The sequence below is a fragment of the Ornithorhynchus anatinus genome, chromosome 3 (assembly GCF_004115215.2).
Source record: "Ornithorhynchus anatinus isolate Pmale09 chromosome 3, mOrnAna1.pri.v4, whole genome shotgun sequence".
Taxonomy (NCBI): domain Eukaryota; kingdom Metazoa; phylum Chordata; class Mammalia; order Monotremata; family Ornithorhynchidae; genus Ornithorhynchus; species Ornithorhynchus anatinus.
The window spans coordinates 120,442,593-120,568,965 of record NC_041730.1 but is presented as its reverse complement, the minus strand read 5'-3'; the positions used below and the strand labels follow the sequence as shown (position 1 = coordinate 120,568,965).

At 53.8% G+C, this 126,373-nt stretch overlaps 5 protein-coding genes across 15 annotated transcripts; 3 read left to right on the top strand and 2 right to left on the bottom strand.

Moving 5' to 3' along the window:
• The first annotated feature begins 3,565 nt into the window (after positions 1-3,565).
• Positions 3,566-9,911, top strand: FUT11 (fucosyltransferase 11). Its single transcript, XM_029059077.2, has 3 exons — positions 3,566-4,237; positions 5,682-6,307; positions 9,300-9,911. Exons 1-3 carry the CDS (start codon positions 3,566-3,568, stop codon positions 9,457-9,459), a joined length of 1,458 nt encoding a protein of 485 aa, XP_028914910.2. The 3' UTR covers positions 9,460-9,911.
• Positions 9,912-18,294: 8,383 nt separating this feature from the next.
• CHCHD1 (coiled-coil-helix-coiled-coil-helix domain containing 1) lies at positions 18,295-23,972 on the top strand. Its single transcript, XM_029059307.2, has 3 exons — positions 18,295-18,489; positions 18,740-18,858; positions 23,663-23,972. Exons 1-3 carry the CDS (start codon positions 18,330-18,332, stop codon positions 23,774-23,776), a joined length of 393 nt encoding a protein of 130 aa, XP_028915140.1. The 5' UTR covers positions 18,295-18,329; the 3' UTR covers positions 23,777-23,972.
• Positions 23,973-26,405: 2,433 nt separating this feature from the next.
• On the top strand, positions 26,406-46,181 carry ZSWIM8 (zinc finger SWIM-type containing 8). The gene is given in 27 exon segments (XM_029059558.2): positions 26,406-26,717; positions 29,682-29,835; positions 30,157-30,251; positions 30,641-30,813; positions 31,241-31,348; positions 32,449-32,530; positions 32,706-32,826; positions 33,081-33,282; positions 36,624-36,799; positions 36,966-37,688; positions 37,690-37,978; positions 38,134-38,265; positions 38,642-38,821; positions 38,911-39,094; positions 40,250-40,348; positions 40,563-40,687; positions 40,905-41,166; positions 41,292-41,450; positions 41,628-41,856; positions 42,101-42,390; positions 42,696-42,919; positions 43,339-43,806; positions 44,000-44,159; positions 44,330-44,506; positions 45,001-45,120; positions 45,314-45,492; positions 45,654-46,181. Coding segments are annotated over 27 exon segments (5,523 nt in total). The 5' UTR covers positions 26,406-26,509; the 3' UTR covers positions 45,858-46,181.
• A 608-nt stretch (positions 46,182-46,789) lies between these two features.
• On the bottom strand, positions 46,790-57,377 carry NDST2 (N-deacetylase and N-sulfotransferase 2). Its single transcript, XM_029059559.2, is given in 16 exon segments — positions 46,790-47,593; positions 47,689-47,791; positions 48,081-48,190; positions 48,355-48,525; positions 49,277-49,451; positions 49,720-49,843; positions 50,422-50,518; positions 50,614-50,796; positions 50,919-51,047; positions 51,519-51,704; positions 52,204-52,358; positions 52,620-52,707; positions 52,939-53,724; positions 53,726-54,339; positions 54,940-55,157; positions 57,301-57,377. Coding segments are annotated over 14 exon segments (2,652 nt in total). The 5' UTR covers positions 53,945-54,339; positions 54,940-55,157; positions 57,301-57,377; the 3' UTR covers positions 46,790-47,467.
• Positions 57,378-60,999: 3,622 nt separating this feature from the next.
• Positions 61,000-125,756, bottom strand: CAMK2G (calcium/calmodulin dependent protein kinase II gamma). 11 transcript variants are annotated; one of them, XM_029059942.2, is made up of 23 exons: positions 125,579-125,755; positions 124,078-124,172; positions 110,369-110,428; positions 98,105-98,159; positions 96,228-96,293; positions 94,314-94,386; positions 93,940-94,042; positions 92,313-92,396; positions 91,771-91,865; positions 90,403-90,525; positions 87,884-87,967; positions 85,989-86,031; positions 83,207-83,269; positions 81,416-81,459; positions 77,650-77,682; positions 73,827-73,895; positions 72,463-72,507; positions 71,909-71,957; positions 68,287-68,400; positions 65,414-65,489; positions 64,874-64,968; positions 64,155-64,400; positions 61,000-63,162 (listed from the first exon to the last, which is right to left on the bottom strand). In XM_029059942.2, exons 1-22 carry the CDS (start codon positions 125,641-125,643, stop codon positions 64,168-64,170), a joined length of 1,767 nt encoding a protein of 588 aa, XP_028915775.1. In that variant the 5' UTR covers positions 125,644-125,755; the 3' UTR covers positions 61,000-63,162; positions 64,155-64,167. The 11 variants fall into 11 exon arrangements, with proteins under 11 accessions (XP_028915775.1, XP_028915766.1, XP_028915765.1 ...); XM_029059933.2 differs by lacking the exon at positions 68,287-68,400 and having other exon boundaries at positions 64,142-64,400; positions 125,579-125,753; XM_029059932.2 differs by lacking the exon at positions 68,287-68,400 and having other exon boundaries at positions 125,579-125,753.
• Positions 125,757-126,373: the final 617 nt, after the last annotated feature.

Genomic DNA, 126,373 nt, shown 5'->3' with positions numbered 1-126,373 from the left:
CACTGTTCTAAGTGCTGGGGTAGATACAAGGTAATCAGGTTGTTCCACGTGGGGCTCACAGTCTTAATCAGAGAAGCATTGTGGCTCAGTGGAAAGAGCCTGGGTTTGGGAGGCACAGGTCATGGGTTCTAATCCTGTCTCCTCCGCATGTCAGCTGTGTGACTTTGGGCAAGTAAATAATAATAATAATAATGTGGTATTTGTTAAGCTCTTACTATGTGCAGAGCACTGTTCTAAGCGCTGGGGTAGATACAGGGTAATCAGATTGTCCTACATGAGGCTCACAGTCTTAATCCCCATTTTGCAAATGAGGTAACTGAGGCACAGAGAAGTTAAGTAACTTGCCCACTGTCACCCAGCTGACAAGTGGCAGAGCCGGGATTCGAACCCATGACCTCTGACTCCCAAGCCTGGGCTCTTTCCACTGAGCCACGCTGCTCTGTGCCTCAGTTCCCTCATGTGTAAAATGGGGAGAAGACTGTGAGCCCCACGTAGGATAACCAGCAAAAGCCTCATTTTCCCCTTTTCCCTCTGCTCCTCCACCTCTCCCTTCCCATCCCCACAGCACTGTACTCGTCCGCTCAACTGTATATATTTTCGTTACCCTATTTTTTTTGTTAATGAATTGTACATCGCCTTGATTCTATTTAGTTGCCATCAGTTTTTACGAGATGTTCTTCCCCTTGACGCTGTTTATTGCCATTGTTCTTGTCTGTCCGTCTCCCCCGATTAGACTGTAAGCCCGTCAAACGGCAGGGACTGTCTCTATCTGTTGCCGACTTGTTCATCCCAAGCGCTTAGTACAGTGCTCTGCACATAGTAAGCGCTCAATAAATACTATTGAATGAATGAATGAATAACCTGATGACCTTGCATCCGCCAGCGCTTAGAACAGTGCTTTGCACATAGTACGAGCCTAACAAATGCCATCATTATTATTATATCATTATTAATCTCCATTTTACAGATGAGGCAACTGAAGCCCAGAGAAGTGAAGTGACTTGCCCCAAGTCACAGAGCTGAGAAACAGCGGAGCGGGGATTAGAACCCACGACCTGTGACTCCCAAGCCCGGGCTCTTGCCTCTGAGCCACATGTTACCAACGCTCAACACAGCGCTTAAGAAATGATGCTTATGATCTTTTGATCATAATGATAAATAATTTTGTTCTGTTTTGCTCCACTGTCCGCCTCTCCCGATTAGACTGTGAGCCCATCACTGGGCAGGGATGGTCTCCACTGTGCCTCAGTTCCCTCATCTGTAAAATGGGGATGAAGACCGTGAGCCCCACGTGGGACAAGCTGATGACCCTGGATCTCGCCCAGCGCTTAGAACAGTGCTCTGCACAGAGTAAGCGCTTAACAAATAGCAACATCATTATTATCTGTTGCCGTATTGTCCATTCCAAGCGCTTAGTACGGTGCTGTGCACATAGTAAGCGCTCAATACACACGATTGAATGAATGAATGAAGACGAGGGACTGATGGAGCCGCTGGGCAGGGCGGTCTCGGGGGCAGGTGTCCTTGGGGCCGCGGGGGGGCGCGCTTGCCCCAGCAGAGGAGAGCCGGGTGGGACTGCAGGCTCTGCCGGAGGGGGGCGCTCTGGAGGCCCGGCCCGGGGAGACTCTGCCGGAGGGGGGCGCTCTGGAGACCCGATTAGACTGTGAGCCCGTCATTGGGCAGGGATGGTCTCTCTCTGGGGCCGAATTGTCCATTCCGAGCGCTTAGTACAGTGCTCTGCGCAGAGTAAGCGCTCAATACATACTATTGAATGAATGAATGGGGATGGGGAGGGGATTAGACTGTGTGCCCGTCATTGAGCAGGGGTGGCCTCTATCTGTGGCCGAATTGCCCATTCCAAGTGCTTAGTACAGTGCTCTGCGCAGAATAAGCGCTCAATAAATACTATTGAATGAATGAATGGGGATGGGGAGGGGAGTAGACTGTGCGCCCATCACTGAGCAGGGGCGGTGTCTATCTGTGGCCGAATTGTCCATTCCAAGCGCTTAGTACAGTGTTTTGCACAGAATAAGCGCTCAATAAATACTATTGAATGAATGAATGAATGAATGAATGGGGATGGGGAGGGGATTAGACTGTGCGCCCGTCATTGAGCAGGGGTGGCCTCTATCTGTGGCCGAATTGCCCATTCCTAGCGCTTAGTACAGTGCTCTGCGCAGAATAAGCGCTCAATAAATACCATTGAATGAATGAATGGGGATGGGGAGAGGATTAGACTGTGCGCCCGTCATTGGGCCGGGATTGTCTCTATCCGTTGCCGAATTGTCCATTCCAAGCGCTTAGGAGAGAAACAGCGGGACTCAGTGGAAAGAGCCCGCGCTTGGGAGTCAGAGGTCATGGGTTCCAATCCCGACTCTGCCACTTGTCAGCTGGGTGACTGTGGGCAAGTCACTTCACTTCTCTGGGCCTCAGTGACCTCATCTGGAAAATGGGGATGAAGAAATGGATGAAGAAAACTTCTCTGGGCCCCCGTTAACTCATCTGGAAAATGGGGATCACGTGGGACAACCTGATGACCCCGTATCTACCCCATTGCTTAGAACAGTGCTCGGCACATAGTAAGCGTTTAACAAATACCAATATTATTACATTATTAGTAGTAATACAGTGCTGTAAGCGCTCTATAAATACTATTGAATGAATGAATGGAGGCCTCCAGGGGGCGCTCTGGGGGCCTCCGGAGGCTCTGCCGGAGGGGGGCGCTGTGGAGGCTCTGGCGGAGGGGGCGCTGTAGAGGCCCGGCCGGAGGGGGCGCTCTGGGGCCCTCCGGGGGTCGGGGGTGGGGTCGGAGTGGAGGCCCGGCCAGAGGGGGGCGCTGTGGAGGCCCGGCCAGAGGTGGCGCTGTAGAGGCCCGGCCAGAGGGGGCGCTGTGGATACGCTGCCGGAGGGGGCGCTAGGGAGGCCCGGCCGGAGGGGGCGTTCTGGGGGCCTCCGGGGGGCGGGGCTGGGGGTCGGAGTGGAGGCCCGGGCAGAGGGGGGCGCTGTGGAGACGCTGCCGGAGGGGGAGCGGGGCCTCCGGGGGGGCGGGGCTGGGGGGGTCGGAGTGGAGACTCTGCCAGAGGGGGGCGCTGTGGAGGCCCGGCTAGAGGGGGGCGCTGTGGAGGCCCGGCCAGAGGGGGCGCTGTGGAGACGCTGCTGGAGGGGGGGGCTTGGGAGGTCCGGCCGGAGGGGGCGCTCTGGGGGCCTCCGGGGGGCGGGGCTGGGGGTCTTAGTGGAGACTCTGCCGGAGGGGGCGCTGTGGAGGCCCGGCCAGAGGGGGCGCTGTGGAAGCCCGGCCGCGGGGGGCGCTAGGGAGGCCCGGCCGGAGGGGGTGCTCTGGGGGCCTTCGGGGGGCGGGGCTGGGTGGGGTCGGAGTGGAGGCTCTGCCGGAGGGGGCGCTGTGGAGGCCCGGTCGGAAGGGGCACTGTGGAAGCCCGGCCGCAGGGGGCGCTAGGGAGGCCCGGCCGGAGGGGGCGCTGGGGAGGCCCGGCCGGAGGGGGCGCTGTGGAGACGCTGCTGGAGGGCGTGCGGGGGGCGGGGCCCGGGCCGGGCGCGAGCGGCCAAGATGGCGGCCGCTATGGCGGCGCTGTGGGCCGCCTGGGCCTGCTGGGCGGCGGCGGCGGCGGCGGCGGAGGAGGAGGAGGAGTGGGCCGAGCCGTGGGACGGCGCCGTCTTCCAGCCGCCGGCCCCGCTGGGCCGCGTAGGCGTAGCGGGCCCGGCCCCGGCGGAGCCCCGGCCCGACGCCGCCGACCTGCCGGTGCTGCTGTGGTGGAGCCCCGGCCTCTTCCCGCACTTCCCCGACGACACGGAGCGGATCGAGTGCGGCCGCGGCGCCTGCCTGGCCTCCCGCGACAAGCGGCGGTGGCGGGACGGGCGGACCCGCGCCCTCCTCTTCTACGGCACGGACTTCCGCGCCTCGGAAGCCCCGCTCCCGCGCCTGCCGCACCAGAGCTGGGCGCTGCTGCACGAGGAGTCGCCGCTCAACAACTTCCTCCTCAGCCACGGCCCGGGCATCCGCCTCTTCAACTTCACCGCCACCTTCAGCCGCCGGTCGGACTACCCGCTGGCGCTGCAGTGGCTGCCGGGGGTGGCTTACCTCCGGCGCGCCGCGCCCGCCCTCCAAGAGCGCCGGGCCTGGCGGCGCCGCGGCTACGCGCCGCTCGTCTACCTGCAGTCCCACTGCGACGTGCCGGCCGACCGCGACCGATACGTGCGCCAGCTCATGCGATACATCCCGGTGAGGCCACGCCCCGCCGCCAGGGGGCGCCCTGGAGCCCCGGCCCCGGGGGGGCGCCCTGCAGCCCCGGCCGGAGGGGGCGCTAGGGAGGCGTGGTTGGGGGGTCGGAGTGGAGGCCCGACAGGGGGCGCTGTGGAGGCCCGGTCGGGGTGGCGGGGAGGGCAGAGTGGAGGCTCTGCCGGAGGGGGCGCTAGGGAGGCCCGGCCGAGGGGGCGCAGTGGAGGCTCTGGCGGAGGGGGCGCCAGGGAGGCGTGGCTGGGGGGGTCGGAGTGGAGGCCCGGCAGGGGGCGCTGTGGAGGCCCGGTCGGGGTGGCGGGGAGGGCAGAGTGGAGGCTCTGCCGGAGGGGGCGCTAGGGAGGCCCGGCCGAGGGGGCGCTGTGGAGGCTCTGGCGGAAGGGGCGCCAGGGAGGCGTGGCTGGGGGGGTCGGAGTGGAGGCCCGGCAGGGGGCGCTGTGGAGGCCCGGTCGGGGTGGCGGGGAGGGCAGAGTGGAGGCTCTGCCGGAAGGGGCGCTAGGGAGGCGTGGTTTGGGGGGGGTCGGAGTGGAGGCCCGGCAGGGGGCGCTGTGGAGGCCCGGTCGGGGTGGCGGGGAGGGCAGAGTGGAGGCTTTGGCGGAGGGGGCGCTAGGGAGGCCCGGCCGAGGGGGCGCAGTGGAGGCTCTGGCGGAGGGGGCGCCAGGGAGGCGTGGCTGGGGGGGAGTCGGAGTGGAGGCCCGGCCGGGGGGGGGCGCCGTGGAGTCCCGGGCGGGGTGGCGGGGAGGGCAGAGTGGAGGTTCTGCCGGAAGGGGCGCTAGGGAGGCGTGGTTGGGGGGGTGCTAGGGAGACCCGGCCGAGGAGGCGCTGTGGAAGCTGTGCCGGAGGGGGCGCTAGGGAGGCGTGGTTGGGGGGGTCGGAGTGGAGGCCCGACCAGGGTGGCGGGGAGAGCAGAGTGGAGACTCTGCCGGAGGGGGCGCTAGGGAGGCGTGGTGTGGGGGGGGGTCGGAGTGGAGGCCCGGTCGGGGTGGCGGGGAGGGCAGAGTGGGGGCTCCGCCGGAGGGGGCGCTAGGGAGGCCCGGCCGAGGGGGCCCTGTGGAGGCTCTGGTGGAGGGGGCGCTGTGGAACCCCGGCCGGAGGGGGCGCTGTGGAGCCTCGGCCTGAGGAGGCGGAGTGGAGGCTCTGGCGGAGGGGGCGCTGTGGAGGCCCGGCCGGAGGGGGCGCTGTGGAGGCCCGGCCGGAGGAGGCAGAGTGGAGGCTCGGCCGGAGGGGGCGCTGTGGAGGCCCGGCCGGGGGTGGGGGGACAGGGCAGAGTGGAGGCCCGGCCTTAGGGGGCGCTGTGGAGACGGGCCCGTTGGCCGGGGCGGGAAGGTAAGAGGCAGGTTGGGGAGCCCTCGGGGGCGTCCGGCGCAGTGCCGTTCCCAGGCGAGCGCCCCCCGCGCAGGAAGCACTCAGCCCCCCGCCCCTCCCTCAGGTAGACTCCTACGGGAGATGTCTGCAGAACCGCGAGCTGCCCACGGCCCGGCTGCGGGACACGGCCACCGCCACCACGGAGGACGCGGAGCTCATGGATTTCCTGTCGCGGTACAAGTTCCACCTGGCCTTGGAGAACGCCATCTGCGAGGACTACATGACGGAGAAGCTGTGGCGCCCCATGCACCTGGGCGCCGTGCCCGTGTACCGGGGCTCCCCCTCGGTGCGGGACTGGATGCCCGACGGCCGCTCCGTCATCCTGGTGGACGACTTCGAGACCCCGCGGGAGCTGGCGGAGTTCATCGACTTCCTGGACAAGAACGACGACGAGTACGTGAAGTACCTGGCGTACAAGCGGCCGGGGGGCATCACCAACCGGTTCCTCCTCGACAGCTTGGCGCGGCGAGAATGGGGCGTCAACGACGCGACGCTGCCCAGTTACCTCAACGGCTTCGAGTGCTTCGTCTGCGACCGGGAGATTGCCCGCCTGGAGGCCGAGAGGGCCCACAGGGCCTCGCCCCGGACCAGCCCCGCCCCGGAGCCGCGCGTCGCCCACCACTCGCACATGGGCTGCCCCGTGCCGGTGCCCGGGTTTGGGAGCGTGGAGGACATCCCCGAGAACGACAGGTGATGATGACGGTATTTGTTGAGCGCCTGCCGCCGGCCAACCACCGTTCTGAGCGCTGGGGGGAGATGCAAGAAGCAGCGTGGCTCAGTGGAAAGAACACGGGCTTTGGAGTCCGAGGTCATGAGTTCAAATCCCGGCTCGGCCACTTGTCAGCTGTGTGACTTTGGGCAAGTCACTTCACTTCTCGGTGCCTCAGTTACCTCATCTGTAAAATGAGGATTAAGACTGTGAGCCCCACGTGGGACAATCCGATTCCCCTGTGTCTACCCCAGCGCTTAGAACAGTGCTCGGCACATAGTAAGCACTTAACAGATACCACCATTATTATGCAAGGTGATGAGGTCGTCCCACATGGGGCTCCCGGTCTTCATCCCCATTTGGCAGAGGAGGGAACTGAGGCACAGAGAAGTGAGGTGACTTGCCCAGAGTCACGCCGCTGATAAGCGGCGGAGATGGGATTAGAACCCACCACCTCTGACTCCCAAGCCCGGGCTCTTGCCACTAAGCCACGCTGCTTCTCTATGAAGACCAACAAAGCCAAGAAACATCTGCTTGCAAAGCAACCAGCTAGAACCAGGGCGAATTAATTGCCTGGGAGTTAAGGGTAACAGTTATAATGTTGGTATTTGTTAAGCGCTTTCTATGTGCCGAGCACTGTTCTAAGCACTGGGGTAGATACAGGGTCATCAGGTTGTCCCACGTGAGGCTCACAGTCTTCATCCCCATTTTACAGGTGAGAAAACTGAGGCACCGAGAAGTGAAGTGACTTGCCCATAGTCACACAGCTGACAGGTAGCGGAGCCGGAATTAGAACCCATGACCTCTGACTCCTAAACCCGTGCTCTTTCCGCTGAGCCAAGGGTATGAGAAGCAGCACGGTGTGGTGGATAGAGCATAAGCCTAGGAGTCAGACGGTCAGGGGTTCTAATCCCGGCTCCGCCACTTGTCTGCTGTGTGACTTGGAGTAAGTCACTTCACTTCTCTGGGCCTCAGTTACCTTATCTGTAAAATGGAGATTGAGACTGGAAGCCCTACAGGGGACAGGGACCGTGTCCAACCTGATTTGCTTGTATCCACCCCAGCACTTAGTACAGTGTCTGGCACGTAGTAAGCGCTTAACAAATACCATAAATATTATTAGTGTTATATGAGGGGCCGCTCAGGTACTCGAAAGAATTCAACGAATTGTTAAGGTGGGGGGGAATGTTATAATAATATTAATTATGTTATTTGTTAAGCCCTTGCTATGTGTCGAGCACTGTACTAAGCGCTGCGGTAGATACAAGATAGTTTGGATACAGTCCCTGTCCCAAATAGGGCTCCCGATCTTAATCCTCATTTTACAGATGAGGTCACTGAGGCACAGAGAAGTGAAGTGACTTGCCCACGGTCACACAGCAGATAACTGTGAGCCTCACGTGGGACAACCTGATTACCCTGTATCTCCCCCAGCGCTTAGAACAGTGCTCCGCACATAGTAAGCGCTTAACAAATACCAACATTACAAGTGGCAGAGCCAGGATTAGAACCCATGACCTTCTGATTCCCGGGCCCGTGCTCTGTCCACCGCGCAAGGTCAGCCAGAGTGGAGAGATTTGGGATAGAAAAACTGAGGTAAATTAGTGTTTCCAGGAGAAGGGAGTGGCCCACAATGTGGAAGGCAGCAGAGAGGTCCGGGAGGATTAGGGAGGAGTAGGTTCCATTAGATTTGGCAGGAAGAAGGTCATTCCGTGACCATAGACTGCGCTTGCTCTCCCTGCCAGCCGGCTCACAGTGATCATGGAGCCGCTGGACAAGAGAGCGTGGCTAGCTCAACGCCAACCACCCCCAGTTTTGCTCAAACAACCCCAGCACCTGTCCCGCGAGTGGAAAGACCTGCCTTTCCCCCACTTCTCCAAACCCAACGTCCTTGGTAAAATCGGCAGCACCAGCCCGACCTCCTACTGAAGGAAAGACGACAGTGAGTGCCGACTGTCAGCATCCTTGGTGGTTGAATACTGTGCTCCCCACCCAAATGTCATTCATTCATTCAGTGGTATTTATTGAGCGCTTACTGTGTGCAGAGCACTACTAAGGGCTTGGAAAGTACAGTTCGGCAGCAGATCGAGACAATCCCTACCCACCAAAGGGCTCACCGTCTAGAAGGGGGAAACGTCAAGGAGCACAATATGCAAAGGAGAGCTGCTCTCTCAACAATACTCACTCGTGGACTAACATCTTCCCATCAGCCTTGATACCTTCAAATCAGAGTACAGCTATATCTATTTTTTTATCTATCTACCTACCTACCTATCTGTAGCTGTGGCTTTGGTTGGGAAGGTCTGGTATGCAGAGGTTGTCATCGACGGCAGAGAGGGGTAGAGGATTGGTTTTGACATCCGGGCTGAAGGTGCTGAGCATCTTGGACCACCGGAAAATGTTTCCAGCAATGTTTCCAGCCGGTCTGGAAGGGTCTTCCATTTAGATGGTTGTGTTCAATGCTTGGGTTTCTTCCTGGAGTTTATATTTGGCATGGAAATCACTACAGTACCGGGAGCATGTCGACTGCTCGTCTCTCCCAGGAATCCTTTTCAGTCAATCAGTGGTAGCTCTTTTTTGGGCCGGGATTGTGTCCACCAGTTCTGTTGTGTTGTACTCTCCCGAGCACTTAGTATAGTGCTTTGCACACAGTGCGCGCTCATTAGTTGATTGATACTTACTGAGTACTTGCTAAGGGCAGAACACTGTACTAAGAAGCACTTTTTTTCAGTTTCCCTAATGCACGTGAGCCCTGTCGTGATCCAAACATTGCCTTGCCTTGGCAAGTGCCTCCTTGGCCAAAATCAACATCGATGGTATTTATTGAGCGCTTCCTTGTTGCAGAGTACTGTACTAGGTGTTTGGGAGACCACAGTATGACAGAGTTGATAGACGTGTTTCGTAAAGGGGCAGGCTCGCTGGTTCGTCCTGAGATTCTATCCATTGCTTCATCACTCTCTATTTCTCTTTCAGCTGGAAGGAGATGTGGCTTCAGGATTACTGGCAGGGCCTCGACCAGGGTGAGGCCCTGACTGCTATGATTCACAACAACGAAACCCATCAGGGAAGATTTTGGGATTACATGCATGAGATCTTCCTCAAGAGACACCAGCATCTCCGACCCCCTTCCTGATTGTGCTTTACTTTGTCCGGGAGACAGTCAGGATGCTATTGGCCAACTAAAACCTCACCTGAGAGCCCAGACATCCCAGTGAACTTTGGACGCTGTTTCTCTTACAGTGAGAGGAGAATTTGTTCCCTGTTCCTTCTCGTTTTCAAATCTACCTGCCAAACCCACACACTCGGGTGGCTCTGAAAGTGGCTTTTCAACCAAGGATAGCAGGGCCAACATCTCCTCAGTAAGCGAGGAATTCAGGTCGGTTTATTCAGTGACAGGAGGCAACCCCTTCTTGGCACCCCCCAGGCCCCAGACTGAAACAACCTAATTGGTTTGACGGTGCTGATCACCAGAGTTGGGGAGAATTACATAAAAGACCAGTTATCTCTCCAGTCTCTTCATCCTCTGAGATGAGACCAAAAGTTAGCAGTTTAATAATAATAATAGAAATTATTATTATTATGGTATTTAAGTGTTTGTTATGTGCCAGGCACTGTTCTAAGCACTGGGGTGGATAAATCGGGTTGGACCCAGTCCCTGTCTCACGTGGGCCTTACGGTCTCGATTCCTGTTTTATAGATGAGGTAACTGAGGCACAGAGAAGTGAAGTGACTTTCCCAAGGTCACACAGCAGACAAGTGGCGGAGGCAGAATTAGAACCCATAATCTTCTGACTCCGAGACCTGTGCTGTAGCCACTACGCCATGTAAGAATTCATTCCTCGAGGGACAGATGAAAGAAATTTTGGAATGGGTCATTTGGGCCTCATCACAAGTAAAGCTTTTTCCTTCACACTTTCTTCCCCATCAGAACCTTTCCCATCCTGCTTTTTGCTTTTTAACTTGTTCCACTGGTGCCTATACAAAATCCTTTCCAGTTGTGACAGTTTAAAAGCCTTTCATTCAAAGGTTTCATTCAAATTTTTCACTTTGTCTTTTTTTTTTCTTGTTTTATTTATTTTTCCATTCAAACCTTTTTACTTTTTCATGGCTGCCTCATCTGGCTGGATTTTGCACATTACCTTTCACATTCTCTGTATTTCTGCTCTGGATCACAGAGCATGCTTTTTGGATGTTAAGAAATCACCCCCTTCGGCTTCAGGGCTGAGGCCTGGCTTGGACATCTCCCTCCTCCCCATGTCATGCCGGCAGAGCAGAAGTATTGTCACATCGGCACTTCACCCAACCAGAGATTCAGAAATGAAAAATTAACGCCTGGAAATCCTTAGTCTAATTTATTAAAAAGTGAGAGGAGTGAAAATGACAGGCCGGTTCCTTAGGAATCAGATCTGTTGGAGGCAAGACGAAAAGCACTCAAGACATTTCCTGGAGTTTGGGTACTGGAATTTAGACTTCCAATTAGGACCCAAATTGTAGTCACATATCTATCCGTGGCTAGGCTCCCCTTCCCTCCTCCTCCTCAAAGACAGCTTAATTTCTCTGCCTTTCTGTGTGCCTGATGAACTTTTTTCTCCCTCGATTCCATCTTTTTGAACAGTAAAAGTCCGATTTATCCAAAAAAAAAGGGGGAAGGGTGATAACTAGATGAAAGAAAACTCACTATCACGCAGTAGTCGAGTGTATAGCTTACATTCCCCAGTACCTTTCAGTTCCTCATGGTTTTTCAGGTAGATACTAATTCCCCAGATCTATTTCATCCACCCCAGAAAAGCCCCTCTTCAGGAACGGTGGGGAATCAGGTAGTTTTTCAGCGACACTACATAAATGTTTAGGCAGGGATTGAAGATGACTAGATTCTGCTCCCAGCCACGAGAATTCAGTTCGACATGTTTTAGTTTCCTAGGTGGGAATTTAGATGAAACATCCCAAATGTGTGTAGGGTGGAGATTTGGCTCCTGAGAACTGAATGCATAAAACGGTAATAATTATGCCTGGCCTGGGAAATGAGCACATTTTCTACTTTTAAGCCAATGGTTTCGATGCACCCAGCAAAAGGCTCCATTTGGGGAGAAATATTTTGGGGTTACTGAGTCCTTTCGGGGGCAACTATAATAACACGAGGCCATTAGTAGTGTACACCAGCCATACAGAGTTACACGTACACTATAGATCGTGTTCCACTGGTCACCGGTAAGTTAAACTCAAGGAGTTTTCTTAGCAGCACCTACAATTAGGTATTTTATGAGCGTAGTGCACACATGCACAAACCAACATCATTTGAAACCTTAGGCTCCTTATAAGGTTTTGTTGATTTGAATCTTGCTCCTCCCATCAGTTAGCCAAATTCCTTAGCACTGTTCTATCACAAAGGAAAAATCATTGCCCATCAAAATGAGGCAGGGCGCTGAGTGTGATTTTTTTTATCATTATTATTATTATTCATGATAACAGCAACTGGTATTTAACTGTTTACCGTGTGCTAAGCACTACAGAAGACATAAGATAATCAAGTCATAGTCTCTGTTCCACACAGGGCTCAAGGTAGGTAGGAGAACAGGTATTGAATCCCTATTTTCCAGTTGAGGGAACAGGCACAGAGAAGTTAAGTGACTTGCCCGAGGTCACTCTCTGCAGGTCCTGCACTTCACTTGAAGCGAAGAATATAAACTGTTACAAAGCCTTTTAACGTAATCGGTCTTGTATGGGCGCAAAAGGCAACAGAGCCAGAAAAATTAGAGACTCATCCCCGCTGATCTTCTCTCACTACCCCAGCTCCCTCTGTGAGACAGCTCATTTTGTCGTTTCCAAAGCCCTTTCGAAGAACAAATCAGTGCTTTGATCATTTATGAATTCTCACTCAGCTAATGAGGCTGGAAACCTTCAACTGCCCTTCGCTGCCCTGTAATCAGCAGTCCTGAAGTCTACCTTTGAATTGAGTATACTGACCTCCTCAAGGGAGAGGAGCAAAGTGTCAGAGTTTAGCATAGGTATGCCTTTTTTCTGTACAACTGAAAACAGAATTAGGGCAGCGTTTTCGCTGTGACACTGATTTAACACCTTGTGATCCCCTTGCAGCAGGGCAGTAAAGTGAGGAGGCAAGAACTGGGAGAGGATTTTCCTTCTTTTGAATGAGATTGCTTCCCTTACTCAATTCCTGCTTTACTTTGGGTCCTTAATGTGTTATAAGTTGTCTGTGGAAAGAGAGGCAAAGAGTCCCAGCTTTATCCAGGGCAAGGCGTGACTTTTAGGCTGTCAGTGTCCAGATTTCAAGCAGTGTTAGTAAGATCTGTTTGAAGGATTGATTTCATGTTCATTGTCATCAGTGTTATTTTATATTTTAATCTCAAGTGTCATTTTTGTAATAAAGGTATATTCATTTCCTCTTTTTGAGTATTTTGGTAGGGATTTAACACATTTTAATGCAAATATCCAAGGCTGCCCTAGGGGAAAGCGGTAGCCTTCCCACCCCCTGGACCTTAAAAGAGAACTCCTCATTTGCAGCTGGGGATTGGGGGAGCTGGGGGAGAGATGACCCCTCTCCACCTACCCCTGCATTCATTCCTTCACTCAGTTGCATTTACTGAGTGCTTACCTTGTGCGGATCACTGTACTAAGCACTTGGGAGAATACAGTACAACAATAAACACAACCAACTTACAGTGTAAAGGGAGGGGGACAGATAAAAAAATTACCGATATGTGCACAAGTGTTGCGGGGCTAAGAGGAGGGAAAGAACAGAGGGAGCAAGGAGGATGCAGAAGGGAGTGGGAGAAGAGGAAGGGGGTGCTGCTCAGTCAGGGAAGGCCTCCTGGAGGAGCTGTGCCTTCAATAAGGGGGAGAGTCATTGTCACATCTGAGGAGGGAGGGCATTCCAGGTCAGAGGCAGGACACGGACAAGGTGTCAGAGGCGAGATGGGCGAGATTGAGGCACAGGGAGGAGGTTAGCGTTAGAGGAGCGAAGTGTGTGGGCTGGGTCGTAGTAGGGGAGTAGCAAAATGAGGTAGGAGGGGGCAAGGTGATGTTGATTTTGCCAACACCATATTCCATGTCCCCCTCTCCCCCAGACTATGGATACTGTTTCAGCTCAAGGAAAAGTTACAGAGGAACCTAAGAGAAAGGGAACATAGTGAAAGGGAAGTGTTCACTTGTGAAGGGATGTGAGATGCCAATTGCATCTATACTATTTTCCCCAGTCTAAGCCCACTGGGCTGGAGGAGCACAAAATCAAGGTCAGGCAATAAGTGCCAAAATGCATAGCCCAGGGATGGCCTCAGTTTGGCTGTGAGCTACGTATCACTCTTCCCTTGCTACGTATGTTTCATCTCTGATTATTTTACCACCACGGCAGCAGTGAAAGGCTACCGTGTGCTCTCACCGAGTGCCGGCGTATGCTGTCCCCAGCTGCTGCTCCTCCAACCTCTTAGGCCACTGCAGCGGTTCCCCCGTCCACACGCGTGCAGGACTGGAGGGGTGTGGTTCCAGCCACTGACTCTCTCTCTCCACTACCTCTCGCCACCCCTTCCCCTCTCTTCCCCCTCCTCCTGGGACCCCTCTGTTACAGCTAAGGAATTTTTTTTAGTCTATGACTTGTGGCCAATTTATATTTTCAGCCTGTGGCTCTTGGTTTCATGAGGCTTAGCCACTCCTGGCTTAGACACTGGGCCCTACACATACTTTTCCATCTCCCCTTTTGGGGACATACTGTTTACATTGGCTCTAATACATGCTTTCATTATAGAATTTGGACATGACATGATGGAAGAATTAGGGGATGGTCTTCCTACAGCCTGAGTCTGTTCTATCAGCTCCACAGGTTGGTACACATAGATTTGGTGTAGGAAGAAACAGTTGTGCACATGCGTTTGAAATGCTTCCCTTCCTAGCCTGTACCCCAGCCTTGTTGTCCTTTGTGATTTTCCCCTTTCTGGTATTTAATACAGTAGCAATGAGCGGCAGGGATATAAAGCATTCTGCTCGTGGTGGATATAGTAATAATATAAGAATTTGTATTTAAAAACATAAGTCTTGGTGGACTCTTTAAACCACCTACCGTTTAACCCACTGAAACTATATAATGGCATTGCCCTATAACTTGAGGCTCTTCAAGTACCCAACCTGTGCCTTATAATAATACGGATTATAATTATGGTATTTAAGTGTTTACTATGGGTCAATCAATTCATGTTATTTATTGAGTGCTTACTATATGCAGAACGGGATAGTAAGAGCTTGGGAGAGTAGAGCACAACCAAATTAGTAGATGCATTCCCTGTCCATAACGAGCTTTTAGTCTAGAGGGGGAGATGGATCAATAAAAAATTCCAATATATAATTTAAAGGTATGTACATAAATGCTGTGGGGTCGGGGGTGGGGTGAATATCCAATGTCCAAAGGTCACAGATCCAAGTGTCGAGCACTGTTCTAAGCACTGGGGTAGATACAAGTTAATCAGGTCGGTCCTGTCCCACATGGGGCTCGGTCCATCTAGAAGAGTGTTATAGAGGCCTTTGTACATGGAATAGCTTCCATCTCATTCTTACCTGCCCCATGTCTTCCCCCTTTTTGTTTTTCGACGCTCTCCTCACTGGTCACTTCCACCATGAAGCATTCCTGGAAGACCCTACCTAGTCCACAGCCCGGGCTGTGATAATGCTTGTTCAGATCCTCACCAAGGAGGCCGGCCCTACTGTGGGGAGTGGGAGGTTTTACATTCATTCATTCAATTGTATTGATTGAGCACTTACTGTGTGCAGAGCACTGTACTAAGCACTTGGAATGTGCAATTTGGCAACAGATAGAGACAATCCCTGCCCAACAACGGGCTCACAGTCTAAAAGGGGGAGGCCGACAGCAAAATAGAACAAGTAGACGGGCAATGGTCAGAAGTCTGTCCTTCCCTAAATAAACCCTAAATTAAAGTAGGTGCCCAGAGAAACCTCAAAGCTCAGGTCACCTGAGATGAGGTCAGGCCTTGATTTGCTCCCTTTGCTCTTCCCCTCCCTCCCAGCCCCACAGCACTTATGTATATATCTGTAATTTTATTAATGTGTATTTTTGTCTGTCTCCCCCCATCTAGACCGTGCCCTCGTTGTGGGCAAGGACTGTCAGTGTTTATTGTTGTATTGTACTTTCCCAAGTGCTTAGTATAATGCTCTGCACACAGTAAGTGCTTAATAATTGAATGAATGAATAAATTATTGGGCCAGGGTACTTTTTTATTTAGCAAAACGGGGGTACCCATGGCCTGTGATCATCATAATTCATTAAGCACTCCGCGAGCGTGGATCGATCAAAAGGAGACGGGAGAATAGATATTTAATTAATCCCACTGTACAGATGAGGAGACGGAGACACAAGAAGTTTAGTGACTTGCCCAAGGTCACAGCAAGCAGGTGTCAGGGCTGAGTTTAGAACCCAGGCCCTCTGGCTCCCAGGTCCCTGCTCATTTCACTAGGCCACACTGCTTCTCACTGTATTAATTGCCTGGGAGAGTAAAATAGTAAAACACACAGTCCCTGCCCTCAAGGAGTTTACAGTTTAATGGAGGAGAAAAGCAAAAACTGTTGCCCAATAGTGAAAGCAAGGAGGCTATGGCCCAAGACAAAACCAATAATTCAGGATGAAGCATTTCAAAACAATCCCAAACTGGAAGAATTGAAGGTCCTTTGCAGCCCAGGGCATTTCAATGAATCCCAATTTCCAAACGCTGAATTTTGTTAAAGTTTAAAATGTCATTCCCTTCCTTGACCGCTGCTAGGGGTCCACAGGGCCGCTCCCCTACGGGGGTGGGACACCTTCGGGCTCGGGCTCCGAGGTCCGCGGTCCGGTCCGGGGACCTGAGAAGCCCGGCTTTCCGACTCGAATTTCCAAGGAAACTGGAGGATCTGCTGCAGCCTCCCTCCCCACTCTCTCCCTCCTCCTCCTCCCTCTCTTTCCTCCTCCCCTCTCTTCTTCCCTTCTCTCTTGTCTTCCTCCTCCCTTCTTCCCTCCTCTCTTGTCCTTCTCCTCCCTTTCTTTTCTTCCCTCCTCCTCTCTTCTCTTCCCTGCTTCTCCTCCTCCTCTTCTCCCCTTCTCTTTTTCCTTCTCTGCTCCTCATCCCCACTCCCTTCCCCTTCTCTTCCCTTCTCCCCTCTCCTCCTCCCCTTCTTTCTTCCCTCCTCTCTTGTCCTCCTCCTCCCCTTCTCTCTTTTCTTCCCTCCTCCTCTCTTCTCTTCCTTGCTCCAACAACTCTCCACTCCCTCCCTCCTCTCTTCCCTCCTCCCCTTCTCTCTTCTCCTCCTCCTCTTCTCTTTTCTTCCCTGCTCCTCCTCTCCACTCCCTCCCCCTCCTCCCTTCTCTTCCCTCCTCCTCCTCCCTTCTCTTAGAAAAGAGAAGCATCGGGGTTCAGCGGAAAGAGCCCGGGCTTTGGAGTCAGAGGACATGGGTTCTAATCCCAACTCCACCAACTGTCTGCTGTGTGACTTGGGGCAAGTCACTTCACTTCTCTGGGCCTCAGTCACCTCATGTGCAAAATGGGGATTAAGACTGTGAGCCCCACGTGGGACAACCTGATTACCATGTATCTACCTCAGCGCTTAGAAGAGTGTTTGACACATAATAAGAGCTTAACAAATACCGTTATTATTATCTTCCCTCCTCCTCTTCTCTTTTCCTCCCTCCTCCTCTCTTCTCTTACTTCCTCCCCTCTCCTCCTCCCCTTCTCCCTTTTCTTCCCTCCTCCTCTCTTCTCTTCCCTGCTCCTCCTCCCCTCTCAATAATAATAATAATAATGATATGCCTCCTCCTCCTCCTTCTCTTACTTCCTCCCCTCTCCTTCTCTCCTCCCTCCTCACTTCTCTTCTTCCTCTTCTCCCTTTTCTTCCTTCCTCCTCTCTTCTCTTCCCTGCTCCTCCTCCCCTCTCAGTAATAATAATGATAATGATATGCCTCCTCCTCCTCCTCTTACTTCCTCCCCTCTCCTTCTCTCCTCCCTCTGCTCTTCTTCTCCTCCCCTTCTCTTCCCTCCTCCTCTCTTCTCTTCCCTGCTCCTCCTCCCCTCTTAATAATGATGATAATAATAATAATAATAATGATATGCCTCCTCCTCCTCTCCTCCCTCCTCTCTTCTCCTCCTCCTCCCCTTCTCTTCCCTCCTCCTCTCTTCTCTTCCCTGCTCCTCCTCCCCTCTCAATAATAATAATGGGGATTAACTGTGAGCCTCACCTGATTACTCTGTATCTACCCCAGCGCTTAGAACAGTGCTCTGCACCTAGTAAGCGCTTAACAAATACCAACATTATTATTAATAATAATAATAATATGCCAAGCACTGTTCTAAGCCCTGGAGGGGGATACAAGGTAATCAGGTTGCCCCATGTGGGGCCTCACAGTCTTCACCCCCCCTTTTACAGATGAGATAATAATGATAATGTTGGTATTTGTTAAGTGCTTACTACGTGCAAAGCACTGTTCTAAGCGCTGGGGGAGATACAGGGTCATCAGGTTGTCCCACATGAGGCTCACAGTTACTCCCCATTTTACAGATGAGGTGACTGAGGCCCAGCGAAGTGAAGTGACTTGCCCACAGTCACCCAGTTGACAAGTGGCAGATGGGGGATTCGAACCCATGACCTCTGACTCAGCCGGGGCTCTTTCCACTGAGCACCCTGCTTTTTGTTAAGCGCTTCCTATGTGCAGAGCACTGTTCTAAGCGCTGGGGGAGATGCCGGGTCATCGGGTTGTCCCACATGAGGCTCCCCATTTTACAGATGAGGTGACTGAGGCCCACAGTCACCCGGCTGACAAGGGGCGGGGGCGGGATTCGATCCCAGGACCTCTGCCTCCCCCTCCCCCCTCTCGTCTTCCCTCCTCAGCAATTCGGGCCCCGCTACCATGGCGACGGACGGGAGTGGGAGGGGGGAGCGACGCAGGGCGACGCGATGACGTAGGACGCCGCGGCGCGCGGTGGCTGCCGGGAAGTGAAGGCGGTGGCGGCGGCGGCGGCCATGACGGGCTTGGCGGCCATGACAGCCATGGCGGCGTCGGCGACGCCGAGCCTGCGGGGCCGTCTGGCGCGGCTGGGGAACCCGAGGAGGCCCGTGTTGAAGCCCAACAAGCCCCTCGTCTTAGGGAACCGAGTGGGGGAGCAGCGCCGGGAGTTGGGCGGTAAGGAGCCCCATCCGGGGGGAGGGGGGGCGGGACCGGCCCCGGGCGCGCCGAGGCCCGCCCTCCAGCTCGCCGGCTGCTCGGCCTCCTCTCCTCTCCTCTCCACAGCAATTCCAACAGTGTCCTGCACCCGCCGACTGCTCCCCGATGGCAACGGCGCCTCCTCCGTGAGCCGCCCCCGAAGGCGGGCAGCCGCCTGAGCCCCTCCGTGGCCGCCCAGCCAAGGTCACAAGGACTTTGTTCTTTGCAGAGGCCACCTGCATCACGGAGATGTCGCTGATGATGGCGTGTTGGAGACAGAACGAGTTCAGCGACTCGGTCTGTGCCAAAGAGATTCAGGGCTTCCACGACTGCGCCGCCAAGGCCGAGGTAGGTGGGTCCTTGGGGGGCGGGGAGGGCAAGGTGTCGGTCACAGAGCCACCAGGCTCTCAGCTGCCCCTAAGAATGTTGGTATTTAATAATGTTGGTATTTGTGAAGCGCTTACTACGTGCCGAGCACTGTCCTAAGCGCCGGGGGAGATCCAGGGTCATCAGGTTGTCCCACGTGAGGCTCACAGTTAATCCCCATTTTACAGATGAGGGAACTGAGGCACAGAGAAGTGAACTGACTTGCCCACAGTCACCCAGCTGACAAGTGGCAGAGCCGGGATTCGAACTCCTGACCTCTGACTCCCAAGCCCAGGCTCTTTTCCACTGAGCCATACCGCTTCAGGGAGCCATCAAAGGGTGGCACATGTTACCCGCAGGGCCCTGCATTCATTCATTCGTATTTCTTGCGTTCATCATAATAATTATTATTCGATTTTGTTAATGACATGTACATCACCCTGATTCTATTTATTTGCTATTGTTTTAATGAGATGTTCTTCCCCTTGATTCTGTTTATTGCCATTGTTCTTGTCTGTCCGTCTCCCCAGATTAGACTGTAAGCCCGTCAAAGGGCAGGGACTGTCTCTATCTGTTACCGTTTTGTACATTCCAAGCGCTTAGTACGGTGCTCTGCACATAGTAAGCGCTTAATAAATACCAACATTATTATTATTCATTCATTCATTCAATAGTATTTATTGAGCACTTACTATGTGCAGAGCACTGTTCTAAGTGCTGGGATAGATACAGGGTCATCAAGTTGTCCCACGTGAGGCTCACAGCCTTAATCCCCATTTTCCAGAAGAGGTCACTGAGGCCCAGAGAAGTGAAGTGACTTGCCCAGAGTCACACCACTGACAAGTGGCAGAGCCTGGATTAGAACCCATGACCCCTGACTCCCAAGCCTGGGCACTTTCCACTGAGCCACGCTGTTTCTCAGCTCTGTGACTTTGGGCAGGTCACTTTTAACCTCTCTGAGCCTCAGTTCTCTCATCTGGAAAATGGGGATTAAGACTGTGAGCCCCACACGGGACAACCTGTTTACCTTGTGTCAACCCCAGCGCTTAGAACAGTGCTTTGCACATAGTAAGCGCTTAACAAATGCCATTATTATTATTATTTATTAGATAGACAATCCCTGCCCAATGATGGGCGCACAGTCTAAATATCCCGCTTCTGCGACTTGTCAGCTGTGTGACTGTGGGCAAGTCACTTAATTTCTCCAGGCCTCAGTTCCCTTGTCTATAAAATGGGGATTAAGACTGTGAGCCTCTTGTGGGACAAACTGATTACCTTGTGTCAACCCCAGTGCTTAGAACAGTGCTTTGCACATAGTAAGCGCTTAACAAATGCCATTATTATTATTATTTATTAGATAGAGACAATCCCTGCCCAATGATGGGCGCACAGTCTAAATATCCCGCTTCTGCCACTTGTCAGCTGTGTGACTGTGGGCAAGTCACTTAATTTCTCCAGGCCTCAGTTCCCTTGTCTATAAAATGGGGATTAAGACTGTGAGCCTCTTGTGGGACAAACTGATTACCCTGTATCTACCCCAGCGCTTAGAACAGTGCTCTGCACATAGTAAGCGCTTAACAAATACCAACATTATTGTTATTATTATTAAAAGGGGGAGACAGACAACAAAACAAGTAGGCATCAATACCATCAAGGTAAATGAAATCATAGACACATCATTAATAAAAGAGTAATAAATAATATATACAAATATGCACAAGTGCAGTGGGTAGGGGAAGGGGGTAGAGCAGAGGGAGGGAGTAGGGGAAATGAGGAGGGGCGGAGGGGAAGGGAGGGCTCAGTCTGGAAGGCCTCCTGGAGGAGGTGAGCTCTCAGTAGGGCTTTGAAGAGGGGAAGAGAGTTTGGCGGAGGTGAGGAGGGAGGCCATTCCAGGTCAGTGGCAGGACGCGGGCCAGGGGTCGACGGCGGGACAGGCGAGAACGAGGCACCATGAGGAGATGAGGCCGGCAGAAGAACGGAGTGTACGGGTTAGGCTGTAGGAGGAGAGAAGGGAGGTGAGGTAGGAAGGGGCCAGGTGATGGAGAGCTTTGAAGCCAACAGTGAGGAGTTTTTGATTTGTTTTAGTTTCACTGTACTAAACACTTGAGAGATTACGATACAAGAGAGTCAGTAGACACGTTCCCAGCCCACAACGATCTTACACTCTAAAGGGAGGAATTATTTTGTTACCTGTCATTTTTCCACTCTATTCTCTCTCCCTTCTGCATCCACTAAGCACTTGGGTCTGTAACCCGAAGCACTTTGGTACCCACTCCCCCATCCTTATGTACTGCTTCCCCTATCTTTGTTTTAAAGACCCTCTCTCTCCCACTAGAGCAGGTATCATGCCAATCAGCTCTACTGTCTCGTACTCTCCCAAGCTCTTAGTTCTGTGCTCTGCCGAGAGTACGTGCTCAGTAAATACCACTAGTTGATTGAAGTTATACTGGGATTTAATGACCTCACTCAACTGGCAAATGTTTTTATCTTAATAGGCACAATCCAAACAAAGGGAGCACAATGAGTTCTTCCCAGTTCAAACCTCTCGGAGAGCCCTTGGCACTGGCCATTTGCCTACAGGATAATTGTATGAGAGCTGAAGGCCACTCTGCCTCTAGCTGCTCAAACTACTGCCATCCCAAATCAAGGATGGGCACAACTAGCCTGCTCTTAATTTCTCTGTGCCTCAGTTTCCTCATCTGTGAAGTGGGGATTAAATACCTGCCTTTTTAAGGTATTCGTTAGATGCTTACTATGTGCCAGGCACTGTGCCAAGTGCTAGGGTAGATACGAGCCCAGTCTGGTTGGACACGGTCCATGTCCCCCATAGGGCTCACGATCTTAATCCCCATTTTACATATGCGGTCACTCAACAGACAAGTGGCAGGATGAGAACCCAGGTCCTTCCGACTCCCAGGGAGGTGCTCTATCCACTAGGCTATGCTACTTCTCTGTTCATTCATTCATTCAATAGTATTTATTGAGCGCTTACTAGGTGCAGAGCACTGTACTAAGCGCTTGGAATGAACAAGTCGGCAACAGATAGAGACAGTCCCTGCCGTTTGACGGGCTTCCAGTCTAATCGGGGGAGACGGACAGACAAGAACGATGGCAATAAATAGAGTCAAGGGGAAGAACATCTCGTAAAAACAATGGCAACTAAATAGAATCGAGGCGATGTACATTTCATTAACAAAATAAGCCACCTCAGACTGCATGTCCCCATGTGGGACAGGGACTATGTCTGGATTATCTCGTGTCTTTCCCAGCCCTTAGCACATAGTAAAAGCTTAACAGAGACCGTAGTTTTTATGATGCCGTGTCAGTGCTCTTTGAAGTCACGTGGAGTGGGAAGGAGGAACAGGGCAGAGGCTACTGTGGAATGTCATGCCGGCTTATTCTCCCTAAACATTAATTTCAGTTGTATTTATGGAGCACTTATTGTGTGCAAAGCACTGTACTAAGCGATTGGGAGAGTACAACATTCACTTATTCAATCATTTATTGAGCGCTTACTATGTGCAGAGCACTGTACTAAGCACTTTGAAGTCGGCAACAGATAAAGACAGTCCCAGCCCAACAATGGGCTCACAGTCTAAACGGGGGAGACAGCAAAACAAATCAAGGAGTCAGGCATCAGTACCATCAAAATAGTCATAGATATATACGCAACATTAATAAAATAGAGTAATAAATAATATATAGAAATATACACAAGTGCTGTGGGGAGGGGAAGGGGGAAGAGCAGAGGGAGGGGGTAGGGGCGATGGGGAGGAAGGGCAGAGGGAAAGGGAGGGCTCAGTCTGGGAAGGCCTTCTGGAGGAGGTGAGCTCTCAGGAGGGCTTTGAAGAGGGGAAGAGAGTTAGTTTGGCAGAGGTGAGGAGGGAGGGCATTCCGGGACAGCGGGAGGACATGGGCCAGGGGTCGACAGTGGAACAGGCAAAAACGAGGCACTGTGAGGAGGTGAGTGGCGGAGGAGCAGAGTGTACGGGCTGGGCCGTAGAAGGAGAGAAGGGAGGTGAGGTAGGAGGGGGCCGAGTGATGGAGAGCTCTGAAGCCAAGAGTGAGGAGTTTTTGTTTCATGTGAAGGTTGAGAGGCAATCACTGGAGGTTTGTGAGGAGGGGCATGACATGCAGCGTGGCTCAGTGGAAAGAGCATGGGCTTGGGAGTCAGAGGTCATGGGTTCGAATTCCAGCTCTGCCACTTGTCAGCTGTGTGACTGTGGGCAAGTCACTTCTCTGTGCCTCAGTTACCTCATCTGTAAAATGGGGATTAAGACTCTGAGCCTCATGTGGGACAACCTGCTTACCCTGTATCTACCCCAGTGCTTAGAACAGTGCTCTGCACATAGTAAGCGCTTAACAAATACCAACATTATTATTATTATTATCATGCCCAGAGCATTTCTGTAGAAAGATGATCCGGGCAAAGGAATGAAGGATATAACAATAGACACATTCCCTGGCCAAAACGAGCTTAGAGTCTAGAGGGGAAGGCAGACATTAATATAAATAAATTACAGATATGTACATGAGTGTCGTGGGGCCAGGAGGGGGCATGAATAAAGGGAGCAAGTCAGGGTGACGCAGAAGGGAGTGGGAGAGGAGAAAAGGAGAGCTTAGGAATGGCTTCTTGGAGGAGATGGGCCTTTCAGTAAGGCTTGGAAGCAGGGGAGAGTAATTTATGTCGGATGTGAGGAGGGAAATCCCAGTCTTGTGGTGGGGAAGGAGAGGAATCTGTAGTCCAGTCAGGATTTGAATTGGTCATTTTCTCTTTTGATTCCAGGTGGAGCGGAAGCTGAAGGCAAAGCAAGATTCCCAGGGATCCTCGGGAGGTTTATCTCCCAAGCAAGTTAATAAATTGCTCCAGAGGTTTCCTAATATCTCCTTTGTAGCTTGAAGGACTGGTTGGCCACTAAAACTTTTCAGGGAATGAACTGGAGTTGCCAAGGTGTTCTGGAGGCCGTCAAGACCGAAGGACCGTTCCGTTACCATTTCATATCTCTTGCTCCATCGTGTTCCATCACTTGCCCCAAAGGACTTCACGGTGGCGTGAGGGCGTTCCGTTTTACGTGAAATAAAGTGCTCGAAAGAGAGTTCTCTCTGTTTTCTGGGGTTAGGCCTCCTGGAGGGTCCTACGGTCACCAGAGATACTGTCCTCTCCCCGCGTAGCTGGCAGCTGAAGTGCACAGAGAGAATCTCCTTGTAGGCATTAGGGCGTGTGTCCACAAAGCCGGTCGGGCAAGAGCGGACGGCTCAATCCCTAATCTTAAGAGTTGTGGGAAAGACGAGGCCCTTGAAAAAGGTGGTGGAGTTAGTAGGCTTCCTATTGGCCTCCTGAAGAGTGACGCCAATTTGAGCTTTTGCAGAATACTAAGGGGTTTCTGATCCCCAGGTTTACTCTCAAGCACTTAGTACAGTCCTCTTCACGTAGCAAGCACTCAATAAATGCCACGGATGGACGGACCAGTTCTTATTGCTCCCCAGGATTATTTTTTTTTTATTACGGGCCAGAGGAAGTAAATTTGTGTCCCAGGAAAATCTCCCGACTTGCCTCTTTGCCGAAGACCTTTCATTACAAGGCAACTGCGTGCCTCCCAGGGGGGCCGAGGAACAGCTTGTAGCCAGCATCGGAGAGGAGAGCACCTGTGGGGCCACTTAAAGAGAAGGAATAAGCACAGGGTGGCGAGGAGGAAGGACCTGAGTGGTTAGGCGTGCCCCGTCGAGAGAAACAGGCCCTGCAAGGCCTCGTGGGGGTTGGAGGAAGAAAATAGATCAGCCCAAGGCTTCATCTCCTGGCCCCTGAGCCTTTCCCTGAGAAGCAGCGTGGCTCAGTGGAAAGATCCCGAGCTTGGGGCCAGAGGTCATGGGTTCAAATCCTGGCTCTGCCACTTGTCAGCTAGCTGTGTGACTGTGGGCAAGTCTCTTCACTTCTCTGGGCCTCAGTTCCCTCATCTGTAAAATGGGAATGAAGACTGTGGGCCGCATGTGGGACAACTTGATAACCCTGTATCTCCCCCAGTGCTCAGAACAGTGCTCTGCACATAGTAAGCACTTAACAAATACCAACATCATTATTATTACTTGTCAGCTGTGTGACTTTGAGCGAGGCACTCCACTTCCCTGGGCCTCCCTTCCCTCATCTGGAAAATGGGGATGAAGACTGGAAACCCCACGTGGGGCAACCTCATTCCCCTCTGTCTACCCCAGCGCTTGGAACAGTGCTCGGCATAGTAGAGAAGCAACGTGGCTCAGTGGAAAGGAAATGAGCTGGGCAGTCAGAGGTCATGGGTTCAAATTCCCACTCTGCCACTTGTCAGCTGTGTGATTGGGCAAGTCACTTCACTCCTCTGGTCCTCAGTTCCCTCATCTGTAAAATGGGGATGAAGACTGTGAGCCTCCTGTGGGACAACTTGATTACCCTGTATCTACCCCAGGGCTTAGAACAGTGCTCTGCACATAGTAAGCGCTTAAAAACCAACATTATAATTACTTGTCAGCTGTGTGACTTTGGGCGAGTCACTCCACTTCTCTGGGCCTCCGTTCCCTCACCTGGAAAATGGGGATGAAGACTGGGAGCCCCACGTGGGGCAACCTCATTCCCCTCTGCCTACCCAAGCGCTTGGAACAGTGCTCGGCACATAGTAAGCACTTAAATACCAACATTATTATTATTGCTTGTCAGCTGTGTGACTGTGGGTGAGTCACTTCACTTCCCTGGGCCTCCGTTCCCTCACCTGGAAAATGGGGATGAAGCCTGGGAGCCCCACGTGGGACAACTTGATGACCCCGTGTCTCCCCCAGCACTTGGAACAGTGCTCCACCCATAGGAAGCGCTTAAGAAGCTGTGTGACTGTGGGCAGCTCACTCCACTTCTCCGGGCCTCAATTCCCTCATCTGTAAAATGGGGATGAAGACTGGGCGCCTCACAGGGGACCACCCGAAGCCCCTGCCTCTCCCCCAGCGCTTAGCACAGTGCTCTGCACCTAATAGGCGCTTAACCAATACCAACATGATGATTATGATTAAGAAATCCCGGCGTCGCCACGGCGAATCGTCGCCCCCGTGGGCTACAAAGGCGGCGGGGGGGGGGGAGGGGCAGCCTGCGCACTACAAGTCCCGGCAGGCCCCGCGCGGGAGCCGCGCCTACAAGTCCCGGCAGGCCTCGCGCGGGAGCCGCGCCTACAAGTCCCGACAGGCCCCGCGCGGGAGCCGAGCCTACAAGTCCCGACAGGCCCCGCGCGGGAGCCGAGCCTACAAGTCCCGACAGGCAGCGCGCGCGCCCGCCGGGCCCCGGGCCGCCCCTCGAGTCGGGGCGGTTTGGGGGCGGCCGCGGTGGGTCGGGGGGGGGCCCCGGCGGCGGCGAAGGGACGAGGGGGAAGATGGAGGGGCCCGGGGGGGAGGAGAGGCTCCGGGCCGAGGGTCCTGACGGGCGGCGGAAGTGGCGGGGGGCGGCGCGGCCGGAAGTGGGCATCAGCTGATGGGGGAGGCGCCGCCGTTGCCGCCGCCGCCGCCGCTGCCGCCGCCGCCGGTCCTGCCGCAGGTCCTGCCGCTGCTAGGCCTCGGCGGCGGCGCCTCCTCCTCCTCCTTCTCGCCCCGCTTCCCCCATCGCCGCCCCCTCCCCGCGGGCCCCATGGAGTTGATGTTCGCCGAGTGGGAGGACGGGGAGCGCTTCTCCTTCGAGGACTCCGACCGCTTCGAGGAGGACTCGCTCTGCTCCTTCATCTCCGAGGCCGAGAGCCTCTGCCAGAACTGGCGGGGATGGCGCAAGCAGTCGGCCGGGCCCAACTCCCCCACCGGCGGCGGCGGCGGCGGCGGCGGCGGCGGCGGCAGGATGCGAGGTGAGCTGCCAGGCCCCGGAACCCACACCCGGGCCTGCGCCCCACCCACCTGCCCCTTCCTGGCTCACCGAGGGTCGGGGGGGAGGCGGGACGGCTGCTCCTGCTCCTGCTGCTGCTGCTGCTCCTGCTGCTGCTGCTGCTCGACCCTGAGCTCCAGGAGAAGCTGGGGGTGCAGGCTGGGTCACCCAGGGTTAGCGAGGGATCCTCAGCTCCAGGAGAAGCTGGGGTGCGGGCTGGGTGATCCAGGGTTAGCGAGGGATCCTCAGCTCCAGCAGAAGCTGGGGTGCGGGCTGGGTGATCCAGGGTTAGCAAGGGATCCTCAGCTCCAGGAGAAGCTGGGGTGCGGGCTGGGTGATCCAGGGTTAGCGAGGGATCCTCAGCTCCAGCAGAAGCTGGGGTGCGGGCTGGGTGATCCAGGGTTAGCGAGGGATCCTCAGCTCCAGGAGAGGCTGGGGTGCGGGCTGGGTGATCCAGGGTTAGCGAGGGATCCTCAGCTCCAGGAGAAGCTGGGGTGCGGGCTGGGTGATCCAGGGTTAGCGAGGGATCCTCAGCTCCAGGAGAGGCTGGGGTGCGGGCTGGGTGATCCAGGGTTAGCGAGGGATCCTCAGCTCCAGGAGAAGCTGGGGTGCGGGCTGGGTGATCCAGGGTTAGCGAGGGATCCTCAGCTCCAGGAGAGGCTGGGGTGCGGGCGGGGGTGATCCAGGGTTAGCGAGGGATCCTCAGCTCCAGGAGAAGCTGGGGTGCGGGCTGGGTGATCCAGGGTTAGCGAGGGATCCTCAGCTCCAGCAGAAGCTGGGGTGCGGGCTGGGTGATCCAGGGTTAGCGAGGGATCCTCAGCTCCAGGAGAGGCGGGGGTGCGGGGCTGGGTGATCCAGGGTTAGCGAGGGATCCTCAGCTCCAGGAGAAGCTGGGGTGCGGGCTGGGTGATCCAGGGTTAGCGAGGGATCCTCAGCTCCAGGAGAGGCTGGGGTGCGGGCTGGGTGATCCAGGGTTAGCGAGGGATCCTCAGCTCCAGGAGAAGCTGGGGTGCGGGCTGGGTGATCCAGGGTTAGCGAGGGATCCTCAGCTCCAGCAGAAGCTGGGGTGCGGGCTGGGTGATCCAGGGTTAGCAAGGGATCCTCAGCTCCAGGAGAAGCTGGGGTGCGGGCTGGGTGATCCAGGATTAGCGAGGGACCTTGAGCTCCAGGGGAATCTGGGGTGCGGGCGGTGTGATCCAGGATTAACGAGGGACCCTGAGCTCCAGGAGAATCTGGAGGTTGGGCTGTGTGACCCAGGATTAATGAGGGACCCTCAGATCCAGTAGAAGCTGGGGTGCAGGCTGTGTGACCCAGGATTAATGAGGGACCCTCAGCTCCAGGAGAATCTGGGGTGCAGCCTGTGTGACCCAGGGTTACTGAGGGACCCTGAGCTGCAGGAGAATCTGGGGTGTGGGCTGTGACTCAGGATTATTCATTCATTCAATCATTCATTCAATAGTATTTATTGAGTGCTTACTATGTGCAGAGCACTGTACTAAGCACTTGGAGTGTACAAATCGGCAACAGAGAGAGACAGTCCCTGCCCATTGATGGGGCATTAGGATTAGTGAGGGACCTTCAACTCCAGGAGAATCTGGGGTGCAGGCTCTGTGACCCAGGATTAGTGAGGGACCCTGAGCTCCAGGAGAATCTGGGGGCTGGGCTGTGTGACCCAGGGTTAGTAAGGGACCCTCAGCTCCAGGAGAATCTGGGGTACGGGCTGTGTGATCCAGGATTAGCGAGGGACCCCGTGCTCCAGGAGAAGCTGGGGGGGGGAGGACTGTGTGACTCAAGGTTAGTGAGAGACCCTCAGCTCCAGGAGAATCTGGGAGGTGGGCTGTGTGACCCAGGGTTAGTGAGGGACCCTGAGCTCCAGGAGAATCTGGGGTGCGGGCTGTGTGACCCAGGATTAGCGAGGGTCCCTTAGCTCCAGGAGAATCTGGGGTGCGGGCTGTGTGACCCAGGATTAATAAGGGAACCCTGAGCTCCAGGAGAATGTGTGTGGGCGGGGGGGGGGGCGTGACCCAGGTTTAATGAGGGACCCTGAGCTCCAGGAGAATCTGGGGGGGTGGCGGGCTGTGTGACCCAGGACCCTTGGGGCTGCCCTTCCCAAGCCACTGTCCCATCTTGCCCTCCAAAGTGACTGTGGGGAGGGGGGCAGGGGCCTAACTCTTTGTCTTCCACTTTTGGGGGGGGTCCTGCCAGGGCTCAGAGCAAAGGGCATCACTACGGGAACTGTTCACTTCAGCTCCGAGTGCAACCCGAACCTTCCATCCTCTGCTCTCTCATTCGTACAGTCGTATGTGTTGAGCGCCTTCTGTGTGCAGAGCACTGTATTAAGTGCTTGGAAAGTACAATTCGGCAACAAATGGAGACAATCCTTCCCCCCCAACGGGCTCACAGTGTCCATTCCAAGCCCCAAACGGCTTGCAATTATTTTACTATCTCTTTCCCTTCCTCTGTATCAGCCTCACTCAGCAACCACTCCCCACTTCCCTACCTGTAGTGGCTCGGCGTGCGAGAAAGTCAGGGAAGGAACAAAGAAATGGCCCCGAACACTGGTGTCTCAGAGATTGCCCGAGGCGCTCCTGCACAGTTCATGTGGGCAGAGGTGGAATGCCTGAAACCGGCTTGGCTCACGCCAGGTGTGGCCGGTCCCCTCTCCTGCCTCCTCGGGGCTACCCCAGGTTCTGCTGGAATCCAGAGAGACTAGGAGGGGAGAGGGGAATTTCTCCCTCTTGTCTTATTGCTTTGATGCTGAGGGGGCCTAGGGCCCAGCTGGGGCATCATCGCCCCAGCCCGGTAACTCTCCCCAATGGGGAGGAGGATGATCGTTTAATCCCTTTCAGGCAGAAAGAGTGGAGCCGGAGGATGGGGGCTACCCTAGCCGGAGGGGAGGGGATGTCCCTTGCCTTCCCCTGCCCGGCCCTGACTCTTGTATCTGCAGATGGACTGGTGATCCCTCTGGTGGAGCTGTCAGCAAAGCAGGTGGCCTTCCATATCCCGTTTGAGGTGGTCGAGAAAGTTTATCCTCCCGTCCCCGAGCAGCTGCAACTCCGCATCGCCTTCTGGAGTTTTCCCGAGAATGAGGAGGACATCCGGTATGAAGGGGGAACTGGGGGAGAATGAAGGGCTCTAGGAGGGAAGGGCATGAAGAGGGGCACTGCAGCCCTGAATCCTCTTTTAGAACTTCTAAGCGCCTAGTACGGTGCTCTGCACGCCGTAAGCGCTCGATAAATACGATCGGATGAATAGAACTTTTCCAAGACTGAGGGAACTGGCCAGTACCAAAGGAAGGGACAGGGTGGGTTTGGGAAGGGCAGAAAGGATCAACAGAATAGGCAGGTGGTTGAGTGGAGGTGTGCGGGTGGGTGGGGAGGGTGTGCGGGGGCGTGACGTACTTAGCCGTGCTCCCTCTCTAGGCTGTACTCCTGTCTGGCTAACGGCAGCGCAGATGAATTTCAGCGTGGGGAGCAGCTGTTTCGAATGAGGGCCGTGAAGGACCCGCTGCAGATTGGTGAGACGCCCACCCTCCCCGGCCCCACGTCGTGACCCCTTGTCTCTCAGGAAGGGATTGCTGCAGAGAGGTGTGAGCCCCCCTGCCCTGCCTCCCGGAAATGATTTCTCCACCCTTCAAAATGCCACCCCTTTCCTGAGGCCCCCTCTGCAGCTAGACACGGAGATGTTGTCTTTTCCTCCCTCTCCCCGCCTCGCTCTCTCCCCCTCCCCACGAGAGAGAGAGACCCTCCTTGCAGGTAAGACTGCGGGACCCCAGCGAGTCCTTCCCCTGCACCCCCACAGCCAGTCCTTCCAACCCTTTAAATCCCAGAGTAAGGGGAAGAACCAGGCCTCGGCCCCGGGCCCATCCTGATGCATCCTTCCTCCCCGCCGTCCACCTGATCGCAGGGTTCCACCTGAGCGCCACAGTGGTGCCTCCGCAAATGGTGCCTCCCAAAGGTGCCTACAACGTGGCTGTGATGTTCGACCGTTGCCGAGTCACCTCCTGTAGCTGTACCTGTGGGGCCGGCGCCAAGTGGTGCACTCACGTCGTGGCGCTCTGCCTGTTCCGCATCCATAATGTGAGCCCCTCTCCCCTCCCCCGCCTCCTCTCCTCTCCCCTCCCGCCCACAGCCCTCCCCAGATCTCTGTCCGAGAGCTCTGCCCACTCTGGGAAGTATCTCCCTCCAGTTTCTTCCCCCACCCAGTCAGTACAAGGCCTTTCCTTCCTCCGGAGTGTCCTCACTCCCCAGTAGCAGAGCCTCATCCCGTCGGCTTGCTGTCCCCACCCAGGGTCATCTCCCTATCTCCCCCACTCCCCCTCTTCCCAACAGTCACGTAGCTCGTCATTTCCCAGCCTCCAGAGTGGATTTCTGCCCAAGTGTGGCCGGCTCTTGTCGCCTCAAGGCCCAGTGGTCCTCTCCGACCTCTCCTCTCCGTTCTCCCCCGTCTCTGTATCTTCTCGTCCTCCCGTATCGTTCTCCTCCCCCGCGTGTCCAATCCTTCCAGGCTTCCGCTGTCTGCCTGCGGGCTCCAGTGTCGGAGTCCTTGTCGCGGCTGCAGAGAGACCAGCTGCAGAAGTTTGCTCAGTACCTGATCAGTGAACTCCCTCAGCAGGTGAGTGGAGTCTCCGGCCCCTAAACCCATCCAGTCGCTCCCTCCGTCTCACCCTCCCTCTTCAGAGCCAACGGTGACCCTCCCCCGCTTCGAAGGCACATCTCCTCCAAGAAGCCTTCCCTGACTGAGCCTTCTTTTCCTTGTCTTCTGCTCCCCTCTGCGTCACCCTGACTTGCTTCCTTTATTCATCCCCACCTCCAGCCCCACGGCACTTATGTACATCTCTGTAATTTTCTTTACATTTTATATCTGTCTCTTCCTCTAGACTGTAAACTCATTGGGAGCAGGGAATTTGTCTGCCATATTGTTGTTAATAATAATAATAATTATGGTATTATGGTATGGGCTCACGGTCTCATGAGTTTGAATCCCAGCTCTGCCACTTGTCGGCTGTGTGACTGTGGGCAAGTCACTTAACTTCTCTGTGCCTCAGTTCCCTCATCTGTAAAATGGGGATTAAGACTGTGAGCCCCATGTGGGACAACCTGATTCCCCTATGTCTACCCCAGCGCTTAGAACAGTGCTCGGCACATAGTAAGCGCTTAACAAATACCAACATTATTATTAATCCACATTTTACAGATGAGGTAACTGAGGCACAGAGGAGTTAAGTGGCTTGCCCAAGGTCACACAGCAGACAAGTGGCAGAGCCGGGATTAGAACCAACTACCTCTGACTCCCAAGCCCTGGTTCTTGCCACTAAGCCATGCTGTATCATACTCTCCCAAGCGCTTAGTACAGAGTGAGTGCTCAACAGATCTGCCTGACTCTATTCAGCCACTTCTATCCCATCTCCTTATTCAGAAACGAATTGTGTAAAAGAAACTGCACTCATCCCGCCTTCCTTCCTGACCCACTTGAGGGCTCAGAGCCACATTAGCTTCTGAACTTGGGATCTAGGAGTGCCTCCCATATGCCTCCCCTCTCATTTTATTGTCTGTCTCATGCTAGATTGTGAGTTCCTTGGGGGCAGGGATTGTGTCTTCCAACTCTAAATGTAGCGTCCTGTCCCAAGCGCTCTGCGCACAGGAAGCGCTCGATAAATACCATTGATTGACTGATGGAGGGCCATGGTCCTTCCCGTTCTGTTCCCTCATCAGATCCTCCCTACCGCCCAACGTCTCCTGGACGAGCTCCTGTCCTCCCAGTCCACAGCCATTAACACCGTCTGCGGAGCTCCGGGTGAGTACCCTGGCCTCTCGACTGCCCCTGAAGGGGCACAGAGCCACATTCCCGAGCCGGCCACATTCCCGAGCCGGGAGATCGCGGGACGTGAGGAGGCAGGGGTGGGGGGGACGGGGGAACCCTCCGCTCCAAGTTCTCGGTCTCATCTCCCTTTTCTGCATCCCATTCCCAGACCCGACGGCAGGCCCTTCTGCCTCTGATCAGAGCACCTGGTACCTGGACGAGTCCACCCTGAGTGACAACATCAAGAAGACCCTGCACAAGTTCTGTGGTCCATCTCCGGTTGTCTTCAGGTACCCTTTTCCCTGGCACCTGCCCCGTGGACATCATAACGAGGTCCCGTGGTTACGGTAGATCCAGAAGCTCTGGGGTTGCCGGGGGCCTGAACCTAGGGTCCCGTGTCCCACCTTCCTCCCGCTTCAGTCCATTTCCTCCCCACCACCTTCTCCTTGCCAGTCTGCAGCTTTCCTACCCGGGTCCCCTACCCCCGTCGGCCATTTCCGCGTCTTCTACAGCCGCGCTCTTTCCCCTCCCCCACCCGTCGCAGTGACGTGAACTCCATGTACCTCTCGTCGACGGAACCGCCGGCGGCGGCCGAGTGGGCCTGCCTGCTACGGCCCCTACGTGGCCGAGAGCCCGAAGGCGTCTGGAACCTGCTGTCCATCGTGCGGGAGATGTTCAAGAGACGGGATAGCAATGCTGCACCCCTGCTGGAGATACTCACTGACCAGTGCCTCACCTACGAACAGGTAACGCTTTTTGTAGCCTGGGAGCCGCCAGCACCCTTTTTTCCCCCAAATCAGTCAATCAGTCAGTGGTATTTATTGAGCCTATTAATATTTATTTACTGGGTGCAGAGCACTGTACTAAGCTTTTGGAAGAGTACAATACGGCAGACGTGGTAGACACATTGCCCGCGACGAGTTCAAGGTCCAGAGGGGGACGCAGACATTAAAATGAATATTTTACAGATAGGTACATAAGTGCTGTGGGGTTGAGGGTCGGGTGAATACCAAATGCCCAGAGGGTACAGATCCCAGCACATAGATTACGCAGAAGGGAGATGGAGTCGGGGAAAAGAGGACTTAATCGGGGAAGGCTTCTTGGAGGAGATGTGACCTTAATAATGTTTTGAAGGTGGGGAGAGTGGTAGTCTGGCATATGTGGAGCGGGAGGGAGTTCCAACCCAGAGGGAGGACAGGGGAAAGGGGTCAGGGGCTTGATAGATGAGATAGGGACACAGTGAGCAACCTGGTGCTAGGGGAGCAAAGTGTGTGGGCTGGGCTGTAAGTAAGAAATCAGTGAGGTAAGGTAAAATGTGTCCAAGACTGAGCTCCTTATCTCCCCTCCCAAACCCTGTCCTCTCGCTGACTTTCCCGTCACTGTGGACGGCACTATAATCCTTCCCGTCTCACAGACCCGCAACCTTGGTGTCATCCTTGACTCTGCTCTCTCTTTGACCCCACTCATCCAATCCGTCACCAAAACCTGCCGGTCTCACCTTCACATTGCCAGGATCCGCCCTTTCCTCTCCATCCAAACTGCTACCTTGCTGGTACAAGCTCTCATAATATCCTGACTGGATTATTGCATCAGCCTCCTCTCTGATCTCCCATCCTCCTGTCTCGCCCCGCTTCAATCTATACTTCACTCTGCTGCCCGGATTATCTTTCTGCAGAAACGCTCTGAACGTGTCACTCCCCTCCTCAAAAACCTCCAATGGTTGCCTGTCTACCTTCGCGTGAAGCAAAAACTCCTCACTCTTGGCTTCAGAGCTCTTCATCACCTGGCCCCCTTCTACCTCACCTCCCTTCTCTCTTTCTACTGCCCACCCTGTACACTCCACTCCTCTGCCGCTCACCTCGTCACGGTCCCTCCTTCTCGCCTGTCCCGCCATCGACCCCTGGCCCACGTCCTGCAAGTGTCCTCCCTCTTCACATCCTCCAAACTAACTCTCTTCCCCTCTTCAAAGCCCTACTGAGAGCTCACCTCCTCCAGGAGGCCTTCCCAGACTGAGCCCTCCCTTTCCTTCTGCCCCTTTCCCCTCTCCATTGCCCCAACCCCCTCCCTCTGCTCTTCCCCCTTTTCCTCCCCACAGCACTTGTGTATATTTGTATATGTTATTTTTTACTCTATTAATGATGCGTATATATCTGTGATTCTATTTATTTTGATGGTATTGATGCCTGACTCCTTGTTTTGCTGTCTGTCTCCCCCTTTTAGACTGTGAGCCTGTTGTTGGGCAGAGATTGTCTCTATCTGTTGCCGAATTGTACATTCCAGGCGCTTAGTACAGTGCTCTGCACACAGTAAGCACTCAATAAATATGATTGAATGAATGAAAGGAGGCAAGTTGAGCGCCTCAGAGCTGATGATAAGTTTCTGTTTGCTGTGGAGGTGTATGGGCAACCACTGGAGTTTCTTGAAGAGTTGGGAGACGTGGACTGAGCATTTTTATTTTTTTAAATGATCTGGGCAGCAGAGCATAGAATGGACTGGAGTTGGGAGAGACAAGAGGTTGGGAGGTCAGCAAAGAGGCAGATGCAGTAATTAAGGTGGGATAGGGTAAGTGATTGGATCAACAGGATGGCAGTTTGGATGGAAAGGAAAGGGCAGATTTTAGCAATGTTGTGCAAGAAGAATTTGATGAAAGCTTGAATACGTGGGTTGTACGAGAAGAGATGAATTGAGGACAATCCCAAGGTTTAATGGGCTTGTGAGATAAGGAGGGGATAGTGGTGTTGTCTACAGTGACGGGGAAGACAGGATCTGGGTGGGAAGAGGAAGTGGTTCTGGACCTATTTAGTTTGCTTTGTCAGCGAGATATCCAGGTAGAATTGTCTTGAAAGCAGGAGGAAACGCGAGGCTGCAGAGAAGGAGGGAAGTCTGGCTGGAGATGTGGATTTGGGAATCATCCGCATAGAGATGATAGTCGAACCTTGGGAATGAATAAATTCTCCAAGGGGTTGGGTGTGGTTGAAGAATAGAAGGGGACCCAGACTGGACCCTAAGGGACTCCCCCCTGCTTTTGGAAGGTAGGAGGCAGAGGAGGAGCCTGTGAAAGAGACTGAGAAGGAGCTGCCAGGTAGGAAAACCAGAAGAGGACAGAGTCAGTGAAGGCAAGATAGGATAAAGTGTCAAGGAAAAGGTGGTGGTCCATAGTGTTGAAGGCAGCTGAGCGGTCTAAGAGGAATAGGTTGGAGTAGAGGTCACCGGATTTCATTCATTCACTCATTTAGTCGTATTTATGGAGTGCTTACTGTGTTCAAAGCACTGTACTAAGTGCTTGGGAAAGTACAATACAACAAAAAACAGTGACATTCCCTGTCCACAGAGAACTTACAGTCTAGAGGCATTTGGTGAGAGAATGGGTAACCAGTGACCACTCTCTCACCAAATGCCTCTAGACTGTAAGTCACTGGTTACCTTAAGGCTCTTTCTGTGGAGCGAAGGGAGCAGAAACCAGATTCGAGGGGATCAAGGAGAGAACGGGAGGAGAGGAAGTGGAGACAGTGGGTGTAGGCAACTCGCTTAAGGGGTTTGGAGAGGAATGGTAGGAGGGAGATGGAGCAGTAACTGGAGGGAGCCGTGGGGCTAAAGGAGGTTTTTTAGGATAGGGCCTACGTAAGATGTTCAAAAGCAATGGGGAAGAAGCTATTGAGAAGTGAACAGTTGAAGGTGCAGTCAGGGAGGAGTGGAGGGAGTGGGGTGAGTGCTTTAATAAGATATATGCAGGGATGGGGTCAGAAGTGCAGGTGGAGTGGTTAGATTTTGAGAGGAGGTGTGAAATTTAGAGATTCCCCAGGGAATATCGGGAGATTCGGAGTGCGGAGGAGGACGAGGGGGAAACTGGAGAGGGTCAGGGGAGATTTTTAGGGAGGTCACGCCTGATGATTTTAATTTTTTTAATAAAGAGTGTGTCTGGTATGTGGCCTGAATCATCACCAAGTCTCTGTCAGTTGGTTGGAGACAAATATATGCGTGAACTCTCCGCTCGTGCTCGCTCACCCGAGCGAGTGCTCGCTTTTCCTCACCTGAAAATGCATCTCTCCCTCCCTCTCCGTCTCTATCACCCCCGTCTCGCCCCCAGATCACCGGTTGGTGGTACAGCGTCCGAACGTCCGCCTCGCACAGCAGCGCCAGCGGGCACACGGGCCGCAGCAACGGGCAGTCGGAAGTGGCTGCCCACGCCTGTGCCAGCATGTGCGACGAGATGGTCATGTTGTGGAGGCTGGCCGTCCTCGACCCGACACTCAGCCCTCAGCGGTGAGCGCCCTACCCTGGGGAACCTGAGGAGAGGGCGCCGGGCCTGTTCTGTCCGGGGGTAGGCATCGGCGGAGGGGAAGGGCGGGGGTGCTTTGGGCGCCGCGTGGCTCCCAGGGACCTTACCGTCCCGTCTTCTTCTTCGTCCTCCCCCTCGGCCCGCCGTCAGGCGCCGGGATCTGTGTGGGCAGCTGCGGCAGTGGCAGCTGAAGGTGATAGAGAACGTGAAACGGGGGCAGCACAAGAAGGCGCTGGAGCGGCTGTTCCCCGGCTTCCGGCCGGCAGTGGAGGCCTGCTACTTCAGCTGGGAGGAAGCTTATCCGCTGCCCGGAGTGACCTACAGCGGCAGCGACCGGAAGCTGGCCCTGTGCTGGGCCCGGGCCTTGCCGCCCCGTCCCCCTCGCCCGGGGATCCCCGAGGGGCCGGGGGCCGAGTCCGGCCGGGCCCCCGACGGGGAGCGGCCCCAGGAGCCGGCCGTCCGGCCCAAGGAGCTGGGCGGGAAGCGCAAGGGGCCGGCGGACGGAGCCCCGCAGCGCGCTCTGCGCCGCCTCTCCGCCGAAGCGGACAAAGCCGCCCACAAGCTGGGGGCGGGCGGCAGCAAGGCCAAGCTGCCGGGCGCGGGCAAGGGCCAGGGCGGGAGCAAGGGGCCCGGTGCCGGGGGCAAACGGAGGCTGAGCAGCGAGGACAGCTCCCTGGAGCCGGATCTGGCGGAGATGAGCCTGGACGACGGCTGCAGCCTGGCGCTGGGGGCGGAGGCCAGCAGCTTCGGGGGCTTCCCGGATAGCCCCTGCGGGCCTCCTGCCTACCACGGCGGGCCCCCCGACCCCTCCGACGCCTACGAGGAGGATGGGGGCGTCTACTTCTCTGAGGGACCCGAGCCCCCCCGCCCCTCCGAGGCCAGCGGGGGAGCGCCCCGGCGGGGAAGATGACGCCCCCTCCACGGATGAGAGCGGTGGCCTCAAACCGGAAGAGGCGGCGAGCCCTGCGGGAGGGGAGGCCCGAGGGACCGGGGGCCGGGCTGGGGAGGGGGCCGAGGAGGACGATGACTACCAGGTGTACTACCTGAACCCCCAGGACGGGGGAGTTGGAGGGGAAGGGGAGGGAAGGGCCGAGGGAGGAGCCAGTGAGGAGCAGGACCTTTTTGCCGGTCTCAAGCCGCTGGAGCAGGAGAGTCGAATGGAGGTAAGCGAGGTCGGGGGCGGCGAGACCGGGGGACCCAGGCCGGGCGTTGGGGAAGAGGGGGGCGGTGCCTGGATTGGGAAGGCCTGAGGAACACCGTCTGCCTCTCCCCGTCTCTGTCCGTCTGTCTCCGACACCCCCTTCCTCCCCGCCCTCAGGTGCTGTTTGCCTGTGCCGAGGCCCTTCACGCCCACGGCTACAGCAGCGAAGCCTCGCGCCTCACTGTGGAGCTCGCCCAGGACCTGCTGACCAACCCGCCTGACCTCAAAGTGGAGCCACCCCCCGCCAAGGTGAGGTCTGCTTCCTACCCACGCGTCCCGCCCGCCCCCCCCAGCCAAGTTGCAGCTCACTTCCACCCTGTTTCCCTTGCTGAGGTGAGACTTTCCACCCCACCCCACCTCACCGCCCCGCACCGCCGGGGTCGTCGTCACCGAGGCCCGGAGAGTGCGGTCAGGGGGGTTGGGGCCGGATCTGAGCGAGGGTGGGCCCTTCCCGCCTTCTTCTCCCCAGTGAAGTGAGAAGCGGTTGCCTTCCTCCTGAACGGGGAGCCCTTACCTTGATTTAGCGCTAAAGGGAGAGAAGAGGGGATAAAAGCAGAGCCGGGGCGGAGCTCGGGGCTCCGGCCTGCCCGGGGCCAGCCTTCCACTTCCCACGCCTTCTACTCAGGGCAAAAAGAACAAGGTGTCCACAAGCCGGCAGACCTGGGTGGCCACCAACACGCTGACCAAAGCCGCATTCTTACTCACCGTGCTGGGAGAGCGGCCGGAACATCACAACCTCGCTTTCCGCATCGGCATGTTTGCCCTGGAGCTGCAGCGGCCGCCAGCGTCCACCAAGGCCCTGGAGGTTGGCCGTCTCCCCCGGCCCCCCGACCTTACCGTCCCTTGGCCGGGAGGCAGAGGAGCTCTGACCTCTTCTTCCGCTCACCCTTTCAGGTGAAGCTGGCCTACCAGGAGTCGGAAGTGGCCGCCCTGCTGAAGAAGATCCCGCTGGGCGCGAATGAGATGAGCACGATGCGCGGGCGGGCCGAGGAGCTGCGGGAGGGGACGCTCTGCGACTACCGGCCTGTTCTGCCGCTCATGCTGGCCAGCTTCATCTTCGACGTGCTTTGCACCCCCGGTATGGACTCACCGGGCCGGGGAGGGAGTGGTGGTGAAGCCGGGGCCCTCTTTGGGCAGAACTTGGAGGGAATGGGTAGGGGCCGGCGGGGGAGGGTAAAGAGTATAAGCCCCAGCTAGGGGGGGACCTTCCCCCCTTGGACAGGATCTGCGGTGACAGGGATGGTCATTCCCCGGGTGTCTGCAGGGCAAGGTCAAAAACAGATTTGGGAGGTGCTGGAGGGGAGATTTTCTGGTCTAAAAGAGGACGAACGGGAGGGCGGGTGCCGCTTCCTGATCCAGTTCTCAGCACCTGGAGGGAATCGGTCCCGGGTTTTCCGGAGGAGGAAACTTTGCATGGCCTAGTGGATAGGGCACGGGCCTGAGAGTCAGAAGGACCTGGGTCCTAATCCCAGCTCCACCACTTGTCCGCTCTGTGACTCTACTTCTCCATGCCTGTTACCTCATCTGTAAAATGGGGAGTGAGACTGTGAGCACCTCCTGGGCCAGGGACTGTGTCCAACCCGATTTGTTTGTATCCACCGCAGTGCTTTGTACAGTCCCTGGCACATAGTAAGCGCTTAGTAAATACCACAGTTGTTACTATTATTATTATTACTCTTTGGCGAACGTCGTTCTTGGCAAAAGAGGACCTAGAAAGATGTCTTGGTAGGAGAGAAAGCTGTTCATAAGGGACACTGAAAAGACACACTAAAAGGTCCTTTTTAACATTGACGTGCTGATCGCAGTTGATCTTGACCGGCTTTGAAAGATGAAATGTGTGTTAAAAGCAGCGTGAGGGTGGAAAAACAGACTAGAATAGGGAAGGAAATGGTTCAAAGCATACAGTTGAAAACTGATTAACTGGTTATCTGAACGTTTTGTCAGCTATCTGAACTAAATGCAGTTAAGCGAAAGCCCAACTGTCGAGAGCCCGACCCCGGTGTGTTCAGTCATCCGGACTTACAAAGATCAGGGCCGGGCTCTGTTCCATTTAGTTTGGATCATTGGCGTGCACCTAATTGGGGCTGAATTGTTGCAGAATCATTTGGGAATCTGCCGCTCTCCCTGGGTAGCCAGGAGGTGGGGTGGTGGCCCCCGGCCTCAGATCCGAGCCCCCTCGGCTCCGGCTCTGGGGGAGATCGAGCAGGCGGTCTGACCCTTTACCTCCCCGCAGTTGTGTCCCCCACAGGCTCGCGGCCCCCAAGCCGCAATTGGAACAATGAGATGCCGGGGGATGAGGAACTGGGATTTGAAGCTGCCGTGGCTGCCCTGGGTAAGAAAGCTCCCCGCTACTGGGTGGGGCAGCTTCCTCCCTGCCACCCCCCTCCCGCCCCCGACCCCTCGCCTTGCGTGGGCAAGATGTCCACGTTCGACCCCTACGTCTCTACCCTGGGGGAAGGGTTCTTTTCCCGCCCCACCCAATCAGCTGGTCACGGAGCGATGCCCCCGGGCGAGGTCCCAGCAGGGTCGGTACCACGTCCCCTCAGGCATGAAGACGACAGTCAGCGAGGCCGAGCACCCGCTGCTCTGTGAGGGGACCCGGCGGGAGAAGGGGGACCTGGCGTTGGCGCTGATGATCACCTACAAGGATGATCAGGCCAAGCTCAAAAAGGTACTTGGCCAGGGTCTGCTTGCGGGGAGGGGCTGGGGATGGGGTGGCTGCTGGCGGGGGGCCGGGAGGGGGGCGCAGCGGGCTCTACGGTGCCCACGGCCCCGGGGTCAGCACGGGATTCCCGATCCAGGTTGGGGCCGGGGGAGAGGCAGTCTGGATCTCGTTGTCGTGGCCTCAGGGCGCCTCACCACCCTGCCTTGACCTCCTACCACTCCAGATTCTGGATAAGCTCCTGGACCGGGAGAGCCAGACTCACAAGCCCCAGACCCTGAGCTCCTTCTACTCATCCAGCCGCCCGACCACTGGATCGAGCCAGAGGTCTCCATCCAAGCACGGAGCCCCGGCGGCGGGCGGCTCCCTGCAGCCACTGCCCCCAAGCGCCTCAGCGGGGGCCCAGGCAGGAGGCGTGGCGGGAGCTGGGCCAGGTCCGGGCCCGGGCCCGGGCCCGGCGGAAGGCTTCCCCGAAAAGAACGCACCCGGTGAGGGGGCCTGAGTTTCACTCGATCGTGGGATGGCCGAGGGTAGCGTTGGGGGAGGTTCTGGGTCAGGGCGGGAAACTCTCCCTTGCCTTGGTCTGATGCCCGGTGCACCCCCGCCTCTACAGAGAGCTCCCCGCGCTCCCCCTGCGAGGTGTCCCCCGCCGAGGTCACCGTGGTTCCGAAGCCGGAAGGGAAGGTCCCGAGTCGCCTGGCCCTCGGCAGCCGCGGAGGCTACAACGGACGGGGCTGGGGGTCCCCGGGACGACCCAAAAAGAAGCACACTGGTACGCGGGGAGGGCTGGCGGAGGGTGAGCGTTGGGCGGCCGGACCGGGGGCGCCCAGGATTTCCTGTGGAGCTAGGGTCGCCCCAGGGGGCCGCAGGGGAGGGAAGGCGGGGTCCGAGAGCTGGGACCCCGAAGGGGGCGAGGCCGGGGCTGATGCCGGGTGTGGTCCGGGCACAGGCATGGCCAGCATCGACAGCAGCGCCCCGGAGACCACGTCCGACAGCTCCCCGACTCTGAGCCGGCGGCCCCTGCGGGGCGGCTGGGCCCCGACCTCCTGGGGCCGGGGCCAGGACAGCGACAGCATCAGCAGCTCCTCCTCCGATTCGCTGGGCTCCTCTTCCTCGAGCGGCAGCCGCCGCGCCAGTGCCAGTGGAGGAGCTCGGGCCAAGACCGCCGAAGTTGGCAGGTCAGTGGTCGGAGCCGGGTCCGGGAGCCTGGCCCTCGGTGGTGGGAGAGGAGGAGGAGGAAGGGTCCTTTTGCCTAGTTCCCATTGGCCCGCTCCCTCCCGAGTCAGGCCCTTCTCCCCGCCGCCGGCTCCCATCCTCCCTCTTGCCGTGGCCGTCCTCGGCTGTGCCCCGTCCCGCCCCCTTCAGCCCAGCGAGCCGCCCCTGAAGCCTTCCCCTCCCGTCCCCTCCCCTCCGCTGCTGCAGGTACAAGGGCCGCCGCCCTGAGAGCCACGCCCCCCATGTTCCCAACCAGCCCTCCGAAGCCGCCGCGCACTTCTACTTCGAGTTGGCCAAGACGGTGCTGATCAAGGCCGGAGGCAACAGCAGCACGTCCATCTTCACCCACCCCTCGTCTTCGGGGGGCCACCAGGGCCCCCACCGCAACCTGCACCTCTGCGCCTTCGAGATCGGCCTCTATGCCCTCGGCCTCCACAACTTTGTCTCCCCAAACTGGCTGTCCCGCACCTATTCCTCCCACGTCTCCTGGATCACAGGTGCATCACTGCCTCCTCAGTCCTCCCCCGTTATCTCCCCCCAGCCTCCCTCCCGCCCACGCCATCCCCTCCCCTGGGGGCATCCTGGCCCGAGAGGTGTCCCCTGAGACCTCTGCTCAGACTCGGTGCTGGAACCAGCAACCTTCCCCCATTGCCCGCAGGCCCCCCGGCCCGGCCCGAGAGTGCCCCGCGGCACCCCGGGCCCGCCCGACGGGACGTAGCCCCCACGCCGGCTTCGGCCTTCCTCTCCCCCTGCCCCTCCCTCCCCGCGGCGCGGTGCTCCCGTCTGACTCGGTCTCGCCCAGGCCAGGCCATGGAGATCGGCAGCGCGGCCCTGAACATCCTGGTGGAATGCTGGGACGGCCACCTGACCCCCCCCGAAGTCGCCTCTCTAGCCGACCGCGCCTCGCGGGCTCGGGACTCGAACATGGTGCGGGCCGCCGCTGAGCTGGCCCTCAGCTGCCTGCCTCACGCCCACGCACTGAACCCCAACGAGATCCAGAGGGCCCTGGTGCAGTGCAAGGAGCAGGTGAGGGAGGCCGCCCGCCTGAGGGCCATTCGCAGTGCCGGGGATTGGCCCCTTCTGGCCTTGAACGCTTTGGGGCGGAGCGGGGAGGGGCCTTGTGGAAGCTGCCGCTTGTCCCCCGCTTCCCGGGCAGGGCTGCTGATGATCTGAATGTCCTTCTGGGTCAGAAGTCCTGGCGGCCCCTTTCACTGACTCGTTCACTCATTTAACTGTATTTACTGAGTGCTTACCGTGTGCAAAGCACTGTGCTGAGCACTCGGGAGAGTACCGTGTAGCAATGAACGGACACATTCCCCGCCTCCACCGAGGGGGTGTCAGGTGTGTGGGAAATCAGGAGGATGAGGCCCGGGACCTGGCCCAGCGTTCCTTCTCTCCGTTTTTTTCTCTCCCGTCTCTCTCTCTGTCCGTCCTCCGTCCGCCAGGATAACCTGATGCTGGAGAAAGCTTGCATGGCTGTGGAAGAGGCAGCCAAGGGAGGGGGCGTGTATCCCGAGGTGCTGTTCGAAGTGGCCCACCAGTGGTTCTGGCTGTATGAGCAGACAGTGGGCGGCATGGCCGCCACGCGCGAGGGAGCCACGGGCTGCAGCGCCCCCGGAGCCCGGGGGACCGGGGAGGCCGCCCGGGGGCCGGCCGAGGGCCGGGGGGGCCCCGTGGCCGAGCCGGTGACGGTGGCGGCCGCGGTGACGGCCGCGGCCACGGTGGTGCCGGTCATCTCGGTCGGGTCCAGTCTGTATCCGGGGCCGAGCCTAGGGCACGGCCCCTCCCCCAGCTTGCACCCCTACACCACCCTGCAGACCCATCTGCCCTGCAGCGCCCAATACCTGGGCCACCCCCTTCCCCATATGCCACGTCCTGCGGTCTTCCCCGTGCCCAGCTCTGCTTACCCACAGGTGAGTCTAGGGGGTGAGGGGGCGAGTCGTGGATTTGGGGGGCCGGGGAGGGAGAGAGCTGGCTGGAGCAGAGAGTAAGACGGGCTCGGGGAGTGGGGGCCGAGGGGGGGGAGGGGCAGAGGGAGGGAGGACGGTGGCCTCAGAACCGTGTGGATGGGGAAATGCCAATGACCCCCTCCAACCCTCTCTCCAGGGCGTGCACCCCGCTTTCTTAGGGGCTCAGTACCCCTATTCGGTGACCCCACCCTCCCTCACAGCCACGGCCGTGTCTTTTCCCGTGCCCTCCATAACTCCAATTGCGGTGCATCCCTACCACGCAGAGTCTGGCCTCCCACTCCCCGCCAGCGTTGCTCGTGAGTCGGGGAGGGATATTGATGAGGGGAGGTGGGGTCGGGGGGGGGGGGGCGGGGCGAGGGAAGGTCAGAAAGCCTGGTAGGAGGGGAAGCGTCCGTCCTGTTCGGGGGGGAAGAAGGTGGCCATCTCGAGAGAGACCCGCCGCCATCCCACCCGTGCTTTCTCTCAGTGGGCAGTGTCCACGCCGCCTCCACCTTCCCCGCCATTCAGGGGGCCTCCCTGCCCCCGCTGACGGCCCAGCCGAGCCCGTTGGTGAGCGGGGGATTCCCCCCGCCCGAGGAGGAGACCCACAGCCAGCCCGTCAGCCCTCACAGCCTCCACCACCTGCATGCCGCCTACCGTGTCGGTGAGCGTCTTCGGACGCGTGTCGGGTGGCGGGGCGGAAGAGGGAATCGAGTTACCCGTCGGGGAGGGGAGGGGGAAGCTGGGCAGGGATGAATGAGGGTAGGCGGATGAAAAGGGAGGAGGCGTGAGAAGCGGCGTGGCTTAGAGGATAGCGCACGGGCTTGGGAGTCAGAAGGACCTGCCTTCTAATCCCGGCTGTGCCACCTCTCTGCTCTCTTGGGCAAGTCACTTAATTTTCTCTGTGCCTCAGTCCCCTCATCTGTAAAATGGGAGTTAAGACCGTGAGCCCTATCTGGGGCAGGGATTGTGTCTGACCCGATTAGTCTGTCTCTACCCTAGCGCTCAGAACAGTGCCTGGCCCATAGTAAGCACTTCGCAAATGCCACAATTATTATTATTATTATTATTAAGGAACCCCCTATTGGGAGGGGAAGGGGCCAGGGCACAGCAAGGGCTGCCCCTCATTCCCCACCCCCGCCCCCCCTTCTTCCTCAGGAATGTTGGCGCTGGAGATGCTGGGCCGGCGGGCGCACAACGATCATCCCAACAATTTCTCCCGCAGCCCTCCCTATACGGAGGATGTCAAGTGGCTGCTGGGACTGGCGGCCAAACTGGGTAAGGGCCGCCGGACATCCTCCGGGTTAGGCCTGACAGGGCGCCGCCTCCTTCCCCGCACCCCTGCCGACTCAAACCAACCCCTGGCCTGAGGAGGGGAGGAGCCCCCCACTGCCCCCGCCGGGGGGGGCCGGGGCCAGTTCAGCAGTAGGGGTTGGGGGTCCACCTTGACCTCTTTCCCCCTCGCCTCCAGGAGTGAACTACGTGCACCAGTTCTGTATGGGGGCAGCCAAGGGGGTGTTGAGCCCGTTCGTCCTGCAGGAGATAGTCATGGAGACCCTGCAACGGTTGAACCCGGCCCACGCCCACACCCACCTGCGCACCCCCGCCTTCCACCAGCTGGTTCAGCGCTGCCAACAGGCCTACATGCAGGTAATCCCCGGCAGGGAGGGGCGCCGGCCTACTTGGGGCCCCCCGAACCCGTCCTCATTAGGAAGGAAGGGGAGACCCAGGACCACCACGTCCATGCCAGTCAGCTCCCCTCCCCCCGGTCTCATCCTCTGTCCTTCCCCTCCCCCGCCTCCACCCCACAGTACATCCACCACCGTCTAATCCACCTGACCCCGGCTGATTACGACGACTTTGTGAATGCGATCCGCAGCGCCCGCAGCGCGTTCTGCCTGACGCCCATGGGCATGATGCAATTCAATGACATCCTGCAGAACCTCAAGCGGAGCAAGCAGACGAAGGAGCTGTGGCAGCGGGTCTCCCTCGAGATGACCACCTTTTCCCCCTGAACGGGACTGACATTTCCCTTCCTACCAAGCTCCTGTTCCTCCCCCGCCTCCATCCCAAACCAGTGGACATAGACTCTTCTTCCCCCGTTTCTCCCCTTCTTCCCCCGGTTCCCCCTCCCCTCCAGATCCCCACCCCCCCGGGCTCTGGCCCAAGCTGGCAATAGCACCTGGAACACTTCTCCCCAGAGCTGGAAGGCAAAGGGAGCCTGAAGGAGGGCCGCGGGGAGGTGGGGTAGCCCCGCCTGAGCCCGGGATGGCAGCACCGGGTGGGTCCCGGTATTTATTTGACATTTATAAATATATAAACTCTCCTTTTATATTACCGTCGGTCTGGCCTCTCCGTCCAGCACGAGGTGGGGCCGGCAACATGTACCCTTGGGCGCCTTTCTCATCCTACTGCAATGGCTAAAATGATCTGTTTTACCTGAAAACGCGACTTTATCGGAGCGGAGAGGGGTGGCCCATGTCCACCTTTGTCCCACTCAAACTCTCCCCTCCCACTCCTCCTTGAGTGAGGGAAGACGTGAGAGCTTTGGGGAGACAGCGGGAGGCAACTCTTCTCCCACCCCTGTTTCTACCTTAAAAGGATGGAGGGCAATGATACAGGGCCTGCCCTTTCTCCTCCTCCAGGGTTTGGGAAGCACCGAGAAGGTGGGTGGAGGTGGGTATGGGGGTGGGGAAAAGGTGGAAGGTGGCTTCTGCACCCTGCTTTATTCTTGTCTTAAAACTACCCCCCGACTCCAGGCGGAGAGGCTGAAACTTCCCTCCCGTGTAGAGGGACGGGTAACAGGAGGCCCCTTTGCCACAACCACCCAGAAACAGACACATATATACCCCCTTCCCCCTCACTCCAACTTGCAGTGGCCACAGCCCTCTCCTCAAAGCATGGGTCCAGGCCCGCGTCCCCGGGGCACCAAACCAATAACACGGGATCGAAAAATAAGGTGGTTTTATTTAGGACATTTAGCGGGGCCGGGAGCAGGGTTCCTGTCTCAGGCCCCTGCGCTCAATTCCACGAGCCGCCGTCCGGCCTCGTCCACATTCAATGTGAATGACACTAGGGAGGCCGGGGCTTCCGCCACCCCTCGCTTGCCCGCGAGTCCAACGGACACATACCGACGCGTACCCGCGAAGGGGTCGGGGAGAGGACCCTCCCCACCCCCCGCCCTCTCACCACCACCACCACCACCACCACTGGTTTGCAGGGTAGCACGAAGCCCCCGTACCCAAGCTCCCAGGCCTCAGGTCCATAGGGAGAGGGAGTCCCTTCTGCATGGAAGAAAAGAGATGAGGGGCTTGAGCTCAACGAAAGGACAACTGCAGCTAGCAGGGGGTGGGGAGGGGTGGGGGAGCAGCCCAAACTCCACGTTCCTCCCTAGGGCACAGAACGGGGAGAGGGGACCCGTGTCCTCTGCCCAGAAGAACACTCGAGGCCCTCTCCCTTAGAACTTCTGGCCCCCTGCCCCAACAGCGCCCGAGTGAGCTCTGAGGTAGAGGGGGAGAGGAAGGAGGAGGGCGGCACCCCTCTGTCTGCCGACCCTGCCCGACGTCTCCCCCCGGGCCCCGGGCTCCCACTCCAGCAATGAGATGGTGTCGGACGGAGGACCGACTCAGCCCCAGCCAAAGCGCTGCAGCTCCTCCCGCAGCCACGAGGGCAGCGGCTGCCCCAGCCGGCTCAGCAGCTTCGAAAGTTCAATGTTGTGGTCCCGGAAAAAGTCCACGAGGAGGAGGCGGGACTGTGAGAGGCAAGAGAGAGGGTGTCGGAGGCCGGTGTCGGAACGGGAACTGAGGGAGAGGGAGAGGTCCATGGGAAGAGGCGAAAACCACTTACTGCAGCATCCATGTCCGGGTACCGCCGCCCTTTACCTTTGCCCAGGCAGCGTGTCTTTCCCCCTTCTAGCGCCTGGCACCAGAAACCCTTCGCCTCATCAAACCTACAGGGAGGAATGGGGAAGTCTGTCAGCAGAATAACAGAACAGAGGATAACGGAACAGAGACAGGGCCGACCATGCAGAAACAGGTGCCGAGACGCTCAGGCCCCTAGCACCGTGTTCTCTGATCAGTAAGATCTATTAGGTGGGTCCTTACGGGCCGAAGCACAGCGGGAAGGGAACGCAGGGTTAATGTTGTAATCCCATCCCCCGTGCACACTCGGCCGCCGTCAGCCGTCTGTCCCTGGAGGTGCCCCGGAGTCCTGAGGATGTGCGTCCCACTGTCTCTCACCTGAGGGCCTGGGTGTAGTTGACGAGCGGAGTGATGCCCAAGAACTTCTGAATATTCTCCATGGACACGGCGGGATTCGTGCGCAGCAACTGTCCATCCACAATCAGCAACTGCAGGATGGTCGACGTGGATGGGGGAGGCCGACAAAGCTGCCCCAGGGCCACGCTCCCCGGGTACCCCAAGTCCCGCCCACCCACAGCCCTTCACGAGGCAGAGGGCCTCCAGCGCCTCCCCCAGGGATTGGTTACCAGGCCCCCGTGGCCTCGGGCATTACCTGACCGGAAGGGTAGTAGGTGAGCCATCGTTGCAAATGGGTGGAGTAGCAGCCCGGGAGAAGACAGCGGCTCTGCAAGGCACGGAGCGCTGGGGGGGCCTGAGGCGAGGCCGAGATCACCTGGTGGAAGGTGTAGTTCAGGGCCGCAGGGTCTCCGTGTGCTCGCTGGTGCTGAGGGGGTTGAGCTCACATCAGCCCAGCCGGACATTGGAGATGTCCCCCTTCCCACCCCAGGGTCCAGACCAGGCTCGGCTCACGTGACCGCCCCCGCCGACTGACCCGCACTGGCCCCCAGGGACACGAGGACGACCCCGGCGAGCCGGCGAGGGCGAAGACTGGCATCTACAACTCCGTCGACGCCCCTTTCCTTCGGCGCCTTCTGCGGGAGACCGGCTCAGGGGGAAACCTGAAAATCGTTGGCCAACTTGGGCTGGGAAGCCCACCCTGCTAGCCACTTCCCGCTGGCCTCCAGCCAGAACTACGCTGTGGTCGCTCCGTCTGTAAATGGATTTCGTCCGTACGACCGTGGGGGTGTGCCACACCGCTGCCCCAGTGGGGACACAGTAGGCAGGGTCGAGAGGGTTCAAGGGGCACCAAGCGCACCTCCAGCCCTGCAATCAAGCCCTACATGCCGGTTTTCAGTTCCAGAATGTTGACGACCGGACCGAGCCCTTCCGTCATTTCAAGATGGAGGATACGGCTGTCCGGGAGCTTCCGGCCGGCATGGCACTCCACAGTTCCTCCCGGGACTTCCAGGGGATTTCAGAGCTAGTCTGGCCGTGCCCCCGTCGTTCCTCCCCGCATCCTACCCCTTCCTTGACTCCCCTTCCTCTGGTTTCTCCCAGGTCCCGCTGGCTACCCCGTCCTCTGCCCCCAGCTTCCTAGCCCCTCGGCCCCAGTCCTCCGTTCCCAGCCTGCGGACCTGGTACCAGGAATAGGCACGGTCGGCGGGGTTGATGAGCACGGTGATGATTTTGGCACGGGGCAGGAGGGCGGCACCCCGCCGGGGCACAGACTCTGCATCGAAGTAGGTGGCACTCTTCTCAAACAGAAAGTCGGTGCTGGCATTGGAAGGGATGGGGAAGAAATCCATGTACCTGGTGGGGAAGCAGAGGAGGCCTGCGTGGGTCACAGACTCGACAGAGCGGAGAGAGGGATGCAGAGGCGTTGCCGGAGGGGACTCTGGGGAGCTAGGGTTGACAGAGAAACGTTTCGAGGGAAGGAAGAGAGGGGTACAGCTGGAGCAGCTGAAAAGGGAAGTTTCCCACCCAGGGAGGGCAGTGACTCACAGGACCTTCCCCTGAAGTGGGGGCACCAGTGACCCAGTGCTCTGAGAAGGAGAGGATGCAGGGCTCCCAGCCTCACCAGTCAATGCCCTTATGGTAGTTGGGACCGCTGAAGAATTGGATCTCCTCAAAGGTGCTGGGACTAGGGAAACTACTGGTCACGGCAGGGTGCAGGCTCAGAAAGAAATGCACAGCTGTTGTTCCTGTAGGGGAGGAAAAAGAGAGAGGAGGCGGGCACCTGGAGATCGAAGGGTTTCAGGGAGACGGAAGGGGCCGAGGTCTCCGGGTTCAGGTGTCAGGGCCAAAACCTAAGGGAAAATCACCGCCCACAACACACACTTTTTTGGGGGGTTAAGCGCTTAGACTAAGTGCCGGGGTAGATACAAGCTGTTCAAGTTGGACACGGTCCATGCCCCACAAGGGGCTCACAGTCTTAATCCCTGTTACAGATGAGGCTCAGAGAAGTGAAACGACTTGCCCGAGGTCACACAGCAGACGAGTGGCAGAGCCGGCATAAGAACCCAGGTCCTTCTGACTCCCAGGCCCGTGTTCTTCTCGTTCTAACCTCTCAGGGAGCCATCCGCCATCACGCCAGCACCACAGTCACAAGCGGTAGGGACACGGAGGCCCCCGGGGCTGACTCCCCGCTGCTGCGGCTCCACCACTCGGTACGCTCCCCTTCCGGGAATGCGTAGGGAGAGGGGCGTCGAGAGAAGGTGTGGGGAGAGGGGTGGGCTGAGGAAAATGAGTTCCCGGGGTCTGAAGAGCTTAAACCGATTACCTGTTTTCTGGGGCCCCACGATGAGGAACTTGGGGAGTCGGTCGCAGGTTTTCTCTTTGGACCAGATGTCTTTGTGCCGCTTGTCGTCACAGGGGCTCTGGGGGGAACACGTGGAGGGCGCTTCTTGAAGCGCCTCCCCCACCCTTCTCTCCCAGCAGGCTCCCAGCCAGGCCTAATTCCCCGTTCCCTGACCTGCCAGAGGGGACTGCGCTCCTGGGGGAAGAGGTCAAAGTACTTGCGGGCCAGAGGTGCAGGGGGCAGGGTCTGCAGGCGCAGCCGAGTCCAGCACTGCAGGAACCGCACCAGGCTCTCAAACGTGTACAGCCCCAGACGGTCGTTCCCATAATTGGACAGGTGTGTCATGAAGATGCTGATCTGCACGGGAGACCCGTCCACGGTTCGGCCTCGGACATGGAAACCCCCAACCCGGCGGCCCTCCGTTTCAGACGCGGAAGCTTCCCCTCCCGCCTTCTCCCCCTCCGAGGGCCCCTCCGTACTGGGTTCAAGAGCACGGTCAGGAAGAGCTCTCCACCCCGGATGCTGCGGTCCAGCTCGTGGGAGCCCCCGGGATACTCATTGTAGAAGATGGTGTGAGTGAAGAGCCCACACGTCTGCCGCGGCAGCACCTGCATCCAAGGCAGAAGACAGAGAGAGGGGGAAGTGGACTGGGGGGGGCGCGGAGGGAAGGGTGCGGAAGATGTCGTGAGCAAAGTCTCCGCGGGGCAGGATCTCCGGTAATAATAGTAATTATGCTATTTGTTAAGTGCTATGCACAAAGCACCATTCTAAGCACTGGGGTAGTCACATCGGACACAGTCCCTTGTCCCACATGGGGCTCGCAGTCTCAATCCCCATTTGACAGATGAGGTCACTGAGGCACAGAGAGGTTGAGTGACTTGCCCAAGGTCACGCAGATGAAGGTGTGGTAATGGGTGGTCTGAATACAGACCGGCAAGTCGGGGTGGAAGGATGAGCTCCTGAGGGCCCAGGGTCAAGGGATATGGAGCTCGGGGTGGGTCGGGGCCGGGGGAGGGTCCCTGGATCGAGGAGTCAGACCTGGGGGTTGGAGAGTCAGGGGCATTGGGATTCCTCTTTACCATGATATCGTTGTGGATGAAGCCACGCCGGTAGCGGGCTGGGCGGAGGTGGGGATACTCCTCTGTGCTGGTCACCTGGATGCCCCACACAGACTTCCAGGCCTCGTACAGCTGCGTATGGATGGGATAGACGCCCGAGTGGTGGGGGGCCACTGCGTACCCCAGATCCGTGGGAATCCCGTGCTCCTGGAACGGTACAGATGTTCGTCTCGGGGCTGGCGCTCGAGCCAGGGGCTGAGGAAGGAGCTGACCGACGGGAACGGGACCGGTCCCATCCCCCATTGGGAGGTGGAAATAATTATGATGATGATGATGATGGCGTTCATTAACCATTTAATGAGTCAAGCACTGTTGCAGGTTCGAGGTAATCAAGTTGGACCCAATCCCTGCCCCACGTGGGGCTCACAATCTAAGCAGGAGAGAGAAAAGGGGAAACCGAGGCCCAGAGAAATTCAGTGTCTTGCCCTAAGTCACCCAGCAGGCAAATGGAAGAACTGGGATTGGAAACCAAGCCCTCCGACTACCAGGCCCCTTTCCCGAGGCTCCACGGCTTGCCGTGGAACGGAAGTGAGGAATCAGTCCCAAAAAGATTTGTGGCGGGAAGGTCGGGCAAAGCAAGGTGGGACGGGGGCTGGCCGGGCAGACTGGGGACGCGGGGAGATCGGGGGATCGCTTTCAATCTCACCAGCGCAAACTGTTTGTTGAGCCGCATCTGGTCAGCCAGGACGGAGCCGTTGTGGAAAAGGTGCGGCTGCATGTGGCTCCACATGTGAGGGAACCACCAAAACTCCTTCCGATGCTGCAGCAGCATGTCATCTCCAGCATCCTCTTCCTCGGTCCCTGTGGCCACCGACAGAGACCACCCAGCCTCCCTGATCGCCCGCTCCTTTGCTACAAACCACGCACTCCCAACCGCCCTTGGCCTCCAGACACTAGCAAAGCTGACCACCTGCATCTGGGGCAAGACCACCACCATCAGCCTCCCTCTCCCACCTCACCACTGAGCCCAAGACATCACCCCCTCAGTCTGCGGACCGCCTTCTCCTGCTTTTGGACAGAAGGCGGCCGACGGCCCGGACCGAGGGCGGCAAGAGGACTCACCCGTGTGGTAGAACTTGCCCGAGAAGCCCAAGTTGAAGGTGAAGTTGGGCACCAGGTTTCTCAGTTTGTTCTGTGTGGCCAGCAGGGCCTGAGGGGAAGGGGCCAGTAAAGAGGAGAGGTCAGCAGGACCTAATGGGGGGTAGGGAGGAGAGGGAGAGACAGGGTAGGAAGGGAGGGGCAGTTCTGTCCCAGTCAGGGAGCGTGGAAGGTCAAGAAGAGGAGGTAGGGGTTACCCAGCTGGGAGATGGAGAGTTATCCGAGGTCAGTCCAGGGCAGGTAAGGGTGGCAGCTGCCCGGGGAAGCAGAAAGCGCCACTGACCTCAACATCAGCCACCTTCATGCGGGTGCCTTCCTTGCCCACAAAGATGTCATCGATATCCACAAGCAGGTAGCGGTCGAGGGCCAGGCAGAGCCGTTTGCCGGTGAGGTAGGCGATGGCATCCACAAAGACGAGCTTGTGCAGCCAAAAGGCCAGGCCGTGGCCGAACAGCACACGCTGGATCCCGTCGTGGAGCCCCAGGTCCTGTACCACGGTGGGCAGGCGGGCACGGCGGGCTATGGGGCCGGGCTCGGGGGACTCTGCGGGCCTCAGGCTGGCCAGCAGCACCGGCTCGTAAGTGCTGTGGTTGGACTGGAACACAGTCCAGTCATCGCCGGGCAGAGGTCCGGGCTCCAGCCGGCTGGGCCTGGTGAGGTGCAGAAGGGGTGCAGAAGGGTTAACCTGGTAGTCCCGCAGGCCTAGGTTGGAGTGCAGAAAGAGCGGAAAGCCCTTGAGCTGGGCACTGAGAAGGCTGTGTTCGTGGGCACGGAAGAAGCCGATGATGCCCACTCCGTACTCCACGCAGTAGCGGTCCAGCAGCTCCCGGCTCCAGGCGTCCAGGTTAACGTACTTGAGCAGGTTCTCGTAGACCACCAGGGCGTAGCGGCCCCGGGCGTGCTCGGTCAGGGTGGGCATGTCACCCCGGCCTGGGGCCAGTTCCGTGCTGTAGCGGAAGCGACTGGATTCTAGAATGGCCACAATCTCCTGGCCCAACTGAGAGTAGACGCTCTCCACAAACACCAGCACCACGGGCTCCGTGCGGGCGGGCTCTGAGGGCCGGGGGGGGGCGGGGGGGCGCCGGAGGCCTGGCCGGCGCGGAGCCCGCCGCCCCGCCGCTGCTGCAGTCACCCAGGGGGAGGGGCAGGGGCTCCTTGGCCTTGGGACTGGTGGACACGTAGTAGGCCAGGAAGGCCATGGAGAAAAGGCTGAAGGCGATAAGTAGCAGCACCAGGCGGTGCAGCTCCAGCTGCCGGGCAGGTCGCACTACCTTCCACAGCTGAAGCATGGTGAGCGGGAGGAGGAGGAGGATGGGGATAGGGATCCCTGGGAGGGAGGGAGAGAGAGTAAGAGGATGGGGGGGTGGAAGGGAGAGAGAGAGAGTTGGAGGGAAGGGAGGGAGACAGAGTTGGGGGGGGGGTAGTGGGAGAAAGGACAGGAGCGGGGGTGGTATTTTTCCTCCGAGAGAGGGAGGCGGGTAGGGAAGCGCTCCTTCAGCGGGCAGTTGGGGCAGCAAGGGGAGGCCAAGCAGGTCTCATCAGCCTCAAGTCACCATGGCCCCCTGGCCCATCGTTTCACGCTCTTTTCGGCCCCTTCAGCCGACAGGTGAGCTCACATGGGAAGCGGAGGGCAGCCCGGTTGGGTTGCCTGGACCCCCATGGACTCCCCGGGGGGCCCCAACACCTGCAAATCAAAGTGGAGACAGCGGAGTGAACGGTGAGAATTAGACTCTTTCCCCTGCCCTTGAGTTCCCTCACACCCCCTACCTTCTCCACTCTGCTCCCTCCTTACGGCCTGCTCGGCTGCACGCTCAGCTCCTTCCACCCACACACACGCAGGACCCTATACCGGGCAAGAGATTCCCAGGTCGAGAATCTCCTCGGCCAGGATTCGAGCATCTCTGACCATCCCTAGAATGACCTCTCACCCAGCTCTGCCCAGCACCCCCAAGTTATACACTGGGGGACCGATTTCTGGGACCACAATGGTCCTCCCGTCCAGATGCGAGTTACGGGTCAAGCGTGGCACCTGAGGTCGTTCCAGCACGAGCTCCAAGATCTCGACTGAGCAGACCGGTCTCTTTACCCAAAAAAGTTGGCTCGCGGCCCCTGGCACTCCCTCAGAAGCCCTGTGATCCTTCCAGCAACAGATAGCAGAACATGGGACTCGACTATCTCTCACATCTCTCACAGATCGATATCCACAATGCCAACGGCCCTGACCCTGCGGCCCCAAGTGTCCACAGTACCTTCATTCGTTTAGCCGTATTTATCGAGCGGTTACCTTGCGCACACAGCCGAGGAGAAACGTCCACGGAGCGGGGAGGGAGAACGGATCGGCGCCTTTCCCGCCAGCTTCCCGGTCCCAAGTCACCGGACGTCTCTCCTTCCCGTCATCTCCGGAGACCTCCGCCTGCCTGTTCTCCTCTCACCTCTCCGTTTGGTGTCCGGGGAGGAGACAGCAGCAGCGAGGTCCTCTAGGATGGGTCACTCCATAGGGACCTGGGAGAGATGAATAAGCTGGGCCTGGAAGATCGGCCCGCTGAACCTGAGCGATGCCAAGTGGGACGTTCCGAGGCGTCCTTCTTTGGCCTACGGAAGAGCTTCCAGGGCCGGGGGTGGGGTCGAAGGGGGGGGAGGACGGTGGACACGGTGGGAGGCTCACGATCGCGCTCCCTAAATGGTGGGTGGCAGCCGGGGTGACTGGGGAGAAAGGAGATGGAGTGGGGGGCGGCCCTGCTTCCAAGCCTATGTTTCCCAGGCCTGACCGAGAGTTGGGGGGGGGGGTCCCCTTCTTTTAATTAATTCATTGATTCAATCGTATTTATTCAACGCTTACTGTGTGAAGAGCACTGTACTGAGCGCTTGGAACGTCCCTTCCCCTCTGCATCTCCCACCCACAACCGAGGTCCCCCCCGGACTCTCCCCTCTTTCGCTTATGCCTTGTAAGGTTTGACACGCGAGGGGTAGGAGTGTTAATAATAATGCTGGCATTTGTTAAGCACTTACTATGTGCCAAACACTGTTCTAAGCGCTGGGGTGGATACAGGGTAATCAGGTTGTCCCACGTGGGGCTCACGGTCTTCATCCCCATTTGACAGATGAGGTAACTGAGGCACCGAGAAGTGAGGTGACTTGCCCCAAGTCACACAGCTGACAGGTGGCGGAGCCGGGATTAAAACCTGTGACCTCTAACTCCTAAACCCGGGCTCTTTCCACTGAGCCACGCGTGTTGCCGAGTTGTCCATTCCAAGCGCTTAGTACAGTGCTCTGCACATAGTAGGCACTTAAAAAATACTATCATCATCATCGTCATCATCAAAGTAAGTGTTCAATAAACACTATTGAATAAAATGGGCACGAAGACAGGGAGCCCCTTGTGGGCCAACCTCATCTCCTTGTATCCCTGCAGTGCACTGCACATAGTAAACGCTTAACAAATGCCATCATCATCATAGTAAGCGCTCAATAAATACTAGTGAATAAAATGGGCATGAAGATGGAGAGCCCCACATGGGCCAACCTCATCTCCTCGTATCCCTGCAGTGCACTGCACATAGTAAGCGCTTAACAAATGCCATCACCATCATCATAGTAAGTACTCAATAAGTACTACTGAATAAAACGGGCATGAAGACGGGGAGCCCCACATGGGCCGACCTCACCGCCTTGTATCCTTGCAGTGCATTGCACATAGTGAGCGCTTAACAAATGCCATCACCATCATCATAGTAAGCGTTCAATAAGTACTACTGAATAAAATGGGCATGAAGATGGGGAGCCCCACATGGGCTGACCTCAGCGCCTTGTATCCTTGCAGTGCACTGCACATAGTAAGCACTTAACAAATGCCATCACCATCACCATAGTAAGCGCTCAATAAATATTAGTGAATAAAATGGGCATGAAGATGGAGAGCCCCACATGGGCCAACCTCATCTCCTTGTATCTCTGCAGTGCACTGCACATAGTAAGCGCTTAACAAATGCCATCACCATCATCATAGTAAGCGCTCAATAAGTACTACTGAATAAAACGGGCATGAAGATGGGGAGCCCCACATGGGCCGACCTCAGCGCCTTGTATCCTTGCAGTGCATTGCACATGGTAAGCGCTTAACAAATGCCATCACCATCATCATAGTAAGCGCTCAGTAAGTACTACTGAATAAAACGGGCATGAAGACGGGGAGCCCCACATGGGCCGACCTCATAGCCTTGAATCCTTGCAGCGCACTGCACATAGTAATTGCTTAACAAATGCCATCACCATCATCATAGTAAGCGCTCAGTAAGTACTACTGAATAAAAGGGGCATGAAGACGGGGAGCCCCACATGGACCGACCTCATCGCCTTGTATCCTCCCCGGCGCTTAGCACACAGTAAGCGCTTACCATCATTACTCAATACGATGGAAGGAATGAATGAAGGAGTGGGAATTGGGGGGTGGGGGGGAGGCCGGCGAGGCTTGGGAGGCGGAGGGACTGTCCGGGGGGTGGGAGGGAAGGGCCGAGGGCTGCGGGGAGGAGGCGGCGGAGGGGTCAACCGAGGGCAGGGAGGAGGCCCGGAGGCCGGGGGAGTCCGTGTGGGTGAGGCCGAGGCGGGGGGGAGGGCAGGGCATCCCCGCGGGGGCGGCGGCGCTCACCGGACGGGCCGGGCGGCTTCCCTTCGGGCCCCGGGCTCCGGGCCGCGCCGCGCCCGCTCCGCCATCGCCCAGCGAAGCCTCGGCCGCCGCCGCCGGACCCGACCACTGCCCCCGCCGGGGACGGGGGGCGCCGGCGCGGGAGCCCCCCAACGCCGACCCTCGGTTCGGCCCCGCCCCGGCCCCCGCCGCCTCCGGGGCCTCCGACGGGCTCCGGGACGCCCCCGCGCCCCGCCGCCCGCGACCCCGGACCCTCCCCCGCCGCAGGAGCCGCCCTCCGGCCCGACCCGAACCCCCCCGCCGCCCGCCGCGCGAATGGGACGGTCCGGGCGGCGGCGGAGCGGACCAAGGCGACGGGGGGCGGATCCGGACGAACCACTGGCGGGCCCGGGGGGGGGGGGGCGGGGACGCCTCGGCTCGCCGGCCTGCTCGGGGGCGCGGCCCAGGCCTCGAGCGGAGGGCGCACAGACACACGCATGCAGCCATTCAATTGTATTTATTAATAGTAGAGAAGCAGCGTGGCTCAGTGGAAAGAGCCCGGGCTTGGGAGTCAGAGGGCATGGGTTCGAATGCCGCCTCTGCCACTTAGCTGGGTGACTGTGGGCAAATCACTTCACTTCTCTGGGCCTCAGTGACCTCATCTGTAAAATGGGGATTAAAACTGTGAGCCCCACGTGGGACAACCTGCTGACCCTGTATCTACCCCAGCGCTTAGAACAGTGCTCTGCACATAGTAAACATTTGACAAATACCAACATCATTATTATTATTATGGATCAGGTTGTCCCACATGAGGCTCCCAGTCTTAACCCCCATTTTACAGATGAGGTCACTGAGGCACAGAGAAGTGAAGGGACTTGCCCACTGTCACATAGCTGACAAGTGGCAGAGTCAGGATTCGAACCCATGACCCATGATCATTAACAAATGCCATCATCATCATCATCACAGTAAGCGCTCAATAAATACTATTGAATAAAATGGGCATGAAGATGGGGAGCCCCAGGTGGGCCAACCTCATCGCCTTGTATCCTTGAAGTGCATGGCACATAGTAAGCGCTTAGCAAATGCCATCGTCATCATCATCATAGTAAGCGCTCAATAAACACTATTGAATAAAATGGGCATGAAGACGGGGAGCCCCACGTGGGCAACCTCATCGCCTTGTATCCTCCCCAGCGCTTAGGACGTAGTAAGCGCTTACCATCATTATTCAATACGATGGAAGGAATGAACGAACGAGTGGGAATTGGGGGGTGGGAGGGGAGAGAGAGAAAAAGAGCAGGAGGAGCTTCGGGGAAAGGGGGAGAGTTTGGCAGAGAGAAGGGGAGTAGCCAGGCCTGATGCCCCTGAGAAAGGGGCACGAAGGGAGAAGCTGTCTTTGGTAGGCATGGTGGCCACCAGCCCAAAGCGGGGCCAGTCCTCTAGACTGACAGCTCCTTAATAATAATAATAATGTTGGTATTTGTTAAGCGCTTACTATGTGCAGAGCACTGTTCTAAGCGCTGGGGTAGATACAGGCTAATCAGGTTGTCCCACGTGAGGCTCACAGTCTTAATCCCCATTTTCCAGATGAGGTACCTGAGGCCCAGAGAAGTTAAGGGACTTGCCCACAGTCACACAGATGACAAGTGGCAGAGCTGGGATACGAACCCATGAACTCTGATTCCCAAGCCCGTGCTCTTTCCACTGAGCCACGCTGCTTCTCCTATGGGCAGGAAAAGCATCTGCTCCTTCTGGGGTGGTAGCTCGCTCTCCCAAGCGCTGGGTAGAGTGTTCTGCATCTACTAAGTGCTCAATAAACAGCACGGCTTCATTAGAGAAGCAGCGTGGCTCAGTGGAAAGAGCACGGGTTGCGGAGTCAGAGGTCATGGGTTTGAATCCTGGCTCCACCACTTGTCAGCTGTGTGACTGTGGGCAAGTCCCTTAACTTCTCTGGGCCTCAGTTACCTCATCTGGAAAATGGGGATTAAGACTGTGAGCCTCACGTGGGACAACCTGATTAGCCTGTATCTACCCCAGCGTGGCTCAGAAGCAGCGTGGCTCAGTGGAAAGAGCACGGGCTTTGGAGTCAGGGCTCATGAGTTCGAATCCCAGCTCTGCCACTTGTCGGCTGTGTGACTGTGGGCAAGTCACTTCACTTCTCTGCGCCTCAGTTCCCTCATCTGTAAAATGGGGATTAAGACTGTGAGCCCCACGTGGGACAACCTGATTCCCCTATGTCTACCCCAGCGCTTAGAACAGTGCTCGGCACATAGTAAGCGCTTAACAAATACCAACATTATTATTATTAACTTCTCTGTGCCTCAGTTATCTCATCTGTAAAATGGGGGTTAAGACTGGGAGCCTCATGTGGGACAACGTGATTACCCTGTATCTCCCCCAGCGCTTAGAACAGTGCTCTGCACATAGTAAGCGCTTAACAAATACCAACATTATTATTGAGCCTTTTGGGGGGGCACGACGGAACTACAAAAGAGGGGGCAGCAGTGCTTAGAGAAGCAGCAAGGCTCAGTGGAAAGAGTGCGGGCTTTAAGAGTTGCAGGTCGTGGGTTCTAATCTCGGCTCTGCCGTTTGTCAGCTATGTGACTTTGGGCAAGTCACTTCACTTCTCGGTTCACTTCTCATCTGTAAAATGGGGATTAAGACTGTAAGCCTCATGTGGGACAACCTGATTACCCTGTACCTATCCCAGCGCTTAGTACAGTCCTCGGCACATAGTAAGAGCTTAACAAATACCAACATTATGATTATTCTGGACCCGTTCTGATGGGATAAGATTCTAAGGTCCCAGGCCTCCCCTGCTTCCACCGTCTTCTATTTGCCCCATCTCCCCATTTCCCACCCCTCTCCTTTTTTTACTCCTTCCCATCTATCCCATCTCTTTCTTGCCACTCCTCTCTCATCCTCTGCTTCCACCGTCTTCTATTTGCCCCGTCACCCCATTTCCCAACCCCTCTCCTTTTTTTACCCCTTCCCATCCATCCCATCTCTTCCTTACCACTCCTCTCTCATCCTCCCCCCTTTCAGCCTCCCCCCAGCTTTTTTTAATGGTAATAATTGACATTTGTTAAACGCTTACTATGTGCCAAGCACTAAACTAAGCCCTGGGGTATGGTAGATACAAGATAATCAGGCCTCCCATGGGGCTCACAGTCTACCTTGAAGAGAGGACAGGTATTAAATCCCCATTTTGAAGATGAGGGAACTGAGGCATAGAGAAGTGACTTGTCCGAGGTCACAGAGCAAACAAGTCGAGGTGCCGGGATTAGGGCTCAGGTCCTCTTGACTCCCAAGCCTGTGCTCTTTCCCTAGGCCCTGGTGCTTCTATACTACTTGTTAAACGCTTACTGTGTGCCAAGCACTGTACTAAGTGCTGAGGTGGATACAAGATAATCAGTTTAGGCAAAGTCCCTGTCCCATAAGGGGCTCACAATTAAATGGTTCTATTTTTCATCCTATCTCATCTGTACTTCACCCCTCTCCTATCACATCTTCCCCGACCTTAACATCCACCAGATCTCAACTCCCCCTTTTCTTACTCAATATTCTCCCCTATCATTTTCCCCAGTATCTTCTGAGCCCCTTCTTCCTTCCTCCCTCCCTTTATCACTCTACAGCTACAGATAAGACATTCAACAGAATCTGAACCCAGCCCCTTTTTTTCTAAATCCCCCAAACCCCAAGATCAATAATCCTGTAGACTGTTTAAATGTTATTTTATTAAATATCTTCAGTTCAAGGTTTCATTGTAACAAAGCTATGAAGGGTCTACCAACATTCAGAACAAACACTAGCTATTTTTTAAATTATTTCTATGTCATCATGCAAAAATTCTGCATCAAATGCCTTCCATTTCTGGTTTAAAAGGTGATTTTTATAATCTCTATTTCTATAGATGCTGACATAGCCCCAGAAGAGAGAGAATGCTCGGAGGAAATGGGTCTTGGGTGGTCATACCAAGCTGGAGTTCGTGTTTATTTAAAGACTGTCTCCAAGACTGCCAAACCAAACCCTGTTGTGGAGTGGCCTATGCGCGTTGGAGTCGTGGAGTGCGTGGCAGGATGGGGCAGGGAGGGAAGTGGGAAATGGGGAGAGAAGGAAGGGACTTGGAAGAGCCCAATCCAAGGGGAGAGTTAGGGAAAGAACAAATTGCACCTTTGATCCTGACCAAACCGAAGCACTAGGGCCTGTCATTTTGCTCGCTTCCTGGCACTAGACCTACCGCTCTTCCCCCTTGGCTCACTGCTTCTTCCTCCCTGAAGAAGTTCAAAGAATTCTGGGGCTCACTCACCTTCCCTGGAAAGGGGCAGGGATCGGTGCAGACGCAGACGATCCCGGGACAAAAGGAGGCGAGCGAAAGGAGATTTGGGGAAAATCCAAGTCATTTCCCCTCCCTCTGCTTGAGGTGCAATTCTTTCCCTTGGGGACTCCCCTGGCCAGGTGCTAGGGGAAGCTGAGGGAGGGGCTGGGGGCCCAGGCACCACTTCTCTGCAGGTGCCCACAAGGAAGGAAAGGGGAGGGGGATGACCCAGGAAAACACCCCAGCAGCAACTCTGAGCCCTTGTTGGTCAGCAGAGAGGGTCTTCTTCCCTGGGACCCCGGACCAGGGACACCTTCCAGGGCAGGAGTCATTCAAGCCAACCTCCCCAAAAGAGGAAGAGATGGAAGTGCAGCGAGAGAACCGATGGAAAGTTGAGGCAGCCCCCCTCCCAGTGCAAGCTAGGGGCACAGAAACAAGCCTCCCTTCTCTTACGTTCTCCCCAGTTGGGACACCCTGCAGTGACTCCAGGCCCAGCTGAGGGCCAAAGGGGTAGAGGGGGTGTTGGGGGGTGGGGGTGGGGTCATCACCATGAAAAGCGAGACAAAGACCATTCAAATCAGCACAGAAATGAGACTGTCAAAGGCAGTTGGGGAGGGAGAGTGGGGGGGGGGGGGGCAGGCACCGGCCTAAGGCACAGCACCTCATCAGATCACAAGAGAACAAACACAAAGCAAAGTGCCAGCCGCTGCCCCTTCCCAGCTGTGGGGGCCAGGCTTCAGTGTCCAGCCCCGCGCTATTTGTGCATCCTATAGAAATGGACGAGTGAGTGAGTGAGTGAGTGAGTGCATACCAGACTAATATCAGGTTCCTTGTCTGCTTCCTAGTGGACACATTTCTGCAGCACCAAGTCTCCTGCCTACACTAAATGGAACAGTACAATAAAATCCCGGTCACAAGACGCTGCTCCCGCTGCAGCTCGGCACTGCCTCCGCCACTGCAGCTGTCTGGGGATGCCGCTTTCTCTCCCAGGAAGGGAAAACACAAGCTTCAAGCATCGGACGTCTGACCCTCCTTCCGGGCTCCCGTGCTTGTCCCGAAGAACGCCGTTCCCAGAAGACGGGGCGGAACCAGCCCCTGGCTGCGGGGGGTCCCGAGAGGCGATCCTACAGGTGGCCGCGTGGCCCCGAGCAGCATCAGCATCACAGTTCCTGGCCGGGCACCCGAAGTCCACGGTGGCCCCAGCCCGGGTTCGCTCCCCGCAGGCCTGGCGTTAAAGGTCAGGGCGGGCGCTCAAACTCCCACATCTTGCTAGCCCTGGGGCTGCAGGTGGTTTAAAACGTATCGGCGGTATCGATTTCACTTTATAAACCATCTTTTTTTTCCTTTTTCTTTTTTTAAATGTAAAAAACACCTCAGTACAGCAGAGACAGACACGATGGGCGGGCGGGCGGGCTGCATGCAGGGGCGTGCATTGGTTGCTGCCGCTTTGTAATTTTAATTGTTTTTAAACCTCAAACGAACAGGACTGTCGCCGTCACTCGGGCCCTCCAGAGCCGCTGGCTGCGAAGGTTTGACCTCCGGCTAGGAATCTCCAAATACCGCTGTAGAAGGAAGCGTCCGGCCAACCCCGTGGGATCGGGCAGGGGGGGACCAGGGGAAGATGCAAAAGCAACAGTTAGTCACGGGGCCCTGGGCCCAGGTCACCACGGCTCGGGGAGCCTGCCTTTCGGCGGCTCTTCGGTCTTACGTGTGGGCTTGCGGACCCTTGCGGTGGGTGGAGCTGGCCTGGCCCGATTAACTATCCCCCAGAGAGCCGGCCACGGCGTGGAATCGGAAATGCTCGGTGACTTCTCCCCCTCTAGACCGTGAGCTCGTTGCGGGCAGGGAATGTGTCTGTTTTGTATTATACTCTCCCAAGAGCTTAGTACAGTGCTCTGCACAGAGTAAGTGCTCGATAAATAAGACTGAATGAATGACTTGCTTCTCACACCCCCAACCCCAAAGTGTGTGGTCATTTCTAGCTGGATGTTGAGCTGTGCTGGTCTGCCCCTGAGCTGCTGTGGAGCCCCCATCCCAACCTGAACCTGGAGACAGTGTGGAAGCAGGGAATATCCTAGCCAGGCTCCAAGGTCCCGCTGGGTCCAGCCTTGTGTGCTTGGAAACTCGAGCCCCACAACCCCATTGGACTCTAGGGGATGGATGGGGGGACCCAGGAAAGGGGCAGACAAACCTAGGCGTATCTTCTAGAGGCAGCCGGGCTCAGCTGAGGTTCGACGAGATCTCTACAGGAGGCTGGAGGAGACCCTCTAGGAGGATGTGGAAGAGACCCCCAAGAAGGGGCTGGGCCTCTGCTACCAAACCCACAAACCGTGAACCCCACGTGGGACAGGGACTGTACGTCTCTACCCCAGACCTTAGCAGGATACGTGGCGCCTGGTAAGCGCTTAACAAATACCGCGGTCGTTATCATTTCTTATTTTGGCCCACCCCTTTGGCCCTGCCCCGTTCAAACACTCTAGGCTGCCGCATCTGCTCTCTCGGGCACTCCCGCCCTGACCTCCACTCCCCTCAACCCCTCACCTTCCCGACGCACCTGAGGCGAGGCATCACTGCAGTGGGGCGGCGGGGGCCCCCGAGCAGTGGTAGTGCACGTTGAGCCACTTGCCATCTCGACGGTGCCAAACGCGGGTCTCTTCGGACTGGCTGGTGCGGGGTCGGCCCTGTCCGTCGATGTACTGGGTCAGCCGGATGTAGGCGATGCAAGCGGCGTCGTCGCCGATGACGTGCACGTGGGGGTTCAGGATGGTGGTGTGGATGGGCTTACTGTTCTTGGATAGCACTACGGGGGGTAGGGGGGGAGGAGGGTGGGGAGGAGAAAGACGAGCAACAAGGAGGAAGGGAGGGAGGGGAAGATAAGCGAGGGAAAACAGAAAGGGGAAGAAAGGGAGGTGGGCGGCCCATCAGACCCACTGCTCCGGTCCCACCCACCCACTTACCCCTCCATCCCCTCATGCCGATATCCTTCTCTCTCGCAAAAGGAGACTGAGGGCTTCTTCAGCCCTAAGCCCCCTCCATCCATCCCATTTATCCAGGGGGAAAGGATTTAAGGCTAGGGAGCACCACTTCACCACCATCTGGGAGACTACAAGCAGGGACAAGAAGGAAAGAGTTAGAGAGGGAAAGGCAGGCATGATGGGACAAAGAAGACTGGAGAGAAGCAGGCAGAAGACGAAAAGGAGGTGGTGGAGAGGAGATGGTAAAAGGAGGGAGAGAAAGCAAGCAGGAGGACATCAACAGCACGAACCCACTCACGATTCTCAAAGTAAAACTTATGGAAATCCATTCCTTCCACCAGGTTGCCCAGCGCCTCTGGCTCGAATGAGGTGAGACCTGGATCACAGATCTTCCTGCAAGAGGAGACAGTCAGGCTTCCTGCTCCGACTCACCCCATCCTGCCCAGAGCCACCCAAACCCCCTCCCCACCCTACCCCACCCTCCGTGCAGGGCCTCTCTGACCCCAGACCCTCGGGTTGGGCCACGGGCTAGGCATAGCAGGGGCACGTCTGGGCCTTCCTATAAAGGGCTTGACGAAGCTACCTGCATCCCAGAAGCTCACCAGTTAACGCTGGTGCCTGGGCCCTGCCAATCAACCTACATTCGGGCCCACCTCCTCCCTTCAGGAAACCTGGATGCTAAATTCTGGCCCAAAGATTGCTCCCACTAAGAAGGATGCACAGAGTAGCGTCTCTAAGGAGGCAGAGGGGTAAAGATTGGTCTTCCCTGCAGGGCTCAGGCTTGGTCTGGCCCCTGAAGAGGGAACCCAGGATTTCCCAAGGACAGGTCCCTACTCACGTGTAAGCCTCAAAGTCCCCATTGTTGATGGCCTCAATCAGTTGCTCTGTTATCTTAATGATCTCCTGTTTGCGCACTGTGGGAGAGAGAGGGGCAATTCACCTACATGGGTGTACAGAGGCTCCTGTGGCTGGCGGACTTCTTGCTTTGCCCCGTCAGAGAGCATTGTTTCCCAAGCGCTTAGGACAGTGCTCTGCACACAGTAAGTGCTCAGTAAATACCACTGATAGATGGACTGCTCATCGTCTCCCTCCTCCTACTCCCCAGCACTTCCTGGGATCTTCCTCTTCACCATCTCCTCTTCCCACACCTTAAAAATACCTCCCAGCCTTGACCGGTGAGTGAGACCCTCTTCTTCCCAACCCAGCCCAACTGCTGCTATTCCTTGGCCTATAGCACTCTCATTCCTAGAAGAAAACATCTGTAGATCACAGGGAAACTCTTCAAAGGCTGGGGATCAGATGGGTCGCCAACACACTGCCTGAAACGCCTCTATCCTCTCCTGCCAGGCCCAGACTTGCCAGGAATTACTCTCCCCATGTGTCAGGCACCAGGCACAGCTCACCATCCCAAGGAGCTTAGCAAAGTCAGACTTAAATCATCATCAAAACAACTCCCAAATAGCTCTGGTCCTAGCCCGGGGAGCATGAGGCTCCAAAGTCTACATGATTTTCCTGGGCCAAGTAGGGGATCTCTGATCTAATGAAACCAGAACTTCACTACTGATAATAATAATAATGTTGATATTTGTTAAGCGCTTACTATGTGCAGAGCACTGTTCTAAGCGCTGGGGTACATACAGGCAATCAGGTTGTCCCACGTGAGGCTCACAATCTTAATCCCCATTTTCCAGATGAGGTCACTGAGGCACAGAGAAGTTAAGTGACTTGCCCACAGTCACACAGCTGACAAGTGGCACAACTCATGAAATGTGGAAGTGTTAAACTGTTCTAGGTTATGGTCAGTCTTTGGTGAGAACTGTATGTTTTCAAAGCAGCCGGGGGCCTGTTTAAAGTTGGAAAGGAATTGCAGAAAAGGACAGGAAAAACTACATTTCCCAGAAAGCAACCTTTTCACCACCTTTTTGCACCACAGTAAGGGGTGGTCCCCAACAAAGTCAACCCCCCAGAGTTCTCTTGGGGCGTGAAGTGCGAAGAGGTGAGGAGACAAAATCTTGCCCACATTTCTCCTGGTGTTGGTGGTTGGAGAGGAGTTTCTTCATCCAGCTCTGCAGAACAGGCTCTACAGGGATTAAAAACTCCCTACCCCCTAATTGAGCTAATGGGGAAGTGGGAGCTCCTTGATTTATTTTGAGATCTATTTCAACTGATCGATTTTAAACCTTAGTTTGTGGTTTCAAATTTCTCTCCCGTTTTTTTCAATTGTATCTCCAATCGAAATATTAATCATGATTAGACATATGTAATTAGGGTCTGACAACTCAAAGAACTCAGGCAGAGTTTCCTTTTGGATTCTAGCCAGATTCCACATCTCCTTTATTCCTTTTGAAGGCCTGGTGTGGTGAAGGGCTCCTCTGGCTTCTCACGCTATGCTCTTTAGTAAGCTGGCACTCGTCTTTATAAGACACTTGAGTCTAATACCCAGCAAGGCAAGGAGGAACAGGTTGTAGGTACTCAGTGTTCTGGAGGACACTGTCCATTGCAAATCCACCTCAGAGAAATGACATTATCAGCAGCAGCAGGTGCTCCAACTTGTGTAGAATTCACCTTTGGCTACGTACACCGGGACCCTTTCTCCCAGAGGAGAAAAAAGAATTTCTAGGCTAACGAGCAGGCAGAGAGGAAGGGCTGAGAACCAATGAAGCCCTTCTGTCGGAGGGGCCAGTAGGGTCAGTGCCCTGCACTCATGGACAGCTCACTTACACGGGGCACCGCTAAGAGCGAAGGGCACCATGAGAGTGAGGGAGGGCTCGGACTGAGCACGCGCTAACCCTGATGGAAGCCCGGGGCTGTCCCAGGCCACGAGCCTCTCCTCACAGGAGCGAGCGGCTGCAAGACAAATGCAAGCATTAGAACGGCAACAACACCACGGCACAGCCAGAGGCAGCAGGCCCAGCCAAGCAGCACAACCAGAAAGCGGCACAAGCGCAGAGGGCAGAACACCCGGGCAGGCAGCAAGGCCAAGCAGCACGACTAGAGGTGGGACAGCAAAGCCAAACCACAGATAGAAGCGGGCATAGCCACAAGAGGCTGCACAACTCGGGGAGGGCAGCCACACTAGGGTGCACATCCGGGGGAGGACGGACAGGCCAGGTTGCACAGCTGGGAGAGGGCGGCCACGCTACGCTGCACGGCTGAGAGAAGGCAGCCATGCTAGGCCGCACAGCTGTGAGAAGACATCCATGCTAGGCCGCACAGCTGGGGTAGGACAGCCGCGCTAGGCCGCCCAGCTGGGAAAGAACACACACACACAAGGCCAACCAGTTGGAGGGGAGAGCAGAGCCAAATGGCACCACAGATGGATAGCTGGGCTGAGTTAGGCAGCAAAGCGAGGCTACACTAGTCCTGTTTCACTTACTCTCCCCCCAAATCTCACACACGTATCCCACAAAACCAGCCCCACTCAATAAAGCCAACACCCTTCCCTCCCACATGGTTCACTTGCAGCCCCCAGGTCTCTGGGAGATCTGGCTAGGGAAGAGCCAGGATTAGAGACAGGGGGCACAGGGAAGGGCTTCCTCTACCCATCTGAAGGTGGTGACTCCAAACCCCATAGACCCATCCAGGTCAGCCTTGGCCGGGCTGAGCGCAGCGGGTGCGAGGGACCGGGAGGGCTGCTGAATGAACCAGTGAGGTGGGAGTCCGAGTCATGGTGGGGGCCGGGGCAGGGAGCGGTGTTGCTCGAGGACTTACTGGCTGAGGAGCAGAGAGAAGGCTCGGGCTGAGGGACCACAAAGGGCGCCGCGGGGTCCCAGGGGCTCCGTCCTTGGGACGCTGAGCCGCCACCCCCAGTGTGGAGTGGGGCAGGTAGTAGGCCAGGGCAGGGCAAGTTGGTCAAGACAAATAAAACAATGCAGGATGAGCAAACGAACCAGAGAGCAGAAGGCAGGACAGAAAAGTCCCAGGCCGATGGCGGAGCAGAAGTGGTAGCAAAGGGAAAGTGGGGGACTCCCGCTTTTCGGGGCACATATCCCAAGTTCCGGCTTCTCAGCTCGGCACACTCCAGCCACCCGGCCCAGACACTGGACGAGGCCACAGAGAGCCCATCCTTGGGCTCTCAGGAACAGCGAAGGCGGCAGCTGTGGCTCAAGGGAGACCTTGGGCCTACAAAGACCCTGAAGTGCCGAGCAGAGGGCAGGGTATTGATGCTCCCCATGAGGTAGGGGAAAATTTGGAAGCATACCTTTCCTGCCTTACTTGGAATTCTGCCGGCGTTCTCACACTTAACTAAAATCACTTGCTACCCCACTATCCTCTCAGTGCCAATCTACATGCAGCCCTGCTTCCCTCCAATTCGGCATCTCGAGGCTGTGTTATCATCATTATCATCAATGGCATTTTCTGCTCTGTGTGTGTGTGTGTGTCTGTGTGTCCCACTTGCAGTTGCTCTGGATCTTTCCTCTGCAACAACATTCCTTTACTTCCTCCTCTTGTGGAGGAGCAATACTGGGAGAACAACACATTACCTAAAACAAAATGCCTAAAATAATTTAAAAAGTAAAAATTTAAAAATGTAAATTTAAAATTTGAAACGCTGGAAGAAAGCTAAAAATGGTAAGACTGTTCTGGACTGAAAGCTAATTGTGGGCAGGAAATGTGCCTGTCACATTGTTGTGTTGTACTCTACCACGTACTTAGTACAGGGCCCTGCACACAGTAAGTACTAAATAAATATGATTGATTGACTGATTGATAGTATTAGCTTGGCTCCAATATATGGAAATGGCTTAGAAATGGGTGTTTGGGTGGCAGTGGGATGGGGAAGGGTAGGCATAGCAGGGGGCGGGGGCAGAGAGGGGCTGAACTTCTTGACTCTCGGCCCTTGCTCTCTCACTGGTCACCAGCAGCTGCAGTCCCAACCTCCCTTTTTACTCGATCACATGGCCTCGGACTCATCTTCAGTAGCTGGTCAAGCTGGCCAGCCACCTGTCATTCTCCCCAATCCCCAATCCTCCTACAAAGCCAAGAGCCTGCTGGCTGGCCCCCAGAGCTGTAGCCCACCCACCACAAAGTCCACTTTTCTCTGACTGGGATGATGGCAGAGGTAGCTGGCATTCAGGCAAGAATTTTTTTTTAAAATCTTCAGCACTACAAAAAGTCCATCGTTAACAAATTCCATTTTCCAGATTTTCCACCTACCAAAATCAAACCACCTACTCTTCTAATCATCAACAAATCTTGTTAGGGCTAGGGTCAGAACCAAAGGTAGCTGGAGCCAAGATCAGACTTGGGATTCAGAAAGAGTTAGGAGTCAAGAAATAGTTTTGTTGATCACTGAATTGTCAGTAATTATTAGGATAAGTGTCTTAATTTTTTAGAAACTCTATCTCAAGGTTTCACTGTTAAATGCTCCCCTTCTCACCTACCTCTACACACCCAATCTCTCTCTCACTTTCTCTCTCCTCCCTCCTCCAGCCCCCCACCCCTCCTGAGCCAAGCCTCTTTCTGGTGGTGCAGAGGACTAACAGAGAGTAGTAGCAGGCAGGGGGGACACCTGCTGTGCCTCAGAGCCCAGGGCACTAAACAAGGCACTTTCTTCTCACCAGATGTTTCTTTCTTGCTGGACTCCCTGAATTTCTGTGGTCTGTCCTCCTGGCCTGTCAATAAAGACTTCACCGCCTATAGTGCTGGGAAGGGTCCCCGGTCCAGTGACTGGTTGAAAACAGCTGGATTAGGCAGTTGTTTGTCAATGATTGACCTTTAGGCATTTGGTTTTGTTTGATTTGCTAAATGGCCCTGGGGATCTGGGACACAAACCACAAGAGAAATTTTCAGATTACAGGACAGTAAAATCCAGGAAACTGGGAGCACAAGATTTTTAGTTTTCTGGATATCTATATTGACCCTTGCTTGCATCTGTGTATGGAGAACCCACAAGAAATTCTGCATGGGGCTCAGGACTCCATTTTCAGTCCCTCTGCTTCTAATAATAATAATTTTGGTATTTGTTAAGCACTTACTATGTGCCAAGCACTGTTCTAAGCACTGGGTAGATACAAGGCAATTAGGTTGTCCCATGTGGGGCTCACTGTCTTAATCCCTATTTTCCAGATGAGGTAACTGAGGCACAGAGAAGTTAAGTTACTTGCCCAAAGTCACACAACTGATAAATGGCAGAGCCAGGATTAGAACCCACGACCTCTGACCACGACCTCTGATTCCCAAGCCCGTGCTCTTTCCACTGAGCCATGCTGCTTCTTGCTTCTACCCAGGCTTTCTCTCCTGCCCTAGCACCCACTGGCCAGTCATGCCTGGGCTGCCTTACTTTTGTGAAAAATGAACTCTCTCCCAGGGCTAAGCAGAGGCCTGGTCCTCTTCTGATTTCAACATCTCCTGGGCAGATCTCACTTCTAGTACTGATGTCTGCTCTGGGAACACTGACCTAAAGTCAAAATTGGGCAGAGGCAGCGGCCTCTGCTTTTGCCTAAACCTGACTTGGGGCAGAGGTTAAAAAACAAAACAAAACAAAAAAAAACCCTGCCCAGCATAAGTCCCCTCTTCCCCTTTAATCTTTATGTCCAACTCCTCACACCACCTTAGACTATGAGCCCCTAGGAGGCAAAGGGCCGTGTCTATGCCTCACTTATTTCCCAGTGCTTAGTACCGTGTTTTGCCCCTAGTAAGCACTTAATATGAGAAGCAGCGTGGCTCAGTGGAAAGAGCCCAGGCTTGGAAGTCAGAGGTCATCGGTTCGATTCTCGGTTCTGCCACTTGTCAGCTGTGTGACTGTGGGCAAGTCATTTCACTTCTCTGTGCCTCAGTTACCTCATCTGTAAAATGGAGATTAACTGTGAGCCTCACGTGGGACAACCTGATTACCCTGTATCTACCCCAGCACTTAGAACAGTGCTCTGCACATAGTAAGCGCTTAACAAATACCAACATTATTATTACATTATTAATAAATACCATTACTACTATTATAACTTCCCACCATCTCATTCCTGGACTGAGCAATTCATACTTACCCTATACAAAGGCCAAGCAGAATCAAACCCCGGGCCTGCAGTATGCCTTGAATTCATTGTTTCTCTCTCTCTCTCTCTCTCTGCATTTGTTAAGCACTACATGTCATGCACCACTCAAAGTGCAGGGTAGATACAGGGTAATCAGGTTGGACACGGGGGACTCAGTCTTAATCTCCATTTGACAGATAACTGAAGCACAGTGAAGTTAAGTGACTTGCCCAAGGTCACACAGCAGAGAAGTGGCTGAGTCGGCATTAAAACCCAGGTCTTTCTGACTCCCAGGCTCGTGCTCTATCCACTAGGCCACGTCCCATTCTGCTACTCCCACAGAACTGAAGGGGACTTACCTTTCAGGTCCTCATCTTCAGTGGTGGTGTTACAGCTCTCTGTGGAGCCCTGCTGGCCAGACAGAGCACATTATTACATGTGGTCTTGCCTCAAGCCACTCAAACCAGTTGACTTTAAAATCTGTTACAAGGAGAGATGGGTGGTCCCGGCCACCCACCCAGGGAACAGAAGTAGATGTCCTCCCCTGCCCGGGACACCAAGAAATTATTGGGGAATTTCCAAAATCCTCAAAGAGCAACGCTGCAAAAGTTACCACCCCTATGAGTCGCATCCTCAATTAATTGGAGAATGAGAGGCTGGCCAGAGACAGTGTTCGATCCCCTCCCTGCCCCGCCTATCTAGGTGCCACCCCCCTGGCCCCCCGCAACCCCAACCTCTAGCAGTTGTATGCTGGAATGGCAGAATCCATTTCTCGGGACTCCAAGGGAGCCAGAGGCTGTTACCCCCAGTCTGACGGCCGGTGAATTTGGAGAGTCTGGTCATTATTACAGGATCGGGGCACATGCCACCTCACAGGTAAAGAGTGGAAGACCAGGCAAGCTGCTGCACTCACCTTGATACCATCAGTTGCATTGTGCACCACAGTAGTTTGAGGCTCCTGTAAGAGGGGAAGATAGGCATTACCCTGCTATCTTATGGGCCAGTGGGCAGTTCCACCCCAGTGGACCAACTGGGAGACCCCAAAGGAGGCTGGGACAACTGGAGGGGCCGTTCCCCAAATGGGAGACAAAGACCCCCCTCGGTGACATGGCTACCCTCGGCTATCCCAAACTCAGGGGGGTCTCGGGGATGGGAACAAGTGGTGGGGTCCAAGACCCCAGAGTCAGAAGAATTGGAAGAAGTTGCTGAGGAAGCTGCAAGGACAGGGGCCTTTGCCTCCAAATCCCTTATGTTTTCCTCCACGGGGGACATCATTCATCTCCAAAGCAAAGAGACCAAGGGGAGCAGGTCCCACCACAACAACATTGAGGCTGGGTGCAAGGGTACACGACAGCAATGCTCAGCCAGGAGCATGCGGTAAGGACACATCGAAGCCAGGGCAGAGGGACAGCCGAATGATGGACTGGCCCAGAAGAATAATCTATTTGGACCCAATGGAAAACAGCAGTGCCCAGGGAGTCTCCCGCTTCACACACTTCTGGCCTTGGCCAGAATCTCCTGCTCCACAACCTAAAACAGACAGGGCCCAGGGAAGGAGGGGCACTCATCCCTCCCACCCTATTCATCACTAAACCCTCTACTGCTGCTCTGCCCAGGTGCCAAAAGAATACAGTTCCTTCTGCAGAGGCACCTGCAAACAGCGAGGAAGAATGCAATCGGAGGGAGGCTCCCTGGGAGCCAGCAACCAAAGGACTAGCCAACAACGCGGAGAGAGACAGAGCCGATATGGCAGCAGAAGAGTGTGGCACGCCTCCATTTCGGATGCCCAACCACCCACCCAGGAGTTGAGAGTCCAAAGTCTGTTCCGGATGGAGGTCAGCATTAGCATCTGCACGCCCCCATCTTTCCCCCCTGCCCCACTGTCCCCCAGACAGCGTCCAGCTGATAGCCTGGGGCCTGCTGCTGGGGTTGGGGTTTCAGCTGAGCCCTACTTTCCCCGACCTAAGAAAGCAGCAGTGACAGTGTTGGCAGCAGGAAGAGCAGCAGCAGCAGCAGCAGCAGCAGCAAACAGAAAGGAGGTAAGCCAAGACACGGAAGCAGTGGCAGCCTGCAGAGGGGAGGGGTCTTGAAGGTGCAAGAGAACACAGACAGGCAGGTGGGCAAGCAGGCGGGGAGGCAGGCAGTTGAAAAGGGTCTGAGAAAATCCAGGAGGGAGAGGAGGAAGGGGGCAGAGGCAGCCTGGGGAGGGAGGGAGAGAGAGAGCAGGAGGAAGACAGCCCACAGCGTGAAGGCGGAGAAGCCGTAGTCAGGAGGTACCATGGCAGTCTGCAAAGGCGCAGGGTCTTGGGCTGGGCTTACGAGACTGTTTTTGTTGTTGCTCTGTGGCTGAGACAAGAAAACAGATGATTTAGTTCCTCCAGTGTCAGAACAGCAGCCCAGGTTCTTTTCACCGACCGCCCACTTAAACCCTCAGTCCCTGGGCCACGGCTCCCACCCTGAGGCAGCCGGGCAGTAGTCTTCATCACCCTGTACAGATGGGATCAATGGCTGTGGAGATGGGCTAGAGGCATACGCTACAGAGGTGATGAGGAACGCTGGGAGTAGCCTGAAGGACTCCCGGCTCTGTTGGTTCCACGTCTGCGTTCTGAGCCCAAAAGTCTCCTGCGGTGACTACCAGAGGAGGCCCATCCCAGGAAGCCTCACCTGGTGAAGAAATTTAGCATTCTGCCTATTCATGGGGGACACATCTGCGATAGGGAGAGGTCACTGCTCTGCCCAGTTGACTGATCAAGAGAGGCAGGGGCAAAACCCAGAACTGGAAGTCAAAAGTTCCAGGTCCTTTTCCCTAGGGTGTTTTCCCTAAGGCCCTACTCTTTCTTAATCATTTCTGCTTACCAAGAACAGTGCCTTAAAGGAAAACAAAGCAAAACCAAGCCCCCACTCTCCAAATTTTCCTCTCTCTGTCCCCCTGCCCCCACAAGAAAACGCCTATCATCCAGCTGGACACCTGAGCGAAAAAGGAGATATGATTCCTTGACTGGGAAGAAGTCTCAGAGGGCAATGTGTGGTCCAGTTTTGTCAGTGGTTGCCATTTAGTGAATGGTTCTGGCCACAGAGCTGATCTGCCTTTGCCTTGGAGATAGGTACGACTGTGCAGTGTTCACTAATGTGCCTTGTCAACTTGGGAGCAATTGTGATACCTGCAGTGGGGCATTGTGGTGTGGAGATGCTGCCAAGAGAGCTGAAGAACCCCACAGCCCAGGGTGGGACATAGAGGGCTCTAGACACATCAGCCATTGGGCCAGCAGTGGCCGTTGGGCCACCTGGGCATTGCGGCCTAGGGCTGCAACCCGGGATCAGACCACCAGGATGGGTAGGAGGTCCTCGGTGAAGCTACAGCCGAGAGTCGAGGGGGCCCTCCTCTTTGTAGGACTTCAGTGTAGGACTTCAGGAATAATGGGGAGGAAGGGAAGGAGAAGAAATCAATTTCCGTAGTGAAAGTCATGGCCTCTGCTCCATGTCCCACTAACTGGTTTAGATTTTAAACTTCAACAGTTGTGTCAAGGGATCCCACCCAGCTGGCCAGCTACAGAGATGAAGAGCCTGAAAACAATCTGAAGAGTATACTAGCTTTTATCCTTATTGCTGTCCTCTTATTTTAATTTGCAGTTTTTGTTAGCTCAATCTTCCCATAGGTATCCATCACCGTCTCACTTTCTTCCCTCTACCTTGCTTAGATTGAGTCGCTGGAGGGGGTCGCGGGGGGGGGGGGGGGGGGGGGGAGGGGCAGAGATCACGTCTAACTTCTCCTCTATTGTCTTCTTTCCCAGTGCTTAGTACAGTGATCCGCTCATAGTACGTACTCAAACACTAGGAAATGAATGACTGTCCCTGTGTAAACAGGGCAGAAACTTTAATCTTTGTGCCAGCCAAATAACCAAACAGGACAAAGTGTGTGAAAACGGTGGGGGGGGGAGGGACTATTGGCCCCCCTTTTGATATACAATTCCAAAGCAGCGGGAGGAGTCAGTCAAGTCAACCCCCCAAATCCAGACCGAGAGCTGCTTGGGTCTGGCCTTGTTCCTCCACCGTTCCTTTCCTCCATGCACCAGACCCAACGCCAACCAACAGGAGGTTACGACAAACCAGTGACATTTTTTCCTGCAGAGGCATCCCTCACCAGACCGGCCCAGGACCAAACACATGGCCCATGGCAGGGCACTACATACCACATACAGACTGACAATACCAGACCCCATATTCTGAGAACACTACATGTAGAGAAGGGAGGATCCGCGAGAACTTGCTGGGCTCATAGGCTTGCACCCTACCACGGTCCATCTGCTGACTTCTGCTGCCTCAGTCACGGGTTCTGACCACACTCCCTAATCCACGGTGCTGTGCTCCTTCGACCATTATCATGAGGAAGAGAGAATGCTGGGGTGGCCCGTGCCATACCGTGCCCTGTTCTGACTCTCCTTGAACTCTGCCGCTGAGGCTTGGCTGAGGGCAGAACCTTCTCAGAGAGACATTATCCTTCATTTGGACCTGTACTTCATTATCATCACATCTATTTCCTGAGACAGTCCCGGCCACCACCATTTCTCAGATGGCAATTGGAGAAATCTGAGATCACTGATGCATGCTCACCTACGGTTTCAGAGGGACGGCCCTGATCCCAATAGGGCCGTAGTCACAGTCTCTACAAGAGATGGTTCCAACATCTAGACTCGGTGTGATATCATCTTTATGTCTGTTTCCCCCTCTAGGCTGTAAGCTCCTTGTGGGCAAGAACTGTGTCTGCCAACTCTATTGTACTGTTCTCTCTTAAGTGTTTAGTACAATGGCCTGCACAGAGTAAGCACTCAATAAATATCACCGATTAATTGATGGAAGGTAAAGAGGGAATATATTTAATCCCTGACAATTTTTCACTCCTTAGAGGCTTTCTGTTGGAGACTAGGAGATAAGTAGGATTCTTGGAACTAGTCTGGGTAATGGTATCTAGACTGTGCGGAAAGGCCTGAAGATAGAAGAGCAATACACTGAGTACTTGTCCTACTTCTCAAACCCTACGACAGGGGTCAGGAAGCTGCCATTCAGTGAACCCCAACATTAATCAATAAATCAATGGTATTTGTTGAGGGCTTACTATGTGCCCAGCCCTGTAGTAAGCACTTGGGAAGGTATATTACAACAGAGTTGGTGGCCACGTTCCCTGTCCACAAGGAGGTTAGTCTAGAGGGGGCAACTGACATTAAAATAAATTATTACTCTGCACATACGTGTTGTGGGACAGAGCGTGGGGGGAATATCAAGTGCTTAAAGGCTACAGGTCCCAGGGTGTAGGCGGCTCAGATGGGAGAGGGAGGAGGGGAAAAAAGGGCTCAGTCGCAGAAGGCGTCTTGGAGGAGATGTGATTTTAGTAAGGCTTTGGAGGTGGGGAGAGTGGTAATCTGTTGGATATAAAACAGATCTCTGTTGGATGAGGGAGATCGAGGCCAGAGGGAGGACGTGGTCAAGGGGTCAGTGGCAGGAGGCGAGGTAGACAAGATCGAGGAACAGTGAGTAGGATGGCATTAGGTGAGAGAAGTCTGTATGCTGGGTTGTAGTAGGGAATTAGCAAGGTAAGGTAGGCGGGGGAGAGTTGACTGACTGCTTTAAAGCTGAAATCCCCGAGATTGTCTTTGTGAAGCTCTACCCGTCCCTGAGCCACTGAGCCACAGTAGCCATCCCTAAAACACAGAGAAAAGCCAAGCCCTTCCCCTTCCTGATATAGACGGTCAATGCTTGACACTCACCCCAACATGGAAGTCAGGGCAACTGGATATGACAGCAGTACCAGCCTTGTTAATACTAATGTTGGCTCCCGCACTGGACTGCAGTGGTCAGGGGCTTCCCAAACATGTTTTTCCATTGGGGGTTGGTGGGGTGGCCATGGAGCTGCAGGGAGGGGTGAGAGAGCCCCTTTGCAATGGCCCCCGCCAGCAGGCCAGGCCACCCCCTGCTTGTCTGGCACAGACATGAGGCAGTGATGAGCACAAGCAGTCGTGCACGGCATGAGAATGGGGATGCATGACGGGGTGGGCAGGCGGCAGGCAGCGCAGGGGTGAGCAGATGGTGGGTGGGCAGGGCTCACCATCAGGTGTACGCTGGAACTCGACTTCCGTTTCTGGACACACCACAGCAAGAGGGAAAGAGAAGGGGAGAGAGGAAGTGAGAAGAGCAGCACAGAAACGCCTTAGGTTAGTGCATCAGCACAGGCTTTGCACCGGGACAGACAGAAGTGGGAGCAGACAGAAGTGCTGCCCAGAACCAGCAGGATTAACAGAGAGAGACGCCCATGAGTACCTCCAAAACCTACCCAGTCCATGCTTCATGTCAGACTCCACAGCCTAGCCCAAGGACAGCTTACTGGGTTTACTGAACCCCAAACCTGTTGCATTGAGAACCAAACTCAAAATCACCCTGGGCCTGACTTTCAAAGGTAGTTTGAGCCTCCTAAATCATAGCCAGCCCCCAAAGGACTGCAGGCCTGACACCTATTGCCCAGAGAGCTACTTTCCCTTCTCCATTATGACCCTCCAGAGAGTTATTGTTCATTTGCAAAGACCTCGGTTTGGGTGCCGAAACCAAAGGGGAGAGGCCAAATCAGCTGCTATATCAAAGGCAGATCTTTCTAGGATTCCTCCAGACAAAATCGCCTGCAAAACAATGACAAAGAACTCAGAATGGAGCTTTATAGGTACCTACAGCAGGATTACTGCCATGGGGTAGGGTAAAAAGGCAGAAACATGAGAAAGAGAGATGCAGCGTGGCCTAGTAGGTAGAGCACGGGCCTGGGACTCAGAAGGATCTGGGTTCTAATGTTGACTCCACTACTTGTCTGCAATGTGATCTTGGGCAAGTCACTTCACTTCTCTGTGCCTCAGTTCCCTCATCTGTAAAATGGGGATTAAGACTGTGAGTGGTGAGCCCAATGTGGGACAGGGACTGTGGCCAACCTACTTGGCTGATATCTACCCCAGTGTTTAGAACAGTGCCTGCCACACAATAAGTTCTTAATAAATATCATAAAAAACAAATAAATAAAAATTGGATAGTAGAAGTACTTCCAAATAACTTCAGAGTTACCATTGAGGGCTCATACTTATGGACTATTACTTTCAGAGGCGCAGAAGAAGACAGTCAATGATGGTTCACTTTACCAATGCCTAGAAGGAGAGCCAAGAAATTCCAGTCACAGAGAGGCGGGTCCAAGCAACAGTCACCAGTCCACCTCCTGTATCTTTCTCCAGGCTTCAATTCTGTGACTCTGACTCCATCTGCTTCCCCCTCGGCCATCTTCAGCCCCTCTTTTGGTTTCTTCCGCTCCTCTTTCACTGTACTTCACCCCACCGGGGCACTGCTACCCAATCCTGATGCTCTGCTTTCCATCTTGGAAATGATGTTCAAATCTCTCTCCACACCTCTTTCCAGTCACATGCCTGCAACTAACTCTGATGCGCCCGCTGGTTCAGACTCCCTCTAGATTGCAAGCCTATGGTCTAGATGGTACTCGCCTTGTGGGCATGGAACATGTCTACCAACTCTGTCATACTGTACTCTCCTAAGCTCTTAGTACAGTGCTCTGCACACAGTAAGCGCTCAATAAATACCACGGATTGATTGCTTGAGAGACAGCCTTTTACCCATTCCCTCTTTGGTAAGCAGGGCAAAGGGAGAGCTGGAAAATCCCCTTTAGGGCTCGATTCCTTCCTTTCTCTCCTCCTTCAAATTCCAATCTAGCACAAGCTCTCCTAGCCCCTTCCTCAACATTTCTGTAATCCATCCTCACCTCTCCCTCTGGCATCCATTAACTCCCTTCCTGCAGCTCCTCTTTCATCCACCCCAACCCCCATTTTCAAAGGGCGGGGTGAGGGTGGGGGGGAGAGGCACTCCCTCCTGCTGACCCAGAATCCCACAGCTTCAGGTTTATACTTTTGCCTTTGTTTTGCCAACACATCTTTCACAGTATGTCTTTCACATTCACTGTTGTGTATCATTTCCCCCGCTCCCCTTCATTCCCCTGCATTTCCCTACCTCCACTTCCCACCCCCAAGTTACCCAAACTCAAGCTCCCCTGAGCACCGGCAAGCCACCTGCAATGTAAGAACAAAGTCGAGACTAAATGGAGTCTGTGGACCCAGGAAGTGAAAGGGACATGCCCAGCTGGACAGCTCTTGCCAGACTGAGACAGAGTGAGTTCAGGTGGCAGCTTCAGATGAGCTCCCAGAGAATAGTCCTCAGCCCCAGGGTCCATTAGAGCTGATGGAGGCCACAACAGCCGCACAGCAGCTGGGTTAGTTTTCTTCTCTCAGGGGAGAGAGCCCCGAGGAGCTGATCGCGCACCCTCCCTCTGCTGCCTGCCTGACATCATGCGCTCAGCCTGAGCTTTTTTCTAGTGGGGGCAGGAGCACATAGGAGAAGGCAAGCACAGAGAGTGAGGGAAAGGGAGAGGGGATGGAAAGACAGGGAGAGTGCAAGGGGAGCACACATTTGCTTCCAAGCATTGGGCATACCGGTCTTGGGAAGGGCCCAGGATAAACATGTTGCAAATTCAGGCAGTCTTTTCTATTTGCCACATATAATTCTGAGGCTAAACTCATTAATATCATTTCCAGAGTGTTCCAGGACAGTCTCTTCACAGGAGCCACCCTTTAGTCCAGCCTGTCCAAATGGCTACTGCTCCCTCATCTCTACCCGGCCATCCCCGTGAGGAAGTCTAATCCGTTCATCCCCATGGGCTGCAGCTGCCATCGTGTTCTGGCCACAGATACCCCCTACCTGCCTGTCTTCTCTGCTCTGCCTGACTCCACATGGGGCTCTCAAATAATCACACGAGTACTTTCATCTGTTCCTTGCAGCACCTAGCTCATCAAAGGGGTTCAAATCAAATAAATCTGGAGGCAGCTGGGAATGTGGGGGGTGAGAGGCGGGGGTGAGGGCACCCAAGGACTTGAAATAAAGAGTTTCTGGATAGAACTGGGTTCAGGATTCTGTCACTGGGAAGCAGGTACAATTTTGCATACTCTCTTTCACTGGGTTGAGGCTCTCAGAGTCCAGTCAGACTGGATAACTTACATCCTCTCCAAAGTTCCTCTTTCAGAATGAAGAGAAACATTGCTTTATTCATTCAATCACATTTATTGAGCACTTACTGTGTGCAGAGCACTGTACTGAATGCTTGGAAAGTACAATTCAGCAATAAAGAGGGACAATCCCTGCCCAAACCAGGCTTACAGTCTAGAAGCGGGGAGACACATTTACCCATTAGAACCTTTCCCCATCTAAGCTGTAAGCTCACTGTTAGCAGGGAATGTGTCTGTTATACTGTACTATCGCAAGCACTTAGTACAGCACAGTGCTCGGCACACAGTAAGTGCTCAATAAATATGATTGACTGACACTAACTAGAACCTGCTTCTTTGAGACAGGTTGTTTCTCAAAAAGAACAAAAAAAAAAAGGCAAGCAGCATGGCCCCTAGGAAAAGGTATGGGCCTGGAAGTTAGAGGATTTGGATTCTAATCTTGCCTCTGCCACTGGCTTGCTGTGTGACCTTGGGCAAGTCACTTAATTTATCTGTGCCTTGGTTTTCTCAACTGCAAAATAGGGATTCAATACCTGATCTCCCTCTTACTTACACTGTGAGCCCTGGGTGGGACTCAATTACCTCATATCTATCCCAGTGCTTAGAACAGTACATGACACATATTAAGCATTTAACAAATATCCCCCCAAAAAGAAAAAAAAAAGCCGGTAGCTCAAGGATCCCCATGGGGAGAGGAGCAAGGTAGGCTGGAAGCCCCTGGTATGGCTGTCATCAGGGTGTGAGCGCTGGCGTGAGGACTGGATGGGAACCTACCTTCACACCACCGTCTGATTTCTTGTTCAGTAGACTTTTGGCAGCTGTGAAGACAAAGAAAAACATCAGATTTCCTGAGTTATGCTTTTTGCCACCTGTCTCCCAGCAGGATAGAGCAGCCAAGACTCCTATGTGCAGGGCAAAGATGGATTTAAGGCCTTTAGCTGCTCTGTTTGGGCCCTTGAATGTAAGGGCAGATACTCCATCCAGAAGAACGCCCTTCACAGTTCCTTTTAGCCTGAAGGGAAGTTCAGATCAGCGCCAGACCGCCATCATCATCTGCTAAGCCCCAGGCCCCATTTGTCTTAAGAACCAGCTTGGCTTCCAGATATGGAGAGAAGTCTCGCCCCTAGAGAAAAACCACCATTCGCCAAGGGACAAATCGCAACATTTCCGGAGAACCCCATTAGCCACTGCTCACTATCTGGACCCCTGGCAGCAGTGAAGGGTGAGGAGAAGGGGAAGCAGAAGGAGCAGGGTAGCCAATCTCCCTGGGCTCCACTAAGATCATCAAAGTGACAGCATTATAAATGTAGGAGACATCCCCGGAAGGTCCTCGACAGATAGAGAGATTAACACCGTACTGGGGAGAACAAAACTGAGAACGGACACTGACAAGGCCTCAGAGGCCACAAGACCTGCCTACTGGAGAACACATGTGGGCTTAATAAATGGGCTTAGCTTTGTTTCGACGATGAGGTGTGCACTCGGCTGAAAACAGGCCAGGTCAGTGTTTGGCTCATTCTCCCCAATGTAAACTGCCCATGCTCACTGGCTGAAGGCAAGGAGGATCATGGTTTGACCCAGGACGGAGCAAGAGCATCTGGGAGGGGGATGGTGGTGAACCGGCTAGGCAGGTGGGTAACTTAACAATATGACACTAGAGAACTTAGGATAGATCTTAGCATGGGGTAAAGGTGCTTTCAAGCATCTGTGACAGAAACCTGAATTAAGTTCGCTGGTTCACGGGGGCTTGGGACATGAAAAGGAAAGAAGTGGGCCTAGGTACTGCAGGGGTGGAAGGGCAAAGGTCTTAATTAGCCTTTATTGATTCTCCTGGTCCTGGGGTGCCTCCTTTATGGTTTGCCCCTCATGCATTCTCTGAATTTTGAGGCATTAACTGTCTCCTTTCCATTTCCACAGAGGGCCGGACCCCTTCTTTCGGCATCGACCTGCCCTCCAAGACAGGCTCTCTCTTGGTAATCTCCCGCTCAAGGCCTAAAATCCCGTAGAGCAGTGCTGGAGAGGGAGCCTGGTGGGATTTTCCTCCAGAACTGGGGTTATCCCAGGGGTCCCGAGAATCAGACTTCCTCTTGGGTGGTGGCAACTATGATTCAGAGGAGTTCCGCCCAGGTGCTCCAGAAGTGGCACCTATTTCTAATGATGGCCATTCAGAGGCTCTGCCTAAGGCCACCTACAGCGGCCCCTTTCATCCCCAGCCCGTGGCATGGGACCTTGAAGGCCTCCCTCCCTACCAGAAACCTCCAGGTGACCTGGGTTTCCAGGCAGGTTTTGCAGTGAGATTCCTGCAACCACCTAGTGCCGTTTGCCCCAGGCGACTGACTGCCCCCTGAAGATCCGGCAAGCGCCCAGCATGCACGGCTGGTTAGTGGGCTCAGAGATGCCGAGGCGCTTGCTAGGCCAGGTTAGGGAGTCTGTTCTTGCATGCCAATCTCAGCCAGCAAGCATGGGTGGTGTGTCTCCCTGGAAAGTAGGCCTGGCATGCTGGCCCTCCTTTGTGGGGTGCAGAAGGGCCGGGTCAGGCAGTCAGGAAGAACTCATGCCACGTACCTTGCCCGGCCAGGCCGGCGGCGCTCACGGCGGCCGAGGCGGGGGCGGAGCTCTGCCTGCCAACTGAGGGGACACAATCTCTCAGTGCAAGGAGCCGCCAAGAAGCCCAATGGCCAATCAGCAACGAGCATGCCCGAGCGTGAGGAGCGGGCACGCACGTGGAGAATCTACTCGCTGCCCACACGCTCACACACACACACCAAGGCCCAGGGCACTGCGGCCAAGCCAGCCGAGCTGGGGGGAGCGAGAACGCCTGGGGCAAAGGGCAACGAGGAAGTTGAATCGCTCCCCCAACTGCATCCTACAGGGAACCTCCGGCTCCACCTCATGGAAAGGGGCCCTTGATGCCAACTCATTCAACAAGAGTCACATAAGAAACAAGAGTAGCCACATGTCACCTTCCAAGTCTCCGAGTACTGGTTAACTTCTAGACTGTAAGCTCCTTGTGGGCAGGGAACATGTCTCCCAACTCTTTTTTACGATACTGTCCCAACCGCTTAGTACAGTGCTCTGCACCAGTAAATGCTCAATAAATGTGACTGATCGATTGACTGATTAACCTGCCCGCTTGACAACAGACCCAGCAGGGACTGAACAGCTACTTTCACTGGCGCCCTGTGCAGGGTAAGCTGGATTCTTGCAGACCCAGTGACGGGTTGAGCTGGATGAAGGGGAACCGACTGCCACCCCATGCTGCGTTCAAAGCACCCTGGAATGTGCCCCAAAGCTCCAGCCTGGAACCAACATTGCGGTTTAAAACTGGCTTGGTCCAAGGGACCAATCTCTGTTAAAATGCTCGGCAAGGGACGGAAGGGTGTCTGCTCATGCCTTCACTGTCCTATCAGAAAGTGGCTAGGAGCAGAAGCTTTCTTGACCTGGAGCTTTCTGAGCTTCCACTTATCACCCACAACCAGAACTGGGCAGAAAGCAGCCAGGCTGGACTAAAACTTTCGAAAAGAAGGTCACGAAGGAGCCATATAACCAAGCAACACCCCAAAGTGAAATCATTACAGTCAAAAGCCAATTCCCAACAAGGCTTGAGGATCCAATGAGGAGAGCCTGGAAATGCCAGCAGAAGCCACTTTTAACTCGCTAGAATTCCTACACGCTGTTCCCCAGAGGGGCAACCTAACAACGAGGATCTGCTCTCCCTATTCCAGACTCTGGGATAAAAAGAGATCAGTTTGGAGGCATCATTTCCCCCCACTTCTCTCCCATTCCCTACGACTTCTCACCAGCAGTACAACACAACCTGATGTTCAGAGCCTCTAGTGCTATCCCCGGGCTCAACCTTCAGGTGCCTCCCAAAGTAAATTCCTGGTCTTATGGATGGCAGGACCCTGAAAGTGAAGGAGAAATGGTCCTAGCTCACTCCACCTGGCTCAATGTCTGTTTATCTGAAGTTCAGAAACATGGGGCTCATTCAGGTCCTGACTGTTTTACATCCATCACTTCTTTATAGCCGAGGCTTCCACGGTACTCCAATGTAACTTCCTTCTCACTGCATCTCCACCTTTACAATGCTGGGGTAGACCACTGGATGCCCTCTGACCCCGATCACAAAAATCACCTTCTTCTTCAAAAGCTCTGCGCTAAAGACAGAGTTGCTTCGAAAATACCTAGGCAACAACAAGAATGACAGCAGAGAGAGCGAGACCAAAGGGAAAAGAAAAACCAAAGGGACTGAAGAAAAGAGAAAGTCTCTAAATAAGGAGGTGAGGGGATAATAGAGAACAGGGTAGGGTTAGGGGGAATGCCAGTAGAACACCTTATTGGAACAACACCCTGAACAGAGATAAAGTTCTCTCATTAATTAATCCCTGAAAACAGGCTTCTGAATCAGCCCTACACTGAGAAACACCATGACAATAATCATATCTGGGCGAGAGAGAGGGTGGGGGTGGAGAAAGAGGGAGAGAGGGAGGGGGAGAAGGAAAGAAGGAGGGAAAGAGGAGAGGTAGGGGAGAGAGAGAGATCAGAGCTACACATGGTCATGGAAAAGATAGTTTGCAAGTTCTACTCCCAGTTTTCGCTTAGACTTGCACAAACCTGCACTTCCACTATGACTTCTGAGCATTCTCTAAACTTTTCCTTGCTCGCAAAGGTTGATATTCACAATCATTTTTATTGTTCATCGTTTGAAACACGCCACAATATTCTCCCTGTCTGTAAGATGAGTCCCATAGGGGACCGAGACTGTGCCTAACCTGAAAGATGAGGAAAATGTGAGTCCCATAGGAGACAGAAACTGTGCCTAACCTGAAGAACTTGTACCTACCCCAGTGCTTAATACAGTGCTTCGCACATAGTAAGCCCTTAACAAATACCACACTTACTATTGTTATTATTATTATTTGAAATAGTCAAGTAAACAGTAGCAGAATCAGCCCCAGAACTCAAAGCAGGGAAGATGGACACCAAACTTCTTATTTCTCTCTCCCCAGATTCTCTAGAGGGCCTAAGATTTTACAGTGTGGGAGAGACAAGTGAGTTAAAAAAAAAAAAAACAGAGACAAAAGGCAGAGCTATTGTGTGAGCTGCATATGGTGAGGAGCTGTTTGGGAATCCCTGAGAACTGCTTGTACCATGTTTGAACCTAAGGAAACTACCCTGAGCATACTGGGTAAGGCATCATCATGCTACGCTCCTATGCTTCACACTAACCTCCTGTTAACTTGCCCAACCCAGACTTTCCAACTACCCAAGACCAGAAAGGAAGTCACTCCCAAACCACCACAAACTCACCTCAAAATGGTTAAAATGCACTGGTGAGAAAACTTACCTGAAAAATTCCTGGAGACCAACATTGTTGTGAGGATGGCACCCTAGGGGACAGAAAGGAGAGTCAGTGTACCCCGAGCTCCAGGGACATTCAGCCGAGACTCAACTGCTGCTCCCTTATGACGTTTCTTGAGCTGATCAACAAGCAATCAATTCCCCAGGACTCTAGCACCGCACCCATGGGGCTCTGCCCTGTTCCATTCTGGGAAAGCCAAGGGTTAACCGATTTCTTCTCAGTTGGACAAGTTAGCAAAAATCACGGGCAGTGGAGAATTTACTATCAACACAATGAAGGCCAGGGTTCTCATTTACAGTTGTGGAAACTGAGCCACAGAGAAGTGAAGTGACTTGCCCAAGGTCACAGAGAAGGCAAGTGGTAGAGCTGGTATTAGAACTCGGGTCCTCTAACTCCCAGGCTTGATCTCTTTCCACTAGGCCACACTGTTTCCCACTTGGGCAGCTTGGAGAGCTCATCTCAAAGGGCTCCCACTGCTGCCCCTGTATGAATAATTCTTAAATCCATCTCTCTAACTCAGACCTCTTATTTATTCATTAATTCATTCATTCAATCAAATTTATTGAGTGCTTATTACTTGCAGAGCACTGTACTAAGCACTAAATACGACGACATTCCCTGCCCAGAATGAGCTCACAGTCTAGAGTGGGGGAGACAGGCATCAACACAAATAAATAAAATTATAGATATGTACCTAAGTGCCTCGGGTCTGGCAAGGGGGATTCTCTAATCCTATATTTCCTTCTTCCTCCAGGTCATCTCCACCTGGATGTTCCATAGATAACAAACTTCATAGGTCTAAACTGAACTCATTTCATAGCCTTTCTAATTTTTATCTTCACTAGTCAACATCACCACAAACTTCTCTGTCCCATAAACATGTAATCTTGATGTCAATTGTCTCTCATTTGCCTTTCACAATCATTTGTCACAAAATCTAGTTGTTTGTTTTTCGTTAGCTCTTATCACCCTTCTCAGAAATTTCCATAGCTCCCTGCTACCTCTCATGAAAAACCAAAGATCTTTGGACATTAATACAAGGCTCTCCATCAACTAACTTCCTCACACTTAGCTGTTTATGTTTTTATTAAGTCGGGTCTCTTATTTAATCTATTTGCTCATTCTTACTGTAGTACATTTGATCGTTTAGGTCTACTGCCATCCCCATTACAAGTTCTTCAAGACCAGGGATCATGTCAATTTTTCTGAATGTTCCCCAGTGCTCTGCTTAGCTGCCCTCTTCTCTCACTCCATATCTGCTCATTCATTCATTCATTCCACTCCTCCCATGTTAATTACCTAATTATCTCCCAACCTTAAGTCTCCCATGTCCTTCCCATTGCTCATATCTTGCCCCTAACTGGAATGCTCTTCTTCCTTCAACTCCCTACCTCTGCCTCAACAAACCCAATCCTATGTCCCCTTTAAAGTCTTGCAAATAAAAACGCCTTCTCTAAGAAACCTAGCTGATTAACCTTTCTACTGCTCCAGCCATGCCATTCTTACACCTGCCTCAGCACTTATATATATTTTTGCATATATTCTTATTATGTCATTTACTGGTTCTTGTCATATGCATTTATGCCCCTGTTCTCTTATCTAATCGTATGTTCACTGTTTGCTGGCACCCTTCGTTAAACTATAAGCGACTTCAGAAAATCCCCTAATATGTAGAATAGCGTTTTTCAACGAGGAAGACCCTCAGTAAATACTATTGTTAATGATGACGCCAATGATAACATTGTTGATGCTCATAGCCTTGGCACGAGGAAGTGGATGGGACTGAGGAACGGCGAATTTTTATATCCACTACTGCCAATTGATAAAATGAACCTTGCAGAAAGGGGATCAGACAGAACTTCAGGAAATTCAGGGCTTACCTTCAGCTTCCTCCGAGCATTGAACTTGCGCAAGCACTCCACTGTCTCTTGTCGGTGCATCATGGAGGCCACTGTGGATCGTTGCTGTCAGATCAAACAGAAAAGAATAGACTGTAAGTTCTCTGTGGCCAGGGGACGTGTCTTCCAAATCTGTTCTACTGTACTCTCCCAAGGGCTTAGTACAGTGCTCTGCACACATTAGGTACTCAATCAATAAATAGCACTGATAAGAATATCAGCCGACCTCTCGGTCATAAAGTGGTACCTCCTTTTCTCTTACTCCAAAAGGTTTCCAATCCCTTACACCCCAGCCAGGAGTGAATATGCCTCAGTGATAGTCATTGGAGACTGAGGGGGTTAGTGGAAAGAGCAGGGGACTGGGTTAAAGAGAGCCCAGGTTCTAATGCTAGCCTTACTGCCTGGCCTTAACCTATCTGTGCCTCCGTTTCCTCTTCTGTAAAATGGGAATAAGATACCTGCTCTCTCTATCTCTTAGGCCCCTCTAGACTGTAAGATCATTGACGGCAGGGAACGTGTCTATCGACTCTATTGTTTTGTATTCTTCCAAGAGCTTAATTCAGTCCTCAGCTCACAGTAATCACTCATTAAATACCAACAATTGATTGATTGGTTGAATAGGCTGAGAGCCTCGGGTGGGGCAGAGATGTGTTTGATCTGATTATCCTGTATCTATCCCAGCTTTAGCACAATTCTTGGCACATAATTTTTTTTTATGGTATTTGTTAAGAGTTTACTATGTGCTAGGCACAGTACTAAGCACTGGGGTAGGTACAAGGTAATCATGTCCTACATGGGGTTCACAGTCTTAATCTTCATTTTACAGATGAGGTAGCTGAGGCACAGAGCAGTTATATGTCTTCCCCAAGGTCACACAGCAGACGAGCAGTGAAGCCAGGATTAGAACCCAGGTCTTCTGACTCCCAGGACCGTGTCCTTTCCACTAGGCCATGCTGCTCCTTAACTAAAGGTTAGTAAGAAATGAAGACACACAAATGAAGCCTGGGGGCTGGAACAACTCCAAGAATGCAGTAGGTTACAATTATTTATAACTAACCAAGTGCTGAGATTTCGACACAAAGAAAGGAGTGGATTATCAGCGGCATTCTAAGTGCCCTATAGGGAAGAGTCCAGAATACATAAGGCCCACAAAAGCAGTTCAGGACCTAAGAGCCACATAGAGATAGATAGACCCCTCAAAGGCCGAGAGCCACAAGACAGGGACTCTTCTCAAGGAAACTCAGTGCCAAGCAGGGATCCACACTTCTGGGCAGGAAACCAACTTTTTACTTAAGGTGTGGGGATGAAACTGGGGGCAGGGGTTTGAGGGGACGCGGGGAGGAAGAGGTGACAGGGAGGGTAGGAAAGAAGGTGATAGTGGAGTAGTGGAGGGAGGAGGGAGATGGAAAAGTAAAATGTACGAAAGAAGGAGCTCCTCTTCCTCCTGCACTGTTGCCCCTCTGGTCCTCACTGGGCATTGGGCTGGGCACAAGCGGGGGCTGCGTAAAGTGGCTCCGTTCACTCAGAAACCCCTCGAGAAGCTGTATTCCCACTTGACCCACTCCCCACCCTATCCCTTCAAGCTCCACTAGGACCACACAAATATTGTTGTCCTTGGGCCAAGATCTGCCAGCCTCAGCCCTGACTGCCATCCACCCAGAAGCAATCCAGCTCCATAGCCGTGACTGTGGAACCTGGTCCATGGCGGCGGGACCCATGCAGCCCTTTGGGGCGCAACCTCTCGCACACAGCTCTGGATGCCAATTTCTATTCTGGCCCCAGTGACTCCCAAAGGACTCTGGATTGAGCAGAAGCCAGGAGACCAAGAGGGCTTCTCCTCACAGGGTCCTGGGGGGGAGGCAAGGTAAAAGCTTGTTATGGGCAGAGAATGTGTCTACCAACTCTGTTGTACTGTACTCTCCTGAGGGCTTAGTACAGTGCTCTGCATACAGTAAGTGCTCAAAACATACTACTGACTGACTGATTGGGAACCTCACTCCCTTCAGACCCCTGCTTGCACCTAGCTCCCAGTGCTCTGTGAGGACCAGAAGCACAGCTGCAATATCTTCATCTTCCTCACCTGGTCCCATCCCAGCTCCAAGAAGCTTTGGACAGTAAACTGAGGGACCAATGCCAAACCCATGGGGATGATGGCCCTTTGGTGCCTGTGCTGCTGGGCCTCAGAAAGCCCACCACCTACTCTGAGGGAGATCTCTCAGAAGGGCAGCTGCACTGAACATCAGGGCTGATCAGGGTCTGTCGGGCCTGTCAGAGTTTCAGGCTGCTCTGTCTGTTCAGCTTCTCCTTACAAAACCTATCAGTGTTTGCAGGAACCAACCTGGAATCCAGTCACAAGTCTCAAAGACAGGCAGAGACCCAAGCTGATAACACAGTTCAACCAGTGACCAGGACACAGACAGAGATCTATCTACTTTACTCTCTTCAGCCCTCCTAAATGACGTTTCTGAGTGGCTCATCTCTCCTTCCAAGAGGGCACTTACACAGACCCATGGATGCTTGAGTGCCTGGTCAGCTGTGATACGTTTTGCAGGGTTTATTGTCAGCATCTGGTTAATCAGGTTCTTTGCTTCAGGAGTCACGGTGTCCCATTCTGGTGATGGGAACTAGAAGTGAGAATAGGGGAAGAAGAACAATGAATCCATGAACCCCTAAAAGCTGCAAAGAGGACTCAGCTTTCCCTGCCACCACCCTCCCACAGAACTGTCTTCCCCATGAATGCATAAGTTTCTGGTGGGTTAGAAACAAATATTCTGCTTCTGTTCTTTCCGTGTCTTAGTACCATTCATTGCTTTCAGTGGGCACTCAATAAATACATTACTACCACTGCATTCTATGGGTCTGAATGCTGATGGCTTCATGGCAGGAAAATTCAAATATCCACAGGGAGCATTCTAGAACATTGCTTTTCAAACTGCGGCACATTACTTACCAGTGGTACTGGATCCAAATTCCTTAAATAAACAACTGCTGAAGGACTTTATTAAGAAGGGGTAGGTTGCTTACTTGTTTGTTTTAGAACACTCTTTAGCAATAAAGAGGTTGTTTGCCCTTAAAATTGTTTGTCTTGTAAGCATTATTTCATTTCTCCACTTTGGTCTATCAGCTGTTTCTCTCCTTCCTGCTTGGCTGAGAAGGTCTCCTTGAGTGCAGGGACTGTGACACCCAACGGTATCATATTCTTCCAAGCACTTAGTACAGTGCTCTGCACAGAGTAAGTGCTCAAAAAATGCCCCTGACTGACTTACTAAGGGCAGGGCACTTCACTGCTTTCAAAGGGTGGCAAAGGATGAGGACTGCATACTACCTAATGGGATATTTTCAAAACTGCACCACCTTCCCCCCCAAAAACATTGAAAAACATCACTTGAGCCTCTATCATCATAGGACTAAGAGCTGGTTATGGGCAGGGAACATGTTTACTACTAGTAAACAGAACAGTAGTAGATTCTGTTCTACTGTACTCTCCCAAGCATTTAGTACAGTGCTCTGCACATACTAACTGCTCAATAAACACAATTGATTGATCGATCGATTAAATGGCTAGGAAGAAAACAGCTAATACGGTCCATCTGGTGTAGGAAGCAAAAATGTTCTAGAATCCTCTCCCGAAAGCAAAGTTTAGCTGCAGATTTCATCCTAGTTTCTCTAGACTCACTGCTTCCACGTAGGGGATGGAGAGGGCATCTCTTTGTACGATAAGCTAGCAGAGAGCATCTCTTTCTCCCTCCCACCTACCTCCTTCATGTTCCTCTCCCACTCTCAGGCAGACCCACAAAATTTCAAGAAAACTATATCCCTTTCCACCTCCTCCCTGTGCCATTCGGGCCCCACAGCAAGCATGTCCTTACATCATAGGCTCCAGCTTTGATCTGTTGATACAGCTTGTGCTGATCCTCATCCCAGAAGGGAGGGTACCCCACCAGGAGGATGTACAAGATCACCCCTACGAGACAGAGCAGAGCATGTCATTGGAGTCATCGGTCTCCTCCTCTGAGGCAGAGAGGGATGGGGTCTTGCTTGGTGTCATCTAGTGAATCAGCAGACAAATCAGGATTATAAGTGACCAGAAGGGTCAGGGGATGGAGTTCCCTATAATCCCACCAGATGCCAGCCCCTTCCCCACTCAGCATGGATTTCCTCACAACCCACCCTCCAGGGCAATATCCAATCCAACTCCAGAGCAGGAAACTCCATCCAGTTCAGCTGGCAGTGTTCACGCTTTGCCACATGGACAATATTTCCATGGAACTGGCTGAACACCATCAGTGCTTCCAAAGTCTGTGTGAATAAACTGAAGAGCTACAAAATCTAAAGAGGAGAAGCCACATTCCCTGGTATTTTTCACCATACGTGCCCCGCAACTTCAAGGCAGAGAGTTCAGAGAGCTTACCACAGGCCCAGATATCCACGGGTTTTCCATAGGGATCTTTCCTCAAGACCTCAGGGGACAAATACCCTGGCGTTCCAGCAAAACCTGCATTATAAGAGAAAGCACTGACCCACTCTAGTTGATGCTCTTCTCCCCTAAGCCCTTCTTGTTTGCTGCCATCTCAGCATTTGCATCAGCCTCTCAGTTCCGGGGCATGCAGCGGCTCAGCCAAAATGGCTGAATCCTTGATTGCAATCACTGAATATGACAGCAATTTCTGGACTTGCCCGGAATCTAGATCAGAAGGCAACTCCCAACTCCCTCCAGGAATTTCTTTCTGCCTTAGAAGCCAGGAGAGAGAAAGCCACTGTTACTGGACTAGAAGCCAGGGCAGAATGACTACTGTAGTAAGGACATGGGCACGGAGAGGGGTCCTCAAATGGGGAAATGGAACCCAACTAGTTATAAGCTGTCTCTCCCGTATAGACTGTGAGCCCGTCATTGGGCAGGGATTGTCTCTATCTGTTGCCGAACTGTACATTCCAAGTGCTTAGTACAGTGCTCTGCACATAGTAAGCACTCAATAAATACTAATGAATGAATGAATGAATAAGCTCATAGCCCTTAGGCTACGATGGGCCAGGTTCCCTGAATATTTGGCCCTGTGTTTCAGCACAAGGTGGTGTTTATTCAGAGGCTGGGGTGGTGACTTTCTGCATGCCCAGTTGTGTCTCTAACAGTCCACGATGGGAATACAACACATGCACAGTAGCCCTCCCCGCTCCACCCTACCTCTCACCCCCATATGCCACTCCTGGAATGATAGACTTTAAGCTCCCCTGTTGACTGTACAATATTTTTGGATAGGGATTGTGTCTACCAACTCTACTGGACTGTACTTTCCCAAGCTCTTACTGCAGTGCTCTGCACAGAGTAGGTGCTCAATAAATACCACTGATTGATTGATTACTTGTCTAAAATTCTCTCCAGTCCTAGACTGGTCACCAGGGTCCCAACTGCTGCTCAGGCTGGGCAGACCAACGGCAGAACTGAGTGGTGAGGTTTGGGTCAGGGTGGCAAGAGCCAGCCCATGCAAGGCTCCCTGAGGGGTAGTGCCTCCATGGGATCACGATGACCAATGGCAGCTCTCCAGCTGTAATGAAATGGCCGGAAGCGGCAGCAGCAGCAGTCCCAGAAGTGCCAGTGCAGTCCCATCAGGAAATGGGAAGACTGCTGTTTCTCCCATCGGGCCCTCAGCAACGCCCGGCGTGGTGGACAGGGGATCCGGTAGGAAGTTTTTAGGTAGCGAACAGGCCCACAGCTGGCCTGGCTCCCCAGGCCCTGAGTTCCACTACTTTTGTGAGCATCAGGGGCTGGGCCCACAGCCACCACCATATGTGGTGGGACATCTGGATCAAGTTTCTTCTCTGAATCCCTGGAGGAGGGAAGGGAATGTGTCTGTTTCCTGTTATAATGTACTCTCCCAAGCACTTAGTACAGTGCACAGCACACAGTGAGCACTCAATAATTATGACTGAATGAATAAAGAGACTCTTCAGCCCCAGTTGGAATTCTCCCAAAGGAAAGGCGGCAAGGAGCAGGTGGAAAAGTCAGGTGGATCATGCCGGGGAGGAGAGGACGTCCTTACCAAACCAGGCCTGCTGCTCGCCCTGCACCTCGATAGCCAGCCCAAAGTCTGCCAATTTGACAGCAGCACCCTTGCATTTACTTGCCAGTAGAAGGTTCTCAGGCTGCAGAATAAAGAGAGATCTTTGTGACACACCCACCCCACAGGGGGGAATCAGCTTCCTTTCACGTATCCCAGCGAGAGCCGGGGGCCCGCGGCAGAAGGGAAGGGGTGGGAGAGACGCGGACCCCCGGCCCGGGGTCTTCGGTGGGCGCTCCTGCCTTGCCCGGCGGAGCTGGGGTTGAAAGCAGTACCACGGTCTGACACCGGGTGGCAGTGACACTGCGCCAGGAGCCGCGGCAGCGGCTGCACAGACGGAGGGGAACAAACAGTACCTTGAGGTCCCGGTGCACAATGTCATGCTGGTGGATGTGGTTGACGCTCTCCAGGATCTGATGTATACAGTGGCTGAGAAGGCAGAGAGGAGAGTCTCACGGTTAAGCCACTCTCATCCCAAACCGCACGCTGGGCAAACATCCCCTTCCGTCATCCTGGCTCAATGGTCCCTCACCGCCTTGGACTTTTTTCCCACGACGCCCTCCGAGTCCCTCTGAGCAGTCGTTCGGAGCCAGCCTCATTAAGGCTGTCCAGTGACAGTTATATTTGAGAGTCCCGGCTTCTCTTCATTAACCTCAAAAGACTTCTTTTTTTTTGGCTGGAAAGAGGCTCACAGGAACGAGATTTGAGGAAGGATCCAAAGGGCAAGGATGTTTTACACAGGGAGACACCCGTGTTTGGCAAGAAGCGGCCCAGTCTAAGGAAACCCCTAGCTGCTAAAAAGCTCAAATGTGAACACTTTTTCAAAATTACTCCTGCTTGCTTCCTTCGCTCTGCGGACTACTACGTTTCCCGTTAAGTCTCCAAGTGGGCGTAGCCGGCAAGTTGGAAACTGGAGGGTCAGTCATCGGATGCTAGTGGGATGAGCTCTGCAAGAAGTCTGCAGAGGGCTGGGCCCAATGGGAGCGGGGTATTCGATGTATGCAGATTGCGGGGAAAGTTGCTGATCTCACTCTGAAGAGCTGGCTAGGGTTGACATGCAGGCCGAACTAGAATGGAAAGCCCACTCGCTCCGTGCCCTCACCTGGACAACCTGAGTTTCCCACGGCCTCCTCCAAAGGCCGAGGCTGAGGCCGCTCCCCCTCAGCCCCCCCCACCTAAAGGCAAGGAGCCTTGTGTAGTCCTTAGAGGTTGGCACACAGCACTTCACCACAATACCAAGGCCAAGCTTCAAGGCTGAGCTATGGAGGCGGTGCCCCGCTCCTTCCACAAAAATGTATAATTAGAACAGAGCTGGGCCGGCGGGGAGAGCCTTCTGGCCAAAAATGGCAAAAGTGCGAAGTGTCCCAGCTGAGCCAGGCCAAGCCCATTGGCAGACTCATCCCCCTGCACTCCCCCTCATTCCCCCTTTGACACTCCCCACCACCACCCCCTCGGCCAGCCATCACCCTCCCTCCTGTAATTCCCGCCCCCTGGTTTCTCGGCCCGCCTCTGCTGGCATTGGAATTTGGTTTCTCATTTGAGGCTATTTCCTGAAGCAGAAACATCTGAAGTTGATCAGTAAGTTCTGGCCTTACAGTGGAGAGCCTCCCCCTTGCCTCCATCCCAGTTGGAGGGGCAACTGAAGCAGCCATAAAGTCCAGTTCTGCTGTGGGCAACCCCATCTAAACTATGGGGATTATGAGGATAACCTCCTCCCAGGGCACCCCAGAAGAGTGGGGGGGACAGCAATTCTCTCTCTCCCCCCCCAAATAACTATATAAATGTGTATATGTATAATGGCACAGGGGAAATACTGTCCACAGATTTGCCGTTATACGTCTGTGTGGGGAGGCTTGTCAAAGATCCAAATCCAGGGAGGAGAAAGGCCTAAATAATTTTCCAGAGAATCTGCTATTTCAAACGCTCATTATATCTGGAGATTTCCGGAACACCACCTGCTTTTAAGTCAGGTAGACTCAGGAGCTGGCCGAAGTGATCGGTTTCCAGCCTGATGGCACAGAGGAAGAATTCCTGAAGCTCTCTGGAAATAGACTGCAGTAAGGCACGTCTGCCTCAGCACCCCACTTCTAAAGCCCTTCTAGAAATCTTTTCACCACTCTATCAAAAGGAGTCTACACAGTCACACTGACAAAGCCACTGCAGTGCAGTTCCGACAAGCTATAAGAGGGGCTGCAGCCAGCTTATTACCCACAGGCCGTCAGCAGCCCCAGCCTGTGGTAGGAAAGGTCAGTCCTTTAACTGGGTCTTACCTGGCATCTGCTTCACTGTAGTACTCTCTGGCAACAATATCTTCAAACAGCTCCCCACCCGTAACACTGCAATCCAACAGAGAAGGAAGGTTAGAATAAGTGGGGCATCCAGATTACCTTCCCATCTTCCAGAGAAAAATAAGCATCCTTCATCTCTGGCTTTGACTCTTGCTTCCCGGGAAACCCAGATTAGACAAGCCTTGATCCCATCCCACCAAGCCCAGCCTCGGCCTTGATCGATCTGCCCCTATCCTCATTTGGGTGAATTTTTCTAGCCCCCCCGAATGTGTCTCCTTGAGGCAAGCAAGAATGAGGAGAGAAATGTCCTTTTTCAAAGGACGATCCTTGCGTCAATGTAATGGGGTTCCTGTCTGTCCCAAATTGCCTTTCCAGCCACGCCTGCACCCCTACTGAACTTCACCATCAGTGGCATCATCTTTGAAGACAAAGGACAAGTGTACATCTATCTACTGAGGGCAAGCGTGATCCTAGAGGCCAACTGAAGGTTGACCAAATAATCAAACAGTAGGGAAGCACACAGCACTAGCCCTAGATTGTGAGTCCTTGATTAACCAGTCCTGCCTTGAAGGCTTAAAGACTACTAGCTCAGGAGCCCTGATCTCAGCACATTAAACTGATAGACAGCACTGCAGAGCTTTTTCCGCTATCAGCCCTATCCCTTGTGCTGCTGGCAGCCAGGGAGACCTAGGGTCATCACCAGAGACTTAGGGTCATCACCAGAGTCCAAGAAAGCTAGAAGTTATGAGGAGGGCGTAGAACCCTGAGCACACTGGGCAGGAGCTGTCAATCATGTGGACTCCCAAGCTAAACAGGAGGCAAATGTGAGGAATTAGTCTCTCAGCAGAAAAATTCTGCCTCCAAGAGTTTGGCCTAGCATTTTCCAATCCTCCCTTGTTGAATAATAATAAGAATGATGATGATTAATTATTACTACTTATGGTACTTGCTAAGCATTTACTATCAGCCAGGAACTGTCCTAAGCAATAGGGTAGATACGAGTTAATCTGGTTGAACATATTCTCTGTCCCACATGAGGCTCACAGTCTATGCAGTAAGAATGGCAACAAAAAATACTGATTACCAAGCTTCCTTATATTAAAAAATATGCACTGAACAGACACAAGAGAGACTCAATAACTCAATATTTCCTAACTGCCTTGCAGTTCACTTTAAGTAAACATGTGATCTGAGTAAAAGTGAGACGTAGCTGACATGGTATGGGGAGATGGGGGGAGAGGACTCCAAAAATGCAAATCAACTTAATACAATGCAAAAGAGCAATTACATGGAGTTATGTGCTTTAAGAAGGCTAACTTAAAAACAATCAAGCCTTTGGAGTATTCTTATTGGGAGTGTCCAAATTTAAAGAGGCTTGATACCCCGTAAATCTTCAAAATAAAGGGAAAAAGCTAAGGCAAGGATCTGAATAAAATGTCACTGGTAGAAACCTGGGCAGGAACTGTGGGTCCCCAGGGATACAAAGACCAAAAGGAGACAATGGATGGCAAATCTTAAGACTCTGGCCAGCAACCCACCTATTCTTGCCTGGATCTGGACTTTCAGAGTCGGTCCAGGCCTCGAAACAGGATAAAAGGAACCCTTGGGGGGACTGCAGACAAATGGATGTGGCACTGCCAGGGATTAGGCAATGGCAAGTAAGGGGGGGAGGGGGTGGTGAGAGAGAGAGAGAGAGAGAGAGAGAGAGAGAGTGCAGTGGTGGGGTGGGAAGGGGAGTGGCCGCACTGATGCCCTGTTGGCCTCGGTGAGGCAGCTCCAAGACCACAGGATAATCTATCAATAGTATCTACTGTGTGCAGAGCACTGTACTAAGCACTAGGGAGAGAAAATCCACTTACAGGTCAAAGACGAGGTAGTGAAACCCTTCTTCAGAAATACTGTCATGGAGGCGCACTGAAAAACAAGAAGCAGTTATAGAGGGATTAGCAGAAACATCACTCGGGTGGTCCTTTGTCCCCGTTCTTGAAATACAGACCTTTCACTGCCCTTGTCAGTGCATCCTTATCACCTCATCATGTACCTTTTCAGTAAACTGAGGTAGAAGGTTGTTAAGAACTTTAAAAAATGCCATTTCTGGATCAGACCAATAGTCCATCTAGCCCAGTATTCAGTCTCTGACACTGACAACAGGATGGCTGAGGGAAATACATGATGCCTGCCCTCCTTTAAATCCATCATCACACCATTTAGGTATGAACCATCTAACATCCACAAATTTTCCCTCTAAATCCCTAACTTTCCTTCTGCTAATCCACTATGCATCACTTACCTATATAATAATAATAATAGTATTTGTTAAGTGCTTACTACGTGTCAAACACTGTTCTAAACACTGGGGTAGGTACAGGGGAATCAGGTTGACCCACGTGGGGCTCACAGTCTTAATCCCCATTTTATAGATGAGGTAACTGAGGCACAGAGAAGTTAAGTGGCTTGCCCAAAGTCACACAGCAGACAAGTGGCAGAGGCGGGATTAGAACCCACGACCTCTGACTCCCAAGCCCATGCTCTTTCCACTAAACCACACTGCTTCTCATATATTTATCCAATTCAGCTGTATCCAGCTCAGAATGTTGGATGACAGACAATAAAGCTTGGACTCTTCCTATGTCCTCTAATTCTAGGTTCATAGCACCATGCAGTAAAAGAATGCTAGGAGACGAGGAAAGTGAAAAGAGGGATAGAAGGTTCATGAATGTAATCAGTCAATCAATCAACCAATCAATGGCATATATTGCATGTTTTCTACCTGCAGAACACTGTCATACCAAGCACTTATGAATGTACAATACAACAGAGTTGAATGACCTGATCCCTGCCCATAGGGAGCTTAGAGGCTGCAGGGGGAGACAGATATTAAAATAAATTACAGATAGAGGAAATAGTAAAGCATAAGGACACATATGTTTAGTGCTGGGGGCTGGCGTGTGTATCAAAGTGTTTAAGGCATACGCAGCCAAGTGCACAAGTGATGTAGAAGGGGGGGTGTGGGTAGAGGAAATGAGGACTTAGTCAGTAAAGGCCACTCAGAGGAGATGTGATTTTAGGAGAGTTTTGATGGGGTGAGAGTCATAAACTGTCACATCTTTAAGAGAAAGAGAGATCCAGGCCAGGAGAACATGGGCAATGGGTTGGCAGGAGGATAGAAACGACTGAGGTACAGTAAGTAGGCTGGTGTTAGAGGAGAGGAATGTGCAGATTGGATTGTAGGAGATCAGCAAGATATGGTAGGAAGGAAAGAGCTGATTGAGTGCCTTAAAGCTGATAAGGAGTTTCTGTTTGATGCAGAGTTGGATGGGCAACTACTGGAGGTTCCTGAAGAGTGGGGGGATGAAGACTAAATTTATTTTTATAAAAATGATCTGATCAGCAGAGCAAAGTGAGGAGAAACAGGAGGCAAGGAGGTCAATGACGAGGCCCTCCCATGAGCTTAGTACAGTGCTCTGCACACAGTAAGTGCTCAATAAATACGATTAAATGAATGAGGTTGAGGCAGTAATAAAGGTGGGAAATGATGAGTGCTTGAATCTGGGAGTCATTTTGATTAAAGGTTACCTTCAGGGACTTGGATCACTGTTTCACAGACACAGGTGTTCAGTTCAGTTAGGATATTTGGGGCATCCTTAGCAACTCAAAATCCCTGGAAGCCCTCCAAACTCCCACTTTTCCCAGAAACCTTGCATCTGGACCAAACCCCAGGATTTATGGTGGTTCCTCCAGAGTCCAGGATAAACCTGATTCCAAATCCCCTTTTCTGCCATCAACCCAAGAGGAATATAGCAGCTGAAAATAATTTAACTGGCTATTTCCTAGTCCCAGTCAGGCTGCAGGGTGGAAAGGGAGATAAGAGGAGAGCAGGCAGGAAGAATGGAGGGCTGGAGGGACACAGTCCTAGACAGAACATCAGTCACAGCAACTATGTAAGCATTGTTTCAGAGTAATGATGGAAGGCATAGAGTGACCCAAACTTAGTAGAGATGACACATATACTAAGTGCCATACTGAAAAGGCATTCTGATTTCTGTGGAGATGGATAGAGAAGAGCATCCTGATTTTGTGGAGAAGGATAAAAGGATAATATCAGGAATCCTCAGGCAGGGGAGGGATGGGGTGAGTGGAGAGCCTGACCTCAAGTAAGTGAGGTGGCTACAGCACCATGGCGTGGTCATGCCTCTACAGTATTTCATGGCTATGCAGAAATCTGTGTACCCTGCTGAGAGTCCAAGTCCTAACAGTGCAAATGGATCAACTGAACATACTACCTTCCAAGCCCCAGAAATCAGGACAGGTCACACTAGTTTGTTGTGGGCAGGTAACATGTCCACCAACTCTACTGTATTGTGCTCTTCCAAGCGTTTAGTACAGTGTTCTGTACACAGTACATGTTCAATAAATACCATTGATGATGACACATTTGCACAATCCTGCCCACCACAGAATTCAGGTCAGACCCAGCTGGGTTCAATTAAAAAAAAAATTATTACCAAAAACCAAAGATTTTGACACCAACACCCCCAAGGGACATGGATTATATCTAATTCCCATGTGTGTATTCTCTCCCAAGGCATAGCATAGTGTTCTGCACACAATAAGTGTTCATAAATACTACTATTATAGACTGTGAGCCCATCATTGGGCAGGGATTGTCTCTATCTGTTGCCAAATTGTACATTCCAAGCACTTAGTACAGTGCTCTGCACATAGTAAGTGCTCAATAAATACTACTGAATGAATACTACTACTGTCTTCTAGACTGTGAGCCAGCTGTTGGGTAGGGATTGTCTCTATCAGTTGCCTAACTGTACTTTCCCAGCGCTCAGTACAGTGCTCTGCACACAGTAAATGCTTAATAAATACAACTGAATGAATGAATGATTATTATGGTATTTGTGAAGTGCTTACTATGTGTCATGCACTGTTCTAAGGGCTGAGGTATATATGCTAACCAAGTTGGACCCAATCCCTGTTCCACATGGGGTTCACAGATTAAGCTGGAGAGAGAACAGGTACTGAATCCTCATTTTGCAGTTGAGAAAACTGAGGCATAGAGAAGTTTTTGCCCCAGGTCACACAGCAAGCAACTGGAAGAGCAGAATTAGAACCCGGGTCCTCTGATTCCCAGGCCCATGCTCTTTCCACTGCATCTAGCTTGGATCAAGCTGACTGGAGTCCAGTCCATTCAGCTCTTGTGGGCATTAGGTCTCAATCAAATTCACCAACAAAGGAGAGAGAGTGCGAAGAAGGGCAGTTCAGAATCCCTTCCCATCATTCAATCAATCAATGGTATTTACTGAGTACTTATTACGTGCTTGGGAGAGTAATATACAACAGAATTAGCACACACAATCCCCTGCCCTTAATGAGTTTACAGCCTAGCTCTAACTTTCTACTTGCTGGGAGGAGTGCCACTGCAATCTCTCCTCATCACACACCATGGTAGGCAAGGATGAGAGAATTTAAGTGGCAGTGAGAAACCCACTAGCACTATAATCAATTCCTCTGCCTAGATTTTTGGTCTCAGGATGGAAGCTCATTGACTCCTTGCTCCTGATGGGAGACTCCATTGAGTCCTAGGATTCTTCCCCTAAGGGTTTCTCCACTCTGATCAATCAATGGTATTTACTGAGCACTTACTGTTTGTAGAGCACTGTACTAAGTATTTAGTAGAGTACAATACAATGGGGTTGGGGTCTAGAGGACTGAAAGCTCCTTATGGGCAGGGAAGGAGTCGGTTTATTGTTGTAATGTACTCTCCCAAGCTCTCAGTACAGTGCTTTGCACACAGTAAGTGCTCAATAAATACGACTGACTGATTGACTGATGTAAATTTAACCAGATCCTGGAATTTCCAAATCCTCTGGCCTCCTATCCCCACGATCCCTCCCCTCACAGTTACCTTGAAGCAAGACAAGGACAAGGCCATTTACAATACTTTTCCTCCATTCCTCCCAGCAGCCCAGAGATTTTACCTTGCCCCACAAGGCTTTTCTTTGGCTGAACCTTTGTACCAAATCCACAACTAGTTCCTAAGATCACAGAGACATGCTTAACACCAACCCAAATTTCTCTTCCAGCTGAGCCCAAACATGCCGGAAGGGTCTGTGGCTATAAAATCCAGAAAGGGAGGAGCTGCCTTCTTGCCTATTTGAAGAATTGGGGCCAATGCTAGACTGTTCAAATCTGGACCATTAAATACAGTCTCTATACTGTAACCTCACTGGGGGCAGGGTACGTCTACCGACTCTATTGTATCATATTCTCCCAGGCACTTGGTAAAATACTCTGCCCACAGTAAGTGCTCAATAAATACAGCTTGACTGATTGACATAGCTGAACTAGAGCCCTTCCCCTGATTTTTCTACCTCAGAATTTCCACCTCTTGTCAGAGAGCTGGGTAAACAATACTTCTCCTAAGATAAATCAATCAATCATCCAGTGCTTGAGAGAGTACAATACAATTGGTAGATAAGATCCCTGTCCACAAGGAGGTTACAATCGAGAGGGGAATAGAAACATTAAAATAAGTTCAGACATGGGAAATGCAGTACAAGAATCTGCACTTAGGTGCTGGTTGGAGGCTGGAGTGAATATCGAAGTGTTTAAGGGGAACACAGTCAAGGGCATAGGCAATGCAGAGAGGAGGATGGGTAGGGGAGATGAGGGCTTAGTCAGGGAAGACCTCTTGGAGAAGATGTGATTTTGGAGGGTTTTAAAGAGAAGGACAAGATCCTGACTATGGCTGGTCAGGCTTGGGATGCTCAATACTGCTTGCCCAAATGCCATCAGTGTCTCATTCTTAAACAGTTGAAGCTCTCCCTTTCGGGGCCAGCGTATGATGGTGGGGAGGTGGGGCGAGGGGCTTTAAGATCCTCTGGGATGCATCAGGACCTGTATCCTAGCACTCTACCCACTTTCCGGGCAGCTGACCTTCCTCCCAGGCCCTCCAACCACAGCCCCCAGGAGGCATCGTCATCCAGATCTCCACTCAGTTGTTCCTCTAACTTCACCCCCCATCCCCGTGCTGAGCCCTGCTGGAGCTGCTGCTTTCGCTGCTTCCCAAAGAACCTTCCTTTTAATTAAAAATTTGCTATTAAAAACCATTAAAGTGTGTAATACAAATAATCCTCTGGAAATCATCCGTCCCAGAAGCTAATGACCAGCTTCGTTAGAGCAGTGACTAACAGCAGCAGGACGGTAAGCTAACAGGACAGTTGGTGCTGCGGCCGACGGTCCGGCCCCTGGGATTCCTGCCGCAGCGGCATCGCCCCGGCCCCTCCCCCATGCTCCACTTGCCCACAGCAGTGAGCGGGGACCCCTCCCTCTGAGCGGCACGGCACGGCCCAGCTTGGCACAAAGCCGCCTTTACACGGTGCCCAGGCTTCTCCCTAGGCATGGCACAACCAGGATGGAAAGCACTCCTTCTCTCCTCCAGGCAGGAATGGACACACACCATGGACACACACACGGGGACACACACACACACACACACACACGGAGTTGGGATTGGGAGAAAAGGAGTGCCATGCTCCCCCTCCCCAGCCCCCCTCTCCGCACTAGGCTAATCCTTCCCGCAACTACAAAACAGGAGACAGTGCCAACCCCGGCAAACGGTGGAAGGAAGTTCAAGGTGCAGAGGAAATTGAGCAGGTGGGGGTGGGGGGAGAGGGGGCTTCCTGAGTTTCCTGGCTTTAAGTGGCGATCCCTCAGCTCAAAAACAACCTCCTTAGATCCTAATAAGCTTAGATGAGTGACTTCGGCTAGAAGACATTCTGTTTTGGCCCCGAGACCGGACAGACAAACCCAGAGGGGCCAAAATTTCACCCAAAGAACTACCATGTGACCAGAATTCCACGTCTCGCACGTGGCCTTGACGTACTACCGCTTGCCAGCCCAAGAGCACACACAGCCAAATGGGGACTAGCCCAGTGCTACACTGACTGTCCTACAATCCGTTTTTTCACAGCATTATTGCTCTTCCCCGTTTTCTACTTTGGCACTTTAGCTGTGCTGTTTTGACACAGATTTGTAGATGAGTTGGGGAATGTTGTTGGAGGATTGTAAAGAAATGTAAATAAGAGCATCCCACTTTGGGTTGCAGCTTTGTCAGTCCCTAAGCCTACGCAACATGAGGAAGCGGCTTGAAAAATTAAGAAAAGACATGTGGGATTTGGCCTGGCACTGCAGATTTTTTTTTTTAACAGTTTGATGATAAATGCTCTGTGTTTGTTACTGAAATACTGTAACACGGGATGTAAGTGCTGTAGAGGGTCTCAGTTGTTGGAGCAACACAAAAGAAAATGGAATCTGGGGTACAGTCTGGACTCAGCTAGAAACTACACACCCTTTGCAGACTTCTAAATACCAGGGCTGACATCAAAATCCATAGAGATCACGCTCCATTCTCACGGAATATTTAACCCTGCTGCTGGTCTGTCCTTTCTACCTAGAGGCCTTCCTCAGGCTAGTAGTGCACGCTCAACACACTCAAAAGGAGTCCCAGTTCCCTACTCCCGGTACCTATTTCATGGAGGAGACACTGAATCTTTGCTCCCAGGCTCCTCATCTACAATTAGCCTGACAGCCCTGTTTCTGATCCAGTGGTAAGTACACTGCGGTGGGAATCTGGAGACCTGAGTTCTAATTCCGGTTCTCTTTGAAGCTGGCTAATGAGAGGGAAGACAGTACGTGAACTATGCAAAGTGTTGCATTTATACCACTCCAGTGTCTCCTCATTATTCATTCATTCCATCATATTTACTGAGCACTCACTGTCTGCGGAGAACTGTACTAAGTGCTTGGGAGAGGCTCAGTGGGAATACAACTGGCAGGGATGAGAGAGGGCAAGTGGCATTGCTTGAACCACTTAGCGCTACAATCAGTTCTCTGCACAGGTTTCCGATCCTGCAGTCTAAGGCCTAGGCTCAGCCATCGACGCCACCGAGTAGCTAGAGATGGCAGATAACCCTCGGCATCCCCAAATTCTTACCGATCTGCCATCTGGTCCATTAGCATCCCTGGGAGATTGAGGAAAGAAGGGGAGGCTGCAGCCAAAAGGCTAATAAACCCTGGAGGATGGGGCGGAGGGAGAGGAAGGCGAGTGGCTTCTGCTTGGCCTGCATAAGCCGGGTTGGGACCCATGGCAAAATACCCTCTCCTGCCTCGACAATCAATCAGTTAGCCAATTAATGGTATTGATTGAGTGCTTATCCTTTAAAGCAGTCAGCAAGATCAATCAATCAGTGGAGCACTTATTATGTGCAGAACACTGTACTAAGCACTGGAAGAGTACAATACAACAGAGCTAACAGACATGTTTCTTGCCCACAAAAGTCTAAAGGGGGAGGCAGACATCAATGTACATCAGTAATTTATAGTATATAATTTAAAGATATGTACATAAGTGCTGTGGGGTTCAAGGTGGGGAGAATATCAAATCTGCCCCTTCCTCTCCACAAACTGCTAATACATTAATACAATCACTCATCCTATCCTGCCCGGGTTACTGCATCAGCCTCTTTCTGACTTCCCAGCCTTCTGTCTCTCCTCACACCAGTCCATACTTCACTATGCTGCCCCGATCATTTTTCTGTAAAAACGTTCAGGATATAATAATAATAATGTTGGTATTTGTTAAGCACTTACTATGTGCAGAGCACTGTTCTAAGCGCTGGGGTAGATACAGGGTAAGCAGGTTGTCCCATGTGAGGCTCACAGTTAATCCCCATTTTACAGATGAGGTAACTGAGGCACAGAGAAGTGAAGTGACTTGCCCACGGTCACACAGCTGACAAGTGGCAGAGCCGGGAGTCGAACTCATGACCTCTGACTCCGAAGCCCAGGGTCTTTCCACTGAGCCACGCTGCTTCCCCCATGTCCAGGATATGTCACTCCACTTCTCAAAAGACTCCACTGGTTGCCCATCCACCTCCACATCAAAAAAAAACTCCTCACCATTGGCTTTAAAGCACTTAATCACCTTGCCCCCGCCTACCTAATAATAATAATAATAATGGTATTTGTTAAGCGCTTAACTATGCGCCAGACACTGTGCTACCTCAACTCACTACTCTCCTACAACAACCCAGATTGTTCTGCCCCGCTTCAAAGCTTTATTGAAGGCACATCTCCTCCCAGAGGCCTTCCCTAACTAAGCACTCCCTTTCCTCTTCTCCCATTTCCTTCTGCATCGCCCTGACTTGCTCCCTTTCTTCTTCCCCCCTTCCCAGCCCCACAGCATTTATGTACATATCTGTAATTTATTTATTTATGTCTGTCTCCCTGCCTCTAGACTGTAAACTCATTTGGGCAGCGAGTGTGTCTGTTTATTGTTGCATTGTACACTCCCAGGCACTTAGTACAGTGCTCTGCACACAGTAAGTGCTCAATAAATATGATGTGAATGAATATCAAATGCCTAAAGGTCACAGATCCCAACCAAAGCTGAAGTGTGCATGGTTCCTCAGGGCCTTGTTTCATGCTGACCTCCTTCTTACCAACTGTTCTCACAGAAACAGAAAACTACGCCAGCATCCCCCCGCCAACCCCCCCACACCTTCCCCTCACCACCAACTTTCATAACAAGAATGATAAATACGGAACAATTTCAGTTGCCTTAGATTCCAGCCCCGCCTAGCATCAGTCCTTATCCTCTCCCTGGGCTCCACTGCCTGCCTGAGTTGCAGCAGGGAAAGGCTGGAACAGGCTGTTACTGTGTCCCTTTCCTGGGGGAGGGAGCAGCTGCCAAGTTAAGTAAAAACTGAGCAATCAAATGTATCACTTGTATTGCCACCCAGGAAACTCCCACGTGGTCCACAGGGAGTCCAAAGGGGGTGCTGCCACGTACGCCTCTAGAACTAGCTGACGCTTCTACATGGTCCCAGCAAGCCAGGGACAACCGTGCCTGGGTGAAACCATATACGAGGCCCAAGTCCGTTGCCCATTCTGAGGCAACCAGGGCTCAATTCCGGCCCGGAAGCTCCGTCTCCCCCAGGGTGGTTGTGGGGACCCCAGAGAAGCATCTGAATGTGTCCAAGTTCAGCTTGGGCCACCCATGACTTTACCAGATGGGATTCAAGAGGAAAACCAAACTGGATTTGGCAAGGAAATTGGTGGGATCAGAATGCTGTTCTAGTAAGGAGACCCACGTAAACAAGGAGAATCTTGAGTTGAGGAGTGCAAAAATAATAATAAAAATTGTTGTATCTGTTAAAACACTTACTATGTGCCGAGCATTATGCTAAGTATTGTACTAAGGAACAAGATAATCAGGTCAGACACAGTTCCCATCCCGCCCAAGGCTCGCGATCTAAGTAGGAGGGAGAACTGGTAATGACTCTCCATTTTACAGATGAGGTAACTGAGGAACAGAGAAGTGACTTGCTCAAGGTCACAGAGCAGGCATGTGGCGGAGCTAGCATTAGAACTCAGATCCTCTGACTCCCAGGCCCAGGTTTAGGTCAACCAAGGACTATGTTGCTGCTCATCCCAGGGAACAGTCACAATCATTATCATTATTATTATTAGAGAGTGCTAAGGGGAGCCCAGGAAAGCTAATCCCTCAGCTTTTAGGGAGCTCTGGTCAGCATTTCTGTTCCTTTGCCCTCTGCAGGAAAAAGGGGAGGGATTGCTTGGAGGAGGGAAGAACAGCAGATCAAGAAGCTGTAGCCCATGGCATTATATACTCACGCATTCGATACAAAGAGAGACACTGAGATAGTTCTCAGCAATGAATGATGTTCCTGCAATGCAGTGCACCAATCAACATAGCAGCAGCTACTCTGTGGTTATGAGGTGAGGCCAGACTTACTGGGCTTAGGTCCAGGCCCAAAGCCTTAGGGCTTTGGTGAGGAGGTCCAGGCCAGAGAGGTGGGGGAAGAAGAGCCAGGCTAGGAATGGGAAGTGGAAGTGGAGAAGTCAAAAGGAAAAAGACGATGAGAGGAAAAGCAGGGAGAAAAAGAAAAGGTGTGGGAAAGAAGAGGCGAATTGAAATGGAAAGGGGAAACAGGAAGAGGAAAGAAGAGTGGTGGGTGGGTGGGATGTTTTGTAATTGCTCTTTGTGGCCAGAGATACTATACCTACAGGGGTGGAAGAGGCAGAACCGCTGAGGCCAATGGAACTATTTATATGAAATCTGTTGACAAGATTCCACTCCTGCAGCTGTATTTCTCCCCTTGCCCTATTTCATTTTTCTCTGCAAAGGGGAGATTCTGTTCCCTCAAATCATTTTCTGTGGAAGTGTATCTCTGTTCCCTTTAGGGGCACTGAACAGGGATGGAGGAAAGTAAGGTATTGGTCTTTGCCTCTGAGGTTTATGACACAGGTGCTCTGTGATTTTCTCCCCAGCCCCTAGATGTACAACATGCTGTAATGATTCTATGTGAAATTTTTTCTCAGTGCTCAGTATAGTGCACCACACACAGTGAGCACTTAATACTATTCTACTTCTCTGCTTTCCAGTCTCTGTAATTATCCCTCTCTTAGTTATTTTCCAATGGTATTTGTTAAGCGCTTACTGTGTGCCCAGGCACTGCGCTAAGCTCTGGGGTAGATACAAGACATTCAGGTTGGACACAGTTCATGTCCCATGTGGGGCTCACAGTCTTAATCCCCATTTTCCAGATGAGGAAACCGAGGCACAGAAAAGTTAAGTGACTTGCCCCAGATCACACAGCAGACAAATGGTGGAACTGGAATTAGAACCCAGGTCCTCTGATTTATAGACCTGCCCCTGGTCTTTCCACTGGGTCATGCTACTTCTCAAAAACCACCGCAGACATCGAGAGTGGACGACAGCAAAGCCCTCAGATCCAGTCTACCCTAAAAGACCACCCAGGAACTTCGGCTGGATCAAAATGCAATGGCCCATCTGCTTCCAGGTGTTGACTGCATGGAACATTTTATACCTCTGCACCAGTCTGCACTAGTTGCCAATCAGCTTCAGGGTGTAATTCAAGGTGCTGATTTTAATCTGTAAAGCCCTGCATCGTTTGAGTTCTGGTTACCGCAAGACATTTTCTCCCCTCGGAAGCACCGTGGAACCTGGAACCATTCAGATAGATGCTGTCGATGCTAAAGAAGAATCTAAGTTTAAGTGCTGAGGGGCTAGAGGCAGAATAATCTCAATAGAAAGGACAAGCCCTGGGCTCACCTCTTAGCAAGATCCCACAAGATCCTTTTGGGGTAAGATCTAGGCCTCCAGGTTTGTCATCCTGGAAAAGACTGATTTTACAACTCAGGTTTTCACAGAAACACTGCAAGATACTTACTGGGCCTCTATCTTGTGAAAAATCATGATTTCTGCTTAGATGCAACCATGAGACTAGTTTCTGGCCTCTCTTCAAGAAGCAGCAAATCAAGGCTAAGCATTTTGCCAAAGACTGTTTCAGCTGAACAATGTAAAATTTTGCTGGAGTGGGTTGTGTCAGGCAAACCTCCTCAGGCTTTGGAACAAACAACAATCCGCTCCTGTTTCCCCCAGCTATGGGAAAGGGGACTGTATGTGTGTGCGTGTGGGGTACTTTTTATTTTTTCCCCTTCCTTGCATTTCAAGTCCGAGTGGCCCCTGAGATGCCCCCTCAGTTGGGCAACCAGGCAGGCAGCTTGGTTTCCTGGCTCTAGGGGAACACAAACCAGAGCTCCATGGAAACACCCAGAGCGTGTGCATGACATTGCAGCTGCAAGAAACTCTTAAAAGTGCAGAAACAAAATCCCGACCCTCGCGTGACGGCTTAGGATGGCCTCCGGTGAGGAAAGCGGGTAGAATGGCCCACTGTTTCTTATACAGAGGGAGAGATTAGATCACACCCTAAGGAAGAGAAGTACAAAAGGGAAGACAAAGACAAAGTCAAGAATGGCACAGAGCATCTTAATCCAGTCAGCTGCTGTTTGATTTGGGACCAAGATGCTCAGGTTCTGGACCGAAAGCATCCTCTAGCTCAAAATAGCAAAGCTGCTGCTACTCTGCAAAAACTGCAGCCACAAACCAGGGCAAGACGACTGCATGCGTACAGAGGTCTTCCTTAAGGGCTGGAAATGCCCTCTCCTTCCCCACTCTCCTTGCTGAATACCAAGAGCAAAGAACTCTTCTACTCAGTAACACTTACCAATGTTCGGGTGTTTTAAGAGTCGGCATATTCGGGCTTCACGTTCCAATTTCTGGTGATCTGCAAGCAAGAGAGAAAATGAAAATGTCACATCCCTTCCCATTGAGAGATGTGGGATCGGGGCTTTCCTGGGCACTGCTCCTGGTGGGAAGGTTAGATTCTCCCCCTCCCCCACCCCCTACCTTTTCTGATCTGATCTGACCTAGCCTAAACCTTTAAATAAAAAAGCTGCTGTTCTAGTCTGACTTGATCTCTCTCCCATCTTTGGACAAACCAGATCTTTTGATGTTCTAGGCTCTGCTACATCTCAATGAAAGGACCCAAAGGCCCCAGAAGGGGAAGGGCAGCACTGTCTGCCATACCTGGTAGGGGTGGTCTGATGATCCCTTGCCTCAACTATGGAATCAAAGACTAGGCAGGCTCCAAGGTCTCTAAGTGAGAAGGGTTGGCTAAAAAAGGCCATTGTCATTCCTCAAGGTGGAGGGAGTGCTACGAGGAGGGAAGCAGAGGAACAAGAGGGATAGGAGGAAGGGAAAGAGGGAAAGGATTCAAGACTCCCAACAACCTGCTTAGTTCATCTTGACCCTCCCGGCAGCCCCGGAGAGAGGCTTTCAAGTTTGTTTTCCTCTAAGGACACTCGAGACGATTATGATATTTAAGTACTTACTAAGTGTTAAGTGTTGGGATAGATAAAAGATAATCAGATCAAACACAGTCCCTGACCCAGTCCCTAAGAGGAAGCTCTCTCTTCCGCATTTTACAAGTGAGGAAACTGAGGCACAAAGAAGTTAAATAAGTTGCCCAGAGTCAGAATTGGATTTAGAACCCATGTCTCATTACTCCCAGTCACTTGCTCTCTCCTCTAGTCCCTACCATCTCTTAAGCTTCCTGATGGGAACAAGACTTTTTTTTTGAACCTGGTAATTTTCCTCCTTTTCCTAACTCTCAACCTCCAGAAACCAAGTTCCCAATCATATTCGCACAGAATTTTCCCAGATCCTGCTTAATTTCCTTTTTCCCTCCCAAACACCACCAACATCACAGAGCATCCCATCGGAGGAAAGACCCTCCCTCCTGGCTCTTACTCTTGCTGGTGGAGGGATCAGTGAAAAGCAGCACTGCCTAGTGCGGAGGCTCATCATCTTCCCCATCCATCAAAACTACAAGTACCTAGCTTAACCACTCCTGTCTTCCTGATCTCTCCCAGCCAGAATACCAGCAGACAGGAAGAACCCAGAGGGTAATTACAGAGTGCACACACCTCCTCCTGCCAGTGGAGTGTCCAGCTTCGGCCCTGTGGCATAGGATGGAGAGAGTATGTACTAGCGCAGGCCCAAGGTGGAGTCAAGGCTACCAATGCAAAGCAGCAGCTTTCCCGGTCCCTCTTTGCAGCTGGGCTACCTACCGTTCCGCCAGTTATGAACAGAGGAATGGGCAAAGCTTCTGGATGGATTCATCCACGCTCAACCTTCTCCGGCAGTCAGGCCAAGTCAGGAAAGGCTATAGCTACTCGGTCTAGGGCAACTGGACAAAGCAGTAAAGGCACTGGAAGAGGAGGCTTCAGCATCCCTGATGGCTCCTGGCCGAGCCTGACTGGTAGCCCGGGTCCTGGACCACCTTGTTAAAGTCTCTCCTCAAGGGCATGGGCACTGAGCTTACTCAGTGAGAATTAAGAGATAGAGCACAGGGATGAAAGAGCTAGAAAGGGGCAGAGAGGAAGAAGAGAGAACAGGGAGTAAGAGTTCCCTTACTGTGCTCACTTCTGCTTGGGAAGCTGGATGCCTGGAGGATTGGGGTCAAAATGCTATTCCCCACCCCACCCCAAAACTCTCTAAGGCTGACCACCCATCTAGAGCTGGTTGGAGGGTGGGCTTTGCAGCTGCACAGCCAGCCCCGTCCGAGAGACGCATCATCACTGCCCTCCTCTATACCTCAAGACTTAGGCACCTGTATACCCAAGCTGGCATGGGGAGGATGGCAGCTTGAGATGCAGAGGCAGCAGCTGAGGGGGAAGGCCCAGGGAGATTAATGTTTATCTCCTCACTTAAGTCTCTTACTGGCTAATGGTTATAGACTCATGGCAGCAACAGCACTAAAAATAAGGGAGCTCAGGCATTACAGTGACTCAGAGTGGGCAGCCCCCACCCTGCTTCCCACCCCCACATAAACACAGCCTACCACCAAAGAGGGCCATGGCCTGGACCCGGCCCAGCCCCAGGTCTCCGGGCTACCACACTGGGCCCATCCCTCAACAAAATCCACTTGTCCAAAGTCCTCAGGGCATTGGGTAGTTTCTCAAACCACCGCAGGCCTCCCAGGGTAGATTTTTCACTCTTCCCAGGAGGCCAGGTCTAGGTTCTCTGCAATCCACCTGGACCCAGCATCCTTTCTCACTCCAGGGTGTAGCCCTAGCTCACATGCAGGCTGCAGTCTTTGATGACCCAAGCAGGATCCCAGTCCATATCTTCCATCCCCCGAGTACCTGGTGTCCCACCGGACAGAGATCAAGTGAGATACAGGGAATGTTTTCTAACTCTGCACACAGATACTCTGCCAAACCCACAATTAATCAATCATCAATCATATTTATTGAGTGCTTACTATGGGCAGAGCACTGTACTAAGCACTTGGGAGAGTACAATATACCAAAGTTATTCAGCCTGACTCAGGGACAGACATTACAGCTTTTGTGGACCTCGCCCCTGCTGCATGCCCACGCAGGGGGATGATGATGGTATTTGTTAAACACTTACTATGTGCAAAGCACTGTTCTAAGCGCTGCGGTAAATATGAGTTATTCAGTTCAGAGAAAAGTCCCTGTCTAACATGGAGCTCACAGTCTCAGTAGAAAGGAGATCAGGTATTGAGTCCCCATTTCGCAGATAAGGAAAACGAGGCAAAGAAAAGTGAAGTGACTTGCCCATGGCCACACGCCAGACAAGTGGCAGAGCTGGAATTAGAAACCAGGTCCTCTGACTCCCAGGGCCGTGCTCTTTCCACTAGACCATTAGGCTGCTTTTCCACCCTGGGCCTCTCCTCTGCATGGTTCGGGTGGGGAAAACATCCTGACTCTACTTCCCGAGGGAGGAGTGTGGGCAGGTCTGTGAGGCTCCATCATTGGCGTAAGAGCCCCTCTGTCCCCAGCCCCAGGACACCCAGCTCTCTGCTGGGATTTCTCTCCTTCCTAAGTCCTGGGATGGCGATGGCACTCTGCCATAATGATGCTTTTTGCTCAATGAGCCATGCGGTTTCTGGCTACCACACAATCAGTGCCTCTTTACACTGTGTCCAGACGCAGCCTTCTCCCCAGCAGCTCCAGCTGTTGTCTCCTGTCTCTTTCTCCTTCATTTCCTATCCACCAGCATGCCCAGGGCAGAGCTGTGGCTGGGAAAGAGGTGTGTGCTCCACTTCAGCAGCAGCTGGATTTAAGGGCCGCCTGACAGTGTGCTAAGCACTTCTACCTTTTCTGAGAGGAAAAAGCTAAAAGGGCCAGAACCAAGGGCTACATTTGGCTCAGAGGGGGAGATACGCAGTCCTACTCAGATTCCAGGTGGTTTTCTTCTACCCAGTGGTTCTCATATCACTCAAACCAGTTTCAGGCCTGTATCTGAGGGGGCCAGAGAGGCGCGAGGCAGGGAAGGGAGTGGAGGGCACTCTCACAGACTCTCCTAGCAACACTGTTCCAGAGAATAAGCAAGCCAAGTCCCTATATGTCCCACCCCCAGCAACAGGGCCCTCTCCCCGTCCTTCGTTCGGCCCAGCCCCCCCTTCCTGTTTGACAACCAGCCACTTCCCGCTTTCGTACAGGGCCACTTCCTGCCTCCTGTATGTTACTGCCACTCGGGAACCCGCCCCTCACCGGCCCTCAGCCCAGCTCCAACCACAGCCCACTGCTAGGCTCCCCCACAGAACAGCAACAATAGTAGCTTCTGCTTTCTGCTCACAGCAAGAACCCTGACTCTCTGCCCCAGAACGGAGGATGGGTTCTGCACAAAGGTTGCTACCAGTCCGCCCCACCTCTGGCATAGAGCAGAGTTCAAGAAAGCCCTGTCACTGGGGGGATCTGGAGAAGCAGACTCCACCAGCCCCTCCTATCTGCCCCTAGCCTCTAGGAATAAAGGTACAGAGCATCTCACAAGCCTGGTCCAGAGAGACCGAGCGGGCTACCCCACTCCATCTGACGCTTCCACTGCCAGATCAGGGACGAGCCTGGCCTGGGCCACAGGCTTGCCAGGTGGTCCGAGATGGAACTGGGGGCAGTGGAAAGGGAGTGGTCACTGAGGCAAGGAGGGGAAGCAGCTGAGCTTCTGCACTCACAGCTGGTCCTAAAACATAGAGTCTTCCTTCTCCAGATGGCCTTGTCTGCCAGGCCAGCCTAAGGAAAGGTCAACCTCCCAAACCAAAGCTTTCTTCCCACCTGTCAGTCGGTCAGTCAGTCAGTCAATCATATTAATTGGGGACGTACTGTGTGCAGAGCACTGTACTAAGCGCTTGGGAGAGTACAGTATAATAATATAACTACACATTCTCTACCCACAACGAGCTATAAGCTTTCAGTCTGGAGGGGGAGGCAGACATTAACATAAATAAATAAATAAATAAATAGCACCTATGTACCATAGTCCTGTGGGCTGGGAGGTGGGGATGAATAAAGAGAGCAAGTCAAGGTGATGCAGAAGTGACAGGGAGTAGAGGAAAAGAGGGCTTACTCAGGGAAGACCTCTTGGAGGGGATGTGCCTTCAGTAAGGCTTTGAAGTGGCGGGGGGAGTAATTGTCTGCCGGCTATGAGGAGGGAGGGTGTTCCAGGCCAGAGGCAGGTCATGGGTGAGCGGTCGGCAGCAAGATAGATGAGAATGAAGTGTAGAGAGAAGGCTGGCAATAGAAGAGCGAAGTGTGCAGGCTGGGTTGGAGTAGGAGAGTAGCGAAGTGAGGTGAGGTAGGAGAGGGCAAGGTGATTACGTGCTTTAAAGCCAATGGTGAGGAGTTTGTTTGATATGAAGGTAAATGAGCAACCACTGGAGATCCTTGAGGAGTGGATTTGGTAAGAAACCCTAAAGAAATGGACACCACCTTTCAGGGCTTGGCTGGGGGTCAGGGCTCTTAGGTTCTAGTACTCTCCTGAGCACTTAGTATAGTGCTCTGCATGTAATGCTCTGATTCTACTTACAGCCTCACCAGGTGACTTCCATCAGTACCTGTCCTTCTCAGTGCCTCCACTGTGACCCGAGGAAATTTTTCCGCTGCCCTTGCCTGCCCACCCACCCCAGAATCTACAAGAACAAGAGAGATTATACATGAAATCTTCTGAGAACACTTCTAAAATAACTGTGGTATTTGTCAAACCCATGATATGTGCCAAGCACTGTAGAGATTATCAGGTCCTACAAGGAGCTCACAACCTAAGTAGGTGGGAGCACAGGTATTGAATCCCCGCTTTTACAGACGAGGGAATTGAGGCACAGATGACTTGCCTGAGGTCCTAAAGCAGATGAATGGTAGAGCCGGGATTAGAACCCAGGTTCTCTGATCCCCAGGCCTGTGCTCTTTCCACTAGGCCACGTTGCTTCACAAATGCCCAAGATGCACAGACCAGGTTAGGCTATTTTGAGAAAAGCAGCCTCTTTTTATTCTCCTTACATGTGCCCTCATTGTGCTTCCCAAGAGACTGCCACCCTCTGCCCTGAGTGATGGCAGCCCTGGGGGCGGGCCAGGGATTTGGGATCTTAATCCAGCTTTACCAGCCACTTATAAACAGCCCCGGATCCTGGGCTCCGGGGAGCAGGAGTCATAGGGACAAATTCAGTCACAAAGACTCCAAACCCTCCTACAGAGCCGTCTCCCCGCAAAAAGTCCACGTGAGTGGGAAGAGGGCCAGAAGCAGGATGGAGATTCAGGACCCACATCTAGGAGAGAGCCCCTAACCAGGTACCAGAGATCTGCCACCCATACAGACAAAAGACACGCTCTACACAAAAGCTTCAATTTCAGTGGGTTTAAATGAATCATCATTAGTTTAATTTCGGCCCTCCAGGTCTGGCCTAAGGAAGTGGGAAGACATCTAGAAAGAGTATCACGGGCCTCCCGGATCATTTTCTGGGTCAGAAACACCCTAATCCTTATGCCTCAGAGATTAGGGTCTCAGGGCTGACAGGCAGAGACTCCTGAACATAAGCCATGTGACTGGACCTAAAGGATCAACGGAGAGACAGCCCTGGATTGGGGAGGGGGCTTAGTTCCTGCTGCCCCCAAAGTAGCTGTCTTCTCACAGGGGGCAGGGAGCCATCCCACATGGAATGGGGATCACGTTCTTGGTGCTCCACGGCCCAGGCCAAGCCTCCCGCTGAACCAACAGGGTCACTGAAAGAGGCTTGAGAGCCTTTGCCTGCGCTCTCGGTGACATTTCCCTCACGGTAACCGGCCCCAAGTAAAACATCCCAGGAAGCAGACCCTAAAAATAGCTCCTCCCAGCCCAGCGGCAAGCAGGAGGGGGAGGGGATGGAGGAAAGGGGAGAAGAGAGGAGAGGAGGGCACAGACAGGGAGGGAAGAAGAGAGGAGCAGGAAGAAGAGGAGAGGAACTGAGGGGAGCAGAGTGACGTTGTTAGACATGACCCAGGCTTGACCCAGGATGACTGGGAGGCTGGTTAGGCATACCAAATGCATATTCACGTTCCCATGTCATAGACATAGAAACTTAGGGAAATAGGGCATAGAAAGGAAAGAGAGAAAGGGAACCACCTCTCTCTCCTCCCCAGCTAATAATAATAATAATGTTGGCATTTGTTAAGCGCTTATTATGTGCCGAGCACTGTTCTAAGCGCTGGGGTAGACATAGGGGAATCAGGTTGTCCCACGTGGGGCTCACAGTCTTAATCCCCATTTTACAGATGAGGGAACTGAGGCACAGAGAAGTTAAGTGACTTGCCCACAGTCACACAGCCAAGTGGCAGAGCTGGGATTCGAACTCATGAGCCCTGACTCCAAAGCCCGTCCTCTTTCCACTGAGCCACGCTGCTTCTCCAAAGCAAAGATGCAAAGCAAAGCAGCTCTCCAGGCAAAGATGAAGAGGTCCTGCGTGTGACCTTAATGACAAGTCTACCACCTCCCACCATCCCTAGGGTCCAGTCTCGGGGCAATAGTAAGGTCAAGAAGTTGAAAACACGAAGTCTCAGGGTGGCAGAACCATGGGCATCCAGTCAGCCAGCCTCTGGGTGCTTCTATTTCCCAACTGATCCTGGTTAAGCTATGCCTGGGTAAGGGTAGGCAGCGGGGGCCGAGCTGAGAGGCACTCGAGAGGTGCAAAGTGCCTCCGTGCTCCTGTCACCAGCCTCTCTGGCACCCAGAGCCTGGGCACCCGCCCACCTGCCACAGCTCTGTAGGAACCAGCTTGGGTCAAGGCACTACTCCTGCCCATCTTTCCTACTTGCCTCTGATCTCAGCCCTAGTCCAGGAAAGAGATTCAGTCACCTACCTCGCCCTACTCCAAGGTGTTCCTCATCTCAAGCTTGGAATGTCGAGCCCACCCCCCAAATCTGCCCCTGAGGCTGAGGGCACTACCCCCTTGGTACTCCGGGATGGGATCCCCCCAACAGAAGCAGAGCCGCAGCAAGGCCTGGAATACAAGCCCAGTCCTGGGGGCTCCTTCACAGTCCATCCTACTCCTTCCAAGTGAGCATCTCACATCTCTACTGACGCTGAAGGATCTCCAGGCCCTGGGGGCCAGCTGAGGCACCAAGGGCACTCAAGCAGCAATCCGCAGTCCCTATGAGAAAGACGAGGCGCATATGGACTGTTGTGCACAGATAAATGCACTCCCCTCTCCCCCGGCCCATAAATCAATCAATCAATCAATGGCATTTATTGAGTGTTTATTGTGTATAGTGTAGAACGCTGTACCAAGCGCTTGGTAGAATTCAACAGATTTGGTAGACACATTCCTTGCCTACATTGAGGAGGAGACATTTTAATAAAAATAATTTACAAATATGAACGTGGGTAGCACTGTCCAAATGCGATGCTAGCCCTTAGCCCACACCCAACCCAGCACCGAACCTCAGCCTACATGCTCAGAACTAGATCCAGCTGGGGTAGATACAACCTAATTGGGTTGGACACAGTCTCTATCTCACATGGGGCTCATAACCTAAATCCCCATTTTACAGATGAGGAAACTGAGGCCCAGAGAAATTAAGTGAATTGCCCAAGGTCACCGACACCAATGTAGGCATCAAAGGGGAAGTAGGAATTTCTTCTGGGCCGTCCCGGCCTCTGCAGTAGAGGAGCCGCAGAGGAGCTCCATCCTGTGTTGGTGGTCATCCTTCCTCACCCTCCCACACGACAGCCCAATTTTTAGTGTGGTCTCCCCTCAATTCCCACCATGCGGGTAAAGCGAGCGTCCCTCACCTTTCTTCCCCTAACGACGCTCCTGCCCTCCGGTCTCTCACCCCACCCAGATCCTCAGCAGGAAAGTATCTCTCAGGGATGCCACAAGGGACACAAATGTCATTAGGGGCTACTCAGGCCAACTCCCGGGGGGAGGGGGAGCGGGGGCTTTCTGCTGGCACCATCCAGACAGATCCCATTTCAGCCTCAAGGCTTAGGAACAGCCTTCTCTCCTCTCATAGCCCGGCAGTCAACACACAGCAATTCTCGGCCAGTCGGCCAGCCGGCCTGCCCGCCTGCCAGACCAGCACTGACTCAGACACTATACACATACAGAAGTGGGACACGGGAACAGGCACACAATGGCGGAGGGGCACACAAACATACCAGTCAGTGACAGACACTCTGGCTGGAGAGGAGTTCAGAGCAGCAGCTGCAGCCAAGACACCGTCCATCTGGCAAACTCTAGAGACCAGCCTGACAAGTGCACCACACACTGCCACTATTGCTATTACCGAGGAGGCCCTCTCCCACTTCCCTGCTCAGCAACAATAGGGCATTCGGGGAGGGGAAATACCAGCCAGTGCTCCCCACAGATGGAGGAGCTTTTGGCTCGGTTGACAAGATACCGAGGAAAATACCAAGGGTCGCCCTCAACTTTGGTGATACAGGGACAGAGAAGTAAGCAACTTCGACCCTCGGTAGGCCAAGAAAACAGCCTAGGCCTAGATCAGAGAAGCATAGTGTGCTCCTCTTCAGCGAGCCAGGGCTGAAAGGGCTCTACATTCTGGGCCACCCATAGCTCTAGCAAGGGCAGTGGATATAATAATAATAATGGTATCTGTTAAGCGCTCGGATATCAGTAGTTGTGTGTGAAAAGGCATTTTCCATAGCCATCCCTAGAGCGGTTATGCCCAGAGTCGAGAAATGAGTGGCAGCCCCGATCCTCAATCCTCAACCCTGCCCAGTAGAGAAGCAGCGTGGCCTAGCGGAAACAATATGGCCCTGGGAGTCAGAGGACCTGGGTTCTATTTCTAGCTCTGCCACTTGTCTGCTGTGTGACCTTGGGCAAGTCGTTCAACTTCTCTGGGCCTCCTTTTCCTCATCTATAAAATTCATTCATTCAGTCATATTTATTGAGCGCTTACTGTGTGCAGAGCACTGTACTAAGCACTTCTGAGGGTTCAATACCTGTTCTTCCTCTGCCTTAGTCTGTGAGGTCCTTGTGGGACAGGGGCTGTGACCTCTCTGCATAAATTGTACTTACCCCTGCATTTGGCACATTGCAAGCACCTAACAAATACCACTCTATTGTAATTATAATTATTATTACAGGGAAGAAATGCCCATCACTTTTCCACATCCCTTTGCTGAGACCACTGACTGTCAGCAAAAATCAAGGCCAGGGAATAAGAAACATCTACTAAAATCAATCACTACCAACCACGCTTGCTACAGGGTAGGGTCAGTGCCCCCCATCTCCTGAACCAGTCAACTAAACTACACAAGCAGTACACCAAGGGGTATAAGCCATCCTTTATGAGCCCAGCTGCCATGTTGGCCATCCCTCCAGATACCAATATCTGCCCTATCCTAAACCTAGCCAACCTCTTGGCCAAGCTCAGAAGCCCTCAGGCCAAGGAGTCAAGTCAGGAGCACCAAACCTTAAACTTGTCCCTGCCACCCTCAGGATGCACCTTATTTTTTCCCTCCCACCAATCCAGCCCAAGTTTTGTGGGCAGGGAATGTGCCTATCGACTCTGTTACACTGTACTCTCCCAAGCGCTTAGTATAGTGCTTTGCCCACAGTAATCGCTTAGTCAATACCACTGATTGAAAATATGATTTATGGGGTGACTGACTGAAAGTTTTGCCTCCTAAAAGATGTGTCCTCCTCCAAAGAGACACCTAAACTCTAGTGCTTGGAGTTTACTCTAGTGTTTGGAGTTTTCCTACTTCCGCAGCTGGAGTCGCCCTGATCTTGTTTTCTCAGAGTTTGGAAGCTCAAACCCACCATGCCCTACCCTTCCACAAACACTCCTCTCTTCTCAGAAGTGATTATGGGTCTCAGAAGTAAGGAAAGTAGAGCAATTCCTCTCTCCAAGCTGGAGAAGAAAAGACAAATCCGTAAACAGAAAGGGAACAGGCAGAGACTTGGAAGAAACAACAACTGATCTAGATTCTTGGGGGGACTGTTGAGGAGGGCTCCCAAGAGCCCACCGCATCTGCATGCCCACCACACTCCTGGGTATGGTAATCCAATACCTGCCTCGTCTTAGACAGACAGTGGAAAGGTGAAATCCAGCCCGAGCTGCTCCAGCACCTTTATAAAATATACAGCGTAAACTGAGCGGCTGCAGGAGAACCATGCTCTTGACATCAGGGCCCCACAAGGCTGCAGCTCTGCATGGTATCCTACCCCTTCTTCACTTCCCCGGATGGCACTATGTCCTTCCGCCACAGCCCTCACTCCACCTCCATGATCCTGGGTCCTCCTTTCCTGAACCCCCAGTCATCCCGAACCCACAATATTTGGCACCTCAAAATCCTAGTGTCATTACCCACCCCCAAAATGGACAAATCCCTTCCACCCTCTGCCTGAAATTGTCACTCAGAAATTTTCACCTACAGCACCCACATCACCTACGTCTGCTGTGTTGATCTGGGCTTGCAGATCCCTGCCTCCTTGACTCACACACTCAAGGCTCACACACCCATTAGAGTGGGGAATTGCTGCTCCAGGACAGACAATCCACTGCCTGAGCCCACCCTTCCAGAGAGGGGCCCTCGGCCAAGGCACTGTTCCTGAAGGAAACACAGGGCCAGAGTGGGCCGAATCTAGAACCCTAGCAGGAGCCCCCCCAACAAATACCACACCTTGGGAGGGAGCCTCTGTGACTCTCAAGTGACAGGTGAGCTCTGAACAGGAGAATGGTGAAGCAGAGAGCTGGAGCTCTACAGAAAACAGTTCCACACAACTGCAGCCTCAAGCCAGACTGATCCTCAGATTCCAAGGGTAGAGCATTGAGCTGAAAGTACCCCCACCCCCACCCTGTGGGCTCATAGGCAAGAAGGTATTGCTGAGGCAAGAAGAAAGAAGCCATCCAGAGAATCAGAACTCCTGGTTCCCATCAGGTCTTGTTGGCCTTGGCTATGCAATGATGGGAATGAATTCATAGCCCTCAATCAGTCAATCAATCAATGGTATTTATTGAGCACTTACTCCTCTGCCAGTCCCCCCCACCCCCGCCCCGACTTCTGTCCCAGGGCACAGGGTGTGGCCTTGAGATGACCCCTGGCAGAGAAAGGGAAGGGGCAAGATTCTCAGTTCACACAGTCCCAACAGTGAGAGGAGAGGACCCTGACCAACCACAGGTTTCTATGACAACTATCACCATGGAAGCAAAGTGCCCAAGTGGAGAGGAAACAAATGAGCAAATGAACTTGATAGCAGATGCCCAGGGACAGGGGACCACACACAGGAGCGGGGGAGGAAAAGCCCAACCACCAACAGCCCTAGACAGGAAAGCAGGCGTATCCCTGCTTCACGGTCCCCGAGCAACTGTAACCACCCAGGTGCAGGGGCCCATTGCTTCCTGAGACTCAACTCCAGGCTCCTCACTTCATCCTGCCACCACTGGGTCCCGGCCCCTTTGCCTGGCTGGCACGACTCCCATTGCCTTCCATTTCCCAGAGATTCAGGAATGTGCTGGCCTTGGCTGCAGGCTCCCCTTGCACCCTCGACTATCTGGAAATATTAACACCCAGGTCCATGCTCCCCACTGGGACCCACTGCCTGCTGCTGAGAGGTCCTCAAGATGGTCAGGGCTTTCCTTTTTTTAAATTTAATGACCTTTGTTAAGCACTTATTCCATGCCAGGCACTGAGCTGTAGTAAGCACTGCGGTAGATACACGCTTATGAGGTGGGGCACAAAAATCTTAATCTCCATTTTACAGATGAGGTAACCAAGGCACAGAGAAGTGAAGTGACTTGCCCAAGGTCACACCGCAGACAAGTAGTGGAGCCGGGATCAGAACCCAGGGCTTTCTGACTGCCAGTCCCGTGCTCCATCCACTAGGCCACATTGCTTTCCTGTCCTGCTGGGTCTCCCCCAGTCCTCCTCATCTGCCTCACTTGATAAAGCACATCTCCAGAGCCTTGCTCACACCCTCAAATTGCATAGAGTCAGTTGCTCTTCACCTTGCAGAAACACAGTAGTCAGGCCTGGGAGTCCTGCCCTATACTTGAGCAGATGTTGGAGGTGTGAAATGCAGGGTGCAGTTGACCCCCCAGCCTCTGGACCACTAAGCAAAGACTCCAGAGTCAGGCAGAGTGCCAGCCACAACACCACATCCTGCCCTCCTGCCCCTTTCGCAGCTGCAGAGCACCAAAGCCAGGATCACCCCCCCCCCAGTCTTGTAGCAGCACTCCTCCTGCCCAGGCCACTTCACATTAGGTTTCCTGGTCTGCGTATTCACTATTCTCCTCCACTCAGGAGAGATTGCATCTGCTACTGCATTGCTAACTTTGTAATTTGATCAAAAAAAGCAATCAGGTTCATCTGGCAGGATTTGTTCCTGAGGAGCCCTCGCCAGTACCAGCTTCCCCTGATGTTTACAGATTTTTCTCCCCCTGGGAGTCTGTTCAGCTGCCTGGCGGGCAAGGGGAGGCAGTGACTGTCAGGACTGCCGTCTTTCTGTGTTTTCAACCTCAACACCACCTAGGGATGCAGTCGGGACAGGACAGAGCCTGTCTTCACAGCCAGGATGGGCCAAGAACTGATGTTTGACCCAGAAGAAGCAGCGACACCCGTCGGACCTGATCCAATCCCCTCCCCACAAACCCCCGAGTCAGGAACCCCTAACCCCTACAGCGTGCTGAGCCACAGCTGCACATCAACAATTGACATTACTTCCCAGAAAACCCTGCCCCTCAGAGATTGCGACTCCTCTTCCCTCGCCCAATTTGTACTACCTAAGGAAGGACCAAGACCCTTCGTATACACAGTTATGAGGGACCCCAGATAGTCCTACTAGGGCAGCAACCAGTGCCACACGAGCATTTCCACCATTTTCCCATCCCCTCTCCCCTTCTCACCCCAGGACTTTCCTCTCCTCCAGAAATGCCAGTCCCCCTGAAGAGCTTTCTGGTCCAGCTTCTACTCCTGCTTTTTGCAGGCCCACGGCCTCTGGGGGAAAACCTGGCCTAATTCCCTAGACTGCCTCTCCTTTCCCAAGAGCTGCTGGAAACCACGGCCTCACAATTCCCTCAGGACAGGACAGAGTCCCTGACTCCCCTAGCTGGGGACCGGGTCTAAAGCACTCACCCCGGGCGGACAACTTCTTGGTGTTGATGATTTTGGCTGCGTACTCCTGAGTGGAGGTTTTCTTCACGCATCTGCGGACCACAGAAAAGGCCCCCCTGGCGGAAGAAACAGATAAAAGGTGGGATAGCAGATTTGGGCAGGAGGGGTCATCCTCCCCTACACCCCCCCCCCACCACCCTCCCCAGGGCCCTGGCACATGAACTGGGAAATGGAAATGGACTGGGGAAAGGTCTGTCTTTCTCACACACACTTGGACATGCACATGGATGGACGGATGGGGACACACACCCTCGGCCCCCACCCCCCCACCACTGTACCTCAGCACTGTGGCCTACATCCCGGAGAGACTTGGGGCAACAGTCGGTGGGGGGCACAGAGGTCAAGTAACCTACCCATGTCAACTCGGAAAATTGATGGGGGTGGGTTGGGGGGACTGCCTGAGGGGGAGCCAGGATGATCGGGGGACAGCAGCATCTAAAGGAAGGACAGTCTCCCAACCCCAGAGAAAGCCCTAGCCCTGGAGAGAAGGCACAGGAATTTAGTTCCACGCTGTCCCTGTCCCCTCTTCCCCACCCACCGCCCCGACTCCCCCTTAGGGGCCGGCGGCGGCTGCAGCAGAAGCAGCAGCATCATCATCCCCAAAGATAAAAAGGTCTGAAGGGCAGTCCGAGAGCTGTCTGCCTGTCAGGCGGGGAAAGGAGCGCCAGGAAGCCCGGCCAGGAAGCTTCCCTTCAGCTGCACCTTCTGCGTCCGAGAACCGGACTCCCCAACCTCTAGCCCTCTCCTTCCCGCGGGTGTGTGCGCAAGCGGATGGAAAGATGCATGTGTGTGCGTCTGTGTGCATAGGGAGAGATGCATGTGTGTGCTCCTGTGTGCATAGGGAGAGATGCATGTGTGTGCGTCAGTGTGCACAAGGAGTGATGCATGTGGGTGCGTCCGGGTGCACAGGGAGAGATGCATGTGCGTGCATCCGTGTGCATAGGAAGAGATGCATGTGTGTGCGTCCGTGTGCATAGGAAGAGATGCATGTGTGTGCGTCCGTGTGCATAGGGAGAGATGCATGTGGGTGCGCGGAGATGGAGAGATGCGTGTGGGTGCGCCTGTAGAGAGATGCATGCGTGTGCGTCTGGGTGCCTAGAGAGAGATGCATGTGTGTGCATGCAGACAGAGAGACAGACGGCCGGAGGAGCCGGTGCGGCGGGTCGGGGGCAGGGTGGGGCTCGGGGGCTGCAGTGTCCGGGCTCGGCGCCGGCGGGGGCTGCAGCAGCGGCCAGCTCGGTGCGGCGGGGAGGGGGATGCTGCGGCTGCGGCTCCTGGGACCACTGCAGGAACGGGGGGGAGGGAAGGGGGAGGGGGCGGCCAGGGCGGCTGCACCAGCTGCAGCAGCACCGGGGAAGGGTCCGGGGAGGCCCGGAGCGTCCGGGCCTCCGGGATGGAGAGGGCCCCGGGAGGGGACGAGGAGGAGGAGGAGGAGGAGGAGGAGGAGGGGCCCGGGCCGTACTTGCCGAGCTCCTCGTAGAGCTGGTAGTCGTCGGTGAAGCGGGTGCAGGTGGCGGTGGTGGCCATGCTGGCGGGGCCGAGGGCGGGCCGGGGGCGCCGGCCGCGTTGCCCGCACCCGAGGGCGCTGCTCCACCGGCCCCGGCCCCCGCACCGGCCCCGGAGGAGGAGGAGGAGGAGGAGGAGGAGGACGAGGAGGAGGAGGAGGAGACGGGGCTCAGCCCGCCAGCACCGCGAGACTTTACCGGGGAGAAAGGGAGGGACACCCCCGGCCGGCCCGCCCCCCGGCCCGCCCCCCGGCCCGCCCCCAGGACCGCCCTCCCCCCAGGCCCTCCGGGGTGACCCCGGGGAGGCCGGCGGCTTCGGTGACCCGAGAGAGCCCGCCGCATCCACACGGCCCACCGGGGACAGGGGCCAGCGGGAGGACAGGGGCTGGCGGCCCTCTGCTTCTGCTCTCTCTACTCTGCCCCTTCTTCTGCCCTCTGCTCTGCCCCCTCTTCTCTTCTCTCTCTTCTCTGCCCCCTCTTCTCTGCTGTCTCTGCTCTGCCCTCTTCTCCGCCCCCCTCCTCTGCCCTCTTCTCTGCCCCTTCTTCTCTGTCCTCTCTGCTTTCTCTTCTCTGCCCTCTCTGCTCTGCTCTCTCTTCTCTGCCCTCTCTGCCCTGCCCTCTCTGCTCTGCCCCCTCTTCTCTGCCCTCTCTGCTCTGCCCTCTGCTCTGCCCTCTGCTCTGCTCTCTCTGCCCTCTGCTCTGCCCCTATTCCCTGTCCTCTCTGCTTTCTGCTCTGCCCTCTCTTCTCTACC

Bases quoted from the DNA above. Each gene is read 5' to 3' on its own strand.
- FUT11 (XM_029059077.2), top strand. From the start codon at position 3,566: ATGGCGGCCGCTATGGCGGCGCTGTGGGCCGCCTGGGCCTGCTGGGCG. The intron at 4,238-5,681 runs GTGAGGCCACGC...CCCCTCCCTCAG, and splicing joins AGCTCATGCGATACATCCCG to GTAGACTCCTACGGGAGATG. The intron at 6,308-9,299 runs GTGATGATGACG...TTTCTCTTTCAG, and splicing joins GACATCCCCGAGAACGACAG to CTGGAAGGAGATGTGGCTTC.
- CHCHD1 (XM_029059307.2), top strand. From the start codon at position 18,330: ATGACGGGCTTGGCGGCCATGACAGCCATGGCGGCGTCGGCGACGCCG. The intron at 18,490-18,739 runs GTAAGGAGCCCC...TGTTCTTTGCAG, and splicing joins GCAGCGCCGGGAGTTGGGCG to AGGCCACCTGCATCACGGAG. The intron at 18,859-23,662 runs GTAGGTGGGTCC...TTTTGATTCCAG, and splicing joins ACTGCGCCGCCAAGGCCGAG to GTGGAGCGGAAGCTGAAGGC.
- CAMK2G (XM_029059942.2), bottom strand. From the start codon at position 125,643: ATGGCCACCACCGCCACCTGCACCCGCTTCACCGACGACTACCAGCTC. The intron at 92,397-93,939 runs GTAAGGACGTCC...CTTATAATGCAG, and splicing joins CGAGCAGCAGGCCTGGTTTG to GTTTTGCTGGAACGCCAGGG. The intron at 72,508-73,826 runs GTACCTCCTGAC...CCCCTCTTACAG, and splicing joins CGCCTTTGCAGACTGCCATG to GAGCCTCAAACTACTGTGGT.